Raw genomic sequence first — 144,179 nt, forward strand, 5'->3', positions numbered from 1 at the left:
CGGTTTAACATTGTGACCTGCAGCCGATAAACAGACAAACAGACAGAATAACAAACTCGACTGACCAATATACTTGAAAAATATCGATTTTGCAAATCACAAACAGGGGTGAAAACATAAGCTCCTTCACCTTTGGTAGCAGAGGTAATAAATGTATACATTACCATTTTTCTGTTTCAGATATACAGTATACATGCATACATACATACATGTATACATACATGCTGTACATACATACATACATACTGTACATAGATACATACATGTATACATACATGCTGTACATACATACATACTGTACATAGATACATACATGTATACATACATGCTGTACATACATACATACATGTATACATACATCCTGTACATACATACATACACACATACATACATGTATACATACATACTGTACATACATGCATGCTGTACATACATACATACTGTACATACATACATACATACACACACATATTGTGCATACATACTGTACATACATACATACATGTATACATACATACATACATACTGTACATACATACATACATACTGTACATACATACATACATACATGTATACATACTGTTACGGCTGTGGAAATTGACAGAACACCATAAAGGTCCCTCGATCAGTTTGGCCGATAAGTCCGTGTCCAGGTAGATTTCCCCACCGTTGTTTAAAGGGAACTATTCATGTTAACTGGGCCGTGATCTTTGAGTTCGCCGTTATTCTTTACTATCGTTATTTTGGACCAACCACGTCCACCACCAACATCTTTCTCAACAACCGCTTTACAACAACCACCACCACCAACATCGCTCTCAACAACCGCTTCACAACAACCACCACCACCACCACCACCAACATCGCTCTCAACAACCGCTTCCGACCAACCGCCTTCCACCACCACAACCACACCTGCCTCTCACCAAACCACGCCATCCTCACCACTTCGCCAGCAACCGTCAACATCTCCACACGACAAACATCGCCTCACCTTCGTCTCCGAAACGACGCCATCTTTGCGCCAGCCGCGGCGAGTCCGCATCGAGCGGCGTCACTGCAGGCCGAGGTGATCGGGCTTCGGCGCAGTTCGAGCATCTCTGAGGGACGGACGGGTTCTTACAGAGCATCAACTCAAAGAGAGCAAAGACCCGTTCGTTCCTCTCAAATGAGTTGCCGACTGTGACCGAATCACCCGACCGCTTGGCAAGGCCAGAGCTCGACCGCGGCTACACCAGCTGCCGTGGGGAAGGAGCATCGCGGGTCGCCCAAGCGCGTTCGTGTGGAGAGAGCCGGAGAGAGCTCGCCTGCCACACGGAAGGCCCGAGCTCGACCGTGGCTACGCTCGCTGCTGTGGGGACGGGACGTCGCGGGTCGCCCAAGCCAGACACCACGAGGGTGCAGGTAACCTGCAACGGTCTCGTGGGACTCGTTCGGTCTGCCAAGTCCCACGCCATAAAGACCCAAGAGGTCCAGTGTGACCCCATTGCCTTTGATGGAGTTTTTTCCTGCTTTTCTTTCGAATGAATGTTGTGGCGTCGAGTCCCGTAAGTAAAACTGTGTAAGTGACTGTACATTAATAATTGCTTATAGACAGTTGTAGCGCTTTGTCTTGCCGGCGTGCCGTGCCGCATTCATTGCTTGTTCTGTGTACGTGCATGTTGGTGTTTTTGAATGACTGCATGATTGTTCCTGCATACGTAGAGTAAATAAATGTGCTGGTTTAAATGGGAACCCGTTCGTCGTGTCCTCTTTCCCTTATTGGAACGCTATCTTGCATTGCGGAATATTAGTTGGCTTTTAAATAGCCGGTAAAGTGATCGGGTCCAACAGGACTGCGCGATATTACCTCGCTCGGTTATCCCAAAAGGAAGCGGGCTGCTTAAGCGGCTCATTTCCAAGCGGTCCCGTTGAGGTACAACCTCTCGGTAACCAACCTGCGCGAATAATTAGGTAAATCGAACATTTGGCGATTGGACCCTGGAGCACAGGGTAGGGTACGGACAAGGTTGTGGTGGGATTGAAAACCCATCCGTGACTGGTTTCTGACGCCATTGCAGAAAGTCACGACTGGATTGTCTGTTCGGTGGGCAAACCGGCTGCTTTTGGTGAAACGCGGTCGTTCGCATGTCGGGCGGGCGCGAATACTACAACACTATATATACATACATACATACATATTGTACATACATACATGTATACATACATACATACTGTACATACATACATATTGTACATACATACATGTATACATACATACATACTGTACATACATACATATTGTACATACATACATGTATACATACATACATACTGTACATACATACATATTGTACATACATACATGTATACATACATACATACATACTGTACATACATACATATTGTACATACATACATGTATACATACATACATACTGTACATACATACATATTGTACATACATACATGTATACATACATACATACTGTACATACATACATATTGTACATACATACATGTATACATACTGTAAAAACATAAATACATACTGTACATACATGCATGTATACATACTGTAAATACATAAATACATACTGTACATACATACATGTATACATACATACTGTACATACATACATATTGTACATACATACTGTACATACATGCATACATATTGTACAGACATACATACTGTACATACATACATGTTTACATACATACTGTACATACATACATGTTTACATACATACTGTACATACATACAATTGCACATACATACATACTGTACATACATGTATACATACTGTACATACATACATACATATTGTACAGACATACATGTATACATACATGCTGTACATACATACATGTATGTATACATATATACTGTACATACATACAGTACATACATATATTCATGTATACATACATGCTGCACAAACATACATACATACATACATACACACATACATATTGTGCATACATACTGTACATACACACATACATACACACATACATACATACTGTACATACACACATACATATACATACATATTGTGCATACATACATACATACATACATACATACATACATACATACATACTGTACATATACATGTACATACATATTGTACATACATACACACATACATATACATACATATTGTACATACATGCATACATACATACATACTGTACATACACACATACATACATATTGTACATACATACATACATACATATACATGGATTTATACATTCATTTATACTGTTTATTTAACAGCCCCAATTATTCACACCTTTTGGGTTCGCTCAAAGAATGTTTTTGGTCAAAGTCTTTCAAGAACCAGCTGACCAGGCCTCACATTCGACTGAAGATGACGTGGACAGGAATTTGTACTTTTTCAGGGTACCGACGATAACTCGCCTCCTGATCACGAAGAGCACCGTGGGATCTTTAATATCCACCAACCAATGCTTGCAGATGGGACACGTGGCTTCATGTCCATCCAAGGGGTTTCATTTCCTATCGGACTCTAAACTATCAGATTGATGCTTTGGATGTAGGGTATTCATTACATCCCTAAATACATTGTCACTTGGATGGGTGTCAAGCCAGATGTCCCGTCTGCTCGCATTATTTGGTGGACGTTAAAGATTCCACGGTGTATTTCCCAAAGAGGGGGTGAGCTATTGCTGGTACCCTGAACAAGTTACTAATTCCTCCCCAAGTCACCTCCAGTCCGTCAGGATGTCAGACCTCACCAGTCAGTTTCTGAGGACTAAACCTTCCCAGCTTGGTTGACACCACAATAAGGTGGGATTAGTTGGGGTCTTTAAAGAAGTAGTAGTAGAAGTAAGAGTAGATATTGTCTGTTGTAATGCCTGATATAACTGAGACCTTAAATTACCAAACATAGACCCTTTATTGCCTCACGTTGACCCTATATTTCCCCACTGTTGGTCCCAGTTTACCTTGCTGTAGGGCCTCATTGCATGCTGATATTCGGGTCAAATTCTAAATTTCTGCTCAAATGTATAGAGGGGCACTGCATCAACAGTATAGTAACTTCAGAAACTATGCACCCAGCAGTCAGGTGCTGGGGATGCCATGAACGCCATACTTTTTCCATGCACTTGGTTATATTTATTATATAACAGTCCATAATTACCACAAGCACTGTAGGATTTCCAGACTATAGGTATCACTGCACTGTAGGCCATAGATTGCCATACCATAGGTCCAGCTAGATCACTGCACTTTAGGCCCAAGATTGTCATACTATATGTCCAGCAAGATCACTGCACTTTAGGTCATAGATTGTCATACTAGAGGTCCAGCATACTCTAGATCCAGCGAGATCACTGCACTTTAGGCCCTAGATTCTCAGACTCCAGCCTTGATTTTCCATTCCAAAGGCCCCATGTCTGCCATCAATCCATCCACTGGGACCATACTCTGTGCAGAACATTGGTGCTGCCGAAGCAGTCTCCTTGGCTATTGGGCACAATCCGGGACGGGTCACCACTCCGGCACAGGATACCAGCAAGCTGGTACTCATTTTGCCGACCTCGGAAGGATGACAGACAGAGTCAACCCCACCTGGAATTAATTCAACAGCCAAATGGGATTTGAACTCAGGATCCTAGGATCCCAAGCCCACCACCCAAACCATTAAGCCAACACCAGGCATACATCTGCCATGCTATACCTGTAAGACCCTGTCATTACCAACCATGTGCTGTGTGTGCTCCTGAGTACAGAATTAATGAAGCAAACTCTCTCGTGATTCCGGAACTTCGCTTACCTTGGATCCTGGACGTGGCAGATCTTGGGCGAACGGTTTTGCGCAGAGTTTGTAAGTCTTTTGAAGTTTTACTTTTTTACATCATAACAATGTTTTAACCTTGTAAGGGGAATGCTCATTATCCATTTGAACCTGATGCAATATATTTTTTTAATAAAGTTGTTCAAGTTACTTATGAAATGACATATTATTACGTGGCCAGAACAATAGTGCAGATGGGCAGCAATCCCCTGATGAGATGATGCATTTTCCCATCTCTTCCTTAACCTTCCTCTTTTGAAGATGGACAACCTCAAACTCTTGACATGAAAACTGCACACCCTCAGCTATTGCTCTCAAACGACCTCACCACGGTGACAGCTTCAGAGACATGGCAATCTTACCCTGATCTACCACAACGATACGATTGCTTGTGGCAAGTCCTCGGCATCAGCACGTTCTCTTCAGGCCGCCATTACTGGGAAGTAGACGCGAGTCGGGCGAGGTACTGTCGCATCGGAGTGGCCTACCCCGGGATCCAACGCAAGGGGGAAAGTGCAGATTGTTGGCTGGGCGAGAACCCCTTCTCGTGGTGTTTGCTCAAGTACAACGCCACGCTCTCAGCCTGGCACGACGGGGTGAAAGCTCCAGTGTCTACCATAGACCCTCCAATGAAGATTGGCCTTCTCCTCGACAATGAAGCAGGAACTCTTCGGTTTTACCAGGTGGAGACAATGAAGCTTATACACGCCTTCCATGCAACATTTAGCCAGAGCCTGTGTCCAGCCCTGTGGATCTCCGGTGATGGAGACTCGCTGTCCATCAATGGTTAAAAACATGGTCTTTATCCCCTTCTCTCTAACGCTTTATATACTCAGCTACACCTTAAAAAGGACATTGATAATACCTAAAGTCATATAACCTACTTTTCAAACCATAGTTTAAATTATAGTATAATTGTTTAAATTATATTATAATGAGACTAATTAGTTAATGGAGTACCATGCACATTGTAAAGCTCTTTCTGTGTGTTTTAAACACATGTATTTGTGAAAGTGATGGTTAATATATCCATCGAAGCAAAAAAAGGGGTGAGCCAATCAGATTTGACATCACAGACCATCTGACGTCATAAACAGACAAAGGAAATAAAATGATAGGGCAGATCGATGACATTGTAGAGTCGGACTGGGGCTGAATAATTTATTTCCGATCGTTCTTCATTATAATACACGTAGACAAGTCTTAAATATTATATTCAGTTTTATAAATTAGTTTGAATTTTTAGTTATTTGTTCAAGAGGATCAGCATTTTTTTGGAGATAAAACTACACAACGCTTCCCTGGGTGATCAAAAAAATAAACTGCAACAAGTTTAACAATATCTTCAGGTCTCATAAAATAATTATAATTTTAAACATACGACCTGATATACTGGTCAAGGACGGGTGATAGGGTAGCATAACATTTGATAATAAGGGAGGGCCAAAGAACAACACCACCGATTCCATATCAAACATTTAAACATAAATATAGACAACAACAAAAACAACAATCCTGTGATAGTGGGATTTCCTTGCGTCCTTGCATGTAGATGCAGTGCAGGTCCAAATGGCCTCCTCCTGCATCCAAGTTCATTCGATGAAAGTCGACTTTTAGTACTGCAGCATCGCAAACCAATTGTTCAAATTTGCATAAAAGCATCACAAAATTGGTACACATGTAGAATAATGTATTCCGAACAATTCTAGATATGGAGCCACCCGAGATTTTGCCTTGGTCGGCTTACAAATTTGAACAATTGATCTGAAATATCAGACTACGCTGCTGGACTATTTTGAATGACTTGAGGAGAACAAAAACTGTCGGCAAATTCAGATGTTTTTAGAGAATTGTAAGATATTTGAATTACACCGAAGATCTTTGGTAAGGAAACATGAAGGGTGAGAGGGCAGAGAGGAAACTTGGGAGAAACTATCCTGTTATTTATTTATATTTATATATGCATACATACATATTGTTACGGATTCGCGCCCGCCGGCGTGCTGACGGCCACGTAACTCGAATCGCGGCACGTCGCCCACCGGACGGACAATCCAGTCGTGACCCTCTCGGACTAACGCCGGGAACCAGTCACGGGTGGACCTTTCGGTCTCACCGCGATCGAGCCAATCAGCCCCCGCGTGGGATAGGGTTGCTCGCCAAATTCGACCTACCTAAGTACCCACGCGGAGGGTAGACCGGGCGATCGCACCTCGCCGCAGGTCGACTTCGGACACGGGCCACTTAAGCGACCCGTTCCGTACTATCGGGATAACCGAGCGGTGTTATTCGTCGACCTCGACGGTTCGATTAATTATCGGGCGTATTCAGCCCACTACCAACCCTTTACGTGAAGCAAGATGAGGATTCAATGAAAGAAATGACGAAGCGAAGCGGGAAACAGTTCAACACAAAGCACATTTATTCGCGATGAACGGAAAGCACACATATTCAATTCCACCAAAAGCACATAGAAAAGAAAAACACAATGCAATTTACACAAAAAGCAAATGCGACAATGCAGATCTAATACCAATTACGCGAGCACACGGCAACACTTATACAATTTTACTTCACAGACGGCGCCGACAACACATACCCAAAACCAAGGAAAAGAACACCCTCAAAGATGAGGCGGGCCTGAGGCCGAGACCGGGTCGGGCCTACCCGTCTGGTGATGAGACGCGGAGCGGCGATGGTGCCTCAACTCCGCGGGCCTCGCGGGCAGTGTCTGGTAGGGGGTGGGAAAGGGGCCCCCTTGGTCGCACTATCTCAGCGCGGGGGGAAACAGGAGGGGGTTGCTGATGCTCGGGGTATAGAGGATTCCTACTCTGCCTCGAGTCCCGCGACGAGCGTCTCCACCTCGGCCAGGTCGCGCTGTCGGCCTCCCTGGGGTGCAGCTCCCTGCACGACGCGAGCACCCCTCGTCTGCCCTCGCCGCCTCTCCACAGCTCCGTCCCCTCCGCTCCGACTCCAACGCACACGACGACGACCAGCTCCTTCTTGCTCCTTCTTCCCAACTCCACCGCCCGCGAAGTCTTAACTCTCTGTCCCCTTGACTGACGAACACGGTCGCTTTTATAAGCCCCGTGGCTTCGCTCTCTCAGCTTTGACCCCCTCCCTTCGACCTTTCACCTCGCTCCCCATTGGCCCGAGAAAAAGTGGGCGTGAATGCTTTTTGATCCATAAATTTGCATATATCGATCGCCCTCCAACGCCCTGGAGGCGGGGCCAAATCGCCCCTCGCTCACCGATTGGACGGCACAAAAGTGGGCGTGTGTCGTTTTTGATCCGTTTTTGAAGTGGAAAATCCGTGGTTTTGTACACGCTGTTCGGCGCGCGCCCTGCACGAGTCCAACACCGGTACCCACAAGCGGCGCAAGAACGGTGGCGATGCGACGGTTGCGAGGTGTGACGTGAAGCGGCGCCGCGGTGGGTGGTTGATGTTGTGGTTGTGGTAACAATGGCGGTTGGTCCAAAGTAAAGATAGTAAAAGAAAAACGGCTATCCTGAAGAGTCGCAGCACGCATGAATAACATTTATTCCCACTAGACAACGGGTTTGGGCCTAACTACACATATACTTACCGAGATATCTCACCTAAGGGACCTGAATGGTGGTTTGCGAATTTGGTAACCACAACAATATATACATATAGTACAGAGTATGTACACACATGTATGTTAGAGACGGAGTATGTATGCACTTGAGTGTATGTTATTGACTAATAATTTTATCACTAATATTTGAAGAGTACACAGCCTTTCACAGGGCATTGGGAGCTACCCTTGGAGTCTCATAGGAAGGAGATACAGTACACTGGGTGATTTGATACAGTACACTGGGAAGGAGATACAGTCTGGGATCCGACATCGAACCCAGACCAGACAGCTTTGGGGAAGTTTATTATATCTGATATCGTGTCGGCCTTTTCTGATTGCAATCCATGATATTTAATCGGGTTTGCGCGTACCAAAAATCATCGAGAAGTGAAATCTGAAGGTGTTTGGGTTGAGCAATCGAGATCCGTTTTGTATGTTACGCTCTGTGTAGCATCATAATGTTACTCACAGTGGTCAAAGCTGGTAGTTCAATCTGGTATAAACATGAAGGACAAATGTATTGTTCCGGGGATCACGTTGGCCAAATGCCTGAGATACTCCGAGCTGGATTAAGGGCCGACTCGCTCATTTACCAAACTCGAATTTGGAATGCCCTTGGTCTGTGGAGTGGATACCTTTCCTCTCTGGGGCCATAATCAAGAAGAACCCAAGTGGTGGTCCGAGCCAGCGAGGACGTGAATTTAATAACAGACGTTAAAACGCCCAAAACCCCAATATCCTCCAAAGGATTTTAAAGCTAATGCAGCTCTTGGCTGAGTGATTGTAGCGGTCCAAATTATTCAGGAACCCAGTGAGTTTATAATTTGTACTGTATTTTAAAATGGGGAGGAGAAGAACAAGAAGGCAATCAAGAAATCAAACTATAGAGGTTTATTTACAATAAATAATACATGCATCCTGGGGATTCGTATGGACAGAAGGCTGTTATGTAGCTAACTTGAGACCAGAGAGATATGATGGGGCACGGAATACTTTATGGTGGCCCGTTCGGGTGTCGCAAGTCCAACAGGGGGTTCGGAGTAGCCAAAGGAAAGCAGGGACCGTGAGCACGCTGGTCAAATGTAGCTGGCACAATGCTGGGGAGCGATCGGGAAGAGGGACTCAGCAGGAAGGGGAGCGGCTCATCCCAGGAAGAGGGGCTGATTACGTGATGGTAGGATGTGCTCACTCCACCTCCCTGTCTGGTCAGCCGTATGTCCGCTTCCCTCCTCTGAGCTCCACTGCAGATGCAACCGCACTCAACTTCAGGTTCGACACTTCAACTGTACGTTCCGTTCAGGGATCCTTTTATGACCCAGCATTGCACACCCAGACCCATGGTGTCACTAAGCTCTGCCCACTATGTGCTCTTTGGCCGATCATCATCACTCAAGCCGAAGCCCCACCCCAAAACTCCCCAGGCTGTCCCGAATGTTCGAGGCTTGGCGAGTCTGCACTTACATTTCTGCCTTGGCTGTCCCGCAAGGCCACTTTCTTATAAAGGACATAAAATAAAGATATACAGAGGAAAACACATTGTAAAGGGGTTCAGGGAGAAGTGGTTTTAGACACAAACATTGAGGGGGGAGACAACATGCCTTCTCGATGATTAATTATCAATGCGTATTCCTATGACAGTTCATTTCACCTCACTCTTGTTTTTTTTTTTTTGTATACCTTGTTGAGGCTCACATGAGAGCTTACACACAATACACTGCAAGGGGGACATGAGACAGGAGGGGAGGGAGTGGGAAGGACAAAACAGTGGGGAGCAGAGACATTAAGAGATCCATGGAAGGGAGAGGGATGGGGTGAGGAACATGGGGAATAGAAGATGGACATACAGGGACTTTCAGGAAGGAAAGCAGGGAATTTGAAGGAGGTAGGCTTGGGGTGGATTAACGAGGGTAGAAAAGATCGAGGATTTGGATGGGGTACGATAAGAGGTGGTGGTGAACAGCTGTTTTTTGAAGGCCTGGAGGGAAGAATGGGAATGAATAGAGTGAGGGAGTTTATTCCAAAGGCGGGAAAAAAGAGGAATGAAAGAGTGAAGGTGAGCAGTGATTCGTGATTTTGGAAGTTTTACCAGAAGGGGGTTGTTGGCGGACCTTGAGGGCCCTGCGGAAATGTGGTGGGGACAAATTGCAGACAGAGCGGGGGGGGGTGAGACCGGAGAGGAGATGGTAAAAGACAGAAAGACCACCGACCTGCTTGTGGTAAGAGAGTGAGAGGCCCAAAGACTCAGCCTCATCGAGGAAGATGCCAATGATCCGAAATGCCTTGGTTTCCACAGCATGAAGCTGAGAAAGGTGGGAGGCGGGAGCACCAGCCCAGAGGGGAGAGCAGTACTCCACCAGGTTGCGGACAAAAGCTTTGTAAGTGGTCAGGAGCTCAGGTGGGCCAAGGAAGGACTTGGCACGACGGAGGATTCCCAATCGGCGACTGGTTTTAGAGGCGAGGTTTGAAATGTGGCTTTCCCAGGAAAGGTCATGGCAGATTGTGAGACCCAGAAGCTTGAATGAAAGGACTTCTTCCAGAGGGTTGTTGAGAAAGTGGATGGGGGGGGGGTGGTTCTAAACTGTCCGCCGCAGCAGGGTGGAGACAATGTGCTTGTGTGCGAGACAGACGGTCATTGTTGCTCATCGTCCATGCAGCTTCGGCTGATATGGGACGTGATCTGTGCCTTGCTGTTCCATCAAGCTTGGAGGTTTAATATTTATGTTGTTGCACTGCCACGTCATCACAATCATACGGATCTGATTGGAAATTACCACCTGTTGGTGGTCAAGCTGTACTTTGTATCAATTCATGAGTATAATCAATCAATAAAAAAAGGAAAGTTAAACTGTGATTATGGTATTTATGACCTTATAATACACCAAAAACATTGGTTCGCTCTTTGAGTCCTGATCTAATGTTTTCGTTATTATTTCTGCCTCACTTGCATTAATAATTAATTATTCTTATTAGCACTCTAATCGTTACTCTTCTTCTTCATCCCTTTATTTTGATGCCTGCCTATTGGAGCTTGCATCTCCAATCTATGACATCAGTAGTCGAGGAATAATGGTGAGAGATTTAGATTCGTTGAAGGTGGTGAGTAGTTCTGATTTTGATTGAAGGAGGATGCAAAGACATCCTTCAAGGGAGAAGTGGTCCATAGTGAGAGAGAGAGAGAGAGAGATGATGAGGTGGCAGCTGACACAGACTAGAGTCTGTAGATATTGTCCAGGAGCCACATAAGGCAGAAATTGAGATCACACAAGACAAAAAAACTCACCACTGCGAGTAAGTAACTGCCACACTCACAGCTTGGTAATACTTTTCTCATTTTGACCACTGTGACCCTAAGTCCCCACGCCCTGGGGAATGAATTGAGGGTCAAATCCAAAGAATAGTTACACATTTCATGCATTCCCCAATATTGAGTGCATATCCAAAGTTTCATGACAAAATGTTCAAAAATATGCCCATGAATGCATCGGTTGGTATTTGACTTTCTGAGCCCGCTCGAGGCAGCAGGGCCAAAAATGACACTGCCCTCAAACATTTTTCTTTTTTTAAAGCAACCATTGGACAAAGCGATAGTCCTACTAGTATCACTGCTGATGTTGACAAACCTCAGACATGGGAGAACCATCAAGGTCATCCTGACCAACATACTATGGCTATTGGTGAGGATATCAAGGCTCCCCTGACTGTGAATTAAGTGAACAGAAAGCACCACATTGAAGCTGTGATTGCAGGAAAGTCGTTTATTGATGCATTTGAAAAAAAACTAGAGAGACACCGTCTTGCTTGTATAACAGGGACATGGAACGAAGTACAGTATATGTAGTTGATGCTATTGTTTACTGTGGAAACAAGGTTTTTGTGCTCAGGGTTCTCAGTGAAACAAAAATAACTGGAAAAAGCAATCGGAGATTGCAGACCCTCACCAGGACTTGTGTTGTGTTTTGTGTAGCATTTGTGTGCTGGTGTGTTACGTAATTAATAAGAGACTGAATTATAACTGCCACTTTATAACTGCTGGAAGTGATGAGCGGGTACTAAGATATCGCTCTTTGATGCAACCCTGCTTTGATTGGACCCCTAACCCTGACCCTGACCCTGACCCATGACGTCTTTCATTGTTAATCAATTGAATTTAGAATGGGATAAAAAAAATAAATTAAATTCAGATCAAATGGAAGACCAAATAGGTACTGTCCTTCATTGGAGTAATCAGAAGGAACCCAAACAAGCACAAAGCAAAGATGAAGTCATCAGGAGGAACCTCTCTCTCTCTATCGAGTGCAGCCTGTGGCTGCTGGTTGCATCATTGGTTGGGACACGGCTATGCTGCTGATGCAGTGTCCCCCTTACCAGTGCACTGGTACTCATTTTGCCGACCTCGGTTAGGATGACAGGCTGAGTCAACCTCCTGGCGTTTTAATTCAGCGGTCCAACGGGGCTTGAACTCAGGACCCTAGGATCCAAAGCCACCACCCTAACCACTAAGCCAACACCAGGCTCAGGAGGAACCTGAATAGGATTCATATTTCAGCTGCTACTCCTCTACCCTCAAACCCATCTTGGAACAGCAAAGTGAGCCTTATTCAAAAACAAACAAAAAAATCAAAAAGAACCCAGATCAAATTTTTAAAAATAATTATGGCTGCCAGAACAATGCGTCGGACTGAGTTGAAATTTAAAACATGTATTCCCCATCAGGACTGGATCATAATTGTGAAGGTTCATGTTGATTGATTAAGCGGTTCCAGAAAAAAAACATTATTTCATATTTGTCTTCAATCCAGTATAGATACCAAACCATGTGACCTATCAATTATTCCTGAACAAACTTGTACACCCAAGGCTTGGGGAATATTTTTGTGAAGTTTCCCCTCGATCTGTACAGCCGTTCTGGAGAAGAACATTTTTTTTATAGATTTTAGGGTAAATCCAATATGGCTGCCAAACCATGTGACCTATGATATGATATGTTTTTCTTTTGTTCCTCTTTGATAGGCGGTCATACGTGTAAAGTTTCGCCTCGAGCTGTTCAGCAATTTCAGAGAACATTTTTGAAGGTTTTTTTTTTTAAACAATATAGCTGCCAAATCATGTGCCTGATGATGTCATCAACATTTTTTCTGTGGACCATTTTATCCCGAGATGACCCTCAAAAATGTTCATACGGATCAGATGTGGCGTTCGACATGTGCAATTATGATGTCGTAACGAAGGCACCTATGACGTCATAAAAACATTCCCCATGAGGTGTGCCAAGTTTCAACTTTTTCGTTGGTGCGGTTTCAGAGACAGAGGTCCAAAGTTTTTCCGTTTTTCCAACATAGCTGTCACAACACGTGACCTATGACGTCATAATTATGATTAAAACATTCCACACGAGTTGGCGCACCAATGGTGAAAATTTCATCTCAACGCGACAAGCGGTTGAAGAGAAAGACACAAAAGTTCTGTGCGGACAAACAAACAGACAGACATGAAAAACCACTCAGAGTGACACTTGGCGAAACAGAACATCACTCGGTTGAGCACATACCTCCGCCAGGCTGAACAGTTTACATTTTGAACGTCACTGATAGGTCAGATCTGAATCCAGACCTGAACCAGAATCGCATCGGCTTGTTCTTGTTACCTAACCAACTCATCCACCTCGTTTTGTCTTAACTCATCCACAACTTTTTTGAGATGTCATGCTATACGTAGTTTTTGGCCCCATCTCTTAATAGTGAAGAATCACTTTTGAAATTCTCAGATCTGGATCCGGATTTGGATCTTCACCAAAATTAAGCGTTGCTGTCTTTGGCCGGTCAACTACACACACACAAAAAATTTCAGAACGATTGCTTGAAAACTGTGGCAAAAAATCATGTGATAGACAGACAAACATGACAGACCAACATACTTAGGAAAAAATGCTTTTCGCCAAGTAACAAATGGACCGAAAACAAATGGACCATCTCCTTCAGCGAGGGTAATGAGAATGGCACTTGTGGAGTGCATAGTATCGCCTCATGCACTCATTCTGGAAAAAAACCATCGTTAACTAAACCTCTAAAAAAACCATCGTTTAGTTAACCATCGTTAACTAAACGCACTACTATTATGGCCGACATACCTGTACAATCCATGAAACCTATTATGTCGCAACATTGTCATCGTCCCTTACATTATTGGTTATTGATTGATTATTAGGATATTTAACAACCACATTCGTGTACATTAAGGCTTAATAGCATCAATGAAGGTGAATAATAAAAAATTTCAAACTACATTCCCCGTGCCGAATCGCTCAAATGTATGAAGTTTCACATTGATCTGTTGAGTGGTTCTGCAGAAGAAGAAGAAGAAGAAGAAGATATTTTACATTTTTATATTCAATTCAATTCAATATGGCCACCAGACCACGTGACCAATGACGTCATAAATGTAATTCTTCACTCACATCAGGTCAGAGATCGGACGTGCAGTTTCAGATTTTTTTGGAAAAGGATCTTGATTCAACCAACAATGGCTGGAATACCACTTCTCCGATTATGTCATCGTTATCCCCCTATTTACCCAATGGGGAGTTCATGACATTTGCCAAGTTTCAATTTTTTTTAAGAAAAAGATCTCCAAATAATTTCCTTTAATCAAATATGGCTGCCATCAGTTTCCCATCGATCAGACAAGTGGTTGCAGAGAAGAAGAAAAAAATTAAAGCGAACCAATATAGATGCAGACACACAAATATAGACAGATTGACAGACAAATCAAGAGTGTCGCAACCCCTTTGTGGCAAGACTACAACGGAACGGAACTCGGTAGAGTGCATACCTCTGCCAGACTGAACAGTTTAAGTTTTGTATTGAGATCCGATAGATCAGATCTGAATCCAGACCTTAGCCAAAATCGAATCGGCTTGTTCTCGTCACCTATCCAACTGGTCAACTAAGTTTCGTCCGAAGCTGTCCATAATGTTTTGAGACATCGTGCTATACAGTGTATTGTTTTTGGTCCTATCTCTCAACAGTGAAGAATCACTCACAAAAAAATTAAATACTTCTCATATCCCAATCTGGATCTGGATCTTCACCAAAATCCAATCAATTTGGCCTTGTCACGCACCTAACCTGTCAACAAGGTTCATCCGAATGCATCCACGACTTTTTGACATATCGTGCCATAAACAGTTTTTGGCCCTTCTCCCAATGGTGAAGAATCACTTTAAAAATTCTACTATCTGATCCGGATTTTCACCAAAATCCTTCCGACTATTAATTTGTAATTGGCGACTGCCTTTGACACCAATACGATTTTTCATTATGGACTCTTGGTATCAAAAAGCTCCACATATCGAACAAACAGATTCAAACGGAGAACCTCGCCGCCATTAGAGAATTTAAATTGTATCAGATGTGGCAATAAATGTGAATTGTTGCTTCCAGCTTGCTGGCTCGATGACGGAAGACGCCGTTTGCATTTTTGCCTCCTCCATCGTTACCAGAATCTCGTGTGGGCACGGACAACTTGCTCGTCTCATCAATCCGTCCTTGTCGCACACCCAACCTGTCCACCACGTTTCGTCCGAATCCGTCAATAACATTTTGAGATATCCTGCTCACAGACAGACAAGGGTGAAAACAACCTCAATCCACATTTGGTGGCGGAGGTAACCACAGGACACGCTGGTAACTTTAAGGCTGATCAGCAAGCCATGAATGTCATGCAATGTTCGAGTTTCGTCCAAAGAGATTATTGAGGTCATCGGATCCTTCAACGTATCAAGCAGGAAATAACGGAGTCGCTTCTTCTTGGTGATGGCCAATTATGTTGAATAGCACAGCTGGAGATGCATTGTCTGTGTTTGTTTTAGCATCACTCTATAATTTCCTGATATCGGCCAAGTTGTAATTCCTGAGTGGAAAATACACTCGGTGGACAAAACATGAGGACCACCTGCTCTTTCCATGAAATACACGACTCAGGTGAATCCAGGTGAAAGCTATGATCCCTTGTTGATTGCACCTGATAAATCCACTTCAATCGGTGTAGGTGAAAGGGAGAGACAGGTTAAAGAAGGATTTTTAAGCCTTGAGACATGGATTATTTTTTTTTTCCTCATTTTGGTATTTTTCTTCAACTTTTACACATGACCAGTCAGGAGAATTGCCAATAGCTGAGAGTATCCATCGAGGAGGTGAAGAAGGGCTTTTTACAGAAGATCCAGGTTGGAGTGGAGGAAGTAAAGGAACAGCGAGGTAATCTTAGAGTAGATAAGGCTCCGGGTCCAGATAATATGCACCCGAGAGTATTGATGGAGGTGGCTGAGCAGGTAAGCGAGATGTTAACGGATATTTTCAATAGTTCCCTGGAGTCAGGACAGGTACCGGAGGATTGGAGAGTCGCAAATGTAACACCATTATTTAAGAAAGGATCCAGAGAAGAATTGGGAAACTATAGACCTGTTAGTTTGACTTCAGTTGTGGGGAAGATGTTGGAGACATGAATTAAGGACCAGATGAGGAACCATTAAAACAAATACAAACTAATTGAAGGTAGTCAGCATGGGTTTACCAAAGGTAGTTCCTGTTTGACAAATCTTTTAGAGTTCCATGAAGCAGTGTCTGATTGGGTGGATGAGGGAAAGGTAGTGGACATACTATATCTGGATTTTAAGAAGGCATTTGATAAGGTACCACATCGGAGGTTGTTTACCAAAGTGAAAGGTTGTGGAGTGGCTGGTCAGGTGGCTTATTGGATTGTAAACTGGCTTAGTAAGGGCCACACCGAGAATATTGTGTGCAGTTTTGGTCACCACAGTTCCAGAAGGACATAGATGTCATCGAGGGGGTTCAGCGTGGGGCGACTAGATTGATTCCGGGCCTGGCAGCAGTGTATCCATCTGTGAATGGATTTCTTCAGGTGGATAATTCCCCATGCCACAAGGCTCGGATTGTCCAGGAATGGTTCCATGAACATGACAGTGAATTCAGCTTACTGCAGTGGCCTGCCCAGTCACCAGATGTCAATCCAATTGAGCAACTGTGGGATGAGATGGAATGAGCTATTCGGAGTTGAGATCCACCACCAGCCAACTTGGCACAACAATGTGAACCATTGGAATCAACATACCTGTGGAACGCTTTCAACACCTTGCGGAGTTGTGCCGACGAATTGAAGCTGTTTTGAGGGCAAAAGGGGGTGCAACTCAATATTAGGAAGGTTTTCCTAATGTTTTGTACACTGGGTATACATTACAGAAGGAATTCCATCCTGTTTCGAATCCATGGGACCGTGTCCATGAACATCATCTTTGGGAACACGGACACGATGTGGCCAGCACTATGTGTAGCACTGAAAGCGAGGTGCAAACTCCCATCAAGGTAAATTAATCAGCGGTCACCTTCATGCACTGTCGTTCTCACTCGCTCTACCTCGTCATGCTCGTGAGGATTCTCCGGTGGGCAGCATGTTGGATGCATTGTCAAAAACATGATTCTTCGTGAACTCGAACCTGTGTCTCGTTGAAAGGATAATTGAGGCAGAGGCTCCTGGAGAGGAGAAAAAGAAGGCTCTGCTGAATCTATAAATGAACCCACCACAAGATTGGTTAATGATCAGGCACACAAGTTTCAAGGTTCTGGTGTTTACGTCATTTCTACACTTTGCGGTAATGGGATATGGGAAACAAGGTGAAGTCGGATGTGATGGAGGAAACATTGCAGAATAAAATACTCAATCAAGGTCAATGGCTTCCTCAATCCCTTGGAAGGAATCACAGAAACACAAAAACACAAGATGAATTGACATTGTTGATGTCTTCGGTCTTGCGTATCGAGAAGTCGGTAGATTGATGATGTTGGGATGGCTCAATACACCATAAATGTTTTTTTTAATCAATCTACCAAAATGTATAAATCTATAGATTACGTACAAGTCATGTGCGGAGAATTCCCCATCCAATGGCACTCATGAAACTTTGGGATATCATTTGTCTGGGATACCCCCATCCTTTGTCTTTCTTGTTATTATCCTTTCCAGACAGACAAACTCAAAATTGGTTTAAACACCAATCTACTGCATTTTGAAGTGGGAAGGTGAAAACGGATCGAAATTTTACAGTTTGAAAGGATTCCACGAAAAATAAGTAAAACTGCATTCCTTTGCAAAGGAATAGGAAGGGATCAGGGGTCGGCGGGACTACGACTGGCAATCAGCGTGATGGGGCGGGGCCAAGAGACAGATTTGCCCAACGAAGGACCAATCAGACATTTCGTACGTTTGTGGTTAATGGTGGAATATTATCAACGTGTCCGTGCAGGGCAGTCACAGGGCCAATCGACAGCAACAGCACACAATATTTAAATAAAGTACGTACCATTTCGAATGTTAGATTGCAACTTGAGCAGTGGTGTTGACCTCTCATGGGAATGTGAGCTACTTGAGCAGTGGTGTTGACCTCTCATGAGAATGTGAGCTTCTTGAGCAGTGGAGTTGACCTCTCATGGGAATGTGAGCTACTTGAGCAGTGGTGTTGTCCTCTCAAGGGAATGTGAGCTAGTTGAGCAGTGGTGTTGACCTCTCATGAGAATGTGAGCTAGTTGAGCAGTGGTGTTGTCCTCTCAAGGGAATGTGAGCTAGTTGAACAGTGGTGTTGACCTCTCATGGGAATGTGAGCTTCTTGAGCAGTGGAGCTGTCCTCTCAAGGAAATGTGAGCTAGTTGAACAGTGGTGTTGACCTCTCATGAGAATGTGAGCTACTTGAGCAGTGGTGTTGTCCTCTCAAGGGAATGTGAGCTAGTTGAACAGTGGTGTTGACCTCTCATGGGAATGTGAGCTTCTTGAGCAGTGGAGTTGACCTCTCATGGGAATGTGAGCTACTTGAGCAGTGGTGTTGTCCTCTCAAGGGAATGTGAGCTACTTGAGCAGTGGTGTTGACCTCTCATGAGAATGTGAGCTACTTGAGCAGTGGTGTTGACCTCTCATGGGAATGTGAGCTACTTGAGCAGTGGTGTTGACCTCTCATGGGAATGTGAGCAACTTGAGCAGTGGTGTTGACCTCTCATGGGAATCTGAGCTACCCACTGAATCTATGAGCAAGCATTACACATTGCAGAGCCTGTGGGTATTCAAGCCACGATGCTAGTGGTTGCGCGTAAAGTGAGACACATCAAATTCCCCAAGTTCAAGAGATGTCTTAAGAATACTTCAACAGGAAGTAGATATTCATTCCTCGACGACGTGATTGCTCAGCAAGATACTGGGCTTTGACTACTATATAAAGCCCACGGAAGATTAGCAGGGCTTGCACAATCACTGATATGCGAGTGAAGTGTTCACCTCTCAGGAACCGTCAGCACCTACAAGACGGACCTTTTATCGACCTTATTTTGTCGACTGAAGAGATGGAAAGTGAAATGAGAGTCAAAGCTACCAGACCAACGTCCAAAAACCTGTTCTGAGGCAGTCAACCTGTTCTGACCATACTGATGTTAACCCCATCATGAGCACCTTACTGAAGCTTGTATGTACAACACCTGTGACTTTATGTGAAAGGAGTACAAGTGCTCACATGTCCAGAGGAAGGGTTCAATGCACAAGCGATCATTCACATTCCTGATGACATGGATGTCAATGTGGAAAAGCTTTGGAAAAGTTTGCAAAACCTCACCCTGGGAAGGTGGAATTGAATACTGTACTGTTAGCTGAATGTGGGAACAACGGGATGTACATACGGGTGAACAGGGATGGTGGCAAAAAAAAAAAGAGAAAAGATTCGTAACACGTATCGGGCACAGCATGAGATGGAGGGAGAACAAGCGACGAGCCCATAGCTGGAACAATGAGGCCAATCATTTGCTCAGTCATGTGGCAATAAATCGATTTTCTCAAAAAAAAAAACCCAGCACATTCTGTTCTTTTTTTTATGTTTGTCTTCATTGTTACAATGACACGTCTGGCTGCCTCTTGCAATAATGTACCTTGGACTATGCAACTCCACCCACTCCCACCCCCATCTTTCAATATGCTGGCTATTTCCCCGTCTATGATAACAGGCAAGTGCAAAGGGTAAAAGTCAACTTGGGGATTGCAGGGGCAGCAAAATCAAGTCCCCTTGTTCTCCTGCCAGTTCAGATATGTGCCTCAAGTCCATGGAGCGGCCAGTCTGACAGCATTGGGTTAAGAATGGCAGTCTTGTTCGGTCCTGGAACTAAGATTAGCAATTTTTAAAGATGTCCCTTTGTGGGGTTAATAACTCCAAATAAGCATGTATCAGGCGCGGCATGGGTTAGAGGGAGGATTGGTGCTGCACGTACAAAATTCAGCACGACAAACACAAGCAGATCGACTGCATCAGATGACCTTGTGAAGAGCAAAAAATTAAATAATTAACCAGGTCCAACATTTCCACCTGAGAACCGAATGACTAATTAACTTTGGAAATGAAATCACGGACAGTGAAGCAATACATTTGAAACAGAGGGTTATGCTAGGTCGGACTTCCCATGTCATGGCACCGATTCGAGGCATTTGGAGCAAATCATACAGAACTAGTGAGACAATCATCAGGCATTCTGTCCATCGTTGAGCTCGGTGTAGAGCTGGATGAATACTAGGAAGCTGTAAAAGTCTCTTCATAATATAATCTACTTGTTCAGTGAAGATGTAGCAAGCCATGCAGGTATTTTGATGGTCTCCAGCGTCCTCGGGCTCCTGCGAGACCCGACGTTGTCTGATGATGCAAGACCTCTGCCATGTGAGCATGCAAGCAAGCCCTCTCAATGGATCTCTTCCAGTTTCTCGAGCTTCCGGATTAGGTGGCTGTACGCCCGGGATGACATTTGTTGGCACACTTTGTCCCAATGACAAGAAGCAAGACCATGTACACCTTACCACCTTGAATACATCAGAACGTAGTCAGTGACTTTCCCACATGATGGTTGTATCTCGAGTTATCCTCTCACCTATAGATTCTTTATAACCTCTCCGATAACTGAAGTTTTGATTCAGAACCAAAACTGATGAACTCATGATCCACTGTTTCCTTACTGTTGCCATCCGTCAAGATTGAGTAAAAACAAGGTGTTCCAACATTTGCATAAACTTATTTTGTGTTTGTACCACCCAATACTCACCACAAAGGAGCCATTACTTACAGGGCATAACCCATCACAGTGGGAAGACAAAAGGTTACACAAGCGAGATGACCGAGTCAACAACTTTATTAAGGTTAACATACATCTTTACCCACTCACTCTTTCACACATTCTCAAACACAGTCACTCACTGATTCTCTCTATTGTTCTTTCTTTAATGATTCTCATCCAATCCCGTTTCTCCCTCCACCCCATGATCCTCCGCCTCATCCTCGTCCGGTCCAGATTCCGCATCTTCGTCTCCAGAATCCACACCTTCCAAAGATGGTTCCGCAGACAGAACCTCGACACCTGAGCCGTCATCCGAAGAGATGGGTGCGGCTAGAGGTCGTGAAAAAAATGAGAAATGGAGGATGGGCTCAAGTTATGGGCTCAGATCAAATACAGTACAGTGGCCTACAAAAGTATTCACCCCTCTCCAAAGTTTTCACATGTTGATGCCAGCTGAGTTTCAAACTATTCCAAAGTGATAAAGCTAAAAAAAACAAATCAAGATAAAATGTGAATAAGTTTTATAAACAGAGAAAATCAGATGATTCTCAGCTGCAGAAGTATTCAAACCCTTTCCCCAATTAACCTGAAATCACTTCAGGAGAAAATTATTTGTTTGAAAGTTTACGAAATAAGTGTAATAGGTTTCACCTGGACCGTGCCGAACAGAAAGTATTGACACCCCTCAATTTTTTTCACATTTTGTTGTTGCAGCCTGAATTTGAAATGGATTACATTGAAATTTTTTGTCACTGATCTATACAAAATAGCCCAAAATGACAAAGTCAAAATGTGTTTTTAGAAATTTTTACAAATTCACAACAAAATGAAAAGCTGAAACGTGTGGCATCAATAAGTATTCAATCAGGTAAGGTCAAGTATGGGAGCATGCGCCAGAGCAGCGTGTCGCTGCATCCACTTTCCACCAGTACTCCAGGGGCCTCCATCTGACCATCCCCCAGGCAGATGCCAGGCCCATCCCCATCTCCTTGAGATGATGGTCAACCTGCTGCAACCACGAGCCATGTGGTCGGCCCATTGGCCTCCCCCACTCATGAGACTCCCTTGCTGAGAGAATCTGGTGAGCAGGATCAGTGTCAGGAAAACGAGCCACATGTCCATACAGCCGCAGCTGATGCTCACGGACCATGCAGGTAACAAATCTCATTTGAGTCTCTCTCAGCAACCGCTCGTTGGACACAAAGTCCGACCAGCGATAGCCAAGGATTCTCCAAAGAGACCTGGTACCAAAGGAATTAAGTCTCCATCTCAGATCCTTGGTCAGAGTCCAAGTGTCGCATCCATAGAGCAAGACTGGAAGCACCAAAGACCTGAAGACTCGGACTTTCGTCCTCCCGCACAGGTACCGGCATCACCACACCCCATTATCCAGTGAATCCATGATGATCCAGGCATCTATTGACCTCTGACTCACAGCCGGCAGAGACATGAATATCACTGCCAAGGTAATGAATCTCTCCAGGACCTCAACATCCTCACCACAAACAGGCACAGACAGGACAGCAGCATCCAAGATGTCGTTGAAAGCCTGGATCTTAGTTTTGACCCAAGGAACCAATAATCCCAGTGGCTTCGACTCCTCATTCCACACCTCGAGGGCCCCCGAAAGGATATTTAAAGTCTCCGCAAAGATGACTGCATCATCTGCGAAATCAAGCTCAAGAGATCTTGACGTTCCCAAACGATGCATCGCAGCTTGATCTCTCCGACATCCTCCCTAGAATCCAGTCCATACAAGTGCTGAAAAGTGTGGGGGCAAGTACACATCCCTGATGAACTCAAGTGACAACTGGAAATAAGTCAGAGATGGTACCACCACACTTCACAGCACTCTCAGTACCAGAGCGGAGTTCAGACATCAGATCGATCAGTTTTGGTGGCACCCCACGAAGACCTAGAATCCTCCAGAGGGCATCCCGATTCACTGAATCGAACGCTTTCCAGAGATCACCATCGGCTGAAAGCAGCCACTGCTGAAACTCTTCTGCGTTTGGTGAGGACCTGAAGAGCAAGGATACGGTCAATCGTTGACCTCTTTGGTGTAAAGCCTGACTGCTCTGGATGCTGGTGTTCAAGCAGATGGTGGCGAACCCTATCAAGAATTATCCGAGCAAAGACCCTGCCCGGCACTGAGAGCAGCGTCACCCCTCGGTAGTTGTTGCAGTTTTGGCGATCACCCTTCCCTTTAAAGAGAGGGACAACAAGGCCCCTCTTCCAGTCAGTTGGGATGTTGCCTGTGTTCCATGCAGAGCACAGAATTGCATGCAACAACACGAGTGCAGCATTTCCACCAACCTTGAGAAGTTCAGCATGGATGCCACAGATCCCTGCAGCTTTACCCCATTTCAACCGGTTCACTGGAGCCTGTGTTTCCACAAGCGAAGGTGGACCACAGTTGTTGGAGGGTCAGCAACAGGGATTGTAACACCCCTGACGTCCAACTCGACAGCTGGTGGATCAGCCTGGTACAACCGCTCAAAGTAACGACATCCTCCCTAGAATCCAGTCCATACAAGTGCGGAAAAGTGTGGGGCCCAGTACACACCCCTGACGGCCCAGCGGGCCTTCACTTCGGACTCCTCTGTCAAGAGCCTACCACCCTCTGCTCTAACTGCAGTAGGGATGGGCTTGGAGGTTGGTGGCAGGATTTGCCCACCGAGGGATGGGCTTGGATGAACGTAATGCGCGAATTCCCCTGTACGCAGGACGAGAGTCACTTGACCACAGGTGATGCTCTACCCCCTCACAGATTCCTCACACATAGGCCTCCTTGTCCACCCTCAGTGCAGTACAGTTTTACGCCTCAGCTCCCTGAACAGCTCAGCTCTGCCATTCAGCCTGGCCCTGCGACTCTGGTCAATGGTATCCAGTGTCCCTTGAGAGACAAAATTCTTCTTTGCCCTACCGTGAGTTCCAAGACATCCACCGGCAACATCAAGGACAGTGGTCTTGAAGGTACTCCACAACTCTTCAGGACCCCCCAAAGCACCCAGGCTCCTCAAATCTCCACTCAGCCTGTTCGCAAACTCCTCAGCTACCCTCTCATCCTTGAGCTTGCCAACATCCAGCCGAGGCTGGGATGGTACCATTCTCCTGGATTTAAGGTGCAACTTCAGAGTTGCTTCAACAAGCTGGTGGTCAGTATTGAGGAACTGAGCACTCCGGTCGACCCTGCAGTTCTGGATCATCCTCCAGCGACCATCAACGAGGACATGGTCAATCTCCTTTGCCACACCGCCAGCGTTGGAATACCAAGTCCAGTGATGAGCTTGTGGGCGCTGAAGCCATGAACCGGCCACCCGAAGTCCATGACTTCTTGCAAAGTCAAGGAACTTGGTGCTATTCAGGTTCATAGTTCCTGACCCATTGGGACCAACACACATCTCATAACCATCCCTTTCAGTTCCAGTTGATGCATTGAAATCCCCCAAGACTAGAAGTATATCCCATCTGCGGCACTGATCAACCACAGACTCGAGCATGGCGTAGAATGCATCCTTCACGGTGAGATCACTCGCCTCAGTCGGAGCATAAACAGAGACCAAGGAAATGACACCTAAGCAGTGACGAATCCTTGGTCTTATAATACGCTCATTGACTGGTGTTACCTCAATTATCGTTGGAGTCAGCTTATTGGACACAGCTGCAGCACATCCTTGGGAATGGTAACCATCAGAGCGACCAGACCAATAGTTGGTGTAACCACCCACCATAATCTCACCGCAATCCGGTCTCCGGACCTCAGAGAGTGCTGCAATACCGATGTCCAAATGCTTGAGCTCAGATGGTAACAGACAGGTGATCATCTTATGGATAGAACATTCCAGGCACCCACCCGAAGGGACCGCCTCAGGTTAATCCAAGGAGAACGCCGTCTGGTGGACGACACCTCAGCACCACTCCGACACACTCTCCCACAATCTGATCCGGGAATGTTACCCCATCGTTTCCCTCCTATCATCAAAGATAGGGGGTCCCGAAGGTTTTGCCCCAATCCCGTCATCCGGTGAGCTGCCCTGCGAAGGGAAGCTGCACAGGAGCTCCTCCCACTGAGTGGGTTTTCAGATTTCTTTGCTTTTTGTGTTTTGCGGAATGAAGAGTTTTACGATGGCCGGAGTGCAAATCCTGCCACCAACCTCCTAATAAGAAGTAACCCAACTGCAGGAGGATGTCCACAGACACAGTTGGGCACTCAATATGGATGGTCGTTGGCTCACAAGGAGCTCCTCCGCCCTTTGACAACATTCAATCCCTTTTCCTGGAACACAACAAATTGAGCTCAGGTGCATCCAATTCCCTTTGATCATCCTTGAGATGTCTCCACAACTTGGTTGGTGTCCACCTGTGGCCAAGTCAATTGCTTGGACATGATTTATAAAGAAACACACCTTTCGATACACGGTCCCATAGTTGACGGTGCATCTCAGAGCAGAAACTCCACCATGAAGTCCAGGGAACTGTCTGTAGAACTCTTAGATGGAATTGAGAGGAGGCACAGATCTGGAGAAGGGTATAAAACAATCTCTAGAGTGTTGAAAGTTCCAAAGAGCAAAGTGAGCTCCATCATTAGGAAATGGAAAGATTATGGAACTACCCAGACTCTTACAAGAGCTGGCCATCTGACCAAACTGAGCAACTAGGCAAGAAGGACCTTGGTCAGGGAGGTGACCAAGAACCCAATGACCATTGACAGAACTAAAGAGTTCCTTGGCTGAGATGGGAGAACCTGCCGGAAGGACAACAATCTCTGCAGCACTTCACCAATCTCGGCTTTATGAGAGAGTGGCCGGACAGAAACCACTCCTGAGAAAAAGGCACTTGACAGCACACCTGGTATTTGCAAAAAGGCACGTGAAAGACTCTGAGAGCATGAGGCAAATGATTCTTTATTCTGATGAGACAAAAATTGAACCCTTTGGCCTGAATGAAAAGCGCTACGTCTGGTGGAAACCGAGCACAGCTCATCACTCATCTCGCACCATTCCTTCCGTGAAGCATGGTGGTGGCAGCATCATGCTCTGGAGATGATTTTCAGCGGCAGGGACTGGGAGACTTCTCAGGATAGAAGGAACAATGAATGGAGCATAAATACAGGCAAATCCTTGAAGAGAACCTGATTGAGTCAGACATGAATCTGAACCTGGGTAGGAGATTCACATTTCATCAGGACAATGATCCGAAGCACAAAGCTGAAGCCACACTGGAGTGACTGAATAAGAAGAAAATAAATATTCTTCAGTGGCCCAGTCAAAGCCCTGACTTGAACCCAATTGAACATCTATGGTGAGACCTGAAGATTGTAGTCCATCGACGATCTCCATCAAACTTGGCAGAACTAGAGAAATTTTCACTTGAAGAATGGGAAAAGATTTCACAATCTCACTGTGCAAAGCTCATAGAGACCTACCCACAAAGACTCGTCGCAGTCAGTGCTGTGAAAGGTGTTTCCACAAAGTACTGAACTAAGCGGCTAAATACTTTTACAACCAGTGAATTTTGATTTGTAGATGTTTTTTTGCAGGTATTCCTGACATGTAACATCTTCCAACTATAACAGTGTTTAGTTTGATCTCTTCAGTTATGAATAAAAAAGTGAAGTTGGAAAAACTGTTTGTACAAAAATTCATAATTCATCTAAATGTGGCATTATTGGTCGGGGGTGAATACTTTTGTAGACCACTGTATCAACATTGATAACTCATAAAGTTGAAGCGGAAAACACATTTGCGCCGGGCACTCACTTTGAAGGGCTCCGGGCCAGAATCGAGTGGCGGGGGGCCTTGCAGGGGGGCGGACCTTGCGGGCTCGAGAAGCGGGAGCCGCCGCTTCCGTTTGCTGCACGCCAGAGTCGAGCATGGGTTGCAGGATACGACGCCGTGCATTAATAAACCTGTGTGCCGGAGTAAGAGTAGTGAGTGCGGCAAAATGTGTGACTACACTCGTCATTTAAGACATGTTCAATGAGAACCTAGCTCTTCAAATTTACCAACCTCAGTGGCGTAATGGTTAGAGTGTCCGCTCTGAATCTGGGAGGTCGGCGGTTCAAACCCCGGCAGAGTCAAACCAACGACTAAAAATGGTTTGTGCTGTTAGCTTCCTTGTTTGATGCTCACAATTTAAAAGGAGAGACCATGGCCGAACAACAATAGGTTGGCAACACGAGCGCGGGCTTCGATGGGCATAATGGCCTCCTCCTGCATTGAAGGCCTTTACTAAGTTCATAATGGCCTCCTCCTGTTTCACCGCACTCCTAATTCGAGCTGTAGACAAACTGAGATCCAAACCTGATCTCCTGCAAGATTCGAGTTCAAGTTTTAATTCTGATTTTAGCGCTTAGGGATTTTATTTCACAAGTGTTGGTTGCCAATTTCTGGTGCCGATTCCATGAATCCCGAAGCCGAGAGAAGAACCTGTCCAGCACGACTTTACGTATAACCTAATCAAACACGACACGTTCAGCCTTCTGAATCGCATGTCACAAGCACACCGCTTTAAACCCAATTATGCATCGAAAATAAGAATTTGAAGTTTATTTCTAACAGTCAAGTCTAGGCCCTTGGATGGATGGAGAAAAAAAAACATACCAGTTGTTGACCTGCAAGAGAGTGAGGTTGGTTTGTGAAGCTATTTGCCGTTTCTCATCCTCTGTAGGATAAGGGTGCTGCGGAGGGAAAACACAAGACAAAGTGCAAGCTTACATAAATAACAAAAAAAATTTTTTTTTTTAAATCAAAACCCCATTGCAGGCTTACTTTATACGATGAAAAGGCCTTTACAGGGCTGCCCGGTTTTCAATCGCACTTGACTCAATGGGAATTGAGCCCAGAATCGTCATGTGGGTCACAGGTGGGCTATCCTGCCTTCCTGGGTTCAACCTGACCCTCGGTCATTCCCAGAGTCACGTGACGACGGCTTGCACCGAGGCAACCTTTTGATCGGCCTATCTCCATATCAGGCAGCGCACGAACGACAAACCCAAGAGAGCCCGAGAGAGAGAGAGGGAGAGCGATAATCCACGTGCACGATGACTGTTAGCCCCATTATAAGATTTAGTTCACACACCATGGTGAAACTTCCATTTTGCTTGATATCGTTTTTTACAGAGCAAACAGGCATATTGAAACCCCATGATAAGACTTGCCTGAAAAGGGTAGAATCATACTTTTCCAAGATGTGATTTCAAAAGCCTTACGTAAGAAGATTAACTGCACTATGATGCAGGCAGAGATAGCGAAACCAGAAGCAATTTGGTGAATGCCACCGTGTACCCAGAATGGAACCTGGTCGAACAGGCGGGCAAAACAAACAATATATATATATATATATATATATATATATATATATATATATATATATATATATATATATATATATATATATATATATATATATATATATAGTTACGGTTCTAGGAACCGTGTGCACACAAACATAAAGTTGTCCCGAAGTTAGTTATGCCATTAAGTATATGTGCAGATAGAACCCCTCCTTGTGTTTAGTGGGATGGCAAAAGGGGGTGCATTGCGATGGCTTTTAGTTAGGTTTATAAATCAGTTCTCCCCTTTTATTTTGAACCACAGTACCTTCCTCTCACTTTCCAAGGCAAAATCTTTGTGCAGTACCTTTTTGGCGAATCCAGACACGCGTGGAGTGGGCGGGCTTCCCGGCATGGCCGAAACCCTACCCAGAAAGGGCAGACCCCATGGAAGCCCTGGGCAACCAGGGCGGACAGTGACGTCTGCTTCGTCAAGGCCCCGCCCCGACCTTGGGGATCTAATAATTATGACACCATTCTCAGTCTGGGGTTCGTTCTTTTCGGGGGTCGTTCAGAGAGGGTGAGCTGGAAAGTGAGTCATCTTGAGAGAGTGTGGGCGAGTCGGAGAGTTTGTAGAGAGTGAGAGAGTGAGGGACCCAGGGACTCAGCCTCATCGTGGGAGATACCCAATCATCCTGGGTGCCTTGGATCCCACATCACGGAGCCAAGAAAGGTTCGCACACTGTTTGTGACTGGTCTACCCTACGACATCAAGTGTTGGGAACTCCAACTGCTCTTTCACACTTTCAAGCCCCGTTCATACCTTGGACTCCGCGCTCTCCACCAGGGCTTCTCCGTGCACACACGACTCCACACATGTGGCTGTGGGCCGAGCTGCGCGACCATTGTGAGGTGCCGCACCACGGAGCATTCCTTTTCCCAAAACTCAGGTACCAAAAGAACTGCGACCTCAGCTCCCTCCCTCCCTGGCTACAAAAGTCCTTGCCATTCATCTGGGTTTATTTAGTCTGAGTGTGCGGCGCTGTCTGGTAAGCAGTAATGTACAAGTGCTTTCATCATTGTAAATCTTGCCTGTATTCTCACGATAAGTCTGCTCTGTGTTCTCCTTTTGTAAGTTGATTGTAAATAAATTATTGCAGAAATGTTCCCAGTTCGTTTTTGTCTTTTCCTTCATTGGTCCAGCATGGTTTGGATCTGAGTTTAATCCGGGTATTTATCCCCGATAATCTGTTCATTCTTGCCGGTATGTTCCTGGCAGGTCTGCTCCGCTGCATCCGAACCGGAAAGGTAGTTGGTAGAGTGATCTGGTTCGAGCAAGGCGTACTGAGTGTGTGGTTCCCCGGTAGTTGAAACCGCATGGTTAATTAGGTAAATTGATTCCAGACAAAAAGACCAAACGCTACGCGGTGGAGGTATTGGCATCCACGGTCGGTTAAGCGACCCGCCGCATCACGGAATTATCCGTGAGCGACAGCCTACAATTCCGGGAGTCTGGTGGGAGACAACGTAACTTCCCCAACCTCGGGGTTGTTTTCGCCACCGTACCCCAGCCCGCAACAATATATATATATATATATATATATATATATATATATATATATATATATATATATATATATATACATATATACATATATATATATACATATATATACATATATATATATACATATATACATATATATATATATATACATATATATATATACATTTATAAATATATATATATACATATATATATATATATATATATATATATATATATATATATATATATATATATATATATCTATTGTTGTGGGCCGGGGGGTTGGTGGCGAGGAGCAACCGCAAGGTGAAGCAGTAGAGCCGTCTCCCACCGAACACCCGGAATTTAGGTCGTGACTCTCGGACAACTCCGAAAGGTCACGGGTCACTTAAAGACCATGATCGCCAATTCTCTGATGGTGTGGGGTAGGGTTAATAGCCAAATTTCAATATACAGTACCTAAGCACCCACGTGGTCAAATTACCGGGGAAGTCACACCCTCAACGGGCTCTGTCGAACCGGATCGCTCGAGCAACCTCGGTCCAGTGTAACCGAGCGGAATTACCAGAGTCCGTCGGACCCAATGACAACTTACGGCACCGACGGCCTCACTATTTCTCAAGCCCGCACCGTGCTGGGTCAATGGTAGAAATGACAGGCAACGATCTGGAACATTTAACAATTGGGGGTTTACTTATAAGGGAGGGGGACACAGAGAGCAGAGTTATCCAAATAAAAGAACTGCAGGCAATGTACAGTGAGCGAAAAGCACTTAACAATTCTACTTAACAGACTGGCACCACACACACACACACACACACACACACACACACACACACACACACACACACACACACACACACACACACACACACACACACACACACACACACACACACACACACACACACAACACACACACACGCACGCACGCACGCACGCACGCACGCACGCACGCATGCACACATACACACACGCACGCACGCACGCACACACACACACTGGCCGCAGCCTGTATTTGGCCCTTCAGATCGGGAGGGAAGGTGAGCTGAGGGCAGGAGCCTACGCTTGCACCTGTCCGCCTCGTGCGGTCTGGTCGAGACGAGCTGGTTTGGGGGGGGGACTCGAACCCAGACCTCTGTCACTGCACAAAGCACCAGGGACCATGAACGATGCAACGGACGCCAGCCAGCACGACAACGGACCAGACGAGAGGAGCACCCAGGGGTAGACGAGGATGCCAGCAAGCAAGACGAGGACGCGAGCAGGCGACGAGGCTTCTTCTCCTTCCAGCAAAGGCAAGCCGAATGAGAGCAACACGCTTATTAATAATTCCACTGGTGGTACTCCGGGCAAGCTTCATGTAATGACTAATCTGCACCTGCTTCTTCCCTCTCTTGACGACGGCTCACCACCTTCTCTTATCCTTCCCCACCCCCGCGGGTCGAGGGCACCGCTCTGAGGAACTTGCCTCCGGATTGGACGAGGGGTTGTTGGGCGAACGGTGGCCTCTCCTCATTGGTCGGGCCAAACACCCCATCTGGCTAAGGCGGAGTCGGCCCTGAGGTGATGAAACCTCCGCTCACGTCCGTGGTCCCGAACACGTGCGTAATGGTGTCGATGGTGCGGAGAGGTGAAAGCCGGGCGGGCGAAGCGCCCGTTCGGCCGCAGCGTGGGAGGAGGAGTGAAGCGAGGGTTTTGTTGGCGTTGTGTGGATTCAAGATGTAAAAAACCTGACTATAAAAGTAACTCGTAGCGCACACATGTAATTAACCCATTCGACAGAAGGGCAGGACCCTGACTATAAACACATACTTATCGAAATAACTGAACTGCGGGGACTGCTGTCTGGTTGTGTGCAAATGGCTTCCAGATTCGTAACAATATATATATATATATATATATATATATATATATATATATATATATATATATATATATATATATATATATATATATATATATATATATATATATATAAATATATATATCTTCTTCTTTCGGCTGCTCCCGTTTGGGGTTGCCACAGCGGATCATCCGTATGATCCGCATTGTGATTTGGCACATGTTTTACGCCGGATGCCCTTCCTGACGCAACCCTGGTCACCTCTTACGACACAGGGATATGGTACACCTATTTTAACCGGGGTATACACCGGCCCAGTATACTGGTACTCATTTCGCCGACCTCAGAAGGATGACAGGCTGAGTCAACCCCCTGGTGTATTAATTCAGTGGCCCAACGGGGCTTGAACTCAGGACCTTTTGGATCCCAAGCCGCTGCCCTAACCACTGCGCCAACACCAGGCTTGAGTATATATATATATATATATATATATATATATATATATATATATATATATATATATATATATATATATATATATATATATATATATATATATATATATATATATATATATATATATATATATATATATCCTTCCAACCACTGACTCACTGACTCACATTAAAGATCAGTACCTTCTGGGTGACGTAGAAAGCTGGCATTTTACGTGCCAATGGAAATCGAAGCCGGTACACCGAGAAAAATCACAGAATTGTCGGACAACATCCAGAAATTAAAACATAACTAAATGAAAAAAATGCAGGTGAGTGACCCGAGGACAATGGGGAAGCACGGTAATTTTGTGCGCCGATGGACATCGAAGCCGATACACCAGGGGAAAAAAAAAATCACAACCATTAGAAAACATCCGTAAATGAAAACATAAATAAATGAAAAGAAATAAATGAAAATAAATAAATAAATGGAAAAATCAAATGCAGGTGAGTGACCCGAGACAATGGGGAAGGTACGGTTCATACGTTCCCACAATGTGGAAGCTCACCCCGCGAGTTAACAATAAAACCGAGCATAGTGGGGTTGGATAAAGAGTCAAACACCATACTTTACCACGATGTGTTGGAAAAGCCAGGATCGCATGACGTTCGTGGCCTGTTTGGGTAATACCCCCCTCTTCAGCTTCCCCCTCCTGTCGTCACTTTCTCCTGGTTCCTATGTGGAGGTTGGATCAAGAGGCACAACGACATTAATTTCATTGCTTCAAGCCATTATATTTGTCATCCTGTGTGTGCACTTTCAGAATGACCTAGATACAACGTTTACTTTGAGCTCATCATGTGCTGCAGTGACAGTGCACTCAAAAAGAGACAAAGCACGTCATCACCTGAGATCAGTTATGGGGGTTATAAACTGACTGGCATTTGCAACCAATGGATAAAACAAGTTGCACTACATGCTCACTAGGATATAAACGTCTGTTACTATAAGTGGCCCTTTTTAAAGCCCGTACAGACACACTATGGCTTATTCAGTGATTGATAGTGCTCGGGAGATGTAATGTAAATTTAAAATGATGTGAACCAAACAGAAAAATGACAGAATGGTGGATAGATTGTGTGAGTGTGTGTGTTTGTGTGTGTGTGTGTGTGTGTGTGTGTGTGAGTGTGTGTGTTTGTGTGTGTGTGTGTGTGTGTGTGTGTGTGTTGAGCGAACAAGGAGGGTTCTGTAACTGCAAAGACTACACTCACAACAAGACACGATTGGAAACATTCTTGGGTGAACGCTTTTCCCATTCACCAATGGTGGATCAGCGATCGCAAGAGACCAGCTCTCCAAGGTTATCAACAATTGGTTAACGTTAGTCACCTTGTTAATAATTATTGGGTCCCAAACCCACACGAAATGGGGACCAAAGTTGGCTGCAGGTATGCATCAGGTGTGATGGCCAAAACCCCCAAAGGGACTCCACTTCGGAACAAACCAAAACAAAGACGCTTCAGCTTCAAATAAGGTCTTAGTGGAACATGGACGAACCACAGGATTCACAACAGCTTTCCAACCTGATGATTAAACAAAGAACGTCGAAGTTTACAGATAAACCTGAAAGTACAATATCCGAGGAGTAGAGATAAGCAGATAATGTTCCAGAAAAATGCATTATACAAAAAAAAGTGTAAAATTTCAAATTAAAACCAAAGTTCAAACACAATTATAAAGTTTACTTTTAACTGCCAATGTTTCCCCACATGCAACAGAACCTTTTTGTTGTGCAATTCCTCATTAATAAGTTAGTCAGGTCATGCCAGGTCAGATCTGTGACTTGCTTCAGGTATCATGTAAACCTGTACTAGCCTGTTCCATGGTCGGGTTGTCGGTGACTAAACCGTCTCCCCCACCAGGTTTTCTGATGAGGAGGGTGTTTGGATATGGACACCCAGCAGGATTAAGAACAAAACCTGTCAAAGGGCGGAGGAGCTCCTTGTGAGCCAACGGCCATCAATATCTAGGGTCAAACTGTGTCTGCGGACGTCCTCCTGCAGATGGGTTACTTGTTATTAGGAGGTTGGTGGCAGGATTTGCACTCCGGCCATCGTAAAACCCTTCATTCCGCAAAACCCACAAATGCAAAGAAAAGTGAAAACCCACTCCGTGGGAGTACCTCCTGTGCAGCTTCCTTTCACAGTAAACTTCATTGGTCAGATTGTGGTGGTGTGGTGTCATCCACCAGACGGCGGTCTCTTTGGATTAACTGTCGGCGGTCCCTTCAGGTGGGTGCCTGGAATGTCCTATCTCTAAGAGTGGATGATCACCTGTCAATGTTGTCATCTGAGCTCAAGCGTTTGAATATCAGTATTGGAGCACTCTGAGGTTCGTAGACCGGATTGCGGCGAGATAATGGTGGGTGGTTTCACCTACTATTGGTCTGTTCGTTCTGGTGGTTACCATGCCCAAGGAGTTGCTGTAGCTGTGTCCAATAATCTGACTCCAATGATAATTGAGGTAATACCGGTCAACGAGCGTATTATGAGACTAAGGACTCGTCACTCCTTGTGTGTCATTTCCCTGGTCTCTGTATACACTCCGACTGAGGCGAGTGATCTCACCGTGAAAGACACATTCAATGCCACACTCGAGTCTGTGGTTGATCAGTGTCCCCAGGCAAGATACTCTTCTAGTCTTGGGGGATTTCAATGCATCGACTGGAACTGATAGGGATGGCTATGAGACGTGTGTTGGTCCCCATGGGTCTGGAACTGTGAACCTGAATAGCACGAAGTTCCTTGACTTTGCAAGAAGTCATGGACTTAGGGTGGCTGGTTCATGGTTTCAGCGCCCACAAGCTCATCGCTTGACTTGGTATTACAACGCTGGCGGTGTGGCAAAGGAGATTGACCATGGGCTCGTTGATGGTCGATGGAGGATGATCCAGAAATGCAATGTCCACCAGAGTGCTCAGTTCCTCAATACTGACAATGAGGCTTGTTGTAGCAACTCTGAAGTTGCTGCTTAAATCTGGAAGAATGGTACCATCCCATCCTAGGCTGGATGTTGGCAAGATCAAGGATGAGAGGGTAGCTGAGGAGTTTGCGAACAGGCTGAGTGGGGATTTTTGGGGGTATGGCTGCATTGGGGATTCCTGAAGGGTTGTGGAGTGCCTTAAAGACCACCATCCTTGAATTTACCGGTGGATGTCTTGGAAGAAGAATATTATCTCTCAAGGGACACTGGATACCAATGACCAGTCACAGGGCCAGGATTAATACGGAGGCGTAAAACTGTACGTGCCCTGAGGGTGGACAAGGAGGCCGATGTGCGAGGAATCTGTGAGGAGGTAGAGCATCACACCTGTGGTCAAGTGATTCTCGTTCTGCTTACAGGGGAATTTGTGCATTGCGTTCCTCCAAGCCCATCCCCCAGTATACTTCAGTTAGAGCGGAGGGTGGTGGGCTCTTCACAGAGGAGCCCTCTGGGCCGGTTACTTTGAGCGGTTGCACCAAGCTGATCCACCAGTTGTTGAGTTGGATGTTAGGGGTGTTTCTATCCCTATTGCTGACCCTCTAAATCAACAGTGGTCCACCTTCATTTGTGGGAACACCGGCCGCGGTGAACCGGTTGAAATGGGGTAAAGCTCCTGGGATCTGTGGCATCCATGCTGAACTTTTCAAGGCTGGTGGAAGTGCTGTTCTCATATCGTTGCATACAATTCTGTGCCCTGCCTGGAACACAAGCATCATCCCAACTGAATGAAAGGGGAGCCTTGTTGTCTCTCTTTGGAAAGGGAAGGGTGATCACCAGGTCAGGTCAGGTATAGGAACATGCACCAGAGCAGCGCATCGCTGCGTCCACTTTCTGCCAGTGCTCCAGGGGCCTCCATCTGGCCATCCCCCAGGCAGATACCTGGCCCATCCCCATCTCCTTGAGATGCTGATCAGCCTGCTGCAAACAGGAAGCACGTGGTCGGCCCATTGGGCTCCTCCACTCACGAAACTCCCTCACTGAGAAAATCTGGTGAGCGGGCTCGGCGTCAGGAAAATGAGCCACATGTCCATACAGCTGCAGCTGGCGCTCACGGACTATGCAGGTAACAAATCTCATTTGAGTCTCTCTCAGCAACCACTTGTTGGACACAAAGTCCTACCAGCAATAGCCAAGGATTCTCCGAAGAGACCTGGTACCAAAGGAATTAAGTCTAAAGTCTCCGATCCCTGGTCAGAGTCCAAGTCTCACATCCATAGAGCAAGACTGGAAGCACCAAGGACCTGAACACTCAGACTTTCATCCTCCTGCACAGGTACCCGCAGCGGCACACCCCATGATCCAGTATATCCATGACTCCCCAGGCCCGACCCAGACGTCTGTTGACCTCTGCCTCACAGCCAGCAGAGACATGAATATCACTGCCGGGGTAAGTGAATCTCTCCACGACCTCAACATCCTCACCACAAACAGGCACGGACAGGACAGCAGCATCCAAGACGTTATTGCAAGCCTGGATCTTAGTTTTGACCTAGAAAGCCCATAATCCCAGTGTTCGATTCAGTGAATCGGGATGCCCTCTGGAGCATTCTAGGTCTTCATGGGGTGCCACCAAAACTGATCAATATGATGTCTGAACTATCCTCTGGGACTGAGAGTGCTGTGAGATTTGGTGGTACCATATCTGACTTATTTCCAGTTATTACTGGAGTTCATCAGGGGTGTGTACTGGCCTCCACATTTTTCAACACTTGTATGGACTGGATTCTGAGGAGGATGTCAGAGAGATCAAGCTGTGGTGTATCGTTTGGGAATGTCAAGATCTCTTGACCTTGATTTTGCAGATGATGCAGTCATCTTTGCGGAGACTTTAGACATCCTTTTGGGGGCCCTCGAGGTGCTGAATGAGGAGTCGGAGCCGCTGGGATTACGGGTTTCCTGGGTCAAAACTAAGATCCAGGCCTTCAATGACATCTTGGATGCTGCTTCCTTGTCTGTACCAATTTGTGGTGAGGATGTTGAGGTCGTGGAGAGATTTACTTACCTTTGTAGTGATATTCATGTCTCAGCATGTTGTGAGTTATAGGTCAATAAACGTCTGGGTCGGGCCTGGGGAGTCATAGATTCACTGGAACATGGGGTGTGGTGCTGCGGGTACCTGTGCAGGAGGACGAAAGTCTGAGTCTTCAGATCCTTAGTGCTTCCAGTCTTGCTTTACGGATGTGAGACTTGGACTCTGACCAGGGATCTGAGATGGAGACTTCATTCCTTTGGTACCAGGTCTCTTCGGAGAATCTTTGGCTCTCGCTGGTCGGACTTTGTGTCCAACGAGCGGTTGCTGAGAGAGACTCAAATGAGATTTGTTACCTGCTTCGTGTGTGAGCATCAGCTGCGGCTGCTTGGACATGAGGCTCGTTTTCCTGACGCTGATCCTGCTCACCAGATTCTCTCAGCGAGGGAGTCTCATGAGTGGAGGAGGCCAATGGAGGGCGACCACGTGCCTCGTAGTTGTAGCAGGCTGATCAGCATCTCAAGGAGAAGGGGATGGGCCAGGCATCTGCCTGGGGATGGCCAGATGGAGGCCTATGGTGCGGAAAGTGGATACAGCGACGCGCTGCTGCGGCGCATGCTCCCATACCTAACCTGACCTAACCTGAATTCCTCGTTTATAACTCATAGTACAAAGCTATTTAGTTCACCAAGAATATCACCCATTGTCTGCACCATGTAAACCGATCAGATGATCACGTTTCGTCACCTGTGACCGAACAGCATATTGGACCGAGATTCAACGACGAACTCACGCCGCTGGTTGCATCATTAATGAGTTGTTGCTGCGTTGCTCAAGTTGTGACCCTACGTTAGAGCAGGAATGGGTAGGCACTGGCATACGATGGCCTACTGTCTACAGGATCTTTAACATCTTCCAGTAACTGATACAGGTGGACCCGAGACACACCGATGACATCTTGCAACGCCATAAAATACTAGAATTCTTCACTATTCAAAAATATCAAAACCACTCGTTAATACGACAATATTCACAACGAAAGGTCATCTCTTGGTGTAGACTATACCATAAACAGCAACGAGCTTAGGCCAAGCTCGAGTAAATCTATTGCACGAGTGTTTACCACCCAAAGCTTCATAATTATACGTCATCATAAATGTCAAATTAAACTACAGTAATTGTTTCCAGTTTGGGCTCAACAACAACAATCATCAGATTGAGCAACTGAGCATGCAATTGTTGCAGAGGCAAGACCGACTGAACCCAAACCCTAACGGTGAGGACACAAGACTGGCATCCCAAGGATGTGCGTTTAAATCCAGCAGAGGGCAGCGGTATTTGGGATTGGATTTATCTTTTTATAATTTATGATGGCACAAAGCTCATGGAAGATCTTGTAATTATATCAGGTGCAGGACAGGGACATGATGGATATAATCAAGACAATTTACGTGAACTACAAGTACACAAGGAAACAACAGAAAGACCAACACAGTTTATGGGATTTGTACGTGGAATCTCAGCATTGTGAGCTATATGTAAAGATGTGAGGACAAAACAAGCCAACTCAAATTTAATATAGGTATTAATATTATTATCATGACTGGCAGGCACCCCCTCCCTTCGGGTGGAGTACCCTTCTCAATTTATCAGAGCTCGTGCCAGAGAATGGGCACCGGAATGAAGCTGAAGTACGTGGTTGTCTGGTGGCATTGGCTGACCAATTAAGTCCAGTATTGGGATTGGAACCAAAGGTACAACAGGATTAAGAACCTCAACATCGGCCCAAGAACTGTTAAATGCCAATGATGGAGTTTCGGTGACATCCAAGCTTGCTCCATTGTAGTGATATTGGGGTTGCGATGAAAGTTTGTCATTTTATGGACGGGAAACGTACTGATTGGGGGTAAAGGGTGGTGAAGTGGCCAATGGTTTGTAAATAAATGGCTGAGACGGACTGAGACGTCACGATGGACGAGGTGTTTTGGGTTGAGATAGCCACTGACACAAGTGACTGGCATGCGTGACGATAATAATATTTAACGAGAACGGCACTCGGTGGAGCGTATACCTCCGTCACGCAATGCCTGATCCACGAGAACATATCGTGCCCAAGACATTTTCGAAACATCATGTGATACAGGACTATATCGTTTTTGGCCCTAATCTCTTGATGGTGAAGAATCACCATACAAAATAAATAATTATCGTATCCAGATCCGGATACAGATCTTCACCAAAATCGAAACAATTCGTCCTTGCCACACACCCAACCTTCCCACCAAGTTTCATCCGAATCCATTGACAACTTTTTGAGATATCATGCTATATATTAGTTTAATCCTATCCCATGTCTCAATGGTGAAGAATCATCTATCTATAATTCCAGCAATCTCTGTCTGTCTGTCTGTCTGTCTGTCTGCGACCGCTGTTTCTCGACGACCACTGGTCCGATCCAATTGAAACTTGCCAGGTATATTGCTGGGACCTGAGTATGCGCCTTTTCAAGGTTTGATATTAATCAGACAAGTGGTTCCCAAGTTATGGCCATTTATTTACCAAACCAATGACAGGACACGGTGCTATGACATCACAATTGACATCACAATTCTTCTTTTTTTTTCTTTTTTTTTTGCACGTACGGCCACACACGTACGGGCACGTACTAGTTTGAAGAATTCTCGCAGTCGGATCTAGATCCAGATCCAGATCTTCACCAAAATCTAATCAGTTCGTCCCTGTCAAACACCTAACCTATCCACAAAATTTCATCCGGATCCGTCAACACCTTTTTGAGATATCCTGCACACAAACAAACAAACGAAGACAGACAGGCAGAAAGGGGTGAAAACATAACCTCCTTCACCTTCGGTGGCAGAGGTAAAAATGACTTTCATTTCTTTAAAATACACAAAAACACGCAACACCATGCTACAAATGACAGCACAAAGCCATTTAATATGAACTTTTCAATAGAAGAGCAACAATGAAAGCTCACAAATGTCTGAGATTGAAAATGGAAACCCGGTGTTTGGACAAACTGCCACACTGGACCATTGAGAACAAAACCCCACTCGCATACGCGTGCTTCTCCTTTCCCCGTTTACGCGCCGGCTTGAACCCCTCTCTCAGCGCCCCCATTATACTGCTTCCCCCCTCATATGTTATCGAAAAATCCCAACACGATGAAATGAGATTTTCCAAGGATACCTGTAAGTTACAGTTTTTATTTTACATTTATCGCACCAACAAACCAGAACGGCACTCGGCAGAGCGCATGAGATGAGATGAGATCAGGTACCTCCAACAGGCAGAACAGTTTACGTTTTGTATCCCACCGAGAGGCCGGATCTGGACTTGAACCAAAATCTAATCGGCTTGTTCTTGTCACCTACCCAACTCATCCCCCAAGTTTTGTCACAAGTCGTCCCCAACTTTTTGAGATATCGTGCTGCATATCGTTTTTGGCCCCATTTCTCAATGGTGCAAGATCGCTTTAAAATTCCAGTATCTGGATCCGGATCTTCACCAAAATCTGAACAATTCGTCCTTGTCACACACCCAACCTGTCCACCAAGTTTTGGCTGAACTTATCGATAAACTTTTTGAGATATCCTGCTCACAGACAAATAGACAGAGATGGAAACAACCTCCATCAACCTTTCGTGGTGGAGGTAATAATTAGAGCAAAGGCAAAAATACCAGATTCCATACCTGGCTGTGGGGTGGTGTAGGGGGACCTTGGCTTGCTGGTAAAGGGGAAACTCGAAGGGGAGGAGGTGAAAGGACACATGGCTGGGGAGGCGGCAAAGTCTGGGGGAGAAAAGGAAAAGTAAGACAGATTAACAGGAACAATTAGCCATAACCAGAAAAAACAACATCTATTTCCAAGAATGATCAAATTTATAGAATGCAGTTTATCATACAATTAGCACAAGGTCACCAAAAGTGACAATGTCCTAAAAACAGCAATGGTAGGTGAGATCGATCTGAAGTAGGGAGCAAGACCGAAGAGGTGATAGAAAACAGGCCAACAAATGCAACTTATATATTTTCTACAAAGACAAGGTTCATGGAAGTGTGACGTTACAGTGGAGAAGGCAACACTCCGATAGTGGGGGCAGTGAGACAACAAGAGGAAACAACAAGATGACAAACAGGAGCAGAGAGAGAAGAGGGAAGGAGACATAGCACCTTGAATATCGATGGGAATAAATGGAGGAGGGTTATTGAGGACAGAAAAGATCACCGGTCGAGATGGGCGCATGACTCGAGGTGCTGGTGTTCCGTTAACGTGAAGCTTTGAAGGAAAGAGAATGACTGAACGGACAGAGGAAGGAGATTCCACAAGCGGAAGAAAAAGAACCGAAGCATTGGAGGCGAGCAGCGAGCCCAAATTTTTGGAGTTTCACGAGAAAGGGTCGCACACCCGTAATCTCGAGGGGTTGGGGAGAGATGGAGTGATGAAAAGGGCAGCGGGAGCAAGACCTAAGAGGTGATAGAAAACAGGCCACCAACCTGTCTGCAATGAAGGAGCTGCTCTTTTTGTGGGAGATGTCAATTATGTTGAGGGCTATGGATTCTATGGTTGAAAGCTATGGATCATGCAGGAGATAAATCCAGGGGAGATGAAAGCGAAGCCGGAGCATAAGCCCAAAGGAGGAGAGCAGTACTCCGTCGAGCTACAGACGAAGACCTTGCAGGCCGTAAGAGGAGGTCATTGTTGGTGGTAAAGTCTACAAGTTCAAGAGACTGAATTTCTTCCAGTGGTGGATTATGGAAATATTTATGGTGGTTCATTTGAAAACTCTTCCAGATAGATAGGGTGAGAATGTGACATTTTCTTGGATCAAAAGATGTGTTCCAAGCATTGGACCAATGACTGATCCTTTCCAGATCAGCAGAGAGGGAAGCCATTCCCGCCGGCCTGTAGGTGGGACGTGGAATTGTGGAGTCCAACATGGAGCCATCTGTGAAGATGAAAATAAACTTTTCCCAGAGCAACGGATATGTAATTTATATGCAGTATACGAAGAACATGACTGTGACCAAGACACTGCCTTGGAGATCTCCAGCCTTCACTGGGAGAGCAGATGAGAGTGTTCCATTGATGAGATGAGATGATTCCATTGATGACATCACATGATTTGATCTATTATACAAATAAAACTGCAAACATAGCCATGCACACAAAGGCACCATGAAAACTATTCATTTGAAGGTTTGTTTTTATATTTTCGAGGCAGTTGCCGCTTTTATTTTATTTTTTTTTGGCCTTTTTGCGGCGTGCTTATCTTCGTACGTGTTACTTCGCTGAACCTGCATTTCCTTTATCGAAACATCAGGAAGACCTCCGTCCGGAGTTCACTTTTTAGCTTCGTTGGACGACGTGGATTCAGATGCTTCTCCGTTTGTTTGTATTTTTTTTTGAAAATTGTCCGAACGAGGTCTGGCGTCGCGTGTGCAGTAAATAGTCATCATCCTTCCCACAATTCACTCTTGTTGACCGGCAATGCTAAAAGTACAGAGCATTTTGTGAAGCTGCCAAGTTATCAATACTTTGTGAAATCATGCCGTTTCAAAGAATCGAACATATGGTTACCTTTTACATTGGAAACAACAAACGCGGGTCGAAAGCGTAGTGGAACAGAATGAGCGCGCAGATAAGGCACAACGTTCTGTTTGTTCACAACTCCGAATCGCGCGAGTCTTTCACATGAAAAGAATTCTTGGGATTTCAACGAAACATCGAATGTTTGCACCACATGCCAATGGCTCCATAAACCTCCAAAATATTGAAACAGCCATTGATGGGGGGGGGGGACGAAGGAGAGGGTGATGAGGTAGGTGTGAGCAGGGGGGGAAACAGAGGGAAGGGGGCAAAGGGAGGAGAGGAGGGGCGTGAAGTCGCTTGGCGTGGCATTACCACGGACTACTGCTTGGAAGAAAAAGTGTGCAATGGTTACGTGGATTTTCAGTTTTTTATGAACACTGATCAAGTTCATGGTAAGATCCAGGATCTTCCATGACTTTCGATCTTGGAAGGAAAAAAAAAAATTAATCAACCAAAATAAATAAACAAACACCAGTCTTGCCAGCAATTATTCTGCCTAAAGTTCCATCAGCAAGATAAAAAAAAAAGAAAATTGTGAAAACAAATCCTTAAATCAGCTCAAACGAACGAATCATCAAAATGCAAGCGTGAAAATTTTTTTTTTTTTAAATAAAAGTAAAAACTACTGACAAAGTAAATTACTTTGCTCTTCGTGGGACAGGTTATAGTTTAACCGCAAACTGCTGCTCGGTGTCCCCACAGCAACTCCTGATAGAACGAGAGGAATCGGAGAATCGGCAATTCATGTTTGACTCGCAAGCCGGGGTTCAACTCTCGTGGCTGCGACCTCGTCTAAGCCATAAATCCCCGTGGAAAACGACGATAAATACACAACCTGCACAACCACCATTCAATCACCTGCAGACCTTAACGCCACTGGACCATGCTGGTGAAGTGTCCCGCAGCATGTTGTTCGATCGGTCATGATTTTGGTGGTTGAACAAGCATTTTCGATCAAACGATATTTGTAATGGACGTTGAATACAACTCGCATAATATGATTGAAAAAATAAATAAATAATAAAAATAATTATTTAAAAAATCACAACGACCTTTACCGGTCGAGATAGAAAGAAGCAAAGGTCGAAATAGGAGAACAAACGGGAAGAGTTTTAGAAAACAAGTAACAACAGATGTCCCCGCAGCAACTTTGTTGTGCAAAGTCCTTCCTCAGCCCACCTGAGCAACCGACCACATACAAAGCTTCCGTCCGCAGCCGGATGGAGTACTGCTCTCCCCTCCGCGCTGGTGCTCCTGCCTCTCACCTTTCTCGGCTTCACGCTGTGAAAACCAAGGCATTTCGGATCGTTGGTATCTCCCACGGTCAGGCTGAGTCTTTGGGTCTCTCACTCTCTCACCGCAGGCAGGTCGGTGGTCTTTCTTTCTTCAACCGTCTCCTCTCCAGTCTCGCCCCCCACCCCCTGCTCTGTCTGCGATACGTCACCCCCCCCTCATATTTCTGCAGGGCGCTCATGGACCGCTAGAAACCCCCTTCTGGTAAAACTACCAAAATCACGAATCACTGCTCACCTTCACTCTTTCATTCATCTTTTTTCCCACCTTTGGAACAAACTCCCACGCTCTCTCTTCAATCCTACTCTTCCCTCCAGGTCTTCAAAACAGCTGTTCACCACCACTTCTTATCTTCCCCCATCCAAAACCCTGATCTTTTCTACCCCCGCTAATCCACCCCAAAACCACCTCCTTCAAATTCCCTGCTTTCCTTCCTGAAAGTTCCCTGTCGTGTACGGTCCTCAAAGTCCCTGTAATGTCCATCTTTTTTACCCCCGTGTTTCCCGCCCCATCCCTCTCACTCCACAGATCTCCTCATGTCTCTGTTCCCCGCCGTTTTGTCCTTCCCTCTCCCACCCATCTTGTCTCTTGCCCCCCCCCCATGTCGTGCGTTGTGTGTTAGCTCTCATACGAGCCTTGACAATGTATACAAAACCCCCCCAAAAAAACCCAGAAACATCAACTAGAACAGCACTGGGTGGAACATACCTCCACCAGGTTGAACAGTTTACGATTCGTATCCCACCAATAGGCCAGATCTGCATCTGCATGATCTGCATGAACCGTAATCAAAATCTAATTGGCTTGTTCTTGTCACCTAACCAATTCATCCACCAAGTTTTGTCATAATCGGTCAACAACTTTTTGAAAAATCGTGCTGTATCTCATTTTGGCCCCATCTCTCAATGGGGGGGGGGGGAGAATCACCTAAAAAAAATTTTTTAACTCTTGTATCTGGATCCGGATTGGGATCTTCATCAAAAATTGAATCAATTCAGCCTCGTCACACACCCAACCTGTCCACTAAATTTTGTTTGAATCCGTCCATAATTTTTTGAGATATCCTGCTCGTAGACAGACAAGGTGAAAGGGGGTGAAACCATAACCTCCATCCACCTTCGGTGGTGGATGTAATAAAGAAGAAAGCGGAAAGGAAAAAAAAATCATCAGAGATATCATTTACAGCGCTGCATACGATTACTATAATTAGTGGATTAACCACTCACAAGGAAGGTGAATAAATTCAATTGGGAGAGCAACCCGAACCAAAAATGAATCACCAATCCAGGGATTGATCGTCACAAGGTGTAAACACATGGGACCACCACCCATAACGGAGCACAAGGATCACGTCGAAACGAAGAAAGAGGACTTATAGATGATACCTGTGGCGTGAGGCTAACGGCCGATGTGACGAGCTGGGGCGTTACCATTGTAACGGGCTGGAAAAGTTGACCTGATAAAGTGAACAAACATCAGAAGAAAAAAGAAAACAAAAATTATTATGACAATAACGGTTTTCAGCGATGACACAATGACTTACATTCATTACGATGCAACGGTTAGAAGTGCGAGGAGAGAGAGAAATAAAAGAAGAGGAAGAGGGAATTAGAGCATGAGCATTGAGCACAACAAGGATGTTTCCACGTGATACCAAAGGCAACTCTTACTGGGACCCGCGCAGGCCTGCATTTTCAAACGTGGGTATGGAAGGGTCGTTCCGCGATCTCCTTCAATGGAAATCTTCAAAAAAAAAAATCACATTAAACCCTGTTCGCCGACGATCGTCCGAGGCTTACCCACGCCGCAACTCAAACTCTTGGGTTTAAACGTATTTCTGACTTGCATGCTTAATTAAAAGGTATCAAAAGTGTTCTCGAAGTCGCTCAAAGAATGTGATGCGAGACACAAGCTGTTTTTCAAAAACCCTGCGATGTCATTAGGTTATTACAATAATTTTGTTTGTATTATTATTATTATTATAATAGTATGATGACCCCACGCACACAAAGTGATAAGCGGCGTTAAAGGGGAACCCAAACGCTCAGACCACCTTGACGCCGATCTATCCCTTGATACCCCACAAAATAGATATGATGCGCCATTTTCCGACTTCCAAATGAAAAGTTGGTAAATTTGCCATTAAATTTCTAAATCTTCTTCTTAAGATTAGCAGTGACGTCGTATCAGGAAGATTAGCAGTGACGTCGTATCAGGAAGATTAGCGGTGACGTTGCAAGTATACCGCCGAGTCGATGCATCTTGCTGCGTGTCGTAATACAAACCGAGATGGACTCGTGCAACACCCAACGGCTGAAAGACCCAAAGTATGTCAGAAATTGAACGAGGTTTGCCCGAAATACCCGAGTTGCCCGATAGGGGCCTACAAAATGTTCGCTTCGGACCCTGTTGCAGAGCACCGTTACGAAGCAACAGAGATGGATAGATCTTGTGGTTATCCGCAGTGATCGAGAAAGGATGTCAAAACCACGATTAAGCGGAATAAACAGCCGTCGCTCAAAACTAACACCATCTCTCCCAAGCTACCGTCACGTGCACATGGGCGATTTGAGCGGTGGATCGGACACCTTCTTGCCAATGCTCGGCAGTTAGCACAAGAGCACATGGAAATAATCCTCCATTATCAACACAAATTAATCCAAGTCAATGAACCACCATCGATTTATAGTGGAGAGAAAGTATGTATGTATCATCATCGTCTACTCCTCCAAGAGGATTTCATCGAGGTTGCTAAACTTTCAAGGTCCCTCCCCTTCAGCCCCCACTCTCAATACCACTCCCCCCTCCACAATCCACCATCAACCATCGCACCCACAATACCCACCACCATCCCCCCCCCAACAACCCCCATCAATATCCACACCTACCCAACATCTTCTCTCCCCCCAGCACCACTCCACCCTCCACTGGGGTAGGACCTCAACATTGCACAACACAGCACCATGAATACGACATGACCACAGCCACAAATGGGGTCCCGGGAAAGTATGAAACGAGACAATCCCGTAACATACAAGACCCCTGGTCAGCCTGCAATGGTGGAACAAAGCATTCGTCACCCATTTTATCCGCAGTGTCCGAGTGTGCCTGGGCGGTGTCGGCTGTCGGGCGATGACGGGTATTTCTGCTCGAGTAATACATCAACCAAAATCCCACTGATCAGTTTCTCAGACTTGCTGATGACGGTGGAATGAGTATCTGAATCCGAGCTCGACGTGCACCGTTTGACGCAAGCCGCTGTTCAGATTCATATGGTTTCCAGATGTGACGTCACTGTCAAAATTGAAAAATCGACACTTGAGGGCTTTTTCCACGACACTTTATGATTGGCAAAAACCCAAAAAGAATTCCGTTCAAATTACACCGTGATTTATTATTTTTCAATGGTTTTCAGAAATTATATATATATATATATATATATATATATATATATTGCATTTGGGTTCCCCTTATAAGCAATTGGTTCATTTTGTCCTGTCCAGAAACGTCAGTTTATGATCGACGAACAACTTATTTCAATTGAATGTTTTATTTTGAACAACAATTGGAACATAAATCGGAAACAAACCTGTAGTTTAGCAGTACTTTGGCTCTGAATTCGTCCCAATCGCACATGTGCTGAGGAGTGAGATAAAATTTTGTTTACTCTGTCTGCCTGTCTGGCAGTCAAACAAAATTGAAAATCATTCCAAACAGGAAACTTACTGTTTTTAAGGATGTTATAAAGGACACAGACAACAGGAACGAAGAACTGATGTAACGTATTAGATTGGGAGGTGTAATAGACATCTCAAATGGCGGTAAACTTCTGAAATATATATATATATATATATATATATATATATATATATATATATATATATATTTATTTATTTATTTTCCGACAACCTTTAAAATCTTTATTTCATCTAAATTGAATGATATACTTGAACACTGCAGAACACAAATCTACTTTTTGGCACCTTCGAAACCCTTCCGTTTCGCAGTGTTTGGACTGAATATTACGGCATTCTACGTCAACTCGACCAATCAAATTTGCCACTCGCAGACCATGCCGATGTACTTTTTCCTCCGAGCCTGCATGGGGGTAAGGTGTTCTGTGAACTCTCTAATGTTTGTAATGTTATAAGGTCACGTGTTGTTGATATAATCAAGAATAATTTTGCACGGGAGAAGCCCCCCTCCCCAGGTATTCGTCAAACATCCCAAAAGCATACTCACCTACACTCTAATGTGGCCGCAGCTGTTGGTCTGGGGGGGGGGGGGATGATGGCCAGACTGGGTTTTCCCAAAAATACAATTAAGGGGATGACGGTGGCACATTGCACCACCCAGATTTCATTCTACCGTCGTACTTGACATTCATTGCTTGTTTACAAAGGCCTCACACTTTACCCCAGTTGCCTGTACGGACATCCTTCGGAGTGTCGAGTCGAAATGGATGCGAGATATTTTGTTTTGTTTTTTTTAATTTATTTAACAGGTTATTTATGTTTAACTTTAATGAACAGGAATTGCAACAAAAATCAGGTACCTAACGTGCCACGTTGTGTTTCCATGGTGACGTCTGTCAAACCATGAGCCCTTTCCATATAATAGGTGTAACAGAAGGAGATGTTATTGATGATTCGTTCCAGCTGAGATAGATTGGAATTCTTATAATGAAACTCGTTTTCACCATCCAGTTCAATACCCCCATGGAATAGCGAAAGACGGACTGGAGAAAGAAGCACGAAGAGGGCGTTGAAATGCAAGCACAAAGCAAAAGGGAAAAAAAGAAAAGCCAGGATAAGAAAATAAATGAGTCAGCCATTTAATGTATTTGTGGTATGAATGGATCCACACATATGTCCAGTCGTACATGTATTTGACAAAAAAACATTCATTCAAGAACAAGCATGCAGAGAAAGCGAGAGGAGGACACCTGCGAGAAGCTGAGGGGTTGTCAGGGTGGCCATTCCCACTGCCGTCCCCACTTGCAGCAAGGTTTCCTGCAATAGGTCCTCTCTCTGTCTCTCTGACAATCTCAAATGGTAAACATTTAATTCCCCCCCCCCCCCTTTAGCAGAATGTAACACACCAGTTTCCCAACCAGTGAAACTACACAAGTGCTGAGATTGAAAAAAGACTGAGATGAAAAATCAATATTCGATTCCCCTTGTGCCCCCTAAAATAAGCACGGTGTCGTACCTCGCTCCCAGGTGCATCGGAGCGCAGTAGCTGCTCGCTGTGCAGCTTAGCTCGCAGGCAGGAAATGTAACGCTCGCAGAAATCCTTACACAGCTCAGCTACCTTCTCAAGCTCAAGCAGATGAATCCGCAGCACCTGGATGGCTTTCACCATCTGATGGAAGAGGAGAAGAAGAAGAAGAAGAAGAAGAAGAAGAAGAAGAGGAGGAGAAAGAGGAAGAAAGAGAAGAGAGAGGGAGGAGACAAGTCATTAGATTTAACAATTCCAAAACGTACAAACCAGAATTCGGAGCATTACAAAGACAGGGAAAGACAGCCGAGGTACACGTCAGCTGATGCACAAGGAGGTTGCAAAAAGGACAACGAAGCGTTACTAACGAGGTTGTCTATCTCAGGTTCATCCGAGAAGAAGGCACGCTGCTCCTGCTCTTGTCTTTGGACAAAGTTTTCGATGTCCAGATCGAAGGAGGCCGAGGTGACGGTCTCCGCTCCGCACGTCGCAGCCTCACATTTCTCAAAGAGCAAAGCAAGTAGCGGGAACAGTGGATGTCTGTGGGTTGGGTCAGAAAGATCACACGACGTCATCAAAGTTTGGAATGATATTTGGTGATCTGTAAGCAATCAAGTGGTCCCAGTCGGTCGAGTCGTGGGTCGATGATTGACATCCGTGGGCATTTTCAAATGATATCAAATCCGGCTACTTCTGGCAACTGAGTCGCAAGCATGTCTACGGAGGTAAGATGCCATAAAAGGGTGTTGATCGTGATTTGGCATGTCTTCAAGCATACATCACACAAATGTAGCCATGCAGGGTCTAGCAATTGAATACCGGTAATTGCAGACCACAAGTACCCCAAAGTTTTACAAAAGCTTGGTGTTTCTCACACTAATTTTATATATGGAGGAGAAACTCCCAACCTGCTCCACATCTCCCCCTTTCTAAGATGTGCTGCCGTTGAAACTGTTAATGTCAAGCAACTTGGTTTTGGTGACAGCCAGGGCATTGACCGATAACTCGGTCGAAACATTTGATCAGTCAAATCAAAAATCAGGTCATTACCACCCAAATGTACGCCAACTGTGTGCTGGTGCATAAGAGAGTAGGAAATACCTATAAACAGCTCGTTTGTCCCTTTCCACCTGTGCCTCTGCACCGGTGCAAGGGATGTGTGGGGGAGATCGAGCGTCGGGGGGAGATGGAGGGAGCGAAGAGGGAGCCGGGACGGCAGCTGCCTTCGGAGGCTGGGAACATGAGAGAAAATGCAAAAAAAGGATAATTATACAGAATAATCACCTATTATCAGATGTAGATTATGCACCGACTGCATATTCAGTGCAGTACAATGTATGACGGGTTAGAAAAAAATAATATTGAAAAACAAACAAACAAATGAGAAACATATCAGGATGGGATCCCCCCCCCGCCCCCCACAAAAAAAACCAAACGACGGAGGAATGACTTGACAGTCCTTTTTACGGATTGCCATCATGACATCTTTTGACGCGATCGACAATAAGAGATTATTTTTTAAAAAATGAAACATCGCACATTATTTAGCCGAGCACGGGGATTTGGGTAAATAATTCGAACGCAGGCGAGAATAAAATATAAATAGCAATAAAAACAACTGTGTGCGGTTCAAACAACAGTTCCAACAAGTCTAGGCATGAATCGGTAGGGCGCGATGCTTTAAAATGACTCCATAAACACAGGGACACAGCTGTGCTTGGTGTCCTGGCGCGGAACAACCTGCGACCGGAAAAACCAAAAAAAAAATAACTAGGCCATATAGATTTGCTGCCAAGGTGAGGTGTGTGAACAATTCAATGTGATTAACCTCGATTTGTCATCTCGGGACAATTAGCACGTATTTCAGGGCTGGGTTTGCCGCACAAACTGTGTGAGATCACGCGCGTATGGTTTTGGACCAGAATTGCACAATGAGTTTTGCAACGCGTGCACTGATGATGTCATTTCAGGATGAGCTACCCACAATGAGCACGATCGACTATGGAAGACGGGCGACCGCAGACGTCCCGTAAGGCCTGCAAAGTGGGATAAATGGCCACGATACACCCTCTCGGGCAGCAGAGACCGATGAAACGATGCACCGAAAGATGCAGAAACGCACAAGGTTCTTCGCCCGGTGAATTCTTCCTCATTCTGAAGATAAGATCCAATGCGACTCTTCAGATGAAATGACGTCCTTACGCTGTGCGTTCACACTGATCGAGACAGCACTGCAGGAAGGCTTTATTAATAGTCACATCAATGAAAGTTTTGCAAGCATTTGACAAGGTATAAAAGCCCGAAAATACAAAGCTCTTAATAGTTGTTGTTATTGTTGTTGATTGGCCCTTGTCAGTTCAGCTCAAACAGGCACCGAGATAGCCGATCAATCTCCCAGAAGAGATCCAGAGATCCCTTACATCAAAGATGTTGTGCCCTTGCCTTCGTCGAGCCAAGACCACACAATGTTCCATGATGTTTGTTTATTGTGCATGGGGCGGCCTGGCAGAGGTTGCAGGTGTCGTCGAGTCTATGATTGCACTGTAGAAGCTGTGGGTGGTGTCCACAGCGGAGGTGTGAAAGGTGAACACGATTATACCTGGGGGATCAGGCGTGTCTGAACTGGCTCTGGAAGTTTCTGCAATGTGACTGTCGATTGGCACAGCCCCGTGTAAATACATACTCAAAAAGAAAATATTACCATTCCGAAGAGCATCAGAACAACAATGATCACATGACACTACCTGAAAGCAACAATTTCCAAATATTGTCCATTGGGAGGCTTTTCAAATGCACATATTTTAGTTCCCGATTCGATCTCAACCAGGTAGTATGTTCCACAATGCATGTATAATAATGCGAATGATACCTGTGCCGAATCTGGACGTGGTGGATGGAGAGGCTGAGAGCATGGTGGAGAGGGTGGAGAGCCACACTCCATTCTGTATTATCTGTCAAGGCACAGGCACTGTAGAACACCAATGATCACATGACAAGACATCTGTAGCTTTGTCTCAAATTCTTCGGTTCATCGTTTATATCCTTCATGTTTTACCTTTTGGGGTGATGCCTGTGATCTGCTTTCAGTCACTTTCACCCAAATTTCATCAATTTTGCTTTAAAAAAAAAAAAAAAAACACATCATGGGATTGTTCATGTCTACAAGCAAGTTCTAATAGATGGGACAGCCACCTTTACCATCCTCTATAATACAGAGTCTCATGCTGACACACCACCATCCAGCACTGTTAATGGATGTTCTTCCATCAGGAATTGAAATCAGGAGCAGAGGTTTCAGCGGCTACCACGCTATCAATCAAATGATCTGCAACCAAAGAAAGAAAAATATATTACACGAAGCAACTGGGATGGCACTCGGTGGAGCGCATACCTCGGCCAGGCTGAACAGTTTACGTTTTGTGTCCCACCGACAGGCCGGATCGGAATCCGGACCTGAACCAAAATCGAATCGGCTTGTTCTCATTACCTACCCAACTCACCCACCAAGTTTTGTCGTAAGCCATACACAACTTGTTGAAATATGCTATGTGTAGTTTTTGGCCCCATCTCTCATGATGGTAAAGAATCATTTTTTTTTTTTTAATTTTCATCTCATATCCGGATCTTCACCAAAATCGAATCAATTTGTCCTCGTCACACACCCAACCTGTCATCCAAGTTTTTTTTTTCCAAATCCGTCCATATAACTTTTTGAGATATCCTGCTCACAAACAAACAGACAAACGGACGGGGGTGAAAGTAATGGAAGTAAAAAAAAAAAAAAATTAAATAAATAAACCACAAAGCTCCTGCTGCTGTTACCACCAAACCACTTGATGACATCCATCAGTCGTATGTTGTTGGATACATCTGGAGTTACATGCATTACTCAGAACCATAAAAGGATACTTCACAGCTGGCAGGATACCTACTCTTCGCGAAGGGCACCGTGGGATCTTTAACGTCCACCAACTAATGCCGGCAGACGGGTCCTCCAGTTTAACGTCCATCCGAAGGACGGCAGACAGATTGATGAATCACCCCGCCTGTGAATCACCAAGATGACAGTTTATACCCAGGGCCGAGATTCAAACCCAGGCTAGAAAGTTCAGAGGTGAGTAACAGGGTAAAATGTTCATCCAGGGCCGAGCCATCTTCATTTCCCAGCACAACATGATATGGTAAAATAAATACCCGAAAGCACATGGCAAGAAGGTAAAGCAAAGGTTAAACATCTGTGTCTTTGTCTCAAATTCCTTGGTTCACATTTTTGTAAAGTCACGTGATCGGGAGTCAAGACAGCCCATGGAAGTATCAGAAAGCTAAAGCACATCTACAGAACTCACAAAAAACCAGCACGCCGTGTACGGGTGCCATGCTTCCCATCATCGAGCCATTTCCATAAGCAAATTAGGTCTCCACCGTGGCATATGGAGAACTGGAACTGCAATCGGTCGAGCACATGCCTCCCTCCACCAGGCTGAACAGTTGACGTTTTGTTTCCCACTGATAAGCTGGATCTGTATCCAGACCTGAAGCAAATCTAATCGGCTTGTTCTTGTCCCCGACCCAACTGATCCACCAAATTTTGGCATAACCCAACCACAAAAGCTTTTTGAGATAAAGTTTGACAAAAGTATATCATTCTTGGCCCCATCTCAAAATGGTGACGAATCACTTTAAAAACTCTCAGATCCGGATCTTCACCAAAATCGAATCAATTCGTCCTTGGCACACACCCAACCTGCCCACCAAGATTCGTCCGAATCCGTCTAGTATTTCTTTGAGATATCCTGCTCACAGACAGACAGACAGACAGACAGACAGACAGACAGACAAACAAACAGGGGTGAAAACACAACTTATCCACAATATCACAACAGCCTCATGTACACACAGCAATTAACAGCACGGGATTGGCAGCAGTCTCAAAGGTCCTTCGCAGCGGAGTATACGAGTTAACGAAACAGGACAGGATTCTGGGAATTTTCACGGACACATTAGCTAGAACAAGAACACTTGACTACTGCTGCTGTTGGCCAAGAGGCCTATTTGGTGGAACTGCCAATTGCCAAGCTGGGAGGATGGCAAAGCTTACATGATTGGAGGTCGCAAAGCAATTGGTAGCTTCTGGGGTCAGCACTCTGCCGTAGCATCGAGTTACACCCAGATGTTATCAGTTTTGAGGACCAATGAGGTCATGGGTGAAGGAGCGACCAAGATGGAGGAGCCCCAAACGAACATCTACGTATTGGGAGGCACATATGTACGACAGTCCTAACTCGGTATTTAAAGCAACTGTCTCAAGTGCTCTGCATGAGCACATGAGAACTTGTACTTCAACTCTAGAATCCTCCATCTAGTTCCCAAGGTACGCAGAGAGCAAGGAAAACAAAGGAAACTGTGATCGTCACCATCACTACTGCACTCCGGTAATAGATCGAACCATTCTCATCAAATCCGCAGAGCGTCTCTCCCCCGACAACCAACTCAAATGCTCTTTGACGATTCAGGCAATGACAGCAACTGCCCGAGCGAGACCCTCTGAGACGGACAGCACAGACTCTCACAGATATCTTCCACAATGACCGCAACTGTCCCTGAAGCATGACTGATCTACTCTGATTGCACTGGTTCCACCACCTTCACAGCACTACCCTTTTATGTTTGTAGTTCTCGCCTGTCGAACGTCCCAGCACTTTCGACCAATGAGGGAGTCTGTCCACCCATACGAGCCAATCAATGGCCTTGCCCCCCTTTGCCCCGCCAAATCACACCGCTCTTTGCGAGGTGTCTTGGTCTTTCAATGCAGTAAACTTTGCAACGTGGTCACCATGTTAATATGGGAAGTTACCAGAATGTGCAGAATTTACTTGTATTCACCTCGGGAAGAATGAGAACAAGGGGAGAACACGGGAAGGAGAGAGCATGGGAGGAGAGTTAACAAGATGGATACAGTAACAAACTCTCAACCATAGAAGTGGAATGGAAAACTGGGAAAGAAGCAGAAATGAAATTTTTTAAAAGAAAAAAAAACAAAATAAAAGGGTGAGGGAGTGGGGGGTAGGGGGTGAGACAACCTGGAAACCCAGAAAGAGGTAGGAGAGGGTCATTGAGGACAGAAAGGACCATGGGTATAGATGGGGGATAACCTGAGATGATGGTTCCCAGCTGTCTCGAAACTTTGGAGGGAGGAATGAGATTGGACAGACTGAGAAAGTTTGTTCCACAGGTGGGAAAGAAAAGAAATGAATGAGTAGATTTGAGCAATGAGTGGATTTTGAAAGCTTCACCAGAGTGGGTTACTGGAAGAAGGTGTGTACCCTGCAGAAACCTGGGGAAGGGTAGAGGGTGCAAGCCAAGAAAGGAAGCGGTAAAAGACAGAGAGACCACCAACCTGTCTTTCCATGATGTCAAGCTGAGAAAGAAGTGAGGCAGGGGGAGCCAGCCCAGAGGGGAGAGCAGTACTCCATCAAGGTGCCGATGAAAGCCCTGTAGGTGGACAGGAGTTCAGGTGTGCCAAGGAAGGACATTGTATGACATCTGGCCATTTGGAGGCCATCTTGGAAAAGTGGTTTACCCAAGAGAGATCACGGCTGATGATAAGGCTCAAAAGTTTGAATGACTGAACTTCTTCAAAAAGTTTGTAAAAACTATTAATTCCATGAATCGCTAAAAACAAAGAACGAATCAAGTTATAAATCCGAAACTTCATGTACCAATTATAATGTAGCTCCACGTTATAAATGTTACATTTCATCATTAATATCGTGGTAGGGCTGCATGGTGTTGGTTTAAGTTATTGTTGTGGGCCAGGTGCGGTAAATTGTTCGGTGGCGGTAAACGACCACAAGGTGGAGCAGTGAAGTCGTCTCCCACTGAACACCCGGAATTTAGGTCGTGACTCTCGGACAACTCCGAAGGTCACGCGTCCCTTCGTGGACCGTGGACGTCAATATTTTGACCGCGTGACGTAGGGTTAATAGTCTCGATCTCCAATATACCTAAGTAACCACGCAGTCTTGCTACCGGGGAAACCACACCCTCGGTCGGCTTTGTCCGAACCGAGTCGCTGCTACCGACTCGGATCCGGCGTAACCGAGCGGAAGTTACCAAAGCCGCGCCGGACCAAATGAACAATTTACGGCACCGACAGCCTCACTAATTCTCAATACGCACCGTGCTGGGTCAATGGGAGAAAGCACAGAAAACGAGCTGGAACATTTAACACGGGGGTTTATTTATAAACAATAATCATGGAGGGAGCACACAAGAGCAGAGTTATCTGAATAACAGAAATGCAGACAATGTACAGGGAGTGAAAAGCACTTAACAGTTCTACTTAAAAGACTGGCGCCACACACACACACACACACACACACACACACACACACACACACACACACACACACACACACACACACACACACACACACACACACACACACACACACACACACACACTGGCCGCAACCTTTATTTGGCCCTTCAGTTCGGGAGGGAAAGGCGAGCTGAGGGAAGGGGCCTATTCTTGCACCTGTCTGCCTCGTGCGGTCTGGTCGAGCTTGTCCGGTGGCGGGACTCGAACCTGCCACAAACAATGCAGCACCAAGCACCAGGGCCCAGGAACGACGCAGTGGACGCCAGCCAGCACGGGAATGGACCAGACGAGACGAGCACCCGCGGGTAGACGAGAACGCCAGCAGGCAAGACGAGGCTTCTTCTCTTTCTCCTTCCTTCTTGACGGGGCGAACCTTTTTGACGACGGCTCGCCACCTACACTTATCCTTCCCCTCCCCCACGGGTCGAGGGAACTGCTCTGAGGGACTCGCCTCCGGATTGGACGAGGGGTTGGCGGACGACTCGTGGCCGCCCCTCATTGGTCGGGCCGAACACTCCATCTGGCTGGGCGGGGCCGTCCCTGAGGTGGTCAGCCTCCTGATTGGACGAGGAATCTCGGGGGGTGTGTCGAGGTAGCTCGGAGGTCCGCCCCCCAAAGAGGCTCCGTAGTAGCTTTCGGCACACTGGCCTCCCATTGGCTGGGGCATGCGTGCGATGCTCGTCCTTCGCTCATTGGCTGGAGGAAACGTTCCATGCCCTTCCTTGGGGCGGAGCCTCGATCTGATGCGATGGAGGCTCCGCCCACGCCTTCAGCCAAAAACATGTGGGCAATGGCGACCGGGTTGAGTGAGGGATGGTGCCGTTGTTGTTGTTTCATCGATGTATAAAACCTGACTATAAAATAACTCGTAGCGCACACACTAAATTCCCATTACACACAGGGGATGGATTCTAACTAGACACATACTTATCGAAATAACTGAACTACGGGGACTCTGGCTGTTTGTGTGCAAATGGCTTCCAGATTCGCAACAATATTAGGGTCTTGAGTTGAGCCCCTTCTTTTTAACGTTTAATTAACATCAGGTGGGGTTGACTCAGCCTGCCATCCTTCCGAGGTCAGAAAAATAAGTACCAGTGGTAACAGGGGGCACTGCATCAGAGGTACAGCCACGCCCCAATAAAATGATGCAACCAGCAGCCACAGGCTGCACACGAAAGCTGTCTCGAGGTACAGGTAATGATGCAGGTGAAGTTGTTTCCTTTGATTACCTCGTTTGGTCTGTTCCGTGGTAAACAAATTAATAATTAATGTGCACATTTAGAGAGGGGGAAAAGAAACTTTCACCAAGTTCAGTGAAAGTTCACCTGGAAATGTTTATAATAAATATTTATTTTTATTTCACGGCTTGAATCGATCCCGATTGTTAACCACATCATAACAAAGTTATCCTAAATACGAACTAATCCTGTAATGATGATGATAATAACAATAAAGTACAAAACAATAGCCTTTGTCCTCCATCCCAAGACCTTCCATAATGTAATAAATAATTAAACACTGCCGGTTCGATGTATATTTATATATCTCAAGGATAAATTAGATTACCTTAATCGTCTACATCGTGGTTCGAACCAAAGCCTAAAGGTACAAGTGGAATAAGTAATTAATGAGCAGAAATAAAAAGTGCGATTGATCGAAAAAAATAAATAAATAAATAAAACATGACGTCACAGACATCATTTAAATATATAAATAAATGGGACGACTGCGAAAGCGTTTTCATTATTTATTTTATACGTAATTTTTTTTTTTATTTCCATAACCATCGCCATTACGGTTCAAGCCTAGGCCTAATGTCAGACACCAGACGTAGAAACTGGTGCTATAGATAAAAAGTAAATTCGATGTAACGATGTGACATCATAAACAATGGGAAGGAATAAATAAATAATGAAAGCGGCGCGAAGCAGCCTGACTGACGTCCCTACCTGCTGCCAATCTTCGTCACACTGACAGCCGGCGAGGGCGCCCGCGCCCTGCCCCAGCCAGGCACGCAAAGGCAGCTCATGAATATGTAGTAGCCTATCCCATTGGCCCTTGATAATCATGAATATTAATGAGGCATTCTCATTGGTTGGAAGATATTACTATGTATCAGAAATGTAAAATTATTCATGCTTTCCATGATAATGCGCCGACAAGCCACACCCTCGCGTGGCCTTACAATGAGCGCTGGGCGATCCCTTATTAATATTAATATAAGAAGGCGTGGCCCTGATCCCACTAAAGCCACGCCCTCCCCGCCCCGTTATTGATGATCACGCTTTACGTCTTTCAATTTCTGCTTAATATGTATAGGGGGCTTAAAAGTGATCTCACCATTGACCAATGGGTTTGCCGGATTTTCGGTACATTTTTTTAGAGGATTCTTTTTTTTCATGTTAATATGTGCGAAAGGAGCGTTTTGTGATTTGTTCAAATCGAGCTGACGTGACGTGTCTTGAACGCGCGGCTGAGGCCTAGCGGGCGTATTTGGGGCGTTTTTTGCCTAGAATCAAACGCGAGAAAATTTTTACTATTTTTCCGCGCATTTCGTACCGTAAATGTCCGCATTTACCCAGTCGTTTACTCCGAGTGGCTGCGCTCGGATTCGGCTCATAATTCGCTCGTGTAAATACATTTTTATTGCATTAATGTGCGTATCGTGTTCGTGTAAACAATATTGGCAATTTCATGATTGCCTTTCCGATCAGGTACAAACCGTTGCGTTTTATTCCTGTTCCGGGGCCTTCCGAACGATTTTTGACATAATTCGATGTAGATTGGGCTTGTATAGTTGTACAGTTATAATACGTATTTATCACGTTGATGCACTGTATTCGTATAATTGCACATCGTTCGTATTCTGTCGCTAAACGCCGCGTCTTACGATCTGCATGACACTGCTTTTGCCATTCTGCAGCCCTCGACGATCCATCCGGTTTACCATTGTACAGTACACTGTAATGCCAATGCAAGCGCATTTGGATAGGTGTCGTAACGGGAGGGTAAAGTTTTCGTGGCAGAATGTACCAACAAACGGTGGCAGGGTGTACCAATAACAGTGGCAGGGTGTACCAATAACAGTGGCAGGGTGTACCAATAACAGTGGCAGGGTGTACCAACAAACAGTGGCAGGGTGTACCAACAAGCGGTGGCAGGGTGCATCCCCCCCCCCCTCCCCTTGTGATGAAGATCAAATTGAACCACAGATACACACACAGATTTATCAGCGAAGAGAAAGAATGTTCACAACACTTTGATTGTTGTTAAGATGGTGCAGTGTGCTGTTTCCTTGGCTTGAAAAGGCACCACATGTACTCGAGTGCCAAGCATGCACATTGTATACTCGCTGCAAGTTATTGTTGGCACGACCAGTTTGGCAGGTTGCATGTGAGCGAAGTTTGCCTCAACTTAATATCATCAAACATCGCCTCAGGAATTCCATGTCATATGATCGTCTGTAAACTTTCATGTTGATGTTCAGTGAGAGTGATATCCACACATTCAACCATCGATGTGTCTAAAAAAGAGGAAACTTCGTCTGTGCTCTGAACTATATGTGACCGAGAAGAGATTGTTTGACTTCAGTTTCTTGCAAAGCCCCAGGTCAAAGTCGTGGTGGTGCGTTTGTTCTTATCCGATATGTGGACAGTTTGCTAAAATATTTTTCCTGTGCTTCTGGGAGGATTCCATTGAAACTTTCTCTTCTTCGTTCCACTTCCCTGTTGATAAGTCGACATTCGGCTGAGGTGCTCACACTCACCTCCAAGCTGTGTAGCCTGGATTCGAATCCCAATCCAGCTTTGAACCGTCATCCCAGTGTTTCACAGACAGGGTGATTCATCCATGTGTGTGCCATTCCTTGGATGGACGTTAAACGGGAATCCCGTCTGCCGACATTCATTGGTGGACGTTAACGATCTCATGGTGTCCTTCGCAAAGAGGAGGCGAGGTATTTCCAGCAACCTTAACGAGGACTAATTCCTGCCCAAACCAGCAGAAGGCACTGCATCAACTGCACAGCCACGCTCTCAGCCAATGATGCTACCCCATAGCCTTGTGCTACATCCGAATGATGAAGACGATGTGAGAATCCATTGCAAAGACGTAATCTTTGTCCATTGAATGTCGTTCATCGTTCAAATTGATTTCCTCATCGCTGCCAGACCACAGTTTGATGTCTGTGAGTCTGTCCTTTTTCTTCCGTCCATTTTTGGTTGTTAGCTAATCACCACACACACACACACACACACATACACACACACACACACACACACACACACACACACACACACACACACACACACACACACACACACACACACACACACACAGCAAAAAGAGGTGTTAAGCAATTAATTTGTGTCCATCCATCTGTCTTGTCAGTTTATAATTGAGGAATAACTTATTTCAATTGATTATAACATTTTGAACATGAATCAGAAGACAAGTCTGTTGTTTAGGAGTACTTTGGCTCTGGATTCGTTCCGAGCGCATATGCGCAGAGAGGAGTGAGATAATATTTTTACTTTGTCTGCCTGCATGGCAGTCAAAAAGATGAATAAATCATTCCGAACAACAAGCTTACTGTTTTTAAGGACGTCATAAAGGACACAAACAACAAGCACGAATCGCTAATGTAATGTGTTCCATCGTAGTCCGTCAGGTCCGGCCCCAAAATTGAGCCACCGGTATCACTCGGAGTGGCCAAGGTCCATGGGTATCATATGAAAGCTCTGCCATTCAGGAACACATTTCTGCCTGGTAGCAGTCTGTAAGTAGTAGCTTTCACCCTGAAATATGATGGTTAACAGATCGCCCATTGGTTCGAGTTTTAACAATATGTGTGTGTTGTACAGACGTACTGTTGCGAATTTGGAAGCTTACTGCACACAACAACCAGGTCCTATAGATCAGTTATATCGGTAAGTATGTGTTTCTAGGTAGGATCCCGTCCTTTGTTTAATGGGTGATTAAGTGTACGCGCGCTGCGAAATTATTTTTTAGTTAGGATTTCTTCACCACCAACAACAACTACAGCTACTACTACTACATCCACTACAACAACGCCACCTTCCTGCACTCGACTGGTCGCCATTACGCACGTGTTTTTGGCTGAGGACGTGGGCGGAGCCTTCGTCGCCTCAGGTCGAAGCTCTGCTCCGAGGAGGGGCAGAGACCGTTTCCTCCAGCCAATGAGCGGAGGGTGAGCACCACACGCGCTCGAGAGGCCACTAACGTCCCTAACGGCCAATCGGGAGGCCACCACAAGTCACCTGACAACCCACCGTCCAATCGGGAGGCGAGTGGTGGGGAGAAGAAGCCCCTCCCTCCAAAAGAGGAAGAGTGTGGTTGTCGGGACCGGCGTTTGGTAGACGGAGATTGTGGCGTTTTGCCGAGCAGCCTGTCATCGTGTGTGAGACATTTCTTGTGGGAAAGGACATTTCAATTCAGACATTTCCAACCTGGCATCCAAAGCCAGTGAGTGGTTGGCGACGAGGGCTCTGCAGACGGTCGTAGTCGTGGACTTGGGGTCGTGGGTTTGAGTACCACCATGGTAGTTTGAGTTGGTGTGACCACACGAGACAGGACAGGTACCCCGGCCCGGCCCTACCGAATAGACCCACGGAGTCCAGTTCTTTTGGGTGTGTGTGCGTGTGTGTGGCCGTGGGCCCCGTATTTAAGTAGGATTGATTAAGTGTTTTTCATTGTACATTGGTTGCATTGCTTTTATTCGGTTGTAACTCTGCTCTGTGTCTCCCTTCCCGATTATTGCCAATTATGAATAAATCCCTTTTTGAAATGTTCCAGCTCGTTTCTGTGTTTCTTTCATTGGCTTGGCACGCTGTGTATTGAGAGATAGCGAAGGTAAATTGTTCATTTGGTCCGGCGCGGCTCTGGTAACTCCGCTCAGTTCCGCTGGATCCGAGTCGTTACCTGCGACTCGGATCGGACAGCGTCGGCCGAGGGTGTGGTTCCCCGGTAGTTAGACTGCGTGGGTATTTAGGTATATTGAAATTAGGCAATTAACCCTACCCCACGCCGTCGAAGTATTGGCGATCACGGTCCTTTAAGTGACCCGTCCGCTCTGGAGTTATCCGTGGTGACGACCTATAAATTCCGGGTGTTCGGTGGAGCCGTCTCTACTGCTCCCTCTTGCAGTCGTGCTCGCCACCGATACCCGGCCCCACAACAATACTAGGCTTCAGAAGATCACATGTAAGCTCTTGCAAACAGTTTATTTTGCATTTACAGCCACCATACATGACACTGTAATCATCATCATCAAAATGAAAATAACTTGACTTTTCATCAAAATAAATGAACATAATCATGGAAATCATAAGCATCATCAATTGCAGAAGAACAATGAATAAATATCAAGTTCATCGACATTGTCAGCATCATCATATGCTTGGTGTTGGCTTAATGGTTAGGGTGGTGGGCTTTGTTGTAACGTCCTAGGATCCCGAGTTCAAATCCCACTTGCTGTTGAATTAATACCAGGTGGTGTTGACTCCGTCTGTCATCTTTCCGAGGTCGGCAAAATGAGTGCCAGCTTGCTGGTATCCTGTGGCGGAGTGGTGACCCATCCAGGATTGTGCCCAATAGCTAAGGCAGCTTAGGAGACTGCTTCGGCAGCACCAACGCTCTGCACAGAGTATGTTCCCAATGGATGGATGGATCAGCGTCATCATGCACAACCATGTCCTCTTCCTCCTCAGATGGCTGGTTGTCACATGTCTTTAGTTTGCAGAGCTTGGAGCACCTGCGGTTATTCATCAAGCGGGTGCACCCAGGCAGTCGGCATGACCTGGAACAGTCACAGGAAAGGAGTTCTATTACAGCTTCTGGAGCTGGTGAACTTTCTAACCAGTCAATTTTAAGTTTCTGCTTGCCATCATCTTCTTCATATTTCCAATCATGACCGTTTAGTGATGGGATGTTAAGTCTGGCTTCAAGGCTCCTTCTCCATACGGCAGTTTGGTAATTTGCTCAAAGGATGTGCTTGTGGAGGGCATCCGTGCAAGGTGGCACCTGGTGAGGATCGACTTGGCCATTTTTGCTGGTGAACAAGTGGTAACGCAGCTCATTTACATTCTTCACACTGGACTTGGTGGCATATAGTTGGCAGGCGAAAGCCTCTAACCTCTCAAAGAGTGATGGAGATGCCGTCCAGTCTTTTCCGATCTCTGTGAACATGCACTGAAGGTCAGAGTTTTTCTTTCGTATGTTCAAGGAAGTGATCTTGCCACGTCCAGCTCATATGCTGACACTGTCACATTCAGTGAACGCATGCATTCCTATTAATGCTTTGCAGAGAGACGATCCGAGCACAGGCATGATATTTTTTTATGTCCATGTATTGTGACCTTTCCTGGGATCCATATTTCAGATACAGAGTTGTAATGATGTCTTCTGTGAAGGTCAGTAGGAGCAGAAACTTCAGTGTCATCAGCTACGAGTACAATAGACCGGAAGCCTTGAACTGCTGCACGTGCTGCATGTAAAATGAGTCGCGTATCTGCTTCTTCTTGTGAAGAGCAGAGCTCTGGGAGGAGAACACTTCCTTCATGTGTGATTTTGAAGCACTTCTCTCCAGAGGTTATGTAGAGAACCTTTTCTCTTAGTTGTTCTGTGTATTTTGGCTGCTTCCACTCTTGTACAACAAATTCAATGAGACTGGTCTTGTTTGGAGTTGCTGAGAGAAATTTCTTCCACTGGACTACTGCCTGCTTTGCTGTGATGCTCTTCAACTGTATAGATCCAGTGTTTGATTGTCTGCCGTTTCTTTCCACTTCTTTGATGGAATTCTCTCTGTACGTGTCAAAGACGATATCAGTAGGAGAGGACTGAGAAGCTTCGTTGACAGTCTTTGAGAGTATGAGAGAGGCGATGTCACCAAACATCTTGCACTCACTTTTTGCCTTGTGCACAAGTGCCATCCCATCAATGAGACACACAAACTCTGACTGTATGAATTCCATGGGTGAGATGTTTTTCCTGAGTTCCTTGGTGAGGGCTCATTCCGTGTCATTTCAGCCGGGGGTTGCGGTGACCCCCTCAGATTTTTCTGAAAAGATTCTCAAAGCTACCTTAACATATATGAGGAAGGTTTGCCAAGTTATAGCTCAAAATTCCAAGTAGTGTCCGAGATATGGCCCTACAAACACCCGAGGGGTGTTTCAATTCTGGCAGTCGTGAGTTGCAGATTTGTATCTTAAGAATTTTTGCAGGGCTCTAAATTCCAGGGTTTTACAAACAAAGTTCTGAAAATTCACAAAAATGGTGCCTATAAGTGAGGCTTTCAGAATCTGACATCAAAAATGTTCTACTTGAAATACTTTTTAAGATAAGTATTCTCAAAAGTAGTGATTTGTAACATGCAGTCAAAAAAAATTGAGTTTTCAAATTGCTGCCAACAGTCAGTTTATTCATCATGAAGAATTTTGTTGCCTGATTTACATAATCTAGTGACTGGATCATTTACACAAGAAAACTGAAACCTTTTGGAGCAAAATCTTTGGTGCTATAGGTGTCTGAACTTTGCTCCAGACTCAACGACACTGAAATTTACCCCGGTTTTACCCCAAGTGTTCACCATGTTGACAGTTACACAGCTCTATTAAATTTTTGTCACTTAAAGACACATACATAGGCAAACTGTGGTAGAAAATTCAAGAGTTGTTCTCAATCCCTTCTATTTTTAAAAAGGCCCACTATTTAAAAAAAAAACATGTTCGATGAAAGATGTAGAATAAAAGCAATAGGTGTGCTTTTGAAGTGGAAGCCATGCCAAACATTCATAAGTTGGCACCACAATGATCAAATTACTTTAATTTGGCTCACATTTTTTTTAAAGGATATTTTAGTTTAAGGCCGCCGCCAATCTCAACTACAAATTAAGACACATAATGTGATCATAATAATCACCATTATAAATATTCATTTGCATATCTAATTGTATATATACTTAGTGTACATTGTATGAAAGTCTACATCCATTTGTAAATGTAGGTACAATATCTGATTAAACTTTTTTTTTTCATAATTTCATATCAAATTGTTTGGACAAATGTACTTGGATCCATTGTACAAAGTGAACAGTGATTAGTTTTATAATTGCCAGGATATAATAAAAAGTAACAATGAGCATTGGCAGTTACTTCAGGGCTGTGTATTAGGTTAAAGCCAAAATAAGATAGAGTTGTGCTTCATGCCTAACTTTGGAAATTATTTTGGTACACTTCTTTAAGCTTTACTAAACTGATTTATATATTGTTAGATTCCACATAAGTCATACTTCCTTACAATATCTTTATTTTTTCTATATGTTTGTTAGTAAAAATAATATTTTTAAAAAAGTAGCTTTTGGGACTGCAGAAACATTAGAAATTGATGCATTTTTTTATAAATTTTCGTTGAAATTTAGAGCCCTCCATTTAGAATTTAGTGCAAAACAAAACTCTGGAATTTAGAGCCCTCCAAAAATGATTCAGATACAAATCTGCAACTCGTGACTGCCAGAATTGAAACACCCCTAGGGTGTTTGTAGGGCCATATCTCGGACACGACTTGGAATTTTGAGCGAAACCTTGGCAAACCTTCCTCATATATGTTAAGGTAGCTTTGAGAATTTTTTGAGGAAAATCTGAGGAGGTCACCGCAGAATTTCATTTTTTTGGCTGAATTGACACGGAATGACCCTGAGAGCTGATTTGTTGGTTTTCCTTGGTGTGCCATCTGCAGTGGTTAGGAACAATGGAAGTGGACCCAAGGGATTCTTCAGAACCTCTCGCATGTCAGGCTGTCTTGTCTGTGCCATCACCAGCATAGTGCTAAACAATTTACTCGTTGATCGTAGAATGATTTCCTATCCACTGCGAGATTTTAATCTTGTTGTTTTGTTTACATCAGTGAAGGTTTTAAGCTTCAGCTTTGGAAGCCGGTCATAGGAGGATCACTTCCTAGACAGTCTTCCTTGAAGGCATTATATGCTGTCGGACCACGTGCCTTTGCTGTTAAAAATATCTGTGGTAACAAGCTCTCTGGCTGCAGTAACATTGCTAATGTTGATGAGGTCTTGTGATTCTGTGAAGGGATTTTGCAAGGTCACTCACTGATGGTGTCCACTAGTGTTGAAACAGCTCGTTCATCCTTTGAAATATGTGATTGTTGCAACTCAGCATGTTGTAGATCAGTGTGATTCATGGAAAGAATGTCTCTTAAAAAGCCTGACATGGGTGCTTCTATACTCTGCAGTGAGATAGTAACGAGAGACTGCCTTCGTATTCAGGCTGAATCTACAAGTTCCTCCAGGGGTCTTGGTGTCTTTGGTGATGGTCTCCTCAATTGTTTGGTCAATAGGTATCTTGCCAAAGGTGTTTTTAGGTCCAATCTGTGCAGAAGACATTCCTTCCATAAACTGCTGATGAATAGCTGGATGCCTCTTTGGCAACTGAGACATTTCTGCATAGTAAGCTGTCAGGTAACGAGCTTAGTTGGTTTTGTCATAGGCAAAGCACTAAGGAATACATTCATGAATGTGTGCCATGTGCAACTGCCACCTTCCCTCGATGCATGGATCAAGTCAAGTAAAACACTCACCATGTCGACATAGCTCATCCAGTATTCAGACAATGGGCCGTTGTTGTGTCTCAATTCATCAAGATAGCTCAATAAGTGGTGCAGCAGTGTCTTTTTCTGCTCATTTTCCAGGGTTTCTTGAAAAGTTTTCTGTGTGATATCATCATGCAGATCACGTAGCTCTTCTAGTCCTGCTTCCAAGGATTCCATGAGATTGGGGCAATTATGTTACATCCACAAAATGAACCGTTTCCAAGACAGGCGATGCAGTGCTTCATAAATGTACTTGTGGGTTGTGACTGCCCTGTTATAATGACGACCTTCCATCACATTGGAAACCGAGCCTTCAGTAACACCTGCTTCTATAACAATGTTTTTAAGACCACCGTATTGGAATCTTTTCCCAATGATTAAGAGGAAGTTTAGAATGGTGTGGAATGTGCCCACTCTCAATATCACATTGTCATATTTCTCAGCATGTTTCCAAGTGATCTCAGTAGCCTTTGCATACAGTGCTTGATCAAATACAAGAACAATCTCATGAAGGCTGAGATGCTTTCTGATACTGACTGACTGACTGGTTGAGTATTTCATACACAGCAGACATGTTTGTGGCTGGTGCATTGATCGTTGGAAGATATCCTATATTGTCCTGTGAGACCTGTATATCCCCCCCCCCCCCTTGGTTAAAATTTTGAATCCAGTCCAACCCATGACTGTTTGATCATCGCTATTGACCTGTTTTGCAAGAAACCAAATTAGATTCTAATTCCAACATGTTTGTGTGACTTCTGTAGAATCAGCATCAATGGTTTTCAAGATGCGAGGTCCAATTCTTTCACCAGAACTATAAATGGGTAAAGAAACATCTTCGACACTGAGGGTCCGCTTCTTTGACTTCTCAATCTCAGGCAAAGGTTTTTTTTTTTTTTCAGTGGAAAGGGTCCAAAAACCTTGGGCTGAACTGTTATGCCATTGACCCGATGTGATGTCCCTTCCCCAGTCAAAGTCTCTTCTCATCTGTCAATGTTGTTCCATGCCAAAGTGGTAAAAACACCAGGCTGAATGTTTTCAGGCAGACAAACAGTTTCATTCGTGGCAAGTAATCTTCCTGAGGCAAAGAGCAGTCTCATTTTCTTCAATGACTGTGTGGGACACACCATGTCTAAGTCGATTTAACATCTGTATAACTTCTGTATTTCCTGTCGAAGTCTTCACTGCCCATGGAAGTAAAATATGCTTTGGTGGAACTTGAGACCCACAACTGACAGCATACACCAAATCTTGTGAATAAGGATCCACCGGCATTTTTATCCATTTCGTTGGATTCTTTGGATTCATTTTTCCACTCAATAAAGCAAATAGGAACCCCTGAACTTCTTTTGGCACTTTGGAGGTAGATTCATCCACGGCAGAGGGGAGGAATGGCCCCTGCCTGGTCATTCCTTGAGATTTCATCACTGATCTGAGATGCGAGGCTGCTTTTTTCAGTGTATGGCTGACGTCTGTCGACATACTATGTAAGGTTTCAAGTTCTGTTTTCAGCCTCACATTCTCTTCTGCAAGGACATACTTGCTGAGAATCTCAGGAAAGCCAAGCAATTTTCCTTTGCTGTCAGGAAATATGTGAAGAGTATTGTCAAATTCAGCCTGTAGTTTTTGACGTATATGCTTTTTGGTAGAGCCTTTAATTGCAGACACCTCATGAACAAGCATATATGTTACTAGAAGACGAGTCGGCTCGGTTAGTGGGACAATCCGTGGAGATTGAAACAAGTTTTGTCCTATGTGCTGGAAGAGTTGGTCATACGGTGTATCTTCAGCGAGCTTGTATCGAGCATCATTATCACTTTCCGCTGTGTCTTCTTTATGAGCTGGGTTCTGAAGGTCTTTGGTGTTGGTGTAGAGCCTGTAGCATGATTTATGGTACCAAGCCTCAGCAGCAACTAGTTCTTTTGTTGCCACAGCAGCAATACGTGTGTCCTGTCTCTGCATAGCGATGTTGCGAATCGTGACATCAGCTTGAACTTTGTCAGTGGTTCTCCTGTTCGTGTTCCTTTAACGTACTTTGAAGTTTTCCCAGGTGGACAGAATATGCAAACTTTATCCATCACAGTTGAGCTTGAAGATGATATTGACTGATGCGAACATATTCGTGTTTTTTTTTTTTTTGCAACTTCATCTTTCTTTGTTGCCTCAAGTTTCTCCAAGTCCCTTTTCATAGTGAAGAGCTTCCGACATTTCAGATGATGGTGTACTTGTGGTAACTGCCCTTCTTGTGCATTTTCTGCAGTTTCCAGAAAAGTAAGATGCTGTCGTACCCGAGCAGCTCGTTGGAGGGAATTCCAGGATTCCGGATCCCTCGGTGAAGTGAGACCAGAATGTGGATCCTCACCAGTCATGTGAATGATGCAAATCCTTTCCGTGCTGTCCGTTTTTGAATTGACCGAAAAAGAAATCAAGCGGCATTCGAAATAATCACGGCAATTTCTGATGTCGAGAAACTATAAAGAAGTCAGGAATCCTGAAAGGAAAAGATATACTGCTGAGAAATGTCTATTTTATTTTCTACATTTTAGGAATTAAAAAAATAGCATTTGGAGGTACCAGCAGTGTGTAAGCTTTCATTTGGTACCTTATTTATATGTATATTATATTCGGTCATATGCCTGGTGTTGGCTTAATGGTTAGGGTGGTGGGCTTGGGATCCTAGGATCCTGAGTTCAAATCCCACTCAGCTGTTGAATTAATACCAGGTGGGGTTGACTCTGCCTGTCATCCTTCCGAGGTCGGCAAAATGAGTGCCAGCTTGCTGGTATACTGTGTCGGAGTGGTGACCCACTCCTGATCCTGATCCATAGCTGATCCAGGATTGGGTCCAATAGCCAGGAGGTCCAAGGAGGCTGCTTGGGCAGCACCAACGCTGTGCACAGAGTATGTTCCCAATGGATGAATGGATGGAAGTGTCATTATTGTGTGTTCATGCAACCCAGAATGGATATCCCAACGAATCTTGAATCATTGCTTCGGTGGCAAAACCGGTCCGAGTTAAAATGGAAGTTATGGGTCAGAAATCTCCAAGAATCACGTGTTTTGCCTCAAACATCTCTGCCCCTAACATACCATGCCAGCAGCTTTGTGCCTTCAATGCTCGTGTTGTCGGGCCAGGGTGGCCGTGGCCCGTGAGTGGGCTGGTCCCGGGTGCTCACCGGGGCTGTTTATATACCCAATTCGCCCCTGTCCTTGTGCATGTCTCTCAGAGGTCAGATTGATTACATGAGGAGCAGTGGGTGTCATGAACTAGTGCGATCCATATTGAACCTGATCCTTCAAGATATTTTGGCCTGTTCCACGTCTTCATAGCCTTTCTACAGAACTCAATATGATCCAGTGGAACTGCTCATACCAAGCCCACCCTTTAACCTATTTTGGGCTGTTTATCGTTCCCAGTCCAACAGCAGAATCTTATGGGTTCCACTGAAGTCTGCACACCTCATGTTTCTCTATTTATAGTTGTTTATCGTTCCAAGACCCTCATCTCCTTATCGGTTTCAAGTCTTGCTGACTCCAGCAGAGTGCGTGTGTGTGAAGATGGGGAGAGATAGGTTCCTCTCCCCTTCCCGCATGATGGGATACGATGTTTTGGTATTGGTAAAGTATTACACAAGCATATGCCAAATATGGAGCCTTCCATGCTAATACGAATTAAATACAAGTAAGGTTTAGCTCGAGGTCGACCTTGAAATGTTTTCATCTCTTTCATGGAGTTGGAGTTGAAAACATCTCAGGTGGTAACCATGTTATGTCATTTCAGGTGGTAACATGTGTCATGCATGCCGCAACACACCTGTTCAGGCTCATTGGTGTTGTCAGTTGAAGGCATGACGGTGACCTCGATCATGTCTGAGAAGGTGGAGACGATTGGAACATGGACACGATGTCATATCAAAGGGCGATTTAACGACATACCGCTTGCATGGGGTGGACAAGTTGGATGCAGAAGGAAACTCCAAGGAGGGAAAACTGGATAATTGGAAGGAAGAGGGATCTGGATGGGGTCAATGAGGGCAGAAAATATGTTGTGGAATTGGGGATGATCTGAGATGGTGGTGAACAGCTGTCTTGAAGACCTGGAGGGGAGGAGGGGATTGAAGAGAGTGTGGAAGTTGATTCCATTGGTGGAGGAGGGGGGGTGGGGTGGGAGGAACGAATGAGTGGAGATGAGCAATGATCCTGGATTTAGGTAGTGCCACCAGAAGGGGGTTGATGGTGGACTGTGTGTGTGTGTGTGTGTGTGTGTGTGTGTGTGTGTGTGTGTGTGTGTGTGTGTGTGTGTGTGTGTGTGTGTGTGTGTGTGTGTGTGTGTGTGTGCATGTGTGTGCCCTGCAGAACCCTGGGGAAGTGGTGGCAAAGCTCAGAAAGAGCACATGGTGCATGACCAGAAAGGAGGGGGTAGAAGACAGAGAGACCACCGACCTGTCTGTGATGGCGTAGTGATAGGCCCATAGACAGCTTCATCACGGGAGATTCCAGTAATCTCGAAGGTCTTCATTTCCATGGCGTCAACCTGAGCAAGATGTGAGGCAGGGGAGCCAGCCCAGAGGGGAGAGCAGTACTCCACCAAGCTGTGGATGAAGGCCTTGTAGGTGGATCGGAGTTCAGGTGTGCCAAGGAAGGAAGGGCATTGTACAACGGAAGATGCCCATTCAGTGGCTGGTTTTGGAGGCCAATGTTTAAATGTGCTTTGCCCAAGAAAGATCACAGCTGATTGTAAGACCCCGGAATTTGAATGATTTAACTTCCTGAAGAGGATTGTCAAGAAGGTAAATAGGAGGGTTTGTCCTTTTGGAGAGATATTGTGAGATTTTACCATCTTGTGATTATTTTTATTTTTTTCTCAAGGTCTGAAGAGAGGGTAGAGGTTGCAGCCTGCCTGTCTGAAGGATGAGAGATGTCACTGCAGAGATAGAGAGGATTTTTCAGAGTCAGAGAGAACATTGATGAAGATCAGGAATAGGACTGGACCTAGAATACTGCCTTGGGGCACTGCAGCCTTGATGGGGAAAGGAACTTTAGCCATTTTGGGAATACCATTCAGAACAGAAGTGAAAGATCCTTTAAAAATGTGGTCCATTATTATAGGAGAGCAAGTAGATTAAGTACCGGGTGTATAAATATAAGTAGTCGATACTGGATGACCATTCCTACATTTTAGTTAATGGGATTTCTTTAGTGTAAAGTCTTAGGGAAAAAGGTGCTCATGTATTGTTGGGAGGGCAATGGTGTAACGAGGTAGATGGATGATTCAACACACGACATGCTTTGTGAACCTCAGGGTGCACGATCACAAGGCAAGTGGTAAATGACAATGTCTAAAGTTTGCTGTTGTATCACCTCCAGGAGGTCTTCGTTAAACTGTGTATTGGAGTCCACAGTGAGAGATATTGTGGATGGCCTCAAGGAGATCTTCATTAAACTGTGTACTGGATGTCCTGTAGGTCTTCTTTAAACTGTGTACCGGGGTCTATGGTAAGAGATATTGTGAATGTCCAACAGGAGGTCTTCATTAAACTGTGTACTGGGATCCAAGGTGAGAGATATTGTGAATGTCCTCCAGGAGGTCTTCGTTAAACTGTGTACCGGGGTCCATGGTGAGAGATATTGTGAATGTCCAACAGGAGGTCTTCGTTAAACTGTGTACCGGGGTCCATGGTGAGAGATATTGTGATGTCCTCCAGGAGGTCTTCGTTAAACTGTGTACCGGGGTCCATGGTGAGAGATATTGTGAATGTCCAACAGGAGGTCTTCGTTAAACTGTGTACTGGGGTCCATGGTGAGAGACATTGTCATGTCCTCCAGGAGGTCTTCGTTAAACTGTGTACCGGGGTCCATGGTGAGAGATATTGTGAATGTCCAACAGGAGGTCTTCGTTAAACTGTGTACCGGGGTCCATGGTGAGAGATATTGTGATGTCCTCCAGGAGGTCTTCGTTAAACTGTGTACCGGGGTCCATGGTGAGAGATATTGTGATGTCCTCCAGAAGGTCTTCGTTAAACTGTGTACTGGGGTCCATGGTGAGAGATATTGTGATGTCCTCCAGGAGGTCTTCGTTAAACTCTGTACCGGGGTCCATGGTGAGAGATATTGTGAATGTCCAACAGGAGGTCTTCGTTAAACTGTGTACCGGGGTCCATGGTGAGAGATATTGTGAATGTCCAACAGGAGGTCTTCGTTAAACTGTGTACCGGGGTCCATGGTGAGAGATATTGTGATGTCCTCCAGGAGGTCTTCGTTAAACTGTGTACCGGGGTCCATGGTGAGAGATATTGTGATATGAATGTCCAACAGGAGGTCTTCGTTAAACTGTGTACCGGGTCCATGGTGAGAGATATTGTGATGTCCTCCAGGAGGTCTTCGTTAAACTGTGTACCGGGGTCCATGGTGAGAGATATTGTGATGTCCTCCAGGAGGTCTTCGTTAAACTGTGTACTGGGGTCCATGGTGAGAGATATTGTGATGTCCTCCAGGAGGTCTTCGTTAAACTCTGTACCGGGGTCCATGGTGAGAGATATTGTGAATGTCCAACAGGAGGTCTTCGTTAAACTGTGTACCGGGGTCCATGGTGAGAGATATTGTGATGTCCTCCAGGAGGTCTTCGTTAAACTCTGTACTGGGGTCCATGGTGAGAGATATTGTGAATGTCCAACAGGAGGTCTTCGTTAAACTGTGTACCGGGGTCCATGGTGAGAGATATTGTGAATGTCCAACAGGAGGTCTTCGTTAAACTGTGTACCGGGGTCCATGGTGAGAGATATTGTGATGTCCTCCAGGAGGTCTTCGTTAAACTGTGTACCGGGGTCCATGGTGAGAGATATTGTGATATGAATGTCCAACAGGAGGTCTTCGTTAAACTGTGTACCGGGTCCATGGTGAGAGATATTGTGATGTCCTCCAGGAGGTCTTCGTTAAACTGTGTACCGGGGTCCATGGTGAGAGATATTGTGATGTCCTCCAGGAGGTCTTCGTTAAACTGTGTACTGGGGTCCATGGTGAGAGATATTGTGATGTCCTCCAGGAGGTCTTCGTTAAACTCTGTACCGGGGTCCATGGTGAGAGATATTGTGAATGTCCAACAGGAGGTCTTCGTTAAACTGTGTACCGGGGTCCATGGTGAGAGATATTGTGATGTCCTCCAGGAGGTCTTCGTTAAACTGTGTACTGGGGTCCATGGTGAGAGACATTGTCATGTCCTCCAGGAGGTCTTCGTTAAACTGTGTACCGGGGTCCATGGTGAGAGATATTGTGATATGAATGTCCAACAGGAGGTCTTCGTTAAACTGTGTACTGGGGTCCATGGTGAGAGACATTGTCATGTCCTCCAGGAGGTCTTCGTTAAACTGTGTACCGGGGTCCATGGTGAGAGATATTGTGAATGTCCAACAGGAGGTCTTCGTTAAACTGTGTACCGGGGTCCATGGTGAGAGATATTGTGATGTCCAACAGGAGGTCTTCGTTAAACTGTGTACCGGGGTCCATGGTGAGAGATATTGTGATGTCCTCCAGGAGGTCTTCGTTAAACTGTGTACTGGGGTCCATGGTGAGAGACATTGTCATGTCCTCCAGGAGGTCTTCGTTAAACTCTGTACCGGGGTCCATGGTGAGAGACATTGTCATGTCCTCCAGGAGGTCTTCGTTAAACTGTGTACCGGGGTGCTGCACAGCATTACAAAAATGTAGCTTCACTGAGCTGAAAGTGTAACATGGGGTTGTAGGTGGTGTTATCGTTTTGTACCTGGTTCATCTCACTAATGTCGGACACATCATCCTTAGCCCAATAAACAACATTTCCTCCACCTGGATGACCTTTTTTTTTTTAGACTTGCATTCCTGCTTCATATCGGAATCGAGTGTTTTGACATCGACTCCGATCGATATGGATTTCTTCTCCCCCCCCCTCGTCATCTCGTGAATGGGTTTTATTTGAATCACCGATCGTCACACGATATCACATCTTCAGCCAATCAGGACGCTCAACGTTCGAACACCCACCATGGCCTCCTCGATCCTGCAAATCAACAACCCTGAACCATCCAGTCCTTGGGTCCAGTTACCTCTTGCTTATCTCATCGTTTTGCAGACTTCGTGCTTCCATCGGACCTTGACCAATAAGAAAACACGATCGTATTTTTATTGAAATGCTGCGTCCGCCGGCCGACCGGCCAATGATAGAGGGCCTTTTGTAACGGACCAATCGCGTGAGGTAACGCCCCCCCTACGTCACGGGAATGTCACGTGGTATCTTAGTGTTATATAAGTCGGTTCGAAGGCGGAAGTCATTCTTCTCATCTCCGTCTCCGTTATATGACTAAGGGGGAAATTGGATTCCATAATCCGCTACATCGATACATTAGTACGGCCGTCCTGCCCTGCTTGTGTTGCAGCTTGCATCCAATTCCACTGTGCGAATCGATTGCATTTAATTTCACGTCGTGCCTTTTCTCCTCGCCGCTCTTTCTCGCTCTCTCTTGCTGCTTCGCTCCGCGACCCCTTCTCGCCGTGTCGCTGTCTGCACCGAACCAAGGTGAGTCGTGTAAGTCACACGCGGCCTGTCTATTCCTGTCTGCTGCTGCTTCCTGTCCGCCGTGTCTGTGTTTTATTGAAGAACTGTCTTTGTCTCTCGGATTGTCTGCTCGTCCATGCATTCCTGTTATCCTGTACGTGTCCAGCAGAGGAGTGTTTTCCCTAATCCGAGTTTAACTGTTTGTGGTTCCATCGTTCTCGAGTACCCTCCTTGCTCCGTGGTGTCACGTGTCCTGTCATTGTGACCCTGGCTAATCAAATGCCGGTCAAACTGTGCGCTCTTCGTCTCAACAATTGCTCCATACCTTTGTTTTTAATCTCCTTACTCCTCTCCCCCCCCAATCATATTTAGTCTCTTCATCCCTCCCCCCCCCATATTTAGTCTCTTCATTCCCCTCCCCCCATATTTAGTCTCTTCATTCCCCTCCCCTCCATATTTCGTCTTCATTCCCCCCCATATTTAGTCTCTTCATCCCCCCCCCATATTTAGTCTCTTCATCCCCCCATATTTAGTCTCTTCATCCCCCCCCCCCCCATATTTAGTCTCTTCATCCCCCCCATATTTAGTCTCTTCATCCCCCCATATTTAGTCTCTTCATCCCCCCCATATTTAGTCTCTTCATCCCCCCCCATATTTAGTCTCTTCATCCCCCCATATTTAGTCTCTTCATCCCCCCCATATTTAGTCTCTTCATCCCCCCCCCCATATTTAGTCTCTTCATCCCCCCCCATATTTAGTCTCTTCATCCCCCCCATATTTAGTCTCTTCATCCCCCCCATATTTAGTCTCTTCATCCCCCCCATATTTAGTCTCTTCATCCCCACCCCCCAATGACATTTCATCTCTTCATGCCTCCCTCTCACACATTTAATCTTTTCATCCCCCCATATTTAGTCTCTTCATCCCCTCCCTCCATATTTAGTCTCTTCATCCCCCCCATATTTAGTCTCTTCATCCCCCCCCCATATTTAGTCTCTTCATCCCCCCCCCCCATATTTAGTCTCTTCATCCCCCCCATATTTAGTCTCTTCATCCCCCCCCCATATTTAGTCTCTTCATCCCCCCCCATATTTAGTCTCTTCATCCCCCCCCCCCATATTTAGTCTCTTCATCCCCCCCCCCATATTTAGTCTCTTCATCCCCCCCATATTTAGTCTCTTCATCCCCCCCCCATATTTAGTCTCTTCATCCCCCCCCATATTTAGTCTCTTCATCCCCCCCATATTTAGTCTCTTCATCCCCCCATATTTAGTCTCTTCATCCCCCCCATATTTAGTCTCTTCATCCCCCCCCCCATATTTAGTCTCTTCATCCCCCCCCATATTTAGTCTCTTCATCCCCCCCATATTTAGTCTCTTCATCCCCCCCCCCCCATATTTAGTCTCTTCATCCCCACCCCCCAATGACATTTCATCTCTTCATGCCTCCCTCTCACACATTTAATCTTTTCATCCCTCCCTCCATATTTAGTCTCTTCATCCCCCCCAATCATATTTTGTCTCTTCATACCTCCCTCTCTCACATTTAGTGTTTTCATCCCCCCCATATTTAGTCTCTTCATCCCTCCCCCTCCCATATTTGGTGTTTTAATCCCCCCCCCCCCGAGCCCCTTCCCAGCTCTTGGTCCCTTCACACCACCCTCCCTTATACTTGTTCAGGCCCTCAAGCAGCGTCCCCTTCCCTCCCCTCTCCTTGCATTAACTATCCGTTTAGGTGAATGTTTGGGGGGGGGTGCATATAACAAACATGTAATTATTATTATGCAAGACTAATCCAAGGTTTGCACTATATTTCATAATCAACCTCACATTGAATAGCATTTGAGTTTGCTGATGTGTTACGCTTGCGGATCGATGGGGGTTCACGGATCGATGGGGGTTCACGGATCGATGGGGGTTCACGTCGGTGTGTGAAGTCCGTTTACCGACGCAGACCGTGTGCATCGGTAAAGATTGACAAGTTGATGGGTTATCAAAAGTATTCCCATCGTTTTAACTTGCAACCCATTATCTTTGTTACTACTACACCGGTACAAGTGGGGGTCATCATGCCCAACCGCTCGCCCCCAGGATGAAGGCTGGACTGAATGGAGTCACGGAGGTGGTAATGGGCGAGGGACATTTCCTGTTCACCTCGGAAAGCGTCGGAGAAGGTCACCCAGGTACACGGTGCATCGATTGTGTTTCGACTATTAATCCGGAGGTCATCGGAACTCGTGGTCTTTCCGCTTGCTTCGAAGGATTTCTTCCTTTTACTACTTCCTGAATCCCTGTTATTCCCTCTGATGTGCCTGTTGCAGACAAGCTGTGTGACCAGATCAGCGATGCAGTCCTCGATGCCCATCTGAAGCAGGATCCGAATGCACGTGTCGCGTGTGGTGAGTGGTGACGGATTTTCAATACCTTCTCTGGTCCCTTCCATTAATTGGTATTGGTGGTGGCAGTGGTTGTTGTTTTTCAAGGACGCACAGATCCTCAAAGGTATTTTGCAAAAATAAAATTTTTTTTCCTGTGTCTCTCTCTCTTTCTTTCTTTTCCCCACATTTTCCATTTGTTTCCCTTATTACCCCTCCCTCCCCCTCTCCCTCTCTCTTCCTTCACCCCCCCCTTTGCCCATTCAAAGTATACCCCTCATTTCCCCACGATGGTGGTTTTATAGTACTGTTCTAAGAAAGTTAGATAATCTGTTTATTCCAAAAGTTGTGCTTATGATTGTTTGCATTGTAACTGATTAACTTGGGGGTCGGGGGTCAGGCCGTGGGTCTTTCTCCTCGACCGTCGTCCTGATCGTTCCCCTTATCTAATGGCTTGTGGTTTCTTGTAAATGATGGCTGCACTATCGATTGGTATTCATATCATCTCTGTTTCAGTGAACTGTGATCTCTGAAGGTTGTGTGGATGTGGTTATGTAATCATGTGGTTGTCGAAAGCCCATCTTGGTTTGCTGAAGATTTTCTGTTTTTGGGAGGGAGGGTTGATGGGGGTTGGTGGTTTTCACAAGTTGTCCTGTCCACTGAACTGCAGAGTGCGTGGCAAAGACCGGGATGGTCATGCTGTGCGGCGAGGTGTCGTCGCATGCAAACGTCGATTACCAGAAAGTTGTGCGTGATGCTGTTAAGGCGATTGGCTACGACCACACCTCAAAAGGTATTGAATGTCTTCGCCTGATCTATCGTGAACGGATGTATTTATTTAATTATTTTATTTTGGGAGGGGGGGGGAAGGGGTGGATTGTTTGCACACTGACCTATTGAGCCTCGTGCACTCACCAGGATTCGACTATAAAACTTGCAATGTGCTGGTGGCTTTAGAAGAACAGTCTCCTGATATTGCTCAGTCGGTCATCGGCGATCGCTGTGAGGAGGACATCGGTGCTGGAGACCAGGTCGGTTTTACCTCTTGTGATTATCATTTCCTTCCCTGAACCCCATTCTTCTTGCCCTGATGCTACTTTCCTTTATGTTCTTGTATTGCGATTTAAAAATTGTTTCCTCGTGTGCCACCTTTGCTCAGGGCCTTATGTTTGGTTACGCGACGGATGAGACCGAGGAGTGCATGCCCCTCACCCTGATCCTCGCCCACAAGCTGAATGCACGGCTTGCTCAGAGCCGACGCAATGGCTCCCTTCCGTGGCTGCGCCCAGACTCGAAGACACAAGTAAGGTGGCGTGAAGGTTCCTGTGAGCATATCGCCGCACCGTCTCTCATGTGTACGTGTTCGTGTCGGTCTGTTTCCTCACGATCGTGCTGCGTAACCTTCTTTCCAGGTGACCGTACAGTACAAGCAAGACCGTGGTGCCGTCGTGCCCATTCGGGTTCACACTGTGGTGATTTCCGTTCAACATGCTGAGCACGTCTCGCTGCCCGAAATGCGGGAAGCACTAGGTGCGGAGATAAAGGCTGTGGTCCCGGCCAAGTACCTGGACTCTGCGACCCAGCTTCACCTGCAGCCGTCCGGTCGTTTCGTCATCGGAGGGCCCCAGGTCAGACTTGGCGAATGTAATTTGAGTGAGGTGTGTAAGTCTTTTGCCTTCAGGTGAAGCCCCCTCCCAGCCCCCTTCTTTAACCTCCTACTTGCTTTGCATCTAAAGTTCAATTTTTTTTTTCTTTCAAAGGGTGATGCAGGGCTAACCGGGAGGAAAATCATTGTGGACACGTACGGAGGTTGGGGTGCCCACGGTGGGGGAGCCTTCTCTGGAAAGGACTTTTCGAAGGTACCTGAAGTGGGTGGTGAATACCGTCCGTGGTGTTCTTGTATGAATGCGGTTGCTGTACCGAGCCCGAGCCCTCGCCCCACCCATCCCCTCCCCCCCACCACCATTCCCATCTTTCGATACTTTGATTGGAACATCATTTACCAAGAGATCCAATGGACTTCGGTGTTACTTAATGATTAATAGCGGTTTTCAGCACCGTCTTGTTTTGTTCATGAATCTTTGGCCTTTGCACGAGCTTGTGCTGCAAAGATGGCTGGCGTATCAATGAGCTGCTGAAGCAAACTCGGTTATGCAACGCAAGTTGAGAGAGAGTCGTGGGTTCAAAGTTCAGGTTCCCATTTGGAGTCGCACACTACTTTCCATTGAACGATGATCGGCATAGTTGTTTATTTTAAAAAAAAAAAAAAAAAGGAAAAGGACTTGCATTCCCACCGAAGGTGTATTGACCTGGAAAGATTACCCTGATGCGTTTGGCTCCATTTGACTCGATCCGTGGGTGGGGTTGGGGGGTATGCCGGTTCACTTCAGGGTCCTGTATGTTTGTGCTTTCGTTGTTTCGCTCTTCGTGTGAAAATTCACTTCTTAAGGCAGTGTAATTATTTATTTATGTCGGCATTAGCTTGCCCGACTTGGATTCTGCAATTTGCTTCCTTTGGCTGCTGGACATCACTCTGGTTTGTACAAACGGTTGTTTTGTTCCATGTGTGTCAATACGTCGACTCAACACTATCTACTGCTCCGCCACCCCCCTCCCAACTTTATGTTGTTTCGCTGAGTATCCACCTCCACCCTCCACCCCCCACTCCCCTTCACTGTTGCCTTCTCCTTCTCTCCGATGAAGCTTGACCACAACCATCATGACCCGTGATGTACCAAAGTTTGTTTGTGACATTAGAAACATCGGGCCTGTACCATTGGTACATTTTTTTTTTTTTTGATTCCATCCCACGTTGACTTGCTCCTTTGTCTCATTATTCCACTGGAGTATTGGCCCCATATTAATTAATTAATTAATTAATTTTTCAGTACTTCTGCACTTTGTGACACTGCCATTGTCTGCAGTGTAAATGTCGTCACTTTTATTTAATTACAATTTATTTTTGATTCTCACTCGAGCTGCGGGTATCGATGAGGTAAACAACACTCTCTTCACGAGGATGAATAAAATGGCAACCCCGTTCCTCTTCAGGTTGACCGTTCGGCTGCATATGCAGCTCGCTGGGTTGCCAAGTCGCTGGTGAAGGCGGGTCTCTGTCGTCGCGTGCTCGTCCAGGTGAGATCAGCACGTCCTACCTGCCAAAGCTACGGCCCATCAAACAGATTATTGCGTTCTCTTGACGTTTCCCTTTAACCTGCCGTTTCAGAGCTTTTATTTCCTCTGTTTGCAGCTGTCTTATGCCATCGGGCTCTCTCGCCCACTGTCGGTGTCCATCTTCAGCTACGGAACGTCCGAGCTCTCAGAATCTGAGCTTCTGGAGCTGGTTATTGCAAACTTTGATCTCCGCCCTGGAGTCATTGTAAGGTAGGCACCAAGCTGTAGTCGTGAGGTTTTAGAACGTCGTCTAAAGCTGTATTCCTCATCCTGCAAGTGGGTGGAGGTTTTTACAATTTAATTTGTCCTTCATCTCCTGATGCTTTCTCTTCTGTGACAGGGACCTGGACTTGAAATTCCCCCGTTACCAAGCGACCGCCTGCTATGGACATTTTGGCCGGGATGAGTTCCCATGGGAGAAACCAAAAAAGCTGACCTTGTGAGCGGATACCCCGTGCGCCGAAGACCTGTCTCGCCACTTCCGATGTCCAGCGCATAGTTATGATTCTCCCACAATGACATTCCCATTTCCACTTATTCTTTCCCTTGCCTTCCCAAACTTGCTGTCGAGGTGGCACTGACCTGCGGTCCGGGAGCTGTCGATGGGGTGGATTTGAGAGGGGACGGAGAAAGCACCATGGGGTCACGTAATACAGAGAAGTGACCTGGTTTACAGCTTTCGATCTTCCCTCGCACTCCCACGACCATCCCTTCCAGATTTGTTTTTTTTTTTTTTTTTGGATTTTAATCTCGCTTGATTCGGCGTTTGTCTTAGTGAATGAAAATTAAAGTATGGGGGAAAGATTTTGTTGACAATGAGTGCATGACTGACAGATTCTGCGTGTGAGCTTTCTAAAGGTTGTGTCGGGGTGTCCTTATTTTTAGTTTTCTCTTGCCACTATCTTGGTCTGCATTTCGAAGTGGTCGGCATTCCACGTGGCCCACGCTGCAGTACTAATGTTACTGTCCACGGAGGGGGCATCAAGTTGTTCGTTGAAGGGCTTGAAATTGTGCCAGCACCGTTTTAGAAAATTCTTTTAACATCTTAGCCTTTAATTGATATTGCTTGCATATAATTTTTAATTGGGCCTCCTTGGCTTTGAAGGTGGTGAATAATCAGTTTTATTTATAAAAAAAAAAAAAAAAAAAAATTATCAACACAAATCGAAATTGCTCTTCGTGAAAGGGTTTTGATATCTGGTGCACAGTCAAGGACACCAGTTCCACGGAACTATGATTTGAGCACTGTTTGAAGAAGTTCTGGTCAGAGCGTAAGAAGCGAAGCTTCGTGAATGTAACTACGTTTGCTGAAAAGCCTTGTTGCAAACAAGGAGCTTGTGTTGGTTCAGCTCACCTGCTGCTATGCCTGTGTTCTTGTGTTCCCCCTTTTTTTTTTTTTTTTTTTTTTTTTTTTTTTTTTTTGCAATGCACACAAGGACAAAGGTGATTGTAAATCCACTGCGAGCTGGTTAAGCATGATTTAAATAGGAACCATTTACTTCTAGATTTGCAGGGTGTTTTTTCACTTAGCAAGTACTAATCTTACTGGGGGTAGTTGTAATTTACACCTTTGGCAATTACAAAATCAGCTCACTTAACAAGGGTAAGAGGCACAGCATGTGCTGCTGAAGTTGCACAAAGACACAACAACCAGTTGCTTCCATCAAACGATGGGGAAAATGTACTGTGGGGTTATGAATCTGTCTGTGTGGGGTAAGTGATGTGTAACACATTTAAATACCGTCGGTTTAAATCGACTTCATCTTCTGCACCAACGGGGTTGGGGGTTGGGGGGTCATTCATTAAGCTTCCTGTCCTATTGGTGTTAACCTTTATGTGGTCAAAGATTGAGATTTTATTAATTGGCTGCAAAGGTAACGAAATTAAATGCTTCGCGGACGATTCACAGTACTTACTACCTGTTGTCTTGCTGCGGCATGAGCAGTCTCACTCTCGTAACTACTGGGCTCTCGCTGCTATTGCAGTTCTCTGCCATTTAATCCCTCCTCGAGGAAGTGACGTGACATCGCGAAGGAGCTCGAGGTAGTAGTACCACACCACCTCGCCTTTTGTGGTCGATCACCCATTAGCAACCGCCTGCTTTGTTGGCTCAGGAGGTAGGTCCGCCTTCATTTGTGACGTCATAACTCAGAGTTCTAAAGGGGGGTTCAACTTGCGTCTTCTTGCACGAACGATCAGTTTCAGCATTGCAGTTTGATAAAACTTCAAAATTAATGAATCAAACTTTTATTTTTTGGGGGGTATTTTTAACCGAGAAGGGAACTCTGCTTTGCTGATTAAAGCACTTTTCAGCCAAGCGTTCTGATGAGTGTGTGTGTGTGTGTGTGTATATATATATATATATATATATATGTTTAACCATGCCATTGACATTTGAAATTGATCTATGGTATGTTGTACCACGAGGTGGCACGATTCCATCACAAGATGACCTTTGCAGCACGAGGACAATTCGTATCTCGAGCTACAGCAGGTTATTCATCGTAATCCAATGGATGATGATTGAAAGTGCTTCGCGTGTACGAAAACCCTTGTCGTTGCCTATAATTAATGGATAGAGGGAGACCATGGCGGTCGGCGTGCTGCGGATCCTTGGTTGACCCGGGAGAATCAGTTTTCTGCATGAAGAAAACTGCAGATTGGATCCAACCCCTTTATCATTCTTTGATCGATAAACAGGTTGTCCCAAGGAATTTGTGTCATTGATTGATCGTTGATTCCAAGTCACATCCAAATGGATAATTAATGATTTTGTGCATCACAGATCCCGCCCTGAAATAAATTATATTCGAATTAACCTTCATTTGCTGTTCCATTTGACTTCACATTGTAAACTGGAAGGGCACTCGGTAGAGCGCACACCTCCGCCATGTAATACCTGATCCACAAGAACATATCGTACTCAAAACATTTTTGAAATATCATGCTATACAGCACTATATCGTTTTTAGCCCGAGCTCTTAATGGTGAAGAATCATTTTAGAAATTAAATAATTCTGGGATCCAGATCCAGATTCGGATCAACACCAAAATGGAATCAATTCGTCCTTGTTACACACCCAAATTGTCCATAAAATTTTTATCCGAATCCGTCCACAACCAGACAAAGGGGTGAAAACACAACCTCCTTCACCTTTGCTGGTTAGGGTACGAAAACCAGGTGGGTTGTCAGCCTGTCATCCTTCCAAGATCAGCAAAATGAGTACCATATTATTGGTAACGTGACACTGCATCCGCAGTGCACGGCCAGGGGATGATGCAGCTACAGGCTGCATATGAAATGATGACGGAGGGGATAATTCCCCCAACAACGTGTGGGTTAATTCCCTTACAATTACAGATGGGTTAATTCCCACAGAATTATGGATGGGTACATTCCCCACAATTGCAGATGGGTTATTTCCTCAATAGTTACGAGTGGGTTACAGATTGTTCATTCCCTAAAAATTACGCGCAGGTTAATTCCCCCACAATTATGGACGGGTTCATTCCCTTACAATTACAGGTCAGGTATGGGAGCATGCACTGTTGCGTCCACTTTCCGCCGGTACCCCAGAGGCCTCCGTCTGTCCATCCCCCAGGCAGATGCCTGGCCCATCCCAATCTCCTTGAGATGCCATCAATGTGCCACAACAATGAGGCACGTGCCCCCGGCCCATTGGCCACCTCCACTCACAAAGCTCTCTCGCTGAGGATCAACAAAGCAGGATCAGAGTCAGGAAAATGAGCCATATGTCCATACAGCAGCAGCTGACGCTCACGGACTATGCAGGTAACAAATCTCATTTGAGTCTCTCTCAGCAACCGCTCGTTGGACACAAAGTCCGACCAGCGATAGCCAAGGATTCGCCGAAGAAACCTGGTGCCAAAGGAATTTAGTCTCCATCTCAGATCCTTGGTCAGTATCCAAGTCTCACATCCAGAGCGCAAGACAGGAAGCACCAAGGACCTGAAGACTCGGACTTTCGTCCTGCACAGGTACCGACAGCATTACGTCCCATGATCCAGTGAATCCATGACTCCCCAGACCCGACCCAGATATCTATTGACCTCTTGCTCACAGTCAGCAGACATGAATATCACTGCCAAGGTAGGTGAATCTCTCGGTGACCTCAACATCCTCACCACAGACAGGATAGCAGCATCCAATATGTCAATGAAAGCCTGGATCTTAGTTTTGACTCAGGAAACCTGTAAATCCAGTGGCTCTGACTCCTCATTCAGCACCTCAAGGGCCCCCAAAAGGATATCTGGAGTCTCCACAAAGATGACTGCATCATCTGTGAAATCAAGGTCAGAGATCTTGACATTCCCAAATGATGCACCACAGCTTGCTCTCTCCGACATCCTCCCCAGAATCCAGTCCATACAAGTGCTGAAAAGTGTGCAGGCCGGTACACACCCCCGATGAACCCCAGTAATAACTGGAAATAAGTCGGAGATGGTATCATCAGATCTCACAGCACTCTCAGTACCAGAGTATAGTTCAGACATCAGATCGATCAGTTTCGGTGGCACCCCACAAAGACCTAGAATCCTCCAGAGGGCATCCCGATTCACTGAATCGAACACTTTACAGAGATCAACATAGGCTGCAATCAGCCTCTGCCGAAACTCTCGTCTGCATTTGGTGAGGACCCCAAGGGCAAGGATGCGGTCAATCGTTGATCTCTTTCGTGTAAAGCCTGACTGTTCTGGATGCTGGTGCTCATGCAGATGGTGGTGAACCCTATCAAGAGTTATCCAAGCAAAGACCTTGCCCGGCACTGAGAGCAGCGTCACCCCTCGGTAGTTGTTCCAGTCTTGGCGATCACCCTTCTCCTTCCAATGAGGGACAACAAGGCTCCTCTTCCAGTCAGTTGAGATGATGCTTGTGTTCCAGGCAGAGCAAAGAACTGCATGCAACGACATGAGTACAGCATTTCCAACAGCCTTGAGAAGTTCAGCATGGATGCCACAGACCCTAGGAGCTTTACCCCAACCGGTTCACCACTGCCTGTATTTCCACAAACAAAGGTGGATCACAGTTGATGGGAGTCAGCAGTAGGGTTAGTAACACCCGTGACATCCAACTCAACAGCGAGTGGATCAACCTGGTACAGCCGCTCAAAGTGACCGGCCCAGCGGGCCTTCATTTCGGACTCCTGTCAAGAGCCCACCACCAAGCGCTCCAACTGCAGTACACCAACGGATGGGCTTGGACGAACGCAATGCGCAAATTTCCCCTGTGAGCAGGACAAGAATCACCTGACGGTAGGTGATGCTCTACCCCTCACAGATTAATTGCACATAGGCCACCTTGTTCACCCTTAGCGCACATACAGTTTTACAACTCGGCTCCCTGAACAGTTCAGCCTGGCCCTGTGATTCTGGTCAATGGTATCCAGTGTTCCTTGGGAGACAAAATTCTTCTTCCCCCGATGGTGAGTTCCAAGACATCAACCGGCAACATCAAGGATGGTGGTCTTGAAGGCACTCCACAACTTAGGATTCCCCAAAGCACCCAGACTCCCCAAATCTCCACTCAGCCTGTTTGTAAACTCCTCAGCTACCCTCTAATCCTTGAGCTTGCCAACATCCAGCCGAGGCTGGGATGGTACCATTCTCCTGGATTGAAGCTGAAACTTCATAGTTACTACAACAAGCCTGTGGTCAGTCTTGTGGAAATGAGCACTGCGGTCGACCCTTCAGTTCTGAATTATCTTCCAGCGACCATCAACGAGCACATGGTCAATGGTCAATCTCCTTTGCCACACCGCCAGCGTTGGAATACCAAGTCCAGCGATGAGCCTGTGGGCGCTGAAACCATGAACCAGTCATACTAAGTCCATGACTTCTTGTAAAGTCAAGGGACTTCGTGATATTCTGGTTCACAGTTCCAGACCCATGGGGACCAACACACGTCTTATAACCATCCATATCAGTTCCAGTTGATGCATTGAAATCCCCCAAGACTAGAAGAGTATCTTATCTGAGGCACTGATCAACCACAGTCACGAGTGTGGCGTGGAATACGTCCTTCACGGTGAAATCACTCACCTCAGTTGGAGCATAAACAGAGACCAAGGAAATGACACCTAACGAGTGACGGACGAATCCTTGGTCTTATAATACTCTTGTTGACCGGTGTTACCTCAATTATCATTGGGGTCAGCTTATTGGACACAGCTACAGCAACTCCTTGAGTATGGTAGCCATCAGAGGGACTAGACCAATAGTAGGTGTAACCACCTGCCGTGACCTCGCCGCAATCCGGTCTCCGAACCTCAGAGAGTGCTGCAATACCGATGTCCAAACACTTGAACTCAGGTGATAACAGAGACAGGTGATCATCCTTTCTTCAGGAAAGGACATTTCAGGCACCCACCTGAAGGGACCGCCTCAGGTTGACCCAAGGAGACCGCCGTCTGGTGGAAACCTCAGCACCACCCTGGCACACACTACCGCAATTTGACCAAGGAAGGTTACCTAATGGATTTCCTCCTATCAAAGAGTGGGGGTCCCGAAGACTTTGCCCCAATCTCGTCATCCGGTGAGCTGCCCTCCGGAGGGTCGCTGCACAAGAGGTACTCACACGGAGTGGGTTTTCAGATTTCTTTGCATTTTTATCTTGCCAAAACAAAGTTTTTGCAAGATATTTTGTCAGATTGTATGTTTTTTTTTTGTTTTTTTTAATTATTTATTTATTTATTTGTTTGTTTGTTTGTTTGTTTGTTTGTTTACTTATTTATTTATTTATTTATTTATTGTTTGTTTGTTTGTCTGTAATCACATATAAAAAATTCTGCTGAGCACAGTTATCATTGGAAATTTTTGTAACTTCGCATATCAGAGGCCTATAGAGGTCCCTTTCAGCGCACAGAATTTTGAAGGTCAAGGTCAAAGGTCAAGGTCACTTTGTCGCAAATCAGGGGAGTCGACGAAACCCTTATTTTTTGAGTAATTTTGATCGGATCGTCTTCAAACTTCATGGGAATATAGTTCATGGTCTGGCGCTCAGCTGATTAATTTTTGGTGGCGATTGGCCTTGACCTTCATATGTTTTTTTTTTTTTGTCTTTAATCACGTATAAATCACTCTGCTGAGCACAGTTATCATTGGAAATTTTTGTAACTTCGCATATCAGAGGCCTATCGAGGTCCCTTTCAGCGCATAAAATTTTGAAGGTCAAAGGTCAAGGTCACTTTGTCGCAAATCAGGGGAGTCGACGAAACCATTATTTTTTGAGTAATTTTAATCTAATCGTCTCCAAACTTTATGGTAATGTAGTATATGGTCTGGTGCTCAACTGATTAATTTTTGGTGGCGATTGGCCTTGACCTTCATGGTTAGCGCCTGAGGTCAAACATATTTGACCCCAAGGTCAAATTTTCAAGTTTTAGGAACCATATCGTGTAGTACCTCCGTGTACCATATCCCTGTGTCGTAAGAGGTGACCAGGGTTGCGTCAGGAAGGGCATCCGGCGTAAAACATGTGCCAAATCACTATGCAGATCATATGGATGATCCGCTGTGGCGACCCCTAACGGGAGCAGCCGAAGGAAGAAGAAGATTGTGTAGTACTTCCAATTGAACACCTCAATGAGTGCTTTCTCGATATGTCAAGCTTGAGACATTATGACATCATTTGGTGACGTTATGAGGCAAACATATTTTTCATGGTTACTCTGTAGAACGATTCTCATCGGAATCTCTCGGAGGCAGATATTCCTCAAGGAGTCGCTCCTGGTGGATAGCAGCTCTGTTCACCTCAGTGTGACCTTAAAGAAGTCACACGTGGTTTATTATTTGGAATGTTTTGCGGAATGAAGGGTTTTACAGTAGCCGGAGTGCAAATGCTGCCACCAGTCTCCTAATAAGAAGTAACCCAACCTAATAAGAAGCAACCAACTGCAGGAGGACCTCCGCAGACACAGTTGGGCATTATATATGGATGGCCGTTGGCTCACAAGGAGCTCCTCGGTCTTTTGACAGGTTTCGTTTTTAATCCTGTTGGGTGTCCATATTATACACCCTCCTCACCAGGAAACTTGGTGGAGTAGATGGTTTTGGCCCCGCCAAACCGACCATGGAACAGGTTAGTGCTGGTTTACATGATACCTGCAGCAAGTCACAGATCTCTTCTGGCATGACCTGACAATAATACAATCACAGGCGGGTTAATTCCCCAACAATTATGGACGGGTTAATTCCACCTCAATTATGGACAGGCAAGTTCTGACACAATTACAGATGGGTTCATCCCCCCACAATTATGGGTGGGTTCATCCCCCCACAATTATGGATGGGTTAATTCCCCCACAATTATGGGTGGGTTCATCCCCCCCACAATTATGGATCGGTTAATTCCCCCACAATTGAAGATGGGCTAATTCCCCCATAATTGTGGGTGGGTTCATCTCCCCACAATTATGGATGGGTTAATTCCCCCACAATTATGGGTGGGTTCATCCCCCCACAATTATGGATGGGTTAATTCCCCCACAATTATGGGTGGGTTCATCCCCCCAAAATTATGGATGGGTTAATTCCCCCACAATTATGGGTGGGTTCATCCCCCACCAATGAGGGATGAGTTAATTCCCCCACAATTATGGGTGGGTTCATCCCCCCAAAATTATGGATGGGTTAATTCCCCCACAATTATGGGTGGGTTCATCCCCCACCAATGAGGGATGAGTTAATTCCCCCACAATTATGGATGGGCAATTCCCCCACAATTACGGGTGGGTTAATTCCACCTCAATTATGGACGGGCAAGTTCCCACACAATTACAGATGGGTTAATTCCCCAACAATTATGGGCAGGTTAATTCCCCCACAATTATGGATGGGTTAATTCCCCCACAATTATGGGTTGGTTCATCCCCCCACAATTATGGATGGGTTAATTCCCCCACAATTATGGGTGGGTTCATCCCCCCAAAATTATGGATGGGTAATTCCCCCACAATTATGGGCGGGTTAATTCCACCACAATTATGGATGGGCAATTCCCCCACAATTACGGGCGGGTTAATTCCACCTCAATTATGGACGGGCAAGTTCCCACACAATTACAGACGGGTTAATTCCCCAACAATTATGGGCAGGTTAATTCCCCCACAATTATGGATGGGTTAATTACCCCACAATTATGGGTTGGTTCATCCCCCCACAATTATGGATGGGTTAATTCCCCCACAATTATGGGTGGGTTCATCCCCCACCAATGAGGGATGAGTTAATTCCCCCACAATTATGGGTGGGTTCATCCCCCCACAATTATGGATGCGTTAATTCCCCCACAATTATAGGTGGGTTCATCCCCCCACAATTATGGATGGGTTAATTCCCCCACAACAATGGGTGGGTTCATCCCCCCACAATTATGGATGGGTTAATTCCCCCACAATTATGGGTGGGTTCATCCCCCCACAATTATGGATGGGTAATTCCCCCACAATTACGGGCGGGTAATTCCACCTCAATTATGGACGGGCAAGTTCCCACACAATTACAGACGGGTTAATTCCCCAACAATTATGGGCAGGTTCATCCCCCCACAATTATGGATGGGTTAATTCCCCCACAATTATGGGTGGGTTTATACGCCCACAATTATGGATGGGTTAATTCCCCCACAATTATGGGTGGCTTTATACACCCACAATTATGGATGGGTTAATTCCCCCACAATTATGGGTGGCTTTATACACCCACAATTATGGATGGGTTAATTCCCCCACAATTATGGGTGGGTTCATCCCCCCACAATTATGGGTGGGTTCATCCCCCACCAATGAGGGATGAGTTAATTCCCCCACAATTATGGGTGGGTTCATCCCCCCACAATTATGGATGCGTTAATTCCCCCACAATTATAGGTGGGTTCATCCCCCCACAATTATGGATGGGTTAATTCCCCCACAACAATGGGTGGGTTCATCCCCCCACAATTATGGATGGGTTAATTCCCCCACAATTATGGGTGGGTTCATCCCCCCACAATTATGGATGGGTAATTCCCCCACAATTACGGGCGGGTAATTCCACCTCAATTATGGACGGGCAAGTTCCCACACAATTACAGACGGGTTAATTCCCCAACAATTATGGGCAGGTTCATCCCCCCACAATTATGGATGGGTTAATTCCCCCACAATTATGGGTGGGTTTATACGCCCACAATTATGGATGGGTTAATTCCCCCACAATTATGGGTGGCTTTATACACCCACAATTATGGATGGGTTAATTCCCCCACAATTATGGGTGGGTTCATCCCCCCACAATTATGGATGGGTAATTCCCCCACAATTATGGGCGGGTTAATTCCACCACAATTATGGATGGGCAATTCCCCCACAATTACGGGCGGGTTAATTCCACCTCAATTATGGACGGGCAAGTTCCCACACAATTACAGACGGGTTAATTCCCCAACAATTATGGGCAGGTTAATTCCCCCACAATTATGGATGGGTTAATTACCCCACAATTATGGGTTGGTTCATCCCCCCACAATTATGGATGGGTTAATTCCCCCACAATTATGGGTGGGTTCATCCCCCACCAATGAGGGATGAGTTAATTCCCCCACAATTATGGGTGGGTTCATCCCCCCACAATTATGGATGCGTTAATTCCCCCACAATTATAGGTGGGTTCATCCCCCCACAATTATGGATGGGTTAATTCCCCCACAACAATGGGTGGGTTCATCCCCCCACAATTATGGATGGGTTAATTCCCCCACAATTATGGGTGCGTTCATCCCCCCACAATTATGGATGGGTAATTCCCCCACAATTACGGGCGGGTAATTCCACCTCAATTATGGACGGGCAAGTTCCCACACAATTACAGACGGGTTAATTCCCCAACAATTATGGGCAGGTTCATCCCCCCACAATTATGGATGGGTTTATACGCCCACAATTATGGATGGGTTAATTCCCCCACAATTATGGGTGGCTTTATACGCCCACAATTATGGATGGGTTAATTCCCCCACAATTATGGGTGGGTTCATCCCCCCACAATTATGGATGTGTTAATTCCCCCACAATTATGGGTGGGTTCATCCCCCCACAATTATGGATGGGTAATTCCCCCACAATTATGGGTGGGTTCATCCCCCTGCAATTATGGATGGGTTAATTCCCCCACAATTATGGATGGGTTCATCCCCCCGCAATTATGGATGGGTTAATTCCCCCACAATTATGGGTGGATTCATCCCCCCACAATTATGGATGGGTTAATTCCACCTCAATTATGGATGGGCAAGTTCCCACACAATTACAGACGGGTTAATTCCCCAACAATTATGGGCAGGTTCATCCCCCCACAATTATGGATGGGTTAATTCCCCCACAATTATGGGTGGGTTTATACGCCCACAATTATGGATGGGTTAATTCCCCCACAATTATGGGTGGCTTTATACGCCCACAATTATGGATGGGTTAATTCCCCCACAATTATGGGTGGGTTCATCCCCCCACAATTATGGATGTGTTAATTCCCCCACAATTATGGGTGGGTTCATCCCCCCACAATTATGGATGGGTAATTCCCCCACAATTATGGGTGGGTTCATCCCCCTGCAATTATGGATGGGTTAATTCCCCCACAATTATGGATGGGTTCATCCCCCCGCAATTATGGATGGGTTAATTCCCCCACAATTATGGGTGGATTCATCCCCCCACAATTATGGATGGGTTAATTCCACCTCAATTATGGACGGGCAAGTTCCCACACAATTACAGATGGGTTAATTCCCCAACAATTATGGGCAGGTTCATCCCCCCACAATTATGGATGGATTAATTCCCCCACAATTATGGGTGGGTTTATACACCCACAATTATGGATGGGTTAATTCCCCCACAATTATGGGTGGGTTCATCCCCCCACAATTATGGATGGGTAATTCCCCCACATTTATGGGTGGGTTAATTCCCCCACAATTATGGATGGGTTAATTCCCCCACAACTATGGGTGGGTTCATCCCCCCACAATTATGGATGGGTTAATTCCCCCACAATTATGCGTGGGTTCATCCCCCCACAATTATGGATGGGTAATTCCCCCACAATTACGGGCGGGTTAATTCCACCTCAATTATGGACGGGCAAGTTCCCACACAATTACAGACGGGTTAATTCCCCAACAATTATGGGCAGGTTCATCCCCCCACAATTATGGATGGGTTAATTCCCCCACAATTATGGGTGGGTTTATATGCCCATAATTATGGATGGGTTAATTCCCCCACAATTATGGGTGGGTTCATCCCCCCACAATTATGGATGTGTTAATTCCCCCACAATTATAGGTGGGTTCATCCCCCCACAATTACAGATGGATTAATTCCCCAACAATTATGGGCAGGTTCATCCCCCCACAATTATGGATGTGTTAATTCCCCCACAATTACGAATGAGCGAATGACCCCAGAATTACAGATGGGTTCATTCCCCCAGAATTACCGTTGTGTTAATTTCCCCAAAATTATGGACGGACAGGTTTTCCCCTAGAATTGGTGTATTTTTGCATGACTCATCATTCGTTCCCCCACTCCAACCCCAAACGGAAGTGATGCTATCTACGTATGCCATACTGTACATATTTATACATAAATAATTGGAGTCCTTCCTCACCCTCCTTCCTCAACCTCCTACATCACCCTCCTACATCACCCTCCTTCCTCATCCTCCTTCATCCCTCTCCTTCCTCATCCTCCTTCATCACCCTCCTTCCTCACCCTCCTTCCTCAACCTCCTTCATCACCCTCCTATCTCACCCTCCTTCCTCAACCTCCTTCATCAGCTTCTTTCCTCACCCTCCTTCCTCACCCTCCTTCCTCAAACTCCTACATCACCCTCCTATCTCACCCTCCTTCCTCAACCTCCTTCATCAGCTTCTTTCCTCACCCTCCTTCCTCAACCTCCCAGGGTGTAAAAAATTTTTTTACCCCATAAAAACCATCCCGTGTACCCCGAGTACAATCAGCAGTTTCCAATTCATTTAGTCTCTCACACTGAAAACGAATCTGTTGAGGAGGTGAGGAAGGGTTTTGAGAGGAGTTCCAGGTGGAAATGCAGGAAGAAAGAGGAGGTTGAAAACAACAATCCATGCATCCCGATCCGACTCCTGTTGTGACTTCAAATTCTGGAGATTTCAATGCATGACAGATGTCACTGTATTGTGTCCAAAACAAATGTTCTTTATCATCCTGATGAACAATTCCCAGTATTCCAAACCCTTGTCACAAAGCCCACGTCACATCTCTGGTTCACACCATCAAATGCTTTCCAAAGTCATCACAACACTTGAATTCCATTCGTCCGTTGCCATTGTTCTATTATTGTTCTCGGAGTGAAAATTTGATCTCCACACCTTCTGTTGCTTCTAAATCCATCCCGCTCTTTCCTCAACACTCCACGCACAGCCTGAGACTGAGCGCATCGTGTTTGGCTTTACCTGGCCGAGCACCTTGCGTGTAATACACGGAATACTTATACCTGTTCAGACAACATCTTTGATCGGAGGGATGTTTGGCTGGCTCCCTGGACATCGATCGATCACTAGAGGATGGAGGAGGAACCACAACCACCACCACCACATTCATTCTTGGTGTCCCTTATTTGGCAGTTTTAACGATAAGTCCAACTTTCCACGATGCTGGTACTTCTTCCTGTCGTCACATTTCATTAATTGATTCGTGTAAATCTGTTGTCGATCAACATGAGTACACTTGGACAGTTCAACGTCGATGACATACCCTTCCCTGTCTGCAGGTGCCTTTGTATCCTTCAGTATTCATGGCTTCCCTCCCTTCGGCTTCTTTGATGGGACCGGTAGTCGGTTCGTGTAAATGTAAATGTGTTACTTCATTGACACGAGCCTGTCATTGTTCGATGTCGTGTCCAAATAACCAAACACGTCATCACCAAAAGGCCAATTTCAATGGCACACGTTGTGTGCAAGGCATTTCCGGTCCGTTTGTGACGTAACAAAGGGACCTTTATGCCGGTCGTTGATGCATTTGTTATTTTTGTTATACTTGTTAGTGTTTGCAGTGTTTCACCAAAACATCACCATTTATTCGACCACTCAACACTTTTACACATTAATATGTGCCTTTTTCACATTGATGTCTGAACTCACATTCTCAGTGAAGAAAACGTTCTTTCCTTTTCAATTCGTGCTTTTCACAAGTGAAGAAGCCTCATTACTTATGCATGAGATGATCGGAGAAATTTGCATAAATTATACTCAGAGATGTTTGCTGAGAGGAAGATCAATGGATCGTCTTGATGCTTCGACAGCACATTCTTATGTACACCGTCACACTGTGGCATCACGACTGATCCCCACCATTGCTGATCCCCATCACTACTGATCCTCATCACTACTGATCGCCACCACTACTGATCCTCATCACTGCTGATCCCCACCATTGCTGATCCCCATCACTACTGATCCTCATCACTACTGATCGCCACCACTACTGATCCTCATCACTGCTGATCCCCACCATTGCTGATCCCCATCACTACTGATCCTCATCACCACTGATCCCCATCACTAATGATCCTCATCACTAATGATCTCCATCACCACTGATCCTTATCACTACTGATCCTCATCACCACTGATCCTCATCACCGCTAATCCTCATCACTGCTGATCCCCATCACTACTGATCCCCATCACTACTGATCCTCATCACTGCTGGTCTTCATCATGACTGATCCCCATCACAACTGATCCTCATCACTAACGACCCCATCACCACTCATCCTCATCATTGCTGATCCTCATCACTACTGATACTCATCACTAATGATCCTTATCACTACTGATCCTCATCACTACTGATCCTCATCACTGCTGATCCTCATCACAACTGATTATCATCACTGCTTATCCTCATCACAACTGATCCTCATTACTACTGATCATCATCACTACTGATCCTCATCACTGCTGATCCTCATCACTACTGATCATCATCACTACTGATCCTCATCACTACTGATCCTCATCACTGCTGATGATCCTTATCACTGCTGTTCCTCATCATTGCTGTTCCTCATCACTGCAGATCCTCATCATTGCTGATCCCCATCACTGCTGATCCCCATCACTACTGATCTTCATCACTGCTGATCCCCATCACTACTGATCGTCATCACTGCTGACCCCCATCACTGCTGATTCTCATCACTGCTGGTCCTCATCACTACTGCTCCGCATCAATGCTCATGATCATCATCGCTGATGATCCTCATCAAGGCTGATCTTCATCACTATTGATCCCCATCAATGCTGATCCTCATCACTAGTGATCCCCATTACTGATCCTCATCACTACTGATCATCATCATCACTGCTGATCCTCATCACTACTGATCCTCATCACTAGTGATCCCCATTACTCATCCTCATCACTAATGATCCCCATAACTCATCCTCATCACTACTGATCATCATCATCACTGCTGATCCTCATCACTACTGATCCTCATCACTAGTGATCCCCATTACTCATCCTCATCACTAATGATCCCCATAACTCATCCTCATCACTACTGATCCTCATCATCACTGCTGATCCCCATCACTTCTGATCCCCATCATTTCTGATCCCCATCACTGCTGATCCTCATCGCTGCTTATCCCCATCACTGCTCATGCTCATCACAACTGATCCTATCACTACTGATCCCCATCACTAATGATCCTCATCATTACTGATCCTCATCGCTTCTGTTTCTCATCACTGCTGATCCTCATCTCTTCTGTTTCTCATCACTGCTGATCCTCATCGCTTCTGTTTCTCATCACTACTGATCCTCATCGCTGCTGATCCTCATCGCTTCTGTTTCTCATCACTGCTGATCCTCATCGATTCTGTTTCTCATCACTGCTGATCCTCATCACTGCTGATCCTCATCACTTCTGATCATCATCACTACTGATCCCCATCACTTCTTATCATCATCACTACTGATCCTCATCGCTTCTGTTTCTCATCGCTGCTGATCCCCATCACTCATCCTCATCACTAATGATCCCCATTACTCATCCTCATCACTGCTGATCCCCATCACTGCTGATCCTCATCACTTCTGATCCTCATCACTACTTAGCCCCATCACCGCTCATGCTCATCACAACTGATCCTATCACTACTGATCCCCATCACTAATGATCCTCATCATTACTGATCCTCATCGCTTCTGTTTCTCATCACTGCTGATCCTCGTCTCTTCTGTTTCTCATCACTACTGATCCTCATCGCTTCTGTTTCTCATCACTGCTGACCCTCATCGCTGCTGATTCCCATCACTTCTGATCATAATCGCTGCTGATCCCCATCACTTCTGATCATAATCGGTGCTGATTCCCATCACTTCTGATCATAATCGGTGCTGATTCCAATCACTGCTGATCCTCATCACACTGCCAGACCCTTTTATGTCATTTGCACGTGTCTTCTTGCGTATGGTAGCTTGGCTGCCAGGTAGCTGTCATTTTGTTGTTGGGGTGCGGCGAAGCCGATGATGCTGATTTGCACGTGTTTGAGAAAGCGAAACCAATTCCATCGAACCTCTCATTGCCGGGAACACTGCAAGCGTACATGAAGCGAAAAATAAATAGATGAAGAAGAAACCCGCCTCTCACGTCGTCAGACGCACAGGGATGCCGAGGCAGTTTTCCCATGACCATGACCAACACTGTCTCGGGGACACAATTTTGGACAGGTCGCTCATTGTTCCCAGTCAGCTGGTACTCATTCTGCCGACCTCGGAAGGGTGGTAGGCTGAGTCAATCCACCTGGTGTTTTATTAAGGGAAACGACAAGGGCTCGAATTCAGGAACCTAAGATAGTAAGCCAACCACCTTCACAACCAGACTCAGGGGAGCGAGAGGGGAGGGCAAAGCAAGGCAATATGAGGGGAGGGTCCGTCCGGACATAACCATCATCTGGCCATAACCACAATCCAGACACGTATGGAGATAACCACCATACAGAAATAACCAATGTCCAGATACGTCCGGAGATAACCACTGTCCGGATACGTGCGCGGAGATAACTACCATCCGGATACATGCAAGTATAACCACCGTTCAGATGTGTGCAGAGATAACCACCATCCGGATATGTGCTGAGATAACCACCATCTGAGCATAACCACTGTTTAAATACGTCTAGGGAAGGCAGCATGAGGGAGAGGAAAGGTCAGCAGTGTGAGGGGAGGGTCCGTCTGGACATTACCACACAGACAAGTGTGTGTCCACTCTCGGGGGAGCCCGAAAACAACATCTGTCCATCCTCGAGAATGAACTTTCAAACTTGTTTCTCTCCTCTAAACTTGGTGGCATCTTGTGAAGTCTATCTCTGGTGTATGGTCCCTTTCGAACCTTTCCCCCTCTTCAAATGGCATCACAGCAGACTCCACTCGTGAGAAAGCTGAATGTGTTAATTCTGCGTTTGCTTCCAAATCTTGTGTCCCCAATCCCTCACTCTTAGTACCCATCCTTCCCTGTCGTACCTAACTGCTCCTGGACTCAGTATCTTTTGCACCTGACAAGATAGTGAAGGTTCTTTCAACCCTTGACTCTGACTCTGCGACTGGACCGGACCGCATCAGCGTATGTGTCCGAAAAACATGCTCTGCTGCTCGTTGACATCCTCTCTGCCCTTTGACCCTGTCATTTGCCCTCAATCATGTTCCATCTGCTTGGAAATCCGCCAACATCACTGCACCACATAAAAAGGTGCAAAAATTGGTCCTCTTAACTACAGACCTATGAGCTTACTTCGAATCATCAGCAAGGTCATGGAATCCATCATCACAGGTGATATGAAATCCTTCCTTTTCTCCAACAACCTCATGTCAGACCATCAATTTGGATTCAGACCAGGTTACTCCACTTTGGACCTGCTGCTTCGACTCACCCAACAATGGATGGAGGTCCTCAATGACAGACATAAGACCAGGGCCGTCTCTCTGGACATACCTCGTGCTTTCGATACAGTCTAGCATCATGCTTTACTCTCCAAACTCTCTGCCTATGGCATCCAAGGCCAACTCCACACATGACCTACTGACTTCCTCTACTCTAGTAGCCAACGTGTGGCCAGTCTCAATGGAACCCTTTCATTTCCTCTCCCTGTCAAGGGTAGAGTGCTCCAAGGCAGTGTTCTGCACCAAGTCCAATTCTTGATCTCAATAAATAATCTCTCTTACTCTCTGGAAAAATCCTTCATCTCTTTGCTGATGACTCCACCCTCTGCCATACTATCTCTCATCCATCAGGTCATCAGGTAGCAGCCTCTTCACTCTCTGCAGATCTGGATAAAATCACAAGCTGGTCAAACACGTGGAACATGTCTTTCAATCCTGACAAATCTTACACTCTCACTATATCTCTCCGAAAGGACCGTCCAGCAAACCCTCCGATCTACTCCTCTTCCGAAAGATCATTCATTCTAACTCCTGGGTCTCACTATCAGCCATGATCTCTCTTGGGCAAACCACATTTCAAAGTTGGCCTCCAAAGCCATCCGTCAACTGGGCATCCTGCGTCATACAGAGTCGTTCCTTGGAACACCTGAACTCCTATCCACCTACAAAGCCCTCATCCACACCTTGATGAAGTACTGCTCTCCCCTCTGGGCTGGCTCACCTGCCTCACATCCGGCACAGCTTCACGCCATAGAAACCAAGGCCTTTAAGATAATTGGAAGCTGAGTCAATGAGCTTATCACTTCACAATCGCAAACAGGTCGGTGGTGTCTCTGTCTTTTACCGCCTTCTTTCTGGTCTTGCTCTCTCTGCTATTTCCGTGCTTTGTCCTCTCCCCACCCAGGTTTCTGCAGGGCTCACACAGTCCACCATTAACCCTCTTCTGGTAAAACTACCTAAATCCAGGATCACTGATCACCTCCACTAATTTGTTCCTCTTTTTTCCCACCTGTAGAACCAACTTCCACATCCTCTTCAATCTCATTCGTCCCTCCAGGACTTCAAGGCAGCTGTTCTGAGTCAATGGGCTTATCTGCTCTCTTAACATCTTAACATCGTTTACCGGTTAGAATCTTTTCTGCCCTCGTTAACCCCATCTAGACCCTGCTCCTTCCAAATTTCCCATATTCCTTTCTTGGAGTTTCCTCCTGTATCTGTCTTGCCCACCCCATGCATCCTTTGCTGTCCCCCCCCCTCCTTCAACCCAATTCCTCCCTCCACCCATTGTTTGTCCAAGTCTGCCTCGATCTTTTTCTTCAACTCTTCTGTTGGTGTTGTCCCCCCCCCCCAAAACCTCTCTCTTCTGCTCGTTTTGTGTGCATTCCTACTCTTTCTTTTTGTAACCTGACTTTGGCTTTATGTCCTGATCCGTTCAGTGTACTAGCTCTTCCACGAGCCTCGACGATGTGGATTGCTGGTTAGAGTTGCAGGTGGTGGTTTTCTGGTTAGAGAAGGACATTGTGGTTTGCTGGATGGAGCAGCAGATGGTGGTTTGCTGATTAGATTAGCAGGTGGTGGCTTCCTTGTTAGATTAGCAGGTGGTGGTTTTCTGGTTGTAGTTGGAGGTGGTGGCTTGCTGGTTGGAGTAGCAGGTGGGGGGTTGTTGGTTGGAGTAGCAGGTGGTGATTTGTTGGTTAGAGTAGCAGGTGGTGGTTTGTTGCTTAGAATAGCAGGTGGTGGTTTGCTGGTTAGAATATCAGGTGGTGGTTTGCTGGATGGAGTGGCTTCCTTGTTAGAGTAGCAGGTGGTGATTTGCTGCTTAGAATAGCAGGTGGCGGTTTGCTGGTTAGAGTAGCAGGTGATGGTTAGCTGGTTGGAGTAGCAGGTGGTGGTTTGCTGGTTTAATGAGTAGTTGGTGGTTTTCTGGTTAGAGAAGGACGTGGTGGTTTTCTGGTTGGAATAGCAGGTGGTCATTTGCCGGATGGAGTAGCAGATGGTGGTAGGTTGGTTAGAGTAGTCAGTGGTGGTTTGTTGGTTGGAGCAGCAGGTGGTGATTTTATGGTTAGATAAGCAGGTGATGGTTTGTCTGATTGGAGTAGCAAGTGGTAGTTTGCTGGTTAGATTAGCAGGTGGTAGTTTGTTAGTTAGATTAGCAGGTGGTGGTTTGCTGGTTAGATTAACAGGTGGTTGTTTGTCTGATTGGACTAGCAAGTGGTAGTTTACTGGTTAGATTAGCAGGTGGTAGTTTGCTGGTTAGATTAGAAGGTGGTGGTTTGCTGGTTAGATTAGCAAGTGGTGGTTTGTTGGCTCGAGTAGGGTTAGAGGAGCAGGTGGTGGTTTGCTGAGTTCCATTTGTCACCTCATTTGTCCTCCAACGCCACAAGGAAATTGAAACACAGAGGTTCTAACATTTTTGTGTTTGTTTAGTACAAAGTGTCGGTTCATTGATACAGGTATAAAGGGTAGCAGGTAAGTCGCTGACAATGGGGAAACTTATGGATGCAAAATGGAAATGAACGATCAGGAGGGAAAGGGTGCTGAGAGGGTGCTGAGAGGGTGCGGAGAGGATGTGGAGAGGATGTGGAGAGGATGCGGAGAGGATGTGGAGAGGATGCGGAGAGGATGTGGAGAGGATGCGGAGAGGATGCGGAGAGGATGTGGAGAGGATGTGGAGAGGATGCGGAGAGGATGTGGAGAGGATGCGGAGAGGATTCCGAGAGAGGGTGGAGAGGGTGCCGAGAGGATGTGGAGAGGATGTGGAGAGGATGCGGAGAGGATGTGGAGAGGATGCGGAGAGGATGTGGAGAGGATGCGGAGAGGATGCCGAGAGAGGGTGCTGAGAGGGTGCGGAGAGGATGCCGAGAGGGTGTGGAGAAGATGCCGAGAGGGTGCGGAGAGGATGCCGAGAGGATGCGGAGAGGATGCCAAGAGGGTGCGGAGAGGATGCCGAGAGGATGTGGAGAGGATGCCGTGAGGATGCGGAGAGGGTGCAGAGAGGATGCTGAGAGGGTGCGGAGAGGATGCCGAGAGGGTGCGGAGAGGATGCCGAGAGGATGCGGAGAGGATGCCGAGAGAGCGCAGAGGATGCGGAGAGGATGCCGAGAGGGTGCGGAGAGGATGCAGAGAGGATGCGGAGAGGGTGCCGCGAGGATGCGGAGAGGATGCCGAGAGGGTGCGGAGACGGTGCGGAGAGGGTGCCGAGAGGAGATTCAGGTCCTTTAGCTAAGAGCTGACGAGGACATCAAAGTGATCCACAAGTGAAGGGTAATTTTGTTGTTTTATTCATCAGCGCTGATGTGTTGCTCGATGTTTGTGTACGGTGTACCTGAGGGTTGGTGTGATGACCTCGTAAGACCGACTATCTTGGTGCTCTGGTTAACTAAGCACGTGTACAATGACCTTGATGAGAGTTCATCTTCAAAACCATCTTTGGGAAATATCACATTGTATTTGTGGCTGTGCAATATATACAATGATCATTACCTCTTAACTCTTCCGGTCTTCCATAGAAACCCTTATCAGTCACAACAGTTGTCCAGAAGGGCTAATTGTTGAAAAGTCAACATGGTCATTACACACCGTTATTGACCTACATGGTCGAACCCTGGTGATGAGGTACAATTACAACATCATGAGATCTTGATTCTGAACTGCTGTAGTGAGGAAAAATAATGAGGTTTGGAGGGATGGGGTGGAGAGACGCAGTGAGGACGTTGGGGAGCTGAGAATGGGAGTGGGGGGGGGGGTTATGTGAGTGTTACTGAGAGACGCAGTGAGGGAGGAGAGGAGTTGAGAAGGGGATGGGGGCGGTTATTGGAGACGCAGTGAGGATTGCGAAGTCTGGGTGCGGCTGAGTGGGGGAGGAGGGGAGGAGGAGGGAGGGAGGTTGGTGAGGGCCCGTGAAAGAAGAAGAAAACAAGAAAACGCATTGAAGTGTAGAAAATGAAGAAACGAGGAGGAAGGGGTCTATTTTAAAGGAAATGTCAGAGGGAGAGATAGATATCGAGGTGCGGCTGCGAAGGCAGAAAAAGATGGGAGGGGGGGGGAGGGACAGAGGATCGCAACAGGGGAGTTGGGGTGAAACGAGACGCAAAGAGAGGAGGTGAGTTCGCCGGAGATCCGCAGTGAAGCGTGAGGGAGAGGGAGAGGGAGAGGGAGAAAGCGAGAGAGGATTTACAGAGAGGAAAGGGAGGACGCAAGGGGAGGGAGAAAGAGAAAGCGCATCGCGCATGCGCACTCGTCCAAAGGCGGGTCGTCATTCAGTCAGCTGGTGCTGTTTGTGCGTGCGCTCCCTCCCCGCCCCCCCGTCCACGTCCTTTGGTGCCCCATGTCGCTGTCCACGGTGCTGCCTGGACTCGTCCTCTCTCCGGGGCTTTAGGCTCCGTCCAGCCTCCCCCTCCCCTCTTGTTACTCTTCGCCGCTCTCGGTCACTCGGCCATCGTCGTCTTCACATCTGTACCTCTCCTCAATGCCACGATGCTGAAGCCTTGCCACGGCGGGAAAAGCAGAGAAACAGAGAGAACGGACGACGATGGAGAGGGAGACGGCGAGTCGGACAGTCGGAGGGACGAGGAGAGCGACGTGTGCTCCAGAACGTCCCTCATCCCGGTCATCCTGCTCTCCCTCGCTCTGTCGGCCGCGGGAGCTCGCTGGCTCCTGGGAGAGAGGGCGAAGGCCGGAGACAGACACGAGGACACATTCATCGGTTCCCGCTCTCCGAGCTCTTCCTCTCACTCTCCCTTGTTGTCGCCCTCAGTTTTAGTGAGTAGATCCTCCTCGAGGTCTTCGTCGAGTTCTCCCACCGGATTCCCCACGGGCTTTCTTCCACCGTCGAGCTCTCGGTCCCCCAGACTCACCTCACAGGTTCCCACCACCTCCACCACCTCCACCACCTCCACGACCGGCGTGACCGCTCGCGCTCCCTGCGTGCTCCTCACTCCGTCGGACTCACGTGCGCGTTGTCCTCCTCCTCCTCCTCCTCCTCCTCCTCAGTCTTCTTCTTCTTCCTCTTCATCTTCTTCTTCTTCCTCCTCCAGTGAACACGCAGCCGTCACTTCAGCTCCCGATTCTCCGTCCGCCACCCCGTCGTCCACGTCTCCCTTCTCGGTTTCGAGCCCGGTCTCTCTCCCTCCACCCGCGACCAAAGGTAAGTGTAAACGCTTTCGGTGTCCCGCGCTCAGCCCGGGGTTCAAATCCAGTGTCCATCAATCAACCGGCACCCAGCGTGTGCTGTCTGCTTAATTACAAATCCAATCAGGCCATTCGGGGCGAGGGGTCTCCATGACCCCTCGGGGGGTGAGGCGATGGCAAGTGACTCTTATATTGCTTGAATTGCTGCTTCAGGTTGAGCAAGGGTCAAATGGTGTCCCTTTGTGAATGACCAAATGGGTGGGTTTGTCTCGCTTGGTCGTCAAACACTCATGTACAACATGGTCTAGCCACGGACACCAGTGATCTGTGACTTGTGTGCCCGACTCCCCGACCCCCAGACTCCCAGACCCCCAGACTCCCAGACCCCCGATTCTCCGACTCCCCGACCCGCGGACTCCCCGACCCCCCGATTCTCCGACTCCCCGACCCGCGGACTCCCCGACCCCCCGATTCTCCGACTCCCCGACCCCCAGACACTCCGACTCCCCGACTCCCAGACCCCCCGACCCCCAGACTCCCCGACCCTCCGACTCCCGACTCCCCGACTCTCCGACTCCCCGACCCTCCGACTCCCCGACCCCTCGACCCCCCGACCCCCCGACCCCCGACTCCCAGACCCCCCCGCCCCCCACCGTGTCTGATTTTGGAGCCCGATGTTAACAAGTTCACTTCACGCTTCATTTAAACCTTATTCGTGCTTTATTGGTTAAGGCAACTTGAGTTAGCGACCTTCAAATTCTCCACAGGAGATGGGATGAGAATCTCATGGGATATATTTTGCCTTCCATGTAAGGTGGACCCGCGGAATGGGACGTTCGACATTCCCTGGTGTGCCTTCCCCAGCTCATTCACAATGGTACACGTGGTGTGCCTTCCCCAGCTCATTCACAATAGGACACGTGGTGTGCCTTCCCCAGCTCATTCCAAATTGGACACGTGGTGTGCCTTCCCCAGCTCATTCACAATAGGACACGTTGTGTGCCTTCCCCAGCTCATTCCCAATAGGACACGTGGTGTGCCTTCCCCAGCTCATTCCCAATGGGACACGTGGTGTGCCTTCCCCAGCTCATTCCAAATTGGACACGTGGTGTGCCTTCCCCAGCTCATTCACAATAGGACACGTGGTGTGCCTTCCCCAGCTCATTCCCAATAGGACACGTGGTGTGCCTTCCCCAGCTCATTCCCAATGGGACACGTGGTGTGCCTTCCCCAGCTCATTCCAAATTGGACACGTGGTGTGCCTTCCCCAGCTCATTCACAATAGGACACGTGGTGTGCCTTCCCCAGCTCATTCCCAATAGGACACGTGGTGTGCCTTCCCCAGCTCATTCCCAATGGGACACGTGGTGTGCCCTCCCCAGCTCATTCCAAATTGGACACGTGGTGTACCTTCCCCAACTCATTCACAATAGGACACGTGGTGTGCTTTCCCCAGCTCATTCCCAATAGGACACGTGGTGTACCTTCCTCAGCTCATTCCCAATAGGACACGTGGTATGCCTTCCCCAGCTCATTCCCAATGGGACATGTGGTGTGCCTTCCCCGGTTTATTCCCAATGGGACACGTGGTGTGCCTGACCCGGCTTATTTCCAATAGGAGACGTGGTATGCCTTCCCCAGCTCATTCCCAATAGGACACGTGGTGTGCCTTCCCCAGCTCATTCCCAATGGTACACATGGTGTGCCTTCCCCGGCTCATTCCCAATGGGACACGTTGTGTGCCTTCCCCAGCTCATTCCCAATGGTACACGTGGTGTGCCTTCCCCAGCTCATTCCCAATGGGACACGTGGTGTGCCTTCCCCAGCTCATTCCCAATGGGACATGTGGTGTGCCTTCCCCGGTTTATTCCCAATGGGACACGTGGTGTGCCTTACCCGGCTCATTCCCAATAGGACACGTGGTATGCCTTCCCCAGCTCATTCCCATTAGGACACGTGGTATGCCTTCCCCAGCTCATTCCCAATAGGACACGTGGTGTGCCTTCCCCAGCTCATTCCCAATGGTACACATGGTGTGCCTTCCCCAGCTCATTCCCAATGGGACACGTGGTGTGCCTTCCCCAGCTCATTCCCAATGGGACACGTGGTGTGCCTTCCCCAGCTCATTCCCAATGGGACACGTGGTGTGCCTTCCCCAGCTCATTCCCAATGGGACACGTGGTGTGCCTTCCCCAGCTCATTCCCAATGGGACACGTGGTGTGTCTTCCCCGGCTCATTCCCAATGGTACACATGGTGTGCCTTACCCGGCTCATTCCCAAGTATGCCATGCCAGGTGGTTGTCAGCGGTGACCAAGACGCTCACGTACCATGTCTGGTGGTTGTGAGCGGTTATCGGGATGCTCAGATACCGCGTCAGGTGGTTGTGAGCGGTTATCGGGATGCTCAGATACCGCGTGAGGTGGTTGTGAGCGGTTATCAGGATGCTCAGATACTGCTTCAGGTGGTTGTGAGCGGTTATCAGGATGCTCAGATACTGCTTCAGGTGGTTGTAAGCGGTTATCAGGATGCTCAGATACCGCATCAGGTGGTTGTGAGCGGTTATTAGGATGCTCAGATACTGCTTCAGGTGGTTGTGAGAGGTTATCAGGATGCTCAGATACTGCTTCAGGTGGTTGTGAGCGGTTATCAGGATGCTCAGATACTGCTTCAGGTGGTTGTGAGCGGTTATCAGGATGCTCAGATACTGCTTCAGGTGGTTGTAAGCGGTTATCAGGATGCTCAGATACTGCTTCAGGTGGTTGTGAGAGGTTATCAGGATGCTCAGATTCTGCTTCAGGTGGTTGTGAGAGGTTATCAGGATGCTCAGATTCTGCTTCAGGTGGTTGTAAGCGGTTATCAGGATGCTCAGATTCTGCTTCAGGTGGTTGTGAGAGGTTATCAGGATGCTCAGATACTGCTTCAGGTGGTTGTGAGCGGTTATCAGGATGCTCAGATTCTGCTTCAGGTGGTTGTGAGCGGTTATCAGGATGCTCAGATACTGCTTCAGGTGGTTGTGAGCGGTTATCAGGATGCTCAGATTGGGTAACAATTCTAGTGAGTCCCACTGTGACCTAAAAACGGTTCCTAAAATAATTATAATACAGGTCTCGGGAGTAGTTGTGATGAGTTTAATCAACCACACAAATTGATTCAACCACACAAATTGATTGCCCACACTCAATTGGCTCTGTACCATGAGGCTGTGTGGGTTATAATCTGTGGAATGCAACATGGCGATGTTATATGGAGTGTTGTAAAACGCTTTACCTGTCCATGTCCAGCCTCTGGTTAATTCTCACATCGCACATTCAAGCGGCTTCACCACAGTCGGCCCCTTGTGTGTATTTGTCAATCTGGTGATGGCGGTTCACACTGAGGATCAGCCAAGGGTCCTGCCTCTCCTCGGTGGCTTTAACACTCATGGTATGTTCATTGTGTCATTGTGCTTATTTTATTTTTCATGCTATTGGTGAATGCCAACCTGGTTCGATGGTATATGTAAACATCCACCAGGTTCCATGGTATATGTAAACATCCACCAGGTTCCATGGATATGTAAATATCCACCAGGTTCCATGGTATATGTAAACATCCACCAGGTTCCATGGATATGTAAACATCCACCAGGTTCCATGGATATGTAAATATCCACCAGGTTCCATGGTATATGTAAACATCCACCAGGTTCCATGGTATATGTAAACATCCACCAGGTTCCATGGTATATGTAAACATCCACCAGGTTCCATGGTATATGTAAACATCCACCAGGTTCCATGGATGTGTAAATATCCACCAGGTTCCATGGTATATGTAAACATCCACCAGGTTCCATGGGATATGTAAATATCTTCCAGGTTCCATGGTATATGTAAACATCCACCAGGTTCCATGGATATGTAAATATCCACCAGGTTCCATGGTATATGTAAACATCCACCAGGTTCCATGGGATATGTAAATATCTTCCTGGTTCCATGGTATATGTAAACATCCACCAGGTTCCATGGGATATGTAAATATCTTCCTGGTTCCATGGTATATGTAAACATCTGCCAGGTTCCATGGTATATGTAAACATCCACCAGGTTCCATGGGATATGTAAATATCTTCCAGGTTCCATGGTATATGTAAACATCTGCCAGGTTCCATGGTATATGTAAATATCTACCAGATTCCATGGTATATGTAAACATCGACCAGGTTCCATGGTATATGTAAATATCTACCAGGTTCCATGGGATATGTAAACATCCACCAAGTTCCATGGATATGTAAATATCCACCAGGTTCCATGGTATATGTAAACATCCACCATGTTCCATGGTATATGTAAACATCTGCCAGGTTCCATGGTATATGTAAACATCCACCAGGTTCCATGGTATATGTAAACATCCACCATGTTCCATGGTATATGTAAACATCCACCAGGTTCCATGGGATATGTAAATATCCACCAGGTTCCATGGGATATGTAAATATCCACCAGGTTCCATGGTATATGTAAACATCCACCAGGTTCCATGGTATATGTAAACATCCACCAGGTTCCATGGGATATGTAAATATCCACCAGGTTCCATGGGATATGTAAATATCCACCAGGTTCCATGGGATATGTAAATATCCACCAGGTTCCATGGTATATGTAAACATCCACCAGGTTCCATGGGATATGTAAATATCCACCAGGTTCCATGGATATGTAAATATCTTCCAGGTTCCATGGGATATGTAAATATCTTCCAGGTTCCATGGTATATGTAAACATCTGCCAGGTTCCATGGGATATGTAAATATCTTCCAGGTTCGATGATATATGTAAACATCCACCAGGTTCCATGGATATGTAAATATCCACCAGGTTCCATGGTATATGTCAACATCCACCAGGTTCCATCGGATATGTAGATATCTACCAGGTTCGATGGTATATGTAAATATCTACCAGGTTCCATGGGATATGTAAATATCTACCAGATTCCATGGTATATGTAAACATCTTCCAGGTTCCATGGTATATGTAAACATCTGCCAGGTTCCATGGGATATGTAAATATCTTCCAGATTCGATGATATATGTAAACATCCACCAGGTTCCATGCATATGTAAATATCCACCAGGTTCCATGGTATATGTCAACATCCACCAGGTTCCATGGGATATGTAGATATCTACCAGGTTCGATGGTATATGTAAATATTTACCAGGTTCCATGGCATATGTAAATATCTACCAGATTCCATGGTATATGTAAACATCGACCAGGTTCCATGGTATATGTAAATATCTACCAGTTCCATGGAATATGTAAATATCTTCCAGGTTCCATGGTATATGTAAACATCTGCCAGGTTCCATGGTATATGTAAATATCTGCCAGGTTCCATGGTATATGTAAATATATACCAGGTTCTATGGTATATGTAAATATCTACCGGTTCCCGTGGTATATGTAAACACCTGCTACCACTCTTTATTCAAGGTGTAAGTAAAGATGACCTTGCTATTAGTCTTGGTTTAAATCACAAGATAACAACATCCCAAAATCATCTCCTTTTCAGAAACACATCATATCATTCATTCATTCATTCATTTACTTACTTACTTAATAACTTATATCTTGATCTAAGGCTAATGGAAGAACCGAAACATCTACCACATCGAGGGCAAAGACACGAGTAGACATCTGAACACCTTTACATTAATCACAAGGACATTGATGGACAACACGCGAACACATATCGGAGTATACGGGATTGGAACCTGTTTTCTTACATCATGAGACAGGGTTACAGATGGGAACGTGAATCGGAACTAACATTTTTAACGATTTGAGTCTCTTGTCATGACTAAGAGGTTTTTAAAGGCGACCGATTCACTCACTGCCCATTGGAGGAACATGGAGGAACAGCTGGTACTCTGAATCCTGATCGGGTTTTACATGATGAGGTCTGCCGGGCAAGTCATGGCATTTCAGGCTGAATATCACTCAAAGGGAATTAAAGATACAAATATCAGGGCTGTGCAGCATTATGTACATACACTAGCAGGGTATGCTTATACTTTGTATGCTTACACTTAGTGTAAGCATACGAACCTTGCTTCCCCATTGTCTCGAGTCGCTCACCTGTATTTGATTTTTCATTCATTTATTTTCATTTATTTCCCCCCATTTACTTATATTTTCATTTATGGGTGTTTTCCGACGATTCTGTGATTTTCCCCGTTGTACCGGCTTCGATGTCCATCTGCACGAAAAATTTCAGCTGTCGACGTCACCCAGAAGGTACCGATCTCTAATATCAGTCAGTGAGTCACTGATTAGAAAGAATTTTATATATTAGATACTAGCAAATACAACCTGTTGCTTCGCTGACAGGTCAATAAAGTGGTAGGAAAAGAGAGAGAGAAAGAGAGAGAGAGAGAGAGAGAGAGAGAGAGAGAGAGAGAGAGAGAGAGAGAGAGAGAGAGAGAGAGAGAGACAGAGAGAGAGAGAGAGAGAGAGAGAGAGAGAGAGAGAGAGAGAGAGAGAGAGAGAGAGAGAGAGAGAGAGAGAGAGAGAGAGAGAGAGAGAGAGAGAGAGAGATATATATATATATATATATATATATATATATATATATATATATATATGTAGGAGTGGGAGGAGAGTGCTGCATTTTATGAGGAGGGACAGATTGAGAGAAAGGGGTGGGGGAGAGGAGGAAAAACAAGAAGCGAATACTTCGATATCGCGCGGCTGGGGGCAGTAAAAGTTTAGGTTTAGAATGATGAAACAATTTTGCAGTTATAAAATTTAAATGTAGACACGGTGAATTAGCATACATGATGGGAAGAGTTGTGACGTTGGACAAATTTCTATTTATTGCCCTTAGATCAAAGGGATGTCGGCGGCCATAAGTGTGACAGAAGACACAGGACAAAACAGCCAATTATATAAGAGCGCGATGTCGCTGCGCTGTATAACTAAGACAGGTGAGCAGTGGAGGTGGGGTTAGCAAAGAGAATGATATGTGACGCATAATGACCGAACACAAAAAACGTGTCAGAACAGGTGTACACAAAATGACACAACAGAGTTTGTAAAGTAATCCGCTGTCATATCTGCAAAAACTTTGATGTTCCCATTCCTTCAAATTTGTGGGGAAATGAACCAAAAGCAATCACTGAAAACATTAAAGTACCACTCACGTACGATGTTATGATCCAATCGGGCGTGAACATTGAAAACAAAGCATTGCGATCAGATATCATACTTAGGTACAAAAGAAGAGAAGAAGGCATTGCTAATTGAGGTGTTAATACCGGTGATTTTGGACTAATGATGCAGAAATTAAGAAAATGACCAAATACCAAGACCTCAGGCATGAAGTGAAAAGATCCTGGAAGCTGAAGAATGCCAAAGTTGTACCAGTGATGATGAAGAACCTCATGGGAATGATGAAAAAGCACCTCATCGAGATATTAAAAACCGTCCCTGGGAATATCACGACAAATTAACTGCAGTTGGGAGCCGTCCTGGGCTCAGTAACGATCCTGAAGAGAGACCTCGGCACAAAACTTTGAAAACAGAAAATTTCACATCTTGGTCCGTGAATCGTGACCCCCTTACCGAAATGAAGGTGGATACTTAGAGTCTGCTTTGGGAGGACTCCATTCCACATTCTGAAACTCCATATGTATATGTATATACGCACGCACGCACGCACGCACGCACGCACGCATGCACGCACGCACGCACACACGACGGTAGATACTTCGAAACCTGGGAGGGATCCGTTGCACCTTCTGAAACCCGCATATGGAGATTTTGTAATGTTAGCAAATTGCCCAAAACAGAAACAGCAAACTGTGTGTGTAATTGCCGAAAAAAAATGACCCCTATGGACTGTGCCGTCATATATTTCAAAAGCAGGTTATGAAGAACGGCGTTTCACGCAATGAATTTACACTTTCTGTACATTCCATAACTTTTTGTTCACTCAATATAATCATCCGAACAGGAGAAAAAGTTAAGTTTAATGTTTTCCTTTAATAAATACGCGAAGTTATAAAAAAAATCACTAATTTGTTAAAACTTTCGGATTTCACTCCAGATTTCGACGCTTGTTTTGTCCACCCGGTCCGATTCTCAAATCCGACATAATATTTCGATTATATACTTTCATGAGTCCGTGAGAGTAGATCGTGTTTCCAAATCGAGGCATGTTTGAATAGGCCGAACAAAATGGCGACTGAAAACTCCAGCAACCACAAAGGGCTGTTCAAGATGGCGGGCTTATTTTGGGGGTTTTTTTTGTGATGAGCTGCCCCTAAATTATCTTCAAAAGGAGTGTTTTAATTAACCCAAACACCCAATTTTCACTCTTGCACTTCCTTGGAATTTTCTTAGTTTGCATGCAAAGTTTCAGGCTGCAAGGTTTTATAGTTTTGGAGTGATGGAGGACACGCACGCACGCACGCATGCACACACGCACACACATTCCCTTTTATTAGTAAAGATATCATAAGCCCCCTGTCCAGCAGCTGATGGTGAACAATTTGTGTTGAGAAAATGTAAATCTATATTTTTAGTGTACTACATTGTATGTGTACGTACGTACGTACCATCAGAGTGAATGCTGATGATTGAATGAGGACCTCTCCTTGCAATTGGCAACCAAACCACGTGGTTTCCGAAGCCTCGTTACCTCCGCCACGTTACCTCCTTCACTACTTACGGACTGTCCGCTGACTCAAATCGACGCTAGTCTTCACAGGCAAGACAAGTTCTCCATTCCTTTGAACAGACTAGTTTTGTACCTCCTTGCCCAAGAGTTTCATGACCTCCAAACTGATAAATGTGAACGCACAGGAGTTCAGACAGATTTCCCTCCAAACGAAGTGAAAAGCAACGCAACTTCACAAACTTCAAATGCCAAATCAATGGAATCACTAACCATGATTACTGACTGGTTTTGCCCAACCTGCTGTGTTTGTTATCACAGTCAGTGTGGCCCCCTCCTCAAGCCCCCTCCTGATCTTTCAGACATATTGATGAAAGTCTCCATATTTCACCGTGGTTTTGTTCTTTCGTTTTATCATACACTATGAATCTTGAAGTAGCCTGGAGGAGAGTCCTGTAAATATCGCACCAAGGGCGGCCGGGCATTACGTACGATGGACAAAGGAAAATTGGATCTGGAATTTGAACCCGTGCTGGCACCCAGTTCTCAATCTACCAGAGTGGTTTTATTCATCGGAGAATTCTTCCGAACCTCCCACGAATGCACTGGATGCGATGATTAAAGACAAGATCCGGATGATGTAAAATCAAGGCTGATTCAACGCGGCTATCGGATATCTGAAACCTTCCTACTCGGTCCTGATGTAGCCGTTAACCGCACGCAATGATCATGGAGGTAATGTTTGGGTTAGACTTCTGAATTGCCATGACAAACCTGGTGTTGGCCTTACGGTTAAGGTGGCTGGCTTAAGAACTTACGGTTTTTTGAATTTGAGCCCCTGTCGTGCCGTTCATAATACCAGGCGAGTTGATTCATCAGACTGTCATCCTTCCGAGGTCGTCAAAATGAGTACCTGCTTCCTGGAAAAAAAGGGCATGGCATCAGCGGCACGGCCACGCTTCCAGCAATTATGCAACCAGCAGCCACAGGCTGTATAGGAAGCAATAAAAACTTACCGTGGAAAGCCTAAATGGAAGGGCAATTTGGAAGATCGGAAGACTTGATGAAACGAGGCTGCCGCAGAGATGTGCAGGTGCAGGCCGGGAACCATTGGATATCTGGCATCTTAGCTGTCAGAGTTCTGACTATTTCATCAAACATCTTTGCCAGCGAGTCCCTGCTGTATCACAAGGTCTGTGGAAACCATGAAGGATGCACCCTACTTGTCTTCGTTCGTATGCAGCACAAGGCTGGGTGGTACCGTCATGGGCTGAGTGTGCGGCTGGGCCCTTTATTTTGCTTCGGTTGGCGGCAATAGCTCGCCTACTCTAAGTGAAGGACACCATTGGACCTTTAATGTCCACCAACGAACGCAGGCACGCAGGATGCCAGTTTAACGTCCATCCGAGGGACGGCACACACCCTGATGAATCAGCCTGCCTGTGAAACACTAGGATGACAGTTTATAGCTGCGTCGGGATTCAAACCCAGGCTCTAAGCTCAGAGGCAAGTGTGCATACCTCCAGTTAGAGCATCATGTCAGCCCACCCTAACCATGACACAAGATCTCACCACACCCAGTGATGTATAATACAGGATCTTCTTTCCTGAAGTCGTGAGGCTTTGTGATATTTCATTACAGTACCGCGGAACGTTTTTAGCGAATGGTCGTAACGGTGATGTTTCTGATACTTAACCCTGATCGTTTTCATGAACAATTGGTTTGGAAATTCTTTTATGCGGAGCAATGTCATGCACAGGTGCTGGCCACAGGGAGCCCTGCAAGAAGGACGAGGAGGCGTTCTGCGTGAACGGTGGACAGTGTTACCGGCTACCTCAGATACAAAAGTTTTCCTGCAGGTCTCACCGTCATAACTATTTCCATCCCTTCCATTCACACTCGCAGACACACTCTCTCTCTCCCCCGATATTTTGCACGCACCCATCCCTCCCCGCTGTCCTCAACACTCCTCCGATGACACATGATCACCCTATTCCCTTCTCTCACCTTTATCTTCTCACCCACTCTTTCTTACCACTCAGAAAGATTGTTCTTTGTTGTCATCCCGTTTATTATCCTGCTCTATTGTTCCTTCCACCATTTATTGGTGCCATGACTCACTTCATGACTTCACCAGATATTGCTTGTTGGCTGTTGTTTTTTTTTTTATTGGCGCCAAACTTGGTGGTTATGATCACCACATCGTGAGAAGGTGCAAGAGCATGATAATTTCTGCCCCCCTCCCCCTTCACCTCCCTCACCCCCTCCCCCTGGGAATGAAGGATCAAATATGAAAAAATGCAATCACGGGTACATTTTTTAAACATTTTAAAATAAAACTTTGGTCCATGCAATCGACATTGGGTGGACATGTAATATGGAACAAATTGTTGGATTTGGCCCCCGGTTTACGCCCCCGGGGGGAGGGGGAGGTGGGGGTGGGTTGCTTGGGGTCACAGGCGTCAAAACGGGGAAAATGTTTGAACTCAAAATTTGATATCGAGTCAATGGTGCTGGAACTCTTTACCATCCTTCAACTTTGCTCTCGGTGGGGAGCGTGGCGACTTGCGACGGTGCGCCGACGACTTCGCTGCAGTTTTTGTTTATTTGATTTTATTCTTCTCGCCCCACTGTAGTTTGTCCGCTTACCGTGTCCTTTTCCCCTTTGTTCCTTGCTAGGTGTCCAAGCGACTTCAATGGAGATCGGTGTCAGCACTTTGCCGTGACGAAGTTTCACCGTAAGGAGAGGGACAGGGATTCTATTTCACTGTCACAGTAGAGTTGCTGAGCTGGAGTAGAGACGGGGGAAGGAATCGAAGGGAGCATGTTGGTCGATCGGATAGAGTGATGAGAATGAGAAGGGTGTGAGTGCAGAGCGGCTCATTTGAGGAAAATGAAAGTGATGTAATTGGGGGTGAGGCAGATATAGTAATAAATAACACGTTTTTACAGCCATTTTTCCCTGCTGTGCAGGGGTTGGCTTTTTCTTGAGGAAATGTTTTATGGCCGGATGCCCTTCCTGACGCCAACCCTGGTCGCCTCTTACAACACACAGGGATATGGTACACCTATTCTAGCCGGGGCATACACCGGGACCAGTACGCTGGTACTCATTTCACCGACCTCGGAAGGATGACAGGCTGAGTCAACCCCCTGGTGTTAATTCAGCAACCAACGGGGCTTGAACTCAGGACCCTAGGATCCCAAGCCACCACCCTAACCACTAAGCCAACACCAGGCTCAAGAGGCAGATATAGTAGTGGGGGAGAAAATGAGAACAAGGTGGAGGATATAGATTCAGGTGCAGAATACAAAGCAGTGTGGAAGAAGGACAATATGAGATGTATTGATTGATTAAGCATGATCAGGTTTGAAATATGTGATGGATTGATTGATTAAGCGTGATCAGGTTTGAAATATGTGATGTATTGATTGATTAAGCATGATGAGGTTTACAATATGAGATGGAATGATTGATTAAGCGTGATCAGGTTTGAAATATGTGATGTATTGATTGATTAAGCGTGATGAGGTTTACAATATGAGATGTATTGATTGATTAAGCGTGATCAGGTTTGAAATATGTGATGGATTGATTGATTAAGCGTGATCAGGTTTGAAATATGTGATGTATTGATTGATTAAGCATGATGAGGTTTACAATATGAGATGGAATGATTGATTAAGCGTGATCAGGTTTGAAATATGTGATGTATTGATTGATTAAGCGTGATGAGGTTTACAATATGAGATGGAATGATTGATTAAGCGTGATCAGGTTTGAAATATGAGATGGATTGATTGATTAAGCATGATAAAGTTGACAATATGAGATGGATTGATTGATTAAGCATGATGAGGTTTACAATATGTGATGGATTGATTGATTAAGCATGATGAGGTTTACAATATGAGATGGAATGATTGATTAAGCGTGATCAGGTTTGAAATATGAGATGGATTGATTGATTAAGCATGATAAAGTTGACAATATGAGATGGATTGATTGATTAAGCATGATGAGGTTTGAAATATGAGATGGATTGGTTGATTAAGCATGATCAGGTTTGAAATATGAGACGGATTGGTTGATTAAGCGTGATCAGGTTTGAAATACGAGATGGATTGATTGATTAACTGTGATCAGGTTTGAAATATGAGATGTATTGATTGATTAAGTGTCATCAGGTTTGAAATATGAGATGGATTGATTGGTTAAGTGTGATCAGGTTTGAAATATGAGATGTATTGATTGATTAAGCATGATCAGGTTTGAAATATGAGATGGATTGATTGATTAAGCATGATCAGGTTTGAAATATGAGATTTATTGATTGATTAAGCGTGATGAGGTTTACAATATGAGATGTATTGATTGATTATGCATGATCAGGTTTGAAATATGAGATGGATTGAGTGATTAAGCATGATGAGGTTTACAATATGAGATGGATTGATTGATTAAGCATGATCAGGTTTGAAATATGAGATGGATTGATTAAGTGTGATGAGGTTTACAATATGAGATGTATTGATTGATTATGCGTGATCAAGTTGACCGAATGAGATGGATTGATTGATTAAGCGTGATCAAGTTTGAAATATGAGATGGATTGATTAATTAAGCGTGATTAAGTTGACAATTTGAGATGTATTGATTGATTAAGCATGATCAAGTTGACCGAATGAGATGGATTGATTGATTAAGCATGATGAGGTTCACAATTTGAGATGGATTGATGACTAAGCGTGATCAAGTTGACAATTTGAGATGTATTGATTGATTAAGCGTGATCAGGTTGACCGAATGAGATGGATTGATTGATTAAGCGTGATGAGGTTCACAATTTGAGATGGATTGATGACTAAGCGTGATCAAGTTGACAATATGAGATGGATTGATTGATGAAGCATGATCAGGTTGACCGAATGAGATGGATTGATTGATTAAGCGTGATCAAGTTGACCATATGAGATGGATTGATTGATTAAGCATGATCAGGTTCACAATTTGAGATATATTGGTTGATTAAGCATGATCAAGTTGACGATATGAGATGGATTTATTGATTAAGTGTGATGAAGTTGACAATATGAGATTGGTTGATTGATTAAGCATGATCAAGATGACAATTTGAGATGGATTGATTGATTAAGCAGAATCAAGTTGACAATGTGAGATGGATTGATTGATTAAGCATGATCAAGTTGACGATATGAGATGGATTTATTGATTAAGTGTGATGAAGTTGACAATATGAGATTGGTTGATTGATTAAGCATGATCAAGATGACAATTTGAGATGGATTGATTGATTAAGCAGAATCAAGTTGACAATGTGAGATGGATTGATTGATTAAGCATGATCAAGTTGACGATATGAGATGGATTGATTGATTAAGTGTGATCAGGTTTGAAATATAAGATGGATTGATTGATTAAGCAGAATCAAGTTGACAATGTGAGATGGATTGATTGATGAAGTGTGATCAGGTTTACAATATGAGATGGATTGATTGATTAAGCGTGATCATGTTTGAAATATGAGATGGATTGATTGATTAAGTGTGATCAGGTTTGAAATATGAGATGGATTGATTGATTAAGCATGATGAGGTTTACAATATGAGATGTATTGATTGATTAAGCGTGATCAGGTTTGAAATATGAGATGGATTGATTGATTAAGCATGATGAGGTTCACAATTTGAGATGGATTGATGACTAAGCATGATCATGTTGACAATATGAGATGGATTGATTGATTAAGCGTGATTAAGTTGACAAAATGAGATGGATTGATTAATTAAGCGTGATCAGGTTGACCGAATGAGATGGATTGATTGATTAAGCATGATCAGGTTCACAATTTGAGATGTATTGGTTGATTAAGCGTGATCAGGTTGACCATATGAGATGGATTGATGATTAAGCATGATCAAGTTGATGATATGAGAAGGATTGATTGATAAAGCGTGATCAGGTACACAATATGAGATGGATTGATTGATTAAGCATGATCAAGTTGACGATATGAGATGGATTTATTGATTCAGTCTGATGAAGTTGACAATATGAGATTGGTTGATTGATTAAGCATGATCAAGTTGACAATTTGAGATGGATTGATTGATTAAGTGTGATCAGGTTTGAAATATGAGATGGATTGATTGAGTAAGTGTGATCAAGTTCACAATATGAGATGGATTGATTGATTAAGTGTGATCAAGTTCACAATATGAGATGGATTGATGGATTTTGTGTGATCAGGTTTACAATATGAGATGGATTGATTGATTAAGCATGATCAAGTTTACAATATGAGATGGATTGATGGATTAAGTGTGATCAGGTTTATAATATGAGATGGATTGATTGATTAAGCATGATTAAGTTTACAATATGAGAGGGATTTATTGATTAAGCATGATGAAGTTGACAATTTGAGATGGATTGATTCATTAAGCATGATTAAGTTTACAATATGAGATGGATTGATTGATTAAGCAGAATCAAGTTATTGAGATAGATTGCTTGATGAAGTGTGATCAGGTTTACAATATGAGATGGATTGATTGATTAAGTGTGATCAATTCACAATATGAGATGGATTGATTGATTAAGTGTGATCAAGTTCACAATATGAGATGGATTGATGGATTTTGTGTGATCAGGTTTAAATATGAGATGGATTGATTGATTAAGTTTACAATATGAGATGGATTAATGGATTAAGTGTGATGAGGTTTACAATATGAGATGAATTGATTGATTAAGCAGAATCAAGTTGACAATGTGAGATGGATTGATTGATGAAGTGTGATCAGGTTCACAATATGAGATGGATTGATTGATTAAGTGTGATCAACTTCACAGTATGAGATGGATTGATGGATTTAGTGTGATCAGGTTTACAATATGAGATGGATTGATGGATTAAGTGTGATTAAATTTACAATATGAGATGGATTGATGGATTAAGTGTGATCAGGTTTATAATATGAGATGGATTGATTGATTAAGCGTGATTAAGTTTACAATATGAGAGGGATTTATTGATTAAGCGTGATGAAGTTGACAATTTGAGATGGATTGATTGATTTAGCATGATGAAGTTGACCATATGAGATTGATTGATTGATTAAGCATGATGAAGTTGACAATTTGAGTTGGGTTGATGGATTAAGTGTGATCAGGTTTACAATACGAGATGTATTGATTACTACTTCTACTTGCGTTTGAGACAGTTATGCGGTATCACACAGGTGCTGCAGCCAGCTCACTGTGGTGGGGTTAGGGTTCGTCAGATCGATTATTGCATTCTCAGGTGGGCGGAGGATGGGGCACTCGTAGATGATGTGCTGCGCAGTCTGTTCCACATATCTGCATGAACAGGCTGCAGGTGGACGCAGCCCCCAAACGGTGCTTGCTAGCGTTGAACCGGCTAACCCCTGTGCGCAGCCGGTTCAGGGTTACCCATTCTTTACGGGGTCGATCTGCGCCTGGTGGCAACTTCATGTTTGGTATGACAGTGAATTGAATGGGCCGATGGGTTTACTGCCAGCCAGTTTTCCATGTATGTAGGGTGCTAAAGTTAGAGCCACACAGGGTCGCTGCGTGGCGAGGGAAGGGGCGGCGAGAAGGCAGACGTTGACGGCCCAGTTGTTGTGAGTCCTGCACGAGATTGTGTAATGGATGCTTGGTATCCAGCAGGGCCTGTTCACCAGACTATATGCGTGTTGTTCTCTGCGAAGGGCTGCAGGAGCGATGCCTGAAAGCACTGGCAGGAACTCAGTTGGGGTGGGTCGCAGGCAGCCGGTGACGATTCTCAAGGTGTCATTGAGAGTTGCATCTGGCTTCCTTGTGTGTGAGCTCTGGCACCACGCTGGAGCGGCATATTCGGCATCACTGTCGACCATGGCGAGAGCACTAGTTCGGAGAGTAGCTATTCTGACTCCCCATGATGACCCTACCAGACGACGTAAGAGGTTATTCCTCGAGGACACTTTTGCGCGAAGGGATTCAAGGTTTTGCTTGAATGTCAACTGCCGATGTAGTTTCACCCCAAGGTATGTTGGGGAGGGGTTGTAGGGCAGAGGTGACCCATTGACGTTGACTGTGAGCTGACGGCGGGCATCCTTGGTGTTTAGATGGAAGGCTGTTGAAGTGGTTTTTGTCACGCTCAGCTTCAGTCTCCAGGTCTTGAGGTACGCTGCCCCAAGTGTCATGTCTGACGTCAGTGCATCCTCTACATTTGACCAATTTCTGTCTGAGTGTAGAAGAGCGAGGTCGTCAGCGTAGCCGTACTGTCGTGATGTTGTAGGTGGCAGGTCGCTGATGTATAGGTTGAATAGCATTGGAGCCACTACTGAGCCTTGTGGGACTCCGTTTCTGAGGCGTCGAGGCCTACTGGACTGTCCATCACTGGTCTTTAGGACTAAGCTGTGGTTTGCAAGGATGTTTGTGACAAACCGCACGAGATGTCGATCAGGGATGGTCCGGAGGAGCTTCAAAGTTAGACTCTGATGCCAGACAGTGTCGTAGGCTGCAGTAAGATCAACCAGAACAGCGCCCGCCTGTGGTCTTTCTCAAAGCTGTCTTCTATATCATTTGACAGCTTCACGATCTGTTGGGCAGCGCTGCGTCCACGGCGGAAGCCTGCTTGTTCATCAGGTAGTTGGTGGTCGACATCTGGTTCCAGCCGAGCAAGGAGGAGTCGTTCAAGGAGCTTGACGGGGACACAGAGTAGTGAAATGGGTCGACAGTTCTTTGAATCGTCCGTAGGCTTGTTCGGTTTGGGTAGAGCAATGATGGTTGCCTTCCGCCAGATCTTAGGTATGGACTGGTTGAAGAGGCAACAGGAGTAGAACTCTCGAAGCCAGTTCAGGCATCCTGGGCCACGGTGTAGAAGGAACTCTGGAGGAATGTTATCGGGCCCCTGGGCCTTCCCGCTTTTCAGTTGAAGGATGGCAGGAGACAGCTCTTCGGCTGAAAAGGGTGCTGAAAGGGAGCCATCAACACCTGGAGCATGCCACAGTTTTGTGGTTTCCTGCTTGATGGAGCGAGTATAGTCCTTGTTCGCGTCCTTAAATCGGCCATTTCTAAGGAGCTGCTCAGCAATTGAGTTGGCCGTCACAGGGCATTGAGTTGGCTTGGAACTTCTACCATTGCATACCAGTGAGGCACTTGAGGGTCTTCCAAGACAGCCTGCTGGAGTGTGTGAAGTCGATTCCTTGAGCCGTCTCCTCCCAACGCTCCCTGCGTTTTTTGTCAAGGCAGTTTGTCAGCTGCGATGCCTTGGTGGCTGCTTCTTCTCCAGCTTCAGCATTCAGGAATTCGTTGTCGTGTGCATCACTCTCCTCATCCCATGTGGGGATGTAGCGGTGGTTGAAACCACGTGGAATGGTGCTCTTTGCTGACCTGATGAGGAGTTTACAGAGGGCTGAGTAGGCATTATCCAGGTTGGAAGAAATTGGGGTGGGAAGACTATCTATCCCTGAATCCACTAGGTTTGTAAACTGATCCCGGTTAGCCTTGCGGAAGTTCCACCTCTTGACCGGTTTAGTCGGGACTGGTTCAATAGGGCTATCTGGGATGATTATCGACGGCCTATGTTGTGATTTCAGAAAAAGGTCCAGGATAATGCGCTGGTGTATAGGGCCATTCAAATTTATGAAGGTCAGGTCAGGGTTTGAAGTCGTGTTCCACCTGCCTGAGTGGAAGCTATCTGGTTGTTTAGGGTCATACAGAAATTGCACACCAGATGCTGAGGCCCAGTCCTCGTTAAGTGTGGTGCCATCCGGGTTGGTTGTGCTGTAGCCCCATGTGGTGCTGCGGCAATTGAAGTCTCCAGCGTAGATGCAGGGTGGCCCAAAGGCGGGAATGGAGTCTGTATGAAGCCGGGATGTTGGTAGCTTGAAGACATTGATGGCAGTGACGCCTTCGATTTGTGTTGCTGCCCATTCCACCCTGGAGTCTGAGGGGGAAGTAGCAATTGTTTTCCACTTTGCTGTATTCCTGATAAAGGTGGCGATCCCGTGGATATCACTCTCGGTGTGTGCAGCCAAGTTGAAGCCAGGAATCTTCAAGCGGGAGCTATCGCTTAAGGCCCAGTCACACCTTGACGTTTTAGCCAGCGTATGGCAAGGTATCGAAATGTATGTAAAACGCTGGCGTACGCTGAACTATTGATCTTTTTTCCAGTTTTGGACGTATTCATAACGAGTTGGACGTATGCATAACATATTAGTAACGTACACAGAACGTTTCGATAACATATAAATAACTTATATCAACGAATGCCAAGCATGTTGTCGGCGTTCACAGCCTATGCCCAACGATAGTCTAACTTATGCATAGCGTGTGGCAGCGTATCGCCGACGATCACGTGGCGTAGCCTATTAAAAGGCTGCGGCTCGACGATTCAAATCATAACCACACTAGACATCGAAGTGTTAAGCCGCTGTCACACCTTGACGATTTAGCCAGCGTATGCCAACGTATGAAAAATTTGTCTAAAACGCTGGCACACGTCGAATACGTCATGGGTAAGTTTTGTATACGTTTAGAGCACGCTAAAGCACGCTGGCATACGTCGTCGTACGCCGAGCACGTCGACAAATTTTAAGCATGCTGAAAATTTTACGACGTATGCCAGCGTATGACTCGCACATTCCGCATACACTACCCATAAGTTGTAGGCACGTTACGCGATCGTTGACACGCGTCGACACACGTTACTTGTAAGTTACTCATAAGTCAAAACACGTCGAGGTAATGTTTAGCGTACCCAAAACTTATTTCTAACCTGTGAGTAACGTGCTTTGAACCTATGAGTAACGTATCTCCAACGTACATTGACGTATGTAGATGTATTTGACGTCTTCCGGACGACCACAGAACTTACTGAATGTGTTACTAACTTACAGCTACCGTATAATGGCGTATTGGCAGCGTTTAGGGGAATTGGTATATAAAAATCGGGTTCACACAGGAGGAACCCGTCAGTGTTCCAGACTCCATGGTTTTTTTTTTCTTCGGAATGACGGTGATGTTGACACTTCGATTTCTAGTGCGGTTATGATTTAAATCGTTGAGCAGCAGCTTATTAATTATATCATATTATAACCGCACTAGAAATCGAAGTGTCAACATCACCGTCATGCCGAAGAAAAAAAAACCATGGAGTCTGGAACATTGACGCTAACCATTACCTCGACGTGTTTCGACTTATGAGTAACTTACAAGTAACGTGTGTCGACGTGTGTCAACGATCACGTAACGTGCCTACAACTTATGGCCAGCGTATGCGGAATGTGTGTCATACGCTGGCATACGTCGAAAAATTTCAAGCATGTTAAAATTTGTCGACGAGCTCGGCGTACTACGACGTATGCCAGCGTGCTCTTAACGTATACAAAACTTACCCATAACGTATTCGACGTGTGCCAGCATTTTAGACAAATTTTTCATACGTCGGCATACGCTGGCTAAATCGTCAAGGTGTGACAGGGCCTTTATATGGGACTCTTGGAGGAGAATGGCAGTAACTTTATGGGTTTGTAGCAAATGTTCAATAATGATGATCTTGGCCTTAGTGAGGCCTTCCACATTCAGTTGCAGCACAATGATGCCGTCCCGTATGACATCTGTTGATGTCTGCCCTGAAAAGGGCACGTGTTCCGGGTTGGCACCAGGCTGCGGTCTCTGAAGATGCATTGGAGTTGCTATTGCAGCGTTAAAATAAACGTTAGTGCTGATACTGCTGCTGCTCTCTCTCTCTCTCTGGATGCTGTCGTTCGCCTGATTGCTTAGTTACCAGGGCTCAGCACGAGGAGGTCGACAACTTGAGGCCCATGTATTGGTTGATTAAGCGTGATCAAGTTGACAATATGAGATGGATTGATTGATAAAGCGTGATCAGGTTGACCACATGAGATGGATTGATTGACTAAGCGTGAGCAGGTTTGAAATATAAGATGCATTGGTTGATTAATCATGATTAGGTTTGAAATATGAGATGGATTGGTTAATTAATCATGATTAGTGTTGAAATATGAGATGGATTGGTTGATTAATCATGATTAGGTTTGAAATATGAGATGGATTGGTTAATTAATCATGATTAGTGTTGAAATATGAGATGGATTAGTTGATTAATCATGATTAGTTTTGAAATATGAGATGTATTGATTGATTAAGCATGATCAAGTTTACAATACTAGTGCATGCCCGTAGGTGCGTGCCCGTAGGTGTGTGCCCGTAGGTGCAAACAAAACAAAACAAAAAACTTTCAAACCGCATGCCAGAACCGTCTTCTGTACAGGGGATAGGAGTCATCAGAGAAGCTTGTCGTTTCTCGTAGAGCTTTGGGATAGTCCTTTGTGCACTTCCGGTCTGCCATGCAAGGGCTCGAGATGTTCCATTCCCCACATGGGCCGTGAATCATGTGTGATGTCACGATACGGTGTAGTTCCGGATTTGTGCGTTTGTCAGGAATCTCAGCAGAGACCACGCGATCGACATCTGCTGCTGTTCTGGGCTTGTCGCGAGGTACCACGGTCAGGAGCGTGTGTATATGGGGAAGGTGACGCTTTTGTGTTTCCTTCACCATCACATAAGCGTCCACATGCCCCAAGATGTCATTCTTGAGGAGGTCTGCTTTGAGTGCTTCCACCTTCATATGAAACACCCGGGCGATGATATCAGGTCTTTCATTGGCTGACTGACCCTCAAAAAGTGATTGTTTAATTTCTGGCCACTTTGGGTTGCAGGTGAATGTTAGGAAAAAGTCAGGTTTTCCCTTGACTCGGACCAAAGCCATTACATCCTGAAACTCTTTGGCATACCAACGTGGTGACCCATAAATTGACGCAGCAGAATGGTGAGGCGTCCAGGTAGCACCTCAGCGTCACTGTTCAACGCATCAACGATGATCTTATACTTTTCTGCCTTAATTGACTTCTGGTTGCAGCGAATCCAATTGAGACGGTGCGACTCAATTTTTGCCAACATGTCGCATACGTACTGCTGTGTCAACTTTCCACCACGAAGTAGTAGATTGAAGTGATGAGTAGGATCACGTACTTGGAGATGGTAGCGGTAGAAAGATGTTGGCGTTATCCCTGCCAACTCAGTGTGGTACCCCTGGGAGCCGCAGGGTAGCAGTATGTATGATAGAGGGTCATACGCTGGATGCATGGCGTCTATTGTCTGTAAACCTCCTCCTCTGAGGTGAACACCGACTGCCAGCCTTCCAAACTGCTCTGTTGTCATTGCCCCTGGAGCAATGACAGCCACATCGCTGTCTGGTGAGGGAAGGTTGACGGTACCATGGTGAAGGTGTCGGCGCCGCGTGCGACCTGTTAACACAATTTTCAGTTCATTGGCGCTATCATTATGAACCACAAACTCAATGGCTGATTTGAATTGCTGGACGTATGGGTTGCACTCATGAATGGCCTGTTGTGCTCTTAGCAAAAAATGCTCATTCAGGCTACTGTTCGAGGTGTGGGCACGACGAAACTCCAGCTCATGGGCTGGATCGTGAAAGTAGATCTGAGCAAAGCGTGGGGTACAACCCAGATCGGCAAGAGGAGCACCAATGTAATGGTAAACCTTACCTTGTATGCGCACTCCAGGATTGAAGCCAGGCATACCTATCTCTCGGACACCGATACTTGCCATTGCCAGCGCGTTGTTTTTCTGTTTCGTGCGCTTCACAAAGTCCTGGTTCAGGAAAAGGTTTTTAATAGCATCTGGAGGTTGTGATGGAATTGAACCGGGTTTTGGATTCGTAGGATCATGCTTAAGGTCGACCTTGCCGTGGTTGCAGCAAAATCCTCTTCTCTCCTCGGTCCACACAAAAGCATCACAATGTGAGCATTTAGTGCATTGAAATAATGAGGTCCTGCTTAACGCGTGCCTGTGCTCAACATGAAATTGCTCTCGGAAGAAATCTGTATCATCGTATCGAGCAAGGTTGCGATTCTCACGGTGAGCCTGCTCTAGTCTCACACGGTGTTCGTCCTGATGGCGCAGGGCATCCCTTACTTGCCGGTCTTCTCGCTGGTGAGGGATTTCTTCTGCACGACGCCTTGCCTCGCGTCCAGTGTTGTCTGCCAAGCAAGCAGCTCGTTCTTCATCCGTTTCTTCTGCACAACGCCTTGCCTCGCATTCAGTGTTGTCTGCCAAGCGAGCAGTTCGTTCTTCATCCGTTTCAGCTGCACGACACCTTGTCACGCGCATAGCGTCGCGTGTCAAGCGAGTAGCTCGTTCTTCATCCGTTTCCTCTGCACGGCGCCTTGCCTCGCGTTCAGTGTTGTCTGCCAAGCGAGCAGTTCGTTCTTCATCCGTTTGAGCTGCACGACGCCTTGTCATGCGCATTGCGTTGCGTGTCAAGCGAGCAGCTCGTTCTTCATCCGTTTGAGCTGCACGACGCCTTGTCATGCGCATTGCGTTGCGTGTCAAGCGAGCAGCTCGTGCTTCGTCAGATTCCATTGCGCGTGCACGACGCACAGCTTCGTTCCTTCGCTGTCGTAAATGACGATTTGATTGGGGCATTGTGTTTAATAAAATCGAGAAAGTACAGAAATCGAGAAAGAAAGAATACAGTAAGTCGATAAATCAAGAAAAAAAATGGAGAAAGAATACAGTAATCGTCACTGACTGGATTGGGGTATTGGGTTTAATAAAATCGAGAAAGAAATCGAGAAAGAAATCGAGAAAGAAAGAATCGAGAAAGAAATCGAGAAAGAAATCGAGAAAGAATCGAGAAAGAATACAGTAATCGTCACTCTCCGGAAGTGAAGTCCTCACTGTCCGGAAGTTCGCATATGCCAGTTGCGATTATTCGCAATTTATTCTTAATGGCCAATTATTCAATTAGCGCCAACGTATTTTGCCTTTTCCCAATGTCATCGCAAAGAAAAACACAAAGAGAAGAGGAAAGAGGAGAAAAAAAACGTGCAAAAAATAATTTACTTCCTGCTTCGGAGCATACCAGCTCACTCTGTTACCCAAATTTATACACCGTCTAATATGAAAAGATCATAACTTGGGGCATTGTGTTTATCTATAAATGCGCATAAGAAATCGAGAAATTATTAGAATACACGAAGTCATCACTCTCCGGAAGCCCGTACGTTGTAACCCGTAATGGGGAACGTGGCTGTGCTTCCCTTCCCCATTGGCCACGCCCACGCAACAACGTGTCTTCCCATTGGTTTGGTAAATAAATGGCCATAACTTGGGAAGCACTTGTCCGATTAATATCAAACCTTGAAAAGGCACATCCTCCGGTCCCCAGCAATATACCTGGCAAGTTTCAATTAGATCGGACCAGTGGTTGTCGAGAAACAGCAGTCACAGACACACAGACACAGACAGACACACACACAGAGATTGCTGGAATTATAGATAGATGCGATGGATTGATTGATTAAGCATGATCAAGTTTACAATATGAGATGTATTGATTGATTAAGCGTGATCAAGTTGACAATATGAGATGGATTGATTGATTGAGCCCGATCAGTTTGACAACATGAGATGGATTGATTGATTTAGCGTGATCAAGTTTACAATATGAGATGGATTGATTGATTGAGCCCAATCATTTTGGCAACATGAGATGAATTGATTGATTAAGCGTGACTGATCAAGTTTACAATATGAGATGGATTGATTGATTAAGCATGATAAAGTTGACAATATGAGATGGATTGATTGATTTAGCATGATAAAGTTGACAATATGAGATGGATTGATTGATTGAGCCCGATCAGTTTGACAACATGAGATGGATTGATTGATTGAGCATGATCAGGTTGACAATTTGAGATGTATTGATTGATTAAGCATGATCAGGTTTGAAATATGAGATGGATTGATGGATTAAGCGTGATCAGGTTTACAATTGTCGTTGTCAGGTCAGGTTCGATCTGTGACCTGCTACAGGTACCATGTAAACCTGTACTAACCTGTTCCATGGTCGGGTTGTCGGCGACTAAACCGTCTCCCCCACCAGGTTTTCTGGTGAGGAGGGTGTTTGGATATGGACACCCAGCAGGATTAAAAACAAAACCTGTCAAAGGGCGGAGGAGCTCCTTATGAGCCAACGGCCATCCATATCTAGTGCCCAACTGTGTCTGCGGACGTCCTCCTGCAGTTGGGTTACTTCTTATAAGGAGGTTGGTGGCAGGATTTGCACTCCAGCCACCGTAAAACGCTTCATTCCGCAAAACGCAAAAACGCAAAAAAATCTGAAAACCCACTCCGTGGGAGTACCTCCTGTGCAGCTTCCCTTCGCAGGGCAGCTCACCGGATGATGGGATTGGGGCAAAGCCTTCGGGACCCCCAATCTTTGATAGGAGGGAAACCACGGGGTAACATCCCTGGGTCAGATTGCGGGAGAGTGTGTCGGAGTGGTGCTGAGGTGTCGTCCACCAGACGGCGGTCTCCTTGGGTTAACCTGAGGCGGTCCCTTCGGGTGGGTGCCTGGAATGTCCTATCCCTAAGAGAGGATGATCACCTGTCTCTGTTATCATCTGAGCTCAAGCGTTTGGACATCGGGATTGCAGCTCTCTCTGAGGTTCGGAGACCGGATTGCGGCGAGATAATGGTGGGTGGTTACACCTACTATTGGTCTGGTCGCTCTGATGGTTACCATACCCAAGGAGTTGCTGTAGCTGTGTCCAATAAGCTGACCCCAATGATAATTGAGGTAACACCGGTCAACGAGCGTATTATGAGATTAAGGATTCGTCACTCCTTAGGTGTCATTTCCCTGGTCTCTATTTATGCTCCGACTGAGGCGAGTGATCTTACCGTGAAGGACACATTCTACGCCACACTCGAGTCTGTGGTTGATCAGTGCCCCAGACGAGATACACTTCTAGTCTTGGGGGATTTCAATGCATCGACTGGAACTGATAGGGACGGTTATGAGGTGTGTGTTGGTCCCCATGGGTCAGGAACTATGAACCAGAATAGCACTAAGTTCCTTGACTTTGCAAGAAGTCATGGACTTAGGGTGGCTGGTTCATGGTTTCAGCGCCCGCAAGCTCATCGCTGGACTTGGTATTCCAACGCTGGCGGTGTGGCAAAGGAGATTGACCATGTCCTCATTGACGGTCGTTGGAGGATGATCCAGAACTGCAGGGTCTACCGGAGTGCTCAGTTCCTCAATACTGACCACAGGCTTGTTGTAGCAACTCTAAAGCTGCACCTTAAATCCTGGAGAATGGTACCATCCCAGCCTAGGCTGGATGTTGCCAAGCTCAGGGATGAGAGAGTAGCTGAGGAGTTTGCGAACAGGCTGAGTGGACACTTGGGGGGTCTGGGTGCTTTGGGGGTCCTGAAGAGTTGTGGAGCACCTTCAAGACCACCGTCCTTGATGTTGCCGGTGGATGCCTTGGAGTTCACCGCAGGGCAAAGAAGAATTTTGTCTCTCAAGGGACACTGGATACCATTGACCAGAGTCGCAGGGCCAGGCTGAATGGCAGAGCTGAGCTGTTCAGGGAGCTGAGGCGTAAAACTGTACGTGCACTGAGGGTGGACAAGGAGGCCTATGTGCGAGGAATCTGTGAGGGGGTAGAGCATCACCTGTGGACAGGTGATTCTCGTCCCGCTTACAGGGGAATTCGCGCATTACGTTCATCCAAGCCCATCCCTCGGAGCACTGCAGTTCGAGCAGAGAGTGGTAGGCTCTTGACAGAGGAGTCTGAAGTGAAGGCCCGCTGGGCCGGTTACTTTGAGCGGTTGTACCAGGCTGATCCCCCAGCTGTCGAGTTGGACGTCAAGGGTGTTACAATCCCTGTTGCTGACCCTCGAATCCAACTGTGGTCCACCATCGCTTGTGGAAACATGGGCTGCGGTGAACCAGTTGAAACGGGGCAAAGCTCCAGGGATCTGTGGCATCCATGCCGAACTTCTCAAGGCTGGTGGAAATGCTGCACTCGCGTCGTTGCATGCAGTTTTGTGCTCTGCCTGGAACACAGGCATCATCCCAACTGACTGGAAGAGGGGCCTTGTTGTCCCTCTCTGGAAAGGGAAGGGTGATCGCCAAGACTGCAACAACTACCGAGGGGTGACGCTGCTCTCAGTGCCGGGCAAGGTCTTTGCTCGGATAATTCTTGATAGGGTTCGCCACCATCTGCTTGAGCACCAGCGTCCAGAGCAGTCAGGCTTTACACCAAAGAGGTCAACGATTGACCGTATCCTTGCACTTCGTGTCCTCACCGAACGCAGACGAGAGTTTCGGCAGGGGCTGCTTGCAGCCTATGTTGATCTCTGTAAAGCGTTCGATTCAGTGAATCAGGATGTCCTCTGGAGGATTCTTGGTCTTCGTGGGGTGCCACCAAAACTGATCGATCTGATGTCTGAACTCTACTCTGGTACTGAGAGTGCTGTGAAGTGTGGTGGTACCATCTCTGACTTATTTCCAGTTGTTACTGGAGTTCGTCAGGGGTGTGTACTTGCCCCCACACTTTCAGCACTTGTATGGACTGGATTTTTGGGAGGATGTCGGAGAGATCAAGTTGCGGTGCATCGTTTGGCAATGTCAAGATCTCGGACCTTGATTTTGCAGATGATGCAGTCATCTTTGCGGAGACTTTAGACATCCTCTTGGGGGCCCTCGAGGTGCTGAATGAGGAGTCGGAGCCGTTGGGATTACGGGTTTCTTGGGTCAAAACTAAGATCCAGGCTTTCGGTGACATCTTGGATGCTGCTGTCCTGTCTGTGTCTGTTTGTGGTGAGGATGTTGAGGTCGTGGATAGATTCACTTACCTTGGCAGTGATATTCATGTCTCCGCAGGTTGTGAGCCGGAGGTCAATAGACGTCTGGGTCGGGCCTGGGGAGTCATGGATTCACTGGATCATGGGGGGTGGCGCTGCCGGTACCTGTGCGGGAGGACGAAAGTCCGAGTCTTCAGGTCCTTGGTACTTCCAGTCTTGCTCTATGGGTGCGAGACTTGGACTTTGACCAAGGATCTGAGACGGAGACTTAATTCCTTTGGTACCAGGTCTCTTCGGAGAATCCTTGGCTATCGCTGGTCGGATTTTGTGTCCAACGAGCGGTTGCTGAGAGAGACTCGGATGAGATTTGTTACCTGCATAGTCCGTGAGCGTCAGCTGCGGCTGTATGGACATGTGGCTCGTTTTCCTGACGCTGATCCTGCTCACCAGATTCTCTCAGCGAGGGAGTCTCATGAGTGGAGGAGGCCAGTGGGCCGACCACGTGCCTCATGGTTGCAGCAAGTTGACCAGCATCTCAAGGAGATGGGGATGGGCCTGGCATCTGCCTGGGGGATGGCCAGACGGAGGCCCCTGGAGTACCGGCGGAAAGTGGACGCAGCGACGCGCTGTTCTGGCACATGCTCCCATACCTGACCTGAGGTTTACAATATGAGATGAATTGCATGGTTAAGCATGATCAGTTTGACAACATGAGATGGATTGATTGATTGAGCCTGATCAAGTTCACAATATGAGAAGGATTGATTGATTAATCATGATCATTTTGACAATACGAGATGGATTCATTGATTAAGCATGATCAGGTTTGAAATATGAGATGGATCGATTGATTAAGCATGATCAGGTTTACAATATGAGATGGATTGCATGGTTAAGCATGATCAGTTTGACAACATGAGATGGATTGATTGATTGAGCCTGATCAAGTTTACAATATGAGATGGATTGATTGATTGAGCCTGATCAAGTTTACAATATGAGAGGATTGATTGATTGAGCCTGATCAAGTTTACAATATGAGATGGATTGATTGATTGAACCTGATGAAGTTCACAGTATGAGATTGATTGATTGATTAAGCGTGATCAGGTTTACAATATGAGATGGATTGATTGATTATGCATGATCAAATTAATAACACATTGATGTTCTTTCCCCACTTTTCTGCATGCAAAGCCAACCTGGGAATGGAGCTGATGGGTAATTGACTCCATTTTATTATTTGCATGTCGTTGTCCTGATGCTTCACTTCCTTCTATGTATTCCCTCCTTTTTGTCCTCGTGTTTATCTGACGTTTCACTTTATAACACTTGAACACGATGGAGGCAAAGCCACAAGGGTTCAGTCCAACGACGGTTCAAGATCTCCGTTCATTGCATCCCCATTCTTCCCAGGAGACATACCTCCTTTGACTTATCAGTTGTACAACACCGATTCCTCATTGTTTTCCCCTATTGATTTCACATTAGTTGTGGTTATTTGAACTCACCCACTCCGTCCCCCAATCACAGCGTCCTTTTTAAGGATCGTTGACGCAAGTTGTTGGGTGTGGAGGGAGAGGAATAGTTGCAGGTTCCAGTGGTGGAGGAAGGAGAAGAGGCAAAAGGGAGGCCCTGCCATTTTCATCACTCTCCATTAGACGCGCTCACGTATGTCTGACTTCAAATGGGAGTGCAGGACGACTACGAGAGGAATAAAACTGGAGGTGACACGAAGCTAAAACAAGCTGCTCTCTTCCGAGATGCAAAATGAGAGCACTCAGTACCCCCCCCCCCCCGGCTCGCAAGAACATTATTTTACTCACAAGCACCGGATGGCTTCTCGTTTCCATTTCTCTATTAAATTTGTTGTCATATTCCAGTCCATGCATATTTCTTTAGGTGCAGAAGGAGTTTCGTGCATGCAAGTGCCATTGTTTCCAGGGAAATCTAGCACGGGTGGAGGATGTTCAGCCCATCATGCCTGGGCTAATTTATCGACACAAGATCCAAGGAAGAAATACCAAAAATTGTTTTTAATTCATGAAATAAATATTTTTGTTTGTTGTTTCTTTGTTTTTATTTTATTATTATTATTATTATTATTATTATTATTATTTTCTGTAGTTTTTGAATTTTCTTTTCCTTCCCCTCAGGGGAGGGGGCATGGGCTTGGTTAAAACACACACATCAACCACACAACCCCCCTTGACAAGACCCCCACCAACAGCACTCCATACACAATCACCCACCAATGCTTAAACTACCAAAAAGTCTTATCAACATCCCCCTCTATCTCCATAACTTCCAGATCCCTATCTAATTCTAATTTAAACTTTTCTACTGTTTCTGCTGCCACTACCTTTCCAGGGAGACCATTCCATGCATTAACTACTCTCTGGGTAAAAATCCCCTTCCTTACTACCGTGTTAACTCTCCTCTTCTTTACTCTCAAGCTATGGCCCCTGGTCCTATCACTGTCTACTCTGTTGAATAATTCATCTTCACTTATTTTATCTGCACCTTTCATAATCTTAATAATCACCATCTCTGTCATATCTCCTCTTAACCGCCTCCTTTCTAGTGCATAAAGCCCCGTCTCCTTCAGCCGCTCCTCGTAGCTGAGTCGAGCTCGGCCCGGAATCAATCTAGTATCCCTATGCTGAACCTTCTCAATGGCATCTATGTCCTTCCAGAACTGTGGTGACAAAAACTGCACACAATGTTCTAGATGTAGCCCTCACTAAATTCCTGTACAATGTTAGCACCTCCTCTTTTGATTTATAAATGATCCCCCTCCTAATACAAGCTAAAACCCCATTTGCTTTACCTATAGCTGCCTGGCACTGTGCTTGCCTGCTTATCTCCCATATCTATTACCACCCCAGATCCTTCTCCTGTGTGACACGCTCCAAAATTACCCCTTACATCCTGTAATCTCTATTTTCATTGTTCTTTCCCATCCCCAACACCTGACACTTGCCCGGTTAAATTCCATCTGCCAATCTTTTGCCCAATCTATACAAGTATCAATACTTTCCTGTATCTGTTCACTACCCCCTCTGCTATCCACCTCACCTCCAAGCTTTGTGTCATCTCCAAATTTGGAAAGCTTACTCTTTACCCCATTATCGAGATCGTTGATGTAAATAATGAATAGTAATGGTCCGACTACTGATCCTTGAGGTACCCCACTACTTACAACCTCCCAGCAAGAGATCCTACCACTCACAGCCACTCTTTGCTTCCTACCACGAAGCCAGTTTGAAATCCAATTATCTACCTGACCAGCCACTCCACAACCCCTCATTTTGGCTAACAACCTCCGATGTGGTACCTTATCAAAGGACTTCTTAAACTCTAGATATACCATGTCCACTGTCTTTCCCTCATCCACTGCTTCATGGAACTCCTCAAGATTTGCTCGACAGGAACTACCTTTGTTAAACCCATGCTGACTACCTTAAATGAGTTTGTATTTGTTTAAATAGTTCCTCATCTGGTCCTTAATTAATGTCCTCAATTGTTGTTTGTTTGTTTTTGAGCTAATGAGTGGGCGGGGCATGGCCGGGTGGGTGTATCCTTGAGTGGGCATGCCTTGCTCTTTTTGGCATTTTTTTGCCTTGTGCTGAAGGGATGTGAGACTATTGGAACACCTCATGCCTGGTGTTGGTTTAATGGTTAAGGTGGTGGGCTTGGGATCCTCGGATCCTGAGTTCAAATCTCACTTGGCTGTTGAATTAATACCAGGTGGGGTTGACTCTGCCTATCATCCATGCAAGGTTGGCAAAATGAGTGCCAGCTTGCTGTAATCCTGTGTCGGAGTGGTGACCCATCCAGGATTGTTCCCAATAGCCAAGAGACAGCTTAGGCAGCACCAACGCTCTGCACAGAGTATGGTCCCCATGGACGGATAGATAGAACACCTCTGTTTGTCTCTGTCTGTGTGTCTGTCTGTCTGTGTCTACGTCCATACATTGTCATTTCAAAAAAAATTCTCTGCAACCACTTGTCGGATCGATGGGAAACCTTAAAAAACAGGAGGGACTCCCCATTAAGAATATTTCCTTTTATTTATTTTTTTCAAAATTTTTGGACATCTTTTGCTATGAAACCGCTCAACAAAAATTATTCAAATTTGGCATCTGCCGTCAATTCCCCATGGTATATATAGGCTAATAATGATGACATCATCGGTGAAGTGGTATTTCAGCCATAATTGGTTGAATCAAAATCCTTATGCGAAAAGTCCGTAACTTCATGCGTCTGATCTACGAGCCGATGTGAGTGAAGAATAAAATTTACGCCGTCATCGGTCATGTGGTCTTGCGGCCATATTGGATTGAATATAAAAACATTAAAAAAAATTCTTCCTCTCCAGAACTGCTTAACAGATCGATGCGAAACTTCATACATATGATCGACTCGGCATGGGGAACATAGCTTGAAATTTATTTCATATCCACCTTCATTGATGCAATTTAGTCTTAATGTGCGCACAAGCGGTCGTTGAATATCCTAATAATTAATCAATAATCAATGAAGCTACGGATAATGGCAATGTATGAGACATGATAGGGTGCATGGATGGTACGGGTGTACGGGCCATGATAGTAGCGTGTTCAGTTAACGAAGATATTGTTGTTCAGAATGAGCGTGCGAGGCTCAAGAGACTATTCTCTCTCTCTCTCTCTCTCTCTCTCTCTCTCTCTCTCTCTCTCTCTCTCTCTCTCTCTCTCTCTCTCTCTCTCTCTCTCTCTCTCTCTCTCTCTCTCTCTCTCTCTCTCTCTCTCTCTCTCTCTCTCTCTCTCTCTCTCTCTCTCTCTCTCTCTCTCGGTGCCGTTGTCGTTGTCTTTGTTTTTGTTTAGTTCTTGTGTATTGCACACTTGCATTGCCTCCGCTGTTGTAAAAATGTGGCGTCCGTCAGCTGATCGTGTGTACTAATAGGTTCAAACCCCCTCGACTTATTTCTCCTCAGAGAGCCGAGCAGAGTACCAGAAACGAGCCATTACCATCTCTGGAATCTGCTTTGCTCTACTTGCCACCGCTCTCCTCTGCTGCTTCGCGTACAGGTAAGAAAGAGGTGGAACGGCAGGCCTTTTCACATTTGGTATTACATTTTTATTCCAATATCTGTGTGGCCACATTTTGAGAGACGTATTGGTTGGATTCCCAACCAGATTATAAACGACGCGGTGCTTCGCAGGCAGCGCGTTTCATCGTGAATTTGTGCCGTCCCTAGATGGGCACCAGCCCGGGTGTCCCATCTGCTCACATTAGCTGGTGGACGTTGAAGGTACCACGATGTCTCACAAAGAGTAGGCCATTGTGTGCCTACACCCTGGCCAAATTCCAAATTCCTGTCCCAACGGGCAGACAGGCTGCAGCAGCAGCAGCAGCAGCAGCAGCACCTTGGTGATGATGCAACCAGCGGATTAATTCGTAATTAGATCCTGGTTCCAACATGCAGTCAATGGAACATCAGTGAATTTCGCAATCATTTATGTGGCGTCCACCACGTCTTGCCTTGTGGGCCCTTGATTGGCTGAGAAACCGCACAAGACTTTCATCGCCAGTCATTGGGCAGGTGGTATTTCCTGCCATTCATCGATTTGCCATTTTAACGTCGCATTGATTTGACATAAACAAGCTCTCCAGAAGTATTGTAATCTTCTTCTTCGTTCGTATGCAGCACATGGCTGTGGGTGGCCTAATTTGCTGGGGGACGTGGCTGTGCCACTGATGCAGTGCCCCTGTAGAGGTTAAAACAGGAAAATTGCAATTTGTTCACGGTGCTGGGAATAACTCGCTTGCTCTTCACGGACACCGTGGGATGTTTAAGGTCCACAGACGGGACGCGATGTGTAACGTCCATCCGAGGGACGACGCACTCATTCACGAATCGTCCTGCCTGCGAAACCCCAGAATGGCAGTTTAAAGCCGGGGGAAGATTTTAACCCAGGCTGGACAATTCAGAGGTGAGTGCGTGTACCTCTCGGCTATCCTGCCGGCCCAATAATTGTAGTGAGGCCAAATGATTCCTGGTGTCAGACGGTGTGTACACAGTTTGATCTCTTCTCTTCAAATGATTCTGATTTATGTTTGTATCAGAAGGCAGAGAAGGAAGGGAGGAGCCGAGCGAGGCAGAGTGAGCTCCAGCAAAGAAATGGAAGAAGGCGATAGACGGAGAGCAGGAGATCGCGTTCCTTTAACGGTGAGACAACAATGAAGGAGGATGGGGGCGGTCCGACGTGGCAGACTTCCTGTAATTGATCGATTTTCCTCTCCATTTTTGTCTCAAAATTGGCCGATTGCCAAGCTAAATGATGGAGATTTTTTTTTTATTCTTACCTTGATTTCTTTCTTGATAACACGAGATAGCAGCCAGGGCTGTTTCCGGGTGGTTTCATCTGAATGGTCAATTAACAAGCTCAAATGACCTAAGATCCTCGTCCTCTTAATGATGACGTCATGAAAACGAATATGACGTCATTGTGATGTATCAGGTTTGCGATGAATTATCTGTGCTAATGCCCGGCTTGATTCCCGCAAACAAAATTCAAACAGCTTGCCTAGTTTCGGAGATAATGGTATCGGCGATTTCCATTAGCGGCGATATTTATGACGTCAACGTTTTTTTTGTAGGAAGAATTTCCAAAATCGGAGATGGTTAGTGCCTGCGCGTGGGCTTCCTGCATATACATGGCAAGTTTCACGAAGATCCGATGAAAACTCTGGGTTGTGAAACAAAAAATGTCAAAAAATAGGAATGACGTCATCAAAATTGATACGACGTCATAGTGATGTATCATATGTGCGGTAATTAACCTCCGCCATCGAAGATGGATGGAGGTTACTGTTTTCACCCCTGTCTGTTTGTTTGTTTGTTTGTGAACAGTATTACGGAAAAACTCCTGGACGGATTTCGACGAAACTTGGTGGGGGATTAGGTATGGTCCAAGGATCATGCCATTAGATTTGGATTTGTTCCAAAAAAAAAAACTTCGAAAAATTTGCAACTTTTTTTCAAAAAAATTTCGATTTTATTTGAAAAATATTTGAATTTTTCTTTTTTTACATTTCTACATGTTTTAAGTGATTTCCAACCCAAACAAAAAAAAATTTGTTATAGAAAAAAAACCCATTCATTTTGCAATTTTTTTTTCAAAAAGAATTTCGATTTTTTTTTTTTTTAGCATTTCTACATGCGCGTCGATCTAGTTTAGTTTATTCAATCGTGGTTCAGTAGAGTCTGATCCGTTTTGACCTACAATGAATAGGATATCAGGTTCACTTAAGTGACCCAGCAGTATTGGCGGTGGAGGTTTTGTACTCTACCGAGTGCTCCCCCTCTAGTTCATCTCTGCTAATGCCCTGTTCGATTCCCGCAAACAGAATTCAAAAAGCTTGCCTAGTTTCGGAGATAATTTTTTTGGCGATTTCCATTAGCGGAGATATTTTGACGTCATAATTTTTCTTTCTAGGAGGAATTTTCAAAATCGGAGATGGTTACTGTCTGCGCAGGGTATTGTTACATATATACGCCAAGTTTCAGGAAGTTTCGATGAAAACTGTAGGCTGTGAAACAAACAAGTCCACAAGAAGAATATGAAGAACCACAACGTGAGTCAGACTTAGAGATCCTCCACGAGGATCTACAAATAGTTGAACATGAAAAACAAAATGCATTCTAACTCTTCAATTCTGTTTTTCAAATGCACCCAAAATTTGTAAGTATTTAATTATTTTTCACTTTCTTCTACATTTCCCTCCGGCGTGTCTGAATATCATGAGGGAGAGCAGCGGGAGAATGGGAATTGGTTGATTTAAAATTGCAAACAAGTTGCCCGTAAGCGAACTTTTGTGGGTTACCCCAGAAAAGCATGCGTCATACGAGCAATCTGGACGAGGTCAGGTGTAATCCTTCCTCAGGTGGACATCGTCGTGGACCGTGGCCTCGGCACATTCCCGAGGGAATTTATTTTGGCCCACCATCTGGTCCAAAAAACCGTCTCACTGCAGTCCAATTTCAGGGATCGGCCAAGCAGTAAACATTTGCAATTGTGGACAGAAATGTCCTTATGTAAGTTCAATCATTTACTGTGTACGTGCAGCAAAGTAGGGACAGAAACAGCGTGTTTACAAAATTGAACCACTTTACTTGACTCCTTGCCTGGTGTTGGCTTAGTGGTTGGGGTGGTGGCTTTGGATGCTAGGGGTCCTGAGTTCAAGCCCCATCGGCCGCTGAATTAATATACACCAGGAGGTTGACTCAGCCTGTCATCTTTCCGAGGTCGGCAAAATGAGCACCAGTGTACTGGAAAGGGGGACACTGCATCAGCGGCATAGCCACGTCCCAACCAATGATGCGACCAGCAGCCACAGGCTGAACTCGATGGAGAGAGAACTTAACTCCTGCTCACATAGTTACGATATGGAATGGTTACACAGGCAAGCGCTGATTAAAAATCCGTCACTCTGATGAATAATAATAATAATAATAATAATAATAATTAATCATAAAGACAATTGAACATTGTCCCGAGGAGTCTGCACTGAGGAATAGAAACAGAAAGAACACAAAGGACACAGAAAGACGAACAGACACAAAAGTGAACATTGAAAACTTCCTCTGAATGTTCAATCTTTTCCCACTTGCACCGAGCAGACACTCTCTGACTTCAAGCAAACACACGTCGGCTGGATTGCCTTGGGGGAAAGGGATCGACGTGGCTAATAGTCCCTCTGATGAAATGTCGCCGCGTTCTTGTTCTCATTCTTTTGGAGCCCCAACAGCTGTCTTTGTTGAATCTCAACACAATGGAAACGCTACTCGTGGGAGCCGGAGTCGGCTGAGTTGTCATCGCGGTTGAGGTCGTATCCGGCTTTGGTTGCAGATGGTCGACTTGTTCGCTCGTCTGATCGTGCCCCAGCTCCAGCCTCTCTGCACCATGCCCATTACTGTGCACCAGACTGCTTCATACCTGCTGCTCCCCAATGGCTCTCTCTCTCTCTCTCTCTCTCTCTCTCTCTCTCTCTCTCTCTCTCTCTCTCTCTCTCTCTCTCTCTCTCTCTCTCTCTCTCTCTCTCTCTCTCTCTCTCTCTCTCTCTCTCTCTCTCTCTCTCTCTCTCTCTCTCTCTCTCTCTCTCTCTCTCTCTCTCTCTCTCTCTCTCTCTCTCTCTCTCTCTCTCTCTCTCTCTCTCTCTCTCTCTCTCTCTCTCTCTCTCTCTCTCTCTCTCTCTCTCTCTCTCTCTCTCTCTCTCTCTCTCTCTCTCTCTCTCTCTCTCTCTCTCTCTCTCTCTCTCTCTCTCTCTCTCTCTCTCTCTCTCTCTCTCTCTCTCTCTATCTAACTCTCTCTCTCTCTCTCTATCTAACTCTCTCTCTCTCTCTATCTAACTCTCTCTCTCTCTCTCTATCTAACTCTCTCTCTCTCTCTATCTAACTCTCTCTCTCTCTCTCTATCTAACTCTCTCTCTCTCTCTAACTCTCTCTCTCTCTCTCTCTCTCTCTCTCTCTCTCTCTCTCTCACCTCTCACCTCTCACCTATCACCTCTCACCTCTCACCTCTCACCTCTCACCTCTCATCTCTCTCTCATCTCTCATCTCTCATCTCTCATCTCTCATCTCTCTCTCTCTCTCTCTCTCTCTCTCTCTCTCTCTCTCTCTCTCTCTCTCTCTCTCTCTCTCTCTCTCTCTCTCTCTCTCTCTCTCACCTCTCACCTCTCACCTCTCACCTCTCACCTCTCACCTCTCACCTATCACCTATCACCTCTCACCTCTCACCTCTCACCTCTCACCTCTCACCTCTCATCTCTCTCTCTCTCTCTCTCTCTCTCTCTCTCTCTCTCTCTCTCTCTCTCTCTCTCTCTCTCTCTCTCTCTCTCTCTCTCTCTCTCTCTCTCTTCTCTCTCCTAATGAACACAAATTTCCAAGAGCTATATGGCTATATTATATAGGAAAGCCAGCCAATCAGAGACGCCAACATGGCCCTCACCTTTCAGATCAATACGTATCTTCCCCCCCCACCCACCCACCCACTTCCTTCACCTCTGCCACCCATCCCATGGGTCTTCCATATTCAGAACAACCAGTGGTGCTACTCGTATGTTCTGTGAGAAGTAAATTAGGTGCTGCTAATTATCTCCACCACCGAAGCTGTATGGAGATTGTTTTCACCCCTGTCTGTCTGTGAGCAGCATATCCCCAAAAAAGTTGAGGACGGATTCAGGCTCGATTTGGTGGACAGGTTGGATGTGTGACTATGACAAATTGATTCGATTTTGGTGAAGATCCGAATCCGGATTTGGAAACGAGAATTTATTTTATCTTTTTTTTTTTTTTTTAAAGTGATTCTTCACAATTGAGCGATCAGGCCCAAAACGATATAAAGCATGATATTTCAAATTGTTTTGGACGAGTGATGACAAAACTAGGTGGATGACCTTGTTAGGTGACGTGAACAAGCCGATGAGATTTTGGTTTTGGTTCAGGTGCACATCCAGATCCGGCCTATCAGTGGGATACAAAACGTGAACTGTTCAGCCTGGCGGAGGTAGGCACTCTACCGAGTGCAGTTCTGGTTCCTTCTGAAATTAATATATTCCCAGCCGGTGTGGAAACAATGACCCAATGACCCCTGCCTCTGGTGTTATTGGAATGGCCGAAGGTACAGGCACACCTCCCCCCCCCCTCCCCTCTCTCCACCCCACAAGCACGTCTTGCTCCTAAAGTTGTAAATGACACATTTTCCCATTGTCTCAGAACTCTGAATGAGCTGGACACACTGAGTCTTAGTAATCATTTCCATTATTAGAACTCCTAAAGAACTGTCCTGGAAGCTGCAGCAATACAATGAATGTAATTCCCTGCATTTTTTTTATTTACTTATCTTTTCGTTTCTGCACATTAAAACGCAGTGAAAATAAAATACTGAAAGGCCAAAATAATGCTCCGACTCATACAAGCAAACACATTGAACAAATTTGAAAAATTATATATATATATAATATTGTGACGGAACCAGGGTCGGGAGCTACCACGAGGGGAGGGGGTGGCCTCGTCTCCCCAACCTGCGGCCCAGAGGCCACTGGCCACAGATAACTCTGTGGTCCGACTGGTTGTTATGCAACATTGGCCGCCGATTAGGACTACCGGCCTGGCAAGGGTTTCGCTCTGTTGTTATGTGTTACCTTTCTGTTGGCATGGCTTCCCTAATTAGGGGTCACGCCCTCAACAGCCACCCGTCTATTATGTACAATCGAGTGAATCGTGGGTGGCTGATGGCTCATCCCCGAGCCAATCAAAGGGGTACAATTTCCCGTATCGCTATGCTTACACACTAAATCGGACCAATGAAAGAAAGGACATGAGTGAGCAGGTCAGAAATGTGCAACTAGGTAACAAGCACATTTATTCACAAGAACTACATTTATTCACCAACAACCCGAGGACAATTCACTGCTCTGTCACAGCAGCTCCTCTCCGGTGGCTCTGCTCTGTGCTGTTCCGTTCTAATCTCTGGTGTCTCTCGGTGGTTCTGCTGTCTGCTCCTTGGTGGTTCCATATATTCACCTGTGCACCTCCTTTTTATCGGGGCCAGCGCAGGTGTGGTTTGAGGTCCCTCCCACTCGCTCGTGGTGCCTCCTCACTGGTTCCTGGCTCGCCGAGTCTCTCGAGTGCCCTCAAGAATCATCCACCACTTAAGATGGGTCACTGCTATCCTTTCTGGAAGGAAAGACATTTTCCACGTGCATG

The 144,179-nt window shown here is 45.8% G+C and overlaps 5 protein-coding genes across 21 annotated transcripts in view; 3 read left to right on the forward strand and 2 right to left on the reverse strand.

Annotated features, from left to right (window-relative positions):
- The window catches only part of LOC147011408 (tripartite motif-containing protein 14-like), a 15,500-nt gene extending 7,286 nt beyond the window's left edge, over nucleotides 1-8,214 (forward strand). Inside the window, exons 4-5 of the mRNA XM_085856183.1 lie at nucleotides 4,747-4,841; nucleotides 5,073-8,214. Of these exons, the coding sequence (XP_085712309.1) occupies nucleotides 4,747-4,841; nucleotides 5,073-5,602 (625 nt within the window). The 3' untranslated portion in view covers nucleotides 5,603-8,214. The remainder of the gene's footprint in view (nucleotides 1-4,746; nucleotides 4,842-5,072) is intronic.
- Nucleotides 8,215-21,612: 13,398 nt separating this feature from the next.
- LOC147011409 (homeobox protein PKNOX2-like) lies at nucleotides 21,613-71,825 on the reverse strand. 11 transcript variants are annotated; one of them, XM_085858049.1, is made up of 13 exons: nucleotides 59,136-59,161; nucleotides 53,712-53,848; nucleotides 52,672-52,744; nucleotides 50,904-51,034; nucleotides 50,171-50,342; nucleotides 49,794-49,946; nucleotides 49,528-49,594; nucleotides 45,968-46,038; nucleotides 41,390-41,488; nucleotides 33,298-33,399; nucleotides 28,161-28,237; nucleotides 27,318-27,466; nucleotides 21,613-21,885 (listed from the first exon to the last, which is right to left on the reverse strand). In XM_085858049.1, the coding sequence occupies exons 2-13, from the start codon at nucleotides 53,810-53,812 to the stop codon at nucleotides 21,719-21,721; spliced, it is 1,362 nt and encodes a 453-aa protein (XP_085714175.1). In that variant the 5' UTR covers nucleotides 53,813-53,848; nucleotides 59,136-59,161; the 3' UTR covers nucleotides 21,613-21,718. The 11 variants fall into 11 exon arrangements, with proteins under 11 accessions (XP_085714175.1, XP_085714178.1, XP_085714176.1 ...); XM_085858052.1 differs by lacking the exon at nucleotides 53,712-53,848 and adding an exon at nucleotides 52,858-52,918 and having other exon boundaries at nucleotides 52,672-52,753; nucleotides 59,136-59,153; XM_085858050.1 differs by lacking the exon at nucleotides 59,136-59,161 and adding an exon at nucleotides 58,753-58,770.
- Nucleotides 63,416-69,934, reverse strand: LOC147011410 (uncharacterized). The gene has a single exon (XM_085858060.1). The coding sequence runs from the start codon at nucleotides 69,769-69,771 to the stop codon at nucleotides 68,866-68,868; it is 906 nt and encodes a 301-aa protein (XP_085714186.1). The 5' UTR covers nucleotides 69,772-69,934; the 3' UTR covers nucleotides 63,416-68,865.
- Nucleotides 71,826-76,100: 4,275 nt separating the features above from the next.
- Nucleotides 76,101-82,688, forward strand: LOC147011411 (S-adenosylmethionine synthase-like). Its single transcript, XM_085858509.1, has 11 exons — nucleotides 76,101-76,357; nucleotides 78,427-78,518; nucleotides 78,657-78,734; nucleotides 79,381-79,503; nucleotides 79,629-79,741; nucleotides 79,870-80,013; nucleotides 80,123-80,338; nucleotides 80,471-80,569; nucleotides 81,762-81,845; nucleotides 81,961-82,094; nucleotides 82,225-82,688. Exons 2-11 carry the CDS (start codon nucleotides 78,428-78,430, stop codon nucleotides 82,325-82,327), a joined length of 1,185 nt encoding a protein of 394 aa, XP_085714635.1. The 5' UTR covers nucleotides 76,101-76,357; nucleotide 78,427; the 3' UTR covers nucleotides 82,328-82,688.
- A 21,324-nt stretch (nucleotides 82,689-104,012) lies between these two features.
- LOC147011412 (uncharacterized) overlaps nucleotides 104,013-144,179 on the forward strand; it is a 50,919-nt gene continuing 10,752 nt past the window's right edge. Inside the window, exons 1-7 of one of the 7 annotated variants that reach the window (XM_085857846.1) lie at nucleotides 104,015-104,741; nucleotides 104,871-105,024; nucleotides 115,445-115,544; nucleotides 116,365-116,423; nucleotides 133,622-133,645; nucleotides 137,403-137,496; nucleotides 138,536-138,638. In XM_085857846.1, coding sequence (XP_085713972.1) covers nucleotides 104,355-104,741; nucleotides 104,871-105,024; nucleotides 115,445-115,544; nucleotides 116,365-116,423; nucleotides 133,622-133,645; nucleotides 137,403-137,496; nucleotides 138,536-138,638 — 921 coding nt within the window. In that variant the 5' untranslated portion in view covers nucleotides 104,015-104,354. Of the gene's footprint in view, nucleotides 105,025-115,444; nucleotides 115,545-116,364; nucleotides 116,424-133,621; nucleotides 133,646-137,402; nucleotides 137,497-138,535; nucleotides 138,639-144,179 lie in introns of all 7 variants that reach the window. The other 6 variants (XM_085857847.1, XM_085857848.1, XM_085857842.1 and 3 more) reach the window with 6 other exon arrangements.

This window comes from Eptatretus burgeri, chromosome 15, assembly GCF_056783735.1.
Source record: "Eptatretus burgeri isolate ZD-2024b chromosome 15, Ebu_testis_v1, whole genome shotgun sequence".
NCBI classification, from domain to species: Eukaryota; Metazoa; Chordata; class Myxini; order Myxiniformes; family Myxinidae; genus Eptatretus; species Eptatretus burgeri.

Excerpts from the sequence above, each read along its gene's own strand:
- LOC147011411 (XM_085858509.1), top strand. The coding sequence starts at position 78,428 with ATGAAGGCTGGACTGAATGGAGTCACGGAGGTGGTAATGGGCGAGGGA. Across the intron at positions 80,339-80,470 it reads TCGTCATCGGAGGGCCCCAG|GGTGATGCAGGGCTAACCGG; the intron begins GTCAGACTTGGC and ends TTTCTTTCAAAG. Across the intron at positions 82,095-82,224 it reads CGCCCTGGAGTCATTGTAAG|GGACCTGGACTTGAAATTCC; the intron begins GTAGGCACCAAG and ends CTTCTGTGACAG.
- LOC147011410 (XM_085858060.1), bottom strand. The coding sequence starts at position 69,771 with ATGCAGAGACAGGACACACGTATTGCTGCTGTGGCAACAAAAGAACTA.
- LOC147011409 (XM_085858049.1), bottom strand. The coding sequence starts at position 53,812 with ATGGACGTTAAACTGGAGGACCCGTCTGCCGGCATTAGTTGGTGGACG. Across the intron at positions 49,595-49,793 it reads CCGATGCACCTGGGAGCGAG|GAAACCTTGCTGCAAGTGGG; the intron begins GTACGACACCGT and ends GACCTATTGCAG. Across the intron at positions 28,238-33,297 it reads GGCTTTTCCAACACATCGTG|CACCCTTATCCTACAGAGGA; the intron begins GTAAAGTATGGT and ends TTCCCTCCGCAG.